The sequence below is a fragment of the Loxodonta africana genome, chromosome 25 (assembly GCF_030014295.1).
Source record: "Loxodonta africana isolate mLoxAfr1 chromosome 25, mLoxAfr1.hap2, whole genome shotgun sequence".
Classification (NCBI taxonomy): Eukaryota; Metazoa; Chordata; class Mammalia; order Proboscidea; family Elephantidae; genus Loxodonta; species Loxodonta africana.
In genome coordinates this window covers 25,853,419-25,997,597 of record NC_087366.1, presented here as the reverse complement: position 1 = coordinate 25,997,597, position 144,179 = coordinate 25,853,419, and the positions used below count along the sequence as shown (strand labels likewise).

The 144,179-nt window shown below is 42.3% G+C and overlaps 1 protein-coding gene across 1 annotated transcript; it reads left to right on the top strand.

Annotated features, from left to right (window-relative positions):
* The first annotated feature begins 56,534 nt into the window (after positions 1–56,534).
* BRINP2 (BMP/retinoic acid inducible neural specific 2) lies at positions 56,535–114,179 on the top strand. Its single transcript, XM_003410878.4, has 7 exons — positions 56,535–56,803; positions 90,296–90,486; positions 91,542–91,750; positions 104,700–104,805; positions 107,617–107,853; positions 110,142–110,364; positions 112,495–114,179. Exons 1-7 carry the CDS (start codon positions 56,535–56,537, stop codon positions 113,609–113,611), a joined length of 2,352 nt encoding a protein of 783 aa, XP_003410926.2. The 3' UTR covers positions 113,612–114,179.
* The last annotated feature ends 30,000 nt before the right edge of the window (positions 114,180–144,179 follow it).

The window sequence follows — 144,179 nt, the reverse complement described above, 5'->3', positions numbered from 1 at the left end:
GCTCAGGGAAGACGTTTTGTTTATTAAATTTAAAAAAAAAAAAATCCCACCACTTATGCTATTCCACCCAATCTTCATTAAAATATAGGTTAGTAGGAAACTAACAAGCATCCTTCCTGTCAATGGAAATTTAGCGTTCAGAATTTCAAATTTACAGAACTGCAGAATTAGGCAAGTGCTTCCTTTACGGCAGTGGTTCTCAAAATTTAATGTGCACCTGGGGAGCTTGTTAAAATGCAGAATCTTCAGTCCCCCTTTCAGAGAGTCTGATTCTGCAGGTCTGATGTGAGACTCAGAAAAATGCATTTTAACAAGAAGATGATAGAAAGACCACACTTCGAGAAGCATCATTATAAAGCAATCCAAATGAAGTGTTAACCAAGCTGGGTGTGGGAGAATATCACTGTCCCTTAAGTGGTTAATGTGTGCCATATGGGAAAAAAAAAAGTTCTGTGCTTAGAAAATTTGGGACATCATGGTACTCTTCCCCCCTCCCACCCTGCTTCTCATACATTCTTGGAGGTTTACCTAGCATGCTAGAAGTTTCTAAAAAATCTTGCAATAAAGAAACATGTTTTAATTTTGCTTAACCAGGTATTTCTAATAGTCTTGACCTTGAAACTAACTTATTTTCCCTCTCCCTCTTTTGTTTTGCCAAATACCAATTAAATTTTGCTGAATTTGATATGGAATGCATTGTCATAATGGAATGGGCAGCCCCTACAGGATAAGGATGACATTGCATCCCAGCTCTATTACTTTGATTAAATTCTCAGATGAGAGAAGGAGCTAAGTGAGTGTGGAGCTGGAGGATCATTAACCATGGGGTATATCTTACAGTCTAGATCACAGGGTTGCCATGAGTCAGAATTGACTCAATGGGAACTGTTTTTTGTTTTTAAAGAAGCATTTATCATAATAGCCATCATCTATTAAGCAGTTAATATTTACCAGACACTATTCTAAGATTTTTATATGTACAAATTCATTTAAATCTTAGAACAACCCTATGAAGCAGGCACTTTTATTTTCTCCATTTCACTGTGGAGGAAGCCAAGATAATGAGAGGTTAATAATTTGTTAAGATCACAGAGTTAAGAAGTGACAGAGTGAAATTTGAACTCAGGCAGCCTGCTTCCAGAGCCTGCCCTGTTAACCACACTATCAGACAGCCTCTCCTCCAGTAGGGGGATTATGGAAATTACTGCCAGGGAGGAATGACAGCTCCCAGCAGACATAACCTGTTTGGGAGCCATGTTACCTCTGTGCTTCAGAGCCCTCCTCTAAACGTAAGGGCCAGTGATCATTGCCCCTTATTCATCAGAGAATTTATTATGATGACTGCCTAGACCTCTGAAAGATTTTGCTGTACTTAAACACAAAATATGCTTAGCAAAACAACCTGACAAGGATGATTCATGGATAGCAATTAAGAGCAGAATCCTGTACCTACCAAATCCTAAATTGGGTTGGAGATCTGGTCATCCTGCTGACACCTTGCTATGGAATGCAGTAGCCTGGCCCTTGTCACTCTACCCCACCCATGACCCCCTCACTGCTCCTGAACAGGAGAGGTGTCTCTGAAGGGGCAGGCTGAGCTGGAGGACACAATTTCAATTCTGGCCTTTGGCAAGTTCCTTCACTACTCTGGCCCTTAGTTTCCTAATTTTAATACAAAAAGAGGGGAGAGGAGAATTATGATACCTATGTTGTTGTTGTGGGAGCCCTGGTAGCACAGTGGTTAAGAGTTCGGCTGCTAACCAAAAGGTCAGCAGTTTGAATCCATCAGCTGCTCCTTGAAAACCCTATGGGGCAATTTTACTCTGTCCTATAGGGTCACTATCAGTCAGAATTGATTCGACGGCAAAAAGTTTGTTTTTTTTGGTATGTTGTTGTAAGGAATAAATCAGTTAATATACATAAAGTGTTTATCCCAGTGCTTGGCACAGGGAAGGTGTTCAGCCTCTTGTACTGTTAAGACTTGGGGATTGGATAGTGGCAGCAGAAGACTGTTCCTTGTCAGTACTTGTAAAAGTGTTAATGTGGAGGTAATGGAAAGTCGAAGTATGGCTCTAGGGAGTGAGAGGGAACTAGAAAGACACATTTTGGCTCCCAGGCCCTGAATCACTTCCAGAATGCATGTGGGATATGAGTTACTGGGACTCACAATCCAACCAGTGTTTCTGGTTACTTTAACTTCCTCTTCCATAAAAACTAGTATTGGTTATAGGCATATCCCACTGGAGGACTCTGCATCTTCATTAGTGAATGCTGGAGAAGTGTCACATGGCATTGGGGGAGAATTTCCCAAACCTGATTTCCAAAGAACTAACATTCTCCAGTCATCACTGTAGATACTCTGTAAGTATAAACTAAATAGTATGCTCTTCTGAGATAAGGATGCTGAGGTTTAAGGAAGTTTGTTATTGGCCTAGGTTATAAAGTGGGAGAGGCAGAGTCTGAACTGAGGTCATAGCTGTCTGACCCAAATCCCTAGTTCTGTCATCTCAACTGCTTAGAAAATTATGGGGAGGAGAGGAAATAGGAGGAACAATTGAAGGCTGGTTCCCCAGTGATGAGAGCTTGGAAAGAGTTGCTTAAAATCACATTGGGAACATTGAGAAATAAACTTTTCCAGACTCCTCTCTGACACTCCAAGTCCTGGGGCTCCCCTAAGTTAATTCTTTCCTGCTTGATAACCTGCGCTCACTTCTTAATGGAAAATGCTTATGATGACTAGAGGCTGGCTGATCTGCCTACCATCAGCCACCAGTCTCAGAATCTCAGATGGAGACTTCTGGTCTTAGTCCTTGGCTACTCCAAAGATTTCCCTTCCTGAACTTGCTCCTCTGAAACCCTTGGCAGTGAGTAGGTGCAGTGGAAGATTCTTTGTTGCTAAACTAAGCACATACGCTTACCAAAATGAGTCCTTCTCAGACCCCATACATCCTGAGCACAGGGTCAGGCACACAATGAGGACAGATTCTAATTTCTGTGGCTTCCCGTGAAGCCTGAATGATCAGCTTGCAAGATGAAGGAAGAAAGGGAGAAAAGAGGAATATTTCCCAACCTCGGCCTCATGAAGATAGATTCTCTGACACTTTTGTGGATGGAATTCTACTCTTTTTCCCTAAAAGCAAACATTTTTTATTCCACTTATTTGATCAAACAGCAAGTGGTTAAGATCATCGCCTCTGGGAACAAGGTTGGCCATGAATTTCTTACTGTTGATTGAAGCTGAGTGATAGGTAAATAGGGTTTCACAATATAGTTCTTTCTCATTTTGTATATGTTTGGGAATGTTCTACAATTAAAAAAAATTTAAAACATCATGGATTCTGGAGTGAAAGAATCTTGAGCTGAAATCTCAGCACAACCACTTTCTTACTGTGCTATCTGGGGCCAACAGTTTAAATTTTCTGATCCTTAGTTTCCTAATCTATAAAATGATTTACTAGGAGATGGTCCAAGATGGCGGCTTAGACACATACACCATGGCATCCCCCTATAGAAAAGAACAGAGAAACCAAGTGAAACAGATACAGATGACAATCTGGGAACCGAGAACAGCAAACAAAAAGATGAAGAATTAAATTGAACACTGAAGGGAAGGAGAAACTGAATGAAAACCGTAAACACGGAGACTTTTAGACTGTAGGTGCTCTGCTAGCCAGTTTGGCACAGTGTGGTCATCTTGAGACAAAGCAAGCAGTGTTCCTGGCTGAGGAGCACAGGAATATAACTTCACAGAGTCCCCAGTAGGAGACAGAGATACTGTGTAGACAAATTCAGAGCAAACAAAGGTGAGCAGAACATGAACTGGATCTAAGGAGGGAAAGTGCAAGATGATGGGTGAATAGGGACAGAACTACTCACCAGCAGCAGTCCCTGATCATTTGGGTGGGTGGCACTGGTGGAGTGGAGGATCCTTGGAGTGGCAGATAGAGATCCTGCAGCCAACTGGACTCAGGAAAGACTCCCTTCACATTTGGTTGGGACTGGGTCCTGATTGCTGGCTGCACTCTACAGGGAGTGCTCCTGCACCCACACCAGTGATTGGGGGAATGCTCTCCTTCCCTCCTCCCCCTGCATCCTCTCAGTGACCAGCAGTATGCTCCCACTCCCCACCCTGTGATCCACAGTGCACACTCCTGTGTCATTGGACCTGTGGCCAGAGGCTGGTGCCTGCTCCACCCACTCCTGTACTCCCTACCCACCTGGTGATTGGCGTTGCGAGTTCCCATGCCACTCACCCGGTGACCAGTGATGTATAAACCCTCACCCCGACCACCTGGCAACTGGTGATGAGCACACACAGCGCCCATCCCAACCACTGGTGAGATGCTCCTTGCAGCCATGCCCTGGTGACTGGCCAGACACATCACCTCATCAGCAACACCAGTCACATCCTGACAGGCACCATCTGCACCTCTGCCAAACGACAATCAGGGGATCCTAGTGCCCTCATCCAACGTCTGCCCAGCTGCACACATCCCACACTCAAATAATGTGTGCACTTGCACTAAAACCCCTTGATACCCCAACACCTACTGAGACACCAATTTGTGCATGCACAGTAGGCCTACCCCATCTATTTGGGTAGCAGTCCATCACAGCAGATATGCAGTCATCCTGCCCTGACCTCCAGAGAGTGCATTAATAGCTAGTGCCAACCCGGAAGGACCTTTGGTCCCACAAGAGCTATGGAAGGACCTTGACCACCCAACACTTGTCACCAAATATCAGGGAAACGACCTGCTCACCCAATTCCACTCAACTGGTAAGGGAAAACATACGAGCCTAATCACAGAGGACTCACAATTGGATTGACCCACCATACCCACTAGTGAGAGTCAATAGAGACCACCAAAGTCACACATAGACCAGACCACAAAACAACAACAATTAAAATAATGCAAAAGAAGAAAGACATTGTAAAGAGAAAGAGAAGAAACAAAGCTCCAGATACATCAAAACGAAACAAAAAAAATCAGCACAAAACATACATACAACCAATAAATTAATTAACACTTTAATGCCTTGAAGACAGTAGAGAATAACAAATCATATGAAGAAACAGGATAAGGCAGCTAAAACAACTGAGCAAAATAAAGAGGAAGAAAACCTTCCTGAGTAAGAAATCATAATAGAACAACCTGATAAGAAATTCAAAAGACATATATAGAGTCCTCAAAGAGATCAAGGAAAACGTAGAAAAAGCCCTAGAAGAATTCAGGAAAACAATACAAGAATGAAATAAAAAAAAATACACAATTAAAAACCACACAAAAACAGCAACTAGAAATACAGAAGATTAACAATGAAATATCAGAAATAGATAACTCAATGAAAGAACACAGAAGTAGAACTGAATCAATGGAAGAATGACTCAGCAAAATAGAGAAAAAAATCCCTTCATACTAATTTATTTGGGGAAAAATCAGAAAACAGAATGAGGAAAAATTAAGAAAACCTAAGTGTTATGTGGGATACTATTAAAAGGAATAATTTATGCTCGAAAGAAATTCCAGAAGAGGAGGAGGAAAAGAAAAAAAAGCACAGACAGAATTTTGGAAGGTATATTTGTGGAAAACTTCCCTAATATCATGAAAGATGAGAAAGTTTCCATCCAAAAAGCTCAAAAAACCCCAAGCGGGATAGACTCCAAAAGAAAGTCACCAAGACATATATCATAGTTAAACTTTCCAAAACCAAAGACAAAGAAAGAATTCTGAGAGCAGCTTGTGAAAATGAAATATCACCTACAAAAGGACACTGATAAGATTAAATGCTTATTTCTCTGCAGAAACCATGCGGGGCAAGAAGGCAATGGTTGACACATATAAAACCTTGACAGAAAAGAATTGCCAACCAAGAACCATATATCCAGTAAAACCAAATATGATAGCAAAACTAGGACTTTGCCAGTAAAACAGAAATTAAGAGAATTTGTAAAAGCCAGACCAATCTTACAAGCAATATTAAAGTGAATCCTTCAGACAGAGAACAAACGACATCAGACAACAAACTGAGATTAAGACACACGACAGCATCACCCAGGTACCAACCCAGATAAGAAATTCTCTAAGTAAAATAAAGCTGTAACACTGAAAGCAGGGAACCAGATATGTCAATCAGTAAATGACAACTTCAAAACAGAAGGGAGGAATAGATAGTGTTGTTATAGAACTTGCATTTGGAGAGAAAGTCAAGATGATATCAAGATATAACAGACTGTTTTAAACTTAGGAAGATAAAGGTAAATTTCAGAGTAACCACAAAGAAAATTAAAAATCTATTCACCAAAATCAAGAAGAAAGTCAAAAAGACTCAGTAAACATAAAATCAACAACAAAGGATACGAAAAGAAAATCAATAAACAAAAAGAACTCAGCACAGAAAATTAAGTGGACAATGAAACTGTTAACATTACAAAAAGCATAATAAAAATGGCAGCAGTAAATTCTACCTTTCAATAATCACGCTGAATGTAAATGGTTTAAATGCACCAGACAAGAGACAGAGAGTGATACAATGGATAAAAACACCTGACCCATCAATATGCTGCCTGTGAGAGACACACCTTAGACACAAAGACATAAATAGGTTAAAAATCAAAGCATGGAAAAAATATATCAAGCAAGCAGTAACCAAAGTATAGCAGGAATGGCAATAATTATCTCTTATAAAATAGACTTTAAGTCAGAATCCATTATAAGAAACAAGGAAGGGCATTATATAGTAATTAAAGGGGCAATCCACCAAGAGGACATAACCATAGTAAATATTTACACGCCCAATAACAGAGTTCCAAAATATGTAAACAAACTCTAACAAAATTGAGAAGAGAAATAAACAATTCTACAATAATAGTAGGAGACTTGAACACACACGTTTGACGGTGGATGGAACAACTAGAAAAAAACACAACAAAGATACAGAAGATCTAAATAACACAGTCAACCAACTCAACTTCAAGGACATATACAGAGCACACCACCCAAAAGCAGCACAGTGTACATTGTTCTCCAGTGCACATGGATCAATCTTCAGAATAGACCATATTTTAGGCTACAAAGCAAGCTTCAATAAACTAAAAAACATCAAAATAACACAAAGCATCTTCTCTAATCATAATGCTATAAAACTAAAAATAATAACAGAAAGAACAAGGAAAAAATTAAATAAGTGGAAGCTGAACAACACCTTACTTAAAAATTATTGGGCAAGATAAGAAATTAAAAATAATATTTAAAAATTCTTAGAAGCAAATGATAATGAAAGCACAACATACCAAAACCTTTGGGACACAGCAAAAGGATTGCTCAGAGGAGAATTTATAGCAATGAATGCACACATCAAATAAGAAGAAAGGGCCAAAATCAAGAGTTTAACCTTACAACTCAAACAAATAGAAAAGGAGCAGGTAAAGAAGTCCACAGTCACCAGGAGAAAGGAAATAATAAAGACCAAAACAGAAATAAACAAAATAGAAAAAAAAAAAAAATCCAGAAGGCTAGAAGTTAATTTTTTGAAAGGATCAATAAAATTCACAAATCAGCGGCCAAACTGACAAAGGATAAAAATGAGAAGATGCAAGTAACCAAAATAAGAAATCAGATGGGTGACATTACAACAGGACCAACTGAGATAAAAAGGGCCATAACAGAATATTATGAACAATTATACTCCAGCAAACTTGAAAACCTAGCAGAAATGGACAATCTTTTAGAAACACATTACCTACCTAAACTAATACAAATAAAGGTAGAAAATTTGAACAGACCCATAAAAAAAGAAGAAATTGAAGATGTCCTTAAAAAAACTCCCAGCAACAACAACAACAAAAGCCCCAGGCCAGATGGCTTCACTGGAGAATTCTACCAAACATTCAGAGAAAAGTTGACACAAATTCTACTCAAACTATTCTAGAACATAGAAATGGAAGGAATTACTCCTTAATTCATTCTATGAAGCCAACATAAGTGTGATATCAAAGCCAGGCAAAGAATTTCAACTGACAAAGAAAAGCCATTTGATAAAATCCAACACGTTTCCTGATAAAAACTCTCAGCAAAATGGAATAGAAGGGAAACTTTTCAATATAATTAAGGGCATATATGCAAAACAAACAGCCAACATTATTCTCAACAGAGAAAAATTGAGAGCATTTCTTGAGAATGGGAATGAGACAAGGATGCTCTTTATCACCACTCTTATTCAATATTGTACTGAAAGTCCTAGCTAGAGGAAGAAAGGCAAGAAAAGGTAAAAAAGGGTATCCAAATTGGAAAGGAAGAAGAGAAACTATCCTTATTCACAGATGACATGATCCTATACGTAGAAAATCCCAGAGACTCCACAAGGAAGTTACTTGAACTAATAGGATTCAGCAAAGAGGCAGGGTATAAGATCAACCCACAAAATCAGTTGGGTTCCTCTACACTAACAAGGAGGACTCTGAAAAGGAAATCAAGAAAACAATACCGTTTACAATAGCCCCCCAAAGGATAAAATACCTAGGAATAAACCTAACCAGGGATATAAAAGACTTATACAAGGAAAACTATAAAACATTACTGCGAGAAACTAAAAGACATCTACATAAATGGAAAAATATTCTGTGCTCATGGATTGGAAGAATTAACATTGTGAAAATGTCAATACTACCAAAAGTGATCTATAGATACAATGCAATCCTGATCCAAATCCCAACAACATTGTTTAATGAAATGGAAAAAGTAATCTCCAATTTCATATAGAAATGAAGCCCCTGGTAGTTAAAGCAATATTGAAGAACAAAGTAAGGGTCCTCACACTTTCCAATCTTAAGACTTACTATACAGCCATGGTAATTAAAACAGCCTGGTACTGGTTCAAGGACAGACACATAGACCAATGAAATAGAATTGCGAACTCAGAAGTAAACTCATCCATCTATGGGCAGCTGATCTGTGACAAAGGATCAAAGTCCATTCAATGGGGAAGAAACAGTCTCTTTAACAAATGGTGTTGGCAAAACTGGATTCATTTTTCCATATGCAGAAAAATGAATCAGGGTTCATACCTTACACCATGCACAAAAACTAACTAAAAATGCATCAAAGACCTAATGTTAAAGCTAAAACTAAAAAGTTCGTGAAAGATAACGTACGGTAAAAACTAGGGGACCTAATTTTCAGTGTAAATAGCCTTTAAAATAAAACTAAAAATGCATAAACAAGAGAAGAAAACCAAAAAAAAGAAACCAAACCCAGTGCCGTCAAGTCGATTCCGACTCCTAGCGACCCTATAGGACAGAGTAGAACTGCCCCCTAGAGTTTCCAAGGAGCGCCAACAAGAGAGGATAATTTGGATAACTGGGACATTGTAAGAATTAAACACTTTTATGCTCATCAAAAGACTGGGTAGGACCAGTGTTCATAGCATCAAAGCAACATTGCCCAAGAGGAGTTGGGAGAATCCCACTTAACATTTGAGAAATTTCGATTAAGTATAATTTTGTTACTCTATCATTTTGAATGGGTGGTGTGGTGGTTAATTTTATGTGTCCACTTGGCTAGACTATGGTGCCCAGTTGTTTGGTCAAACGCTAGCCTACACTGTTATGATGTAGTTACAGGTGATTGAATCAGCTGGCCTCAAGTAAAGCAGATTACCGTCCATAATCCGGGTGGGCCTCATCCAATCAGTGAAGGCCTTAAGAGTAAAAAGAGAGTTTCTGTAGGGTGTGTTCTGTATCCAGACTACACAAGACATTTTACCAGAACTCCTTCACTCTTTACTCTTCTCCTGATTTGGGGACACAAACCTGCTGAGATCTCCAGCCTGTCGCCTGACCTCCAGATTTGGGACTTCCAGCCCCCACAGTCATGTGCGTCAATTCCTTAAAATTAAACTTTCTTTGACCAGACTTAATGGTCTGACTGTGACTAGAAGGACCCTGGAGATCATGGTCCCCAGACCTTCTGTTAGCCCAAGACAGGAACCATTCCAAAGCCAACTCTTCAGACACGGATTGGACTGGACTATAAGACAGAAAATGATACTGGTAAAGAATGAGCTTCTTGGATCAAGTAGACACATGAGACTACATGGGCAGCTCCTGTCTGGAGGGTAGATGAGAGGGCAGAGGGGGCCCGAAGCTGCCTGAATGGATATGGAAGTAGAGAGTGGAGGGAAGTGGTATGCTGTCTCATCAGGGGGAAAGCAATTAGGAGTATATAGCAAAGCATATATGTATTTTTGTATGAGAGACTGACTTGATTAGTAAACTTTCACTTAAAGCACAATAAAAATTAATTAAAAAAAAAAAAAAAAAGATTTTACCAAGAGAGTAAAAAGAGAACCTACAGACTGGGAAAAAACCTTTGGCAACAACTTATCTGATAAGGGTCTATCTACTCTCTAAAATACATAGAAAATTTCAACAACTCAACAACAAAATGACAAACAATCCAATAAAAAAAATGGGCAAAGGATGTGAACAGACACTTCCCGAAAAAGGACATTCAGGTGGCCAACAAATGCATTAAAAGATACTCGAGATCATTAGATCATTAGTTATTAGAGAGAGCCAAATCAAAACTACGGAGATACCATCTCACCCTTACAAAACGACAATGATCAAAAAACAAACAACAACAAATGCTGGTGAGGTCGTGGGGGGATTGGAACTCTTACACATTGCTGACGGGATTGTAAAATGGTACAACCAACATGTAAAACATTATGGCACTTCCTCAAAAAGCTAGAAATAGAAATACTTTATGATGCAACAATTCCACTCCTAGGTATATATCCTAGCGATATAAGAGCAGTGATGTGAATAGGCATATGCACACCTATGTTCATTGCAGCGTTATTCACAATAGCAAAAAAATGGAAACGACCTAACTACCCATCAATGAATGAATGAATGAACAAATTGTGGTATATACATATAATGAAATACTGTGCAACGATAAGGAATAATGAGGATTCTGTGAGACATCTTATAACATGGATGAATCTGGAGGACATTATACTGGGTGAAATAAGTCAATGACAAAAAGACAAATACCATGTGGTTGCACAGTTAGAAAAAGTCGAGGATAGATATACACACAGAAATCAAAATTCTTTGATGGTTACCCGGGATGAGAGGGAGAGGGAGGGGGATCACTTTCTAGGTAGTAGACACTTGTTACTTTTGGTGATGGGAAGGCAATTCTAAATATGAGTGAAATCGGCACAACTTGAAAAGGGTGAATAAAGACACTAAGAAGCACATGAGGAAAAGGGATAATTTTAGAAAAAGCTACAACATATACAATTTTGCAACAATAGTAAAAACAACCGAAAATATGTGTGTGGTTACGTAGGTAGATATGGATGCATATGTGTGTATAGGAAGGCATATGTGCATAAATGCGCGTGCGTGTATAGGTGTATCTGTAAAAAAAACTGTAGGCATATGTATATACATGTTTGGTTGTATTGCATATATAACCACATACTTTACAAACCACATAGGTGGCACAGTTATGGAGGCTTCCTAGGCATACCCAAACAACTTGCAGGATTGGTTTAGTGAGTCAAAAGCTTAGGACCATAGTCTTGGGGGACAACTTAGTCAATTGCATAGCGTAGTTCACAAAGATAATGCTCTACATCCGAGTTTGGTGGGTAGTGTCTGGGTCATTAAAAACTTGCGAGCAACTATCTAAAATGTAACTACTGTTCTCTACTTGTATGGAGCAGAAGAGAATGAAGGAAATCAAAGGCTCAAAGAAGAAACTGGTCTATGTGACTAACAGCCCACAGGAACCACAACCTCTTCTAACCTGAAACCAGAAGGACTAGATGGTGCCCAGCTACCACTACCAACCATGTTGACCAGGGACACAATTGAAGATCTCAGATAGAATGGGAGAAAAATGTAGAACAAAACTCAATTTCCTAAAAAAGGCCAGACCTACTCCATAAAGACTAGAGGAACCCCCAAGACTATCACCCTAAGACACCCTTTGAACCTGGAATTGAAGTTATTTCTTCAGGTCATCTGTTAGCCAAATATTTGGCTTATAAAATAAACAATGTCACCCATGAGTAATGTGTGCCCTTAAACAGTTAACTATATGAGAGCAAATGGTCAATATTTACCCAAAAGCAAAGATGAGAAGGCAAGGATGGGAAGGGAAATTAGAAACAAAATTGAAATAATGAGAATACTGACACATTGTAAAAATGGTAACCAAAGGCACAGACGAATTTGTGCAAAAATAAAACACAATAAAATATTATTTAAAAATAGATTACTATGAAGAATAGGTGAAAGAGTGAAAAAATGAGCTTAGCATAGTAACTGACCCATATAAGTGCTTTACAGTAACAACTGCCATTGTTGTTATTATTTTATCTGTTTTGTTATTATCATTTTGTGAGTTCCTTACAGCAAGTATGGTAACTTATTCAGCTTTGTATTCATTCTTTCTAGTTCAATTTCAAGCTTATATAATACGAATAACAAATACTTATCGAGTGTCTCTGAGGTGCCAGGCACTTTCTAGGAGATGGGGGTATACCAGCAAACAAAGCAGACAAAATAAATAAATAAATAAAATCCCTGCCTTGTGGAGCTTGTATTCTGGTAGGAGGAGATAGACAATAAACAAACATAATTGATAGGTGAGTTGTATTTTTTGTTAGAAGGTAATAAGTGCTATGGAAAATAATATGTGGCACAATGATCAAGGGCTTAACTACTAGCTGAAAAGTTGGTGGCTTGAATGCTTTTTTTTTTTTTTTTTGAATGCACCTAGAGGCACCTCAGAAGACAGGCCTGGTGATCCGCATCGGAAAGGTCACAGCCTTGAAAACTCTATAGAGCAATTCTACTCTGTACCACAAGGGGTCTCCATGAGTCCCAATCAACTTGACAGCAACTACCAACAAACAACAAGGGTTGTTAGTTGTTCTTAGTTGCCGTTGAGTTTGCTTCTACTTATGTCAACCTTATATACAACACAACATTGCCCCGTCCTACATCATCTTCGTGATTGTTGTATATTTGAATCCACTGTTTCAGCTACTAAGGTTAAGGGAGATTAAAGCAATAGACAGAAGGTGCAATATGAAATGTGATGATCAGAGTAGGCCTCATTGAAGAGGTGACACTTGAGCAAAGACTAGGAGGTGAGGGAGCAAGCCACATGGCCATCCAGAGAGTATTCCCATAGTGAGAAATGAATATGTTTTGCCTAATGACCTCCCCATGACACTCTTTGATACCTATTTACCTCTTATATAACCTCTTAACTTCCAAGATGTGTGCTTTTCCCACTGTAGGCTCCTTGAGAACTTAGACCTTGTATTATACTCTGTATTTCTTTTAGTTCCCAGAGCTTCAGCTCAGTATTATGTGTGGGTTAAGAACTCAGTAATTGTTTATAGAAAATAAACCCACACCTCTCTTTCCTGAATTTTTTTTTTCAAGATCAGAAACTGCAGTGTATATGTTTACAATAAAGCTCACTACTTTTACCTGTATCTTTGTAAAACACTCATCTTTTTAAAGGTTTATTAGCTTGATGTTTTCAATGAAACTAACTCAGGACAAAAAAAAAAAAAATTTTTTTTTTTTTTTTTTCAGGACAAAGCACACATTAATTTCCGGGAAATCTATAGCTTTAGAGGATTCTTGAAGAGGTGGAGGCCAGGGTATAAGAGGATGATGGAAAGATATAATCAATGTCTTTAATTCAGCCCTAACTATGACAAAAATTTAAAAGTCATCATGCTAATTAAGAGTTGCAGATATACACTTCTGTGTCCTTAATTGAAAGCAATAGCTCCAGTTAGATTTGATTCCAAAAATCCAAACAAACGACCAAAGACTACTATTAAGGAAGCTGAAAAAAGCAAGTCTTCCAACCAGTTCCGGTTTGAACCCCTGCTGAGAATTTGCATTTCTAACAAATTCCCTGGCCATGCTAATGCTGTTGGTTAGGGACCAGTTGTGACAACCACTAGTAAAGCGGTGGTTCCCAAAATTTATTAGACATAAGGATGAGATTCTGTATAGATTCTGATTCAGTATATTCAGTATATCTGGGGTGGAAACGAAAACCCTGGTGGTGCAGTGGTTGAGCGCTATGGCTGTTAACCAAAAGGTTAGCAGTTCAAATCCACCAGGTGCTCCTTGGAAACCCTATGGGGCAGCTCTACTCTGTCCTATAGGATCACTGCGTGTCAGAATCGACTGGACAGCAATGAGTTTTGGGATGGAAATACAAATTCTCAGCAGAATTCGAACTGGAAAAAAGATAACCTTGGGTTTTCTTATGAGGCAATCAGCAAGCTTTTCTATGAGGAGTCACCTGTCAGCTGAAACCTGTTTGTCAACAAGGCTGATTTGGTAAGCAAAGTGCTTCAATAACCAAACCTCCCAGACTAGGATCCAAGACAGCCCTGTCTCTGAAGGAGACTGTCCACAGTGAACGCTGTGGAGAGCTAGCAGGATGATTCATTTGGTTGCCCCTATTCTCCTCCAGAGAAGAGCCAGGGTCAACAATGGTACGTTACCATCTGAATGGTAAATTACCTTCAGACTTGTTACGATCCAAACAGAGGTACTGCTCTGTGCTCCTTAACACAGATCTGCCCTGCCTAGTGCTGAAGAATCTTTTGATCTTTTACCTCAAGCAACTGTCAATATAAATGCTTCCCAACTTGGGACCGACTCCACATTGATCATTATTTTAGACGAAAGGCTCCACATTGAGATGTTTTGTGCTTACCGAGCATGATGGAGTAACACATTGTGCGGCTGCCACTGTCTAAACAGACTCTCACAAAAGCAGGTTGTCTATCTCCTGTCTCCTAAGGCAACCTCATGAATAAACCATTTTAATGTTAAATCACGTGCATAAATTATTTACTATAGGCTTCTGGGGAAAAAGGAAAGAAGATCGTACCTTCAGAGTCCCTGGGTGGTACGCTCTACTACTAACCAAAATGTTGGCGGTTCAAACCCACCCAGAGACCCCTCAGAAGAAAGGTTTAGTGATCTGCTTCTGAAAGGTCACAACCTTGATAACTTTATGGAGAAGTTCTACTCTGCACATGTGGGGTCGTCATGAGTCCCAATTGACTTGATGGCAACTAACAACAACTAACAAATCACACCATCTGCCAAGGTTTGGGAGGGTCCTCAGAGCTTAAGATTCAACAGAGTAGAAATTCCATGATATCTATTGTCCCCCTTTTTCGAACTCAGTTAACAGTGTATGAGACCTGATAAAATTCTAAGCTTCCTTAGAATGCTCCCGCCTTTTGCTCTTCCACTAAGCTGACTCCAAATTTGAAGACTGGGTCAAGCTTTCTTCAGGAGTGAATATGGATCCTTAACTCACTGTATGGGGGAAGATCCATCTCTTGAATCTTTCACCTAGGAGTCTGCAAAAACTCTATGTGTTAGGGATGCCAACTTTGTGAAGCAGCTCACTCCTCTCATTTCTGATTGTGTCTCTCTCCTTGCTTACTTCTCCTTGCTAGACTAGAGCTATGTGGCATTTTAGAAATGTCCTTTTAAGTTTATTTACCCATCTGTCCCCTAGAGCAGTTGCTATCCCTCAATCTTCTTCTCTTCCACATATATTTCAAGCTTAGCTCTTTCTGCTTTTGTCACACTTCTCTCCAATCTCTTTCCCTTGTTCTTTGTCAGCCAGCAAAAAACTCTCTCTTCTCTCCAAAGCAGCCTACACACCATCTGTCGAGGTTGGCAGGCTCCTGTTCTTGCCTATCCTTTTTCCTCTGGTGGGAGTCAGTCAAGAAAAGCGTGCAGATTCTCCTGTGAAACAGCTATAGCCAAAATGGACCCTCTGATGTTTCCTTCTTCACTAACAGACCATAGACTCACAAGATGGGAAGCAAACTTTGGGGCGCCAGTTTGTCTGCTTGGACTCAAAAAAGGGATACGTAGTGGGGTTTGGTTAAGAGAGTCAGGCTACCTGGTTTTAATTCTGGACTCTGCTAGTTGCACAATCATGGGTGAGTCATGTAATCTGTCTAAGCCTCCTCATACATAAAATGTAGATGATAAATCCTATTGTATGATAGCTCCATTTGTATAAAAAAATAAAAATCAAAGCTATGTGGCTATGTGTGCTGACCATTGTTGTAACTTCCTTTGAATCTATAATTATTTCAAAATAAAAAGCTATTATAAAAAATGTATATGATCATATATCTTCCTTATAATGCTAAGGTAAATATTAAGTGAGATAATTCTGGGCTTAGCACAGTTGTCTGACTTGTTATGATAGCTCTTCTGATTATGTCATACCAAACCAATAGTCTAAAGCCCAATATTTCCCTCACAGCCAAGAGAAGTATCCTAACACTTTCATATTTCAGAGGGTCCTGGCTGTGTCATTAGTTGCCCAGAGACCATCATCCCTCCATGAAAGTACTATGTCTTCACTGGCTCTCAGCCCCAGAGCACTAGTTTACTAATTCAGGACCTCACCATTAAAAATCCCCATCAAAAAGTGTGTCCTAACAGAACAAGTAATAATTTGCACCAAGAGTATTTCTGGGGCTAAATTTCCAAGGGCAGCCAGGGCTTGTGTTGGGAAGGCTTTCTAATGGTAAGCTCTGTTACACAGACTCCTTCTTCTGGGAAATGCATTGCTTAAGACATTTCAAACTAAACTGGATAGAACTTTGGAGAATATGAGGATGAGAAGTAACTGCAGTAGCCCTTGGAGACACAGGACTTAGTGGCCTGGCAGTCTCTTTCCAAATCGGGTTCACTTGATTTGTTTGTCTTTCACCTCTAATGGGTGCAGAAGAAACCCAGCCTGGAACTACCAAAAGTGTGCAGTTCTGCAGCTGCAAGCTTATAAGTAAAAATTTACCAAGTGAAAAATCCTGGCTTTCTTGCAAAGATGAGATTTGTTTTCTATGTTATATAAAATATGTATCTTTTCCTGTATTTTCTTCAGTACATATCTTGCTTTACCCATACCTTTAAGAAAGAATGTTAAAATATCTCAAAAATATTGAAAAATAAAAAATATGTAATGGGAGATCCTATTTATTTCAAATAGGTTTAAAAGTAGCAGTGATCAATTGAAATGATGAAAATAATGGGAAAAAAACTTTAATTCCAGAATCTATGTTCACAGTGGAGCAAATTTTTCCAATAATTGCTCTCGTGTTAGTAGCGATAATAGAGGTCTCATGAAAAAACATCACTTTCTCTCATTACTTCCCATCTTTGATGGAGATTCTTCCCCTACTCCACAAGTTAAGAGTGATCTGATTTGAACCTCCTTTAACGTAGAATCACCACCCATCTGTCAGTTCGTTGTACAGTAATGGCTTGTGTTTTGCTGTGATGCTGGAATATAGTCACCAGTATTTCAAATATCAGTAGGGTTATCCATGGTGGACAGGTTTAGATACAGCTTCCAGACTAAGATAGAATAGGAAGCAAGGCCAAGTGATCTACATCCAAAAATTAGTCAATGGAAACCTTGTGGATCACTATAGAACATTGACTTGCTTGCTTTGAACACATCATCAGGAAGGGTCAATCTCTGGAGGAGGTCATCGTGTTTGTGAAGTATAGTTCCAGCAAGGGCAAGGGAGAACCTTCGTGAGATGGATTGGTACAATAACCATAATGGTGAACTCAAAGATGCCGGTGACCATGAGGATGATGCAGGGCCAGGCAATGTTTCATTCTGTTGTACATAAGGTTGCCATAAGTTAGAGTCGACTCGATGGCAGCTATCTATCTAACATGGAAAGGGTAGACCACTGGCAGGTGAGACCAGAGATCTGGGGTCTTGAGTAAACAGTCTAGTTCATGTCATTACGCCTCTCTGTGTACTGGTATACGCCCACTTCTTCTGTGGATGAATAGGCCTGGTAATTATCAAGGGATTAGTCTGAGAGGGAAATGATTTGCAGAAATACAGGTGAGATTTGAGGGACCCACTGTGAAAGCTATCTGCTCCCAGGCTAAATTTCACTAATTTTTCCCCATTCCTATACTGTCTTAGTCTGTACATATATATTGGTTTATGGAGAGGAAAGGAACCCATTCACCCTCTACTCTTATTAAGAACATCACTCATCTCCCTGGCATGACTGAGTTTCAACTTTTATTACTACCACTGACCAGTGGCCAGATATTATGTTCAATTTTGGGTTATTTATAGAGGTGGCTGAGAATATGAATACATGCAGCTCACAGAACACTTAAAATTTATTTTACCCAAGCCTTCCTACAAATATCTTGTTGGAGCAATGAACAAGGAGAAAATAGATCAAGTTTTACCCTGCTGAGCCAACATGCAGAAATTAATGAGAAACCAAACAGTCAAAAACATAAGGTAGACAAAGACCCGAATAACTAAAAAATGACTAGCTTTAGGAATATCCAAGATTGAATAGCCCAAGAATAACTAAGGTTGGACTGATTGGTGGGAGCCAAGCTGCAAAGGCTGCAGCGGGAGCCCAGTCCAGCACACATAACTACCCAACACAGCAAACCACTGCCGACGAGGTGTCAAGGAGCCTCAGAAGAGAAGACCAGCCTGGGTTGTGAGGCATAAGCTCCTCACAGGAACAGGCTTAAGCCCACAGTGAGGGCTGGGGCCCACTCTATCTGCCTTTTTCCTCCCTGCCTATCATTTTCTTTCTTTTTTTTTTTTTATCATTTTCAGTGATCTCACAACAAATAGTGTGATTCACCCACCTCTGTGGTCAGAAGCCAAGAGCATGTGATGGGCGAAGGGTAGGACTCAAACCTTATAATAATACTGTTGTGTTTCCAAAGCAGTTTTGATCAGCAGTAATAAATACCAAGATTCGAGCAATTACAAGCCATTTCCCAGGCTGTGAGGGGGAGGGATTAGAGAGACAATTAGACAGAATCATCTGAGTTATCTTATTGAAAGCAAATATCTGCCTTATGTTAATGGCATTTATAGGATCCACAGAGGTAATACTAATGGAATTACGGGGGACTTGGCCAGGAATGCCCGACAGGCGCTTGTGGTAATTCAATTAGAACAACCTTCAGGAACCATAAAAAAAATCAGGAACCATATAATTGCATGAAACTCTTAGTTTCCCCCACGTTGGGCAAATTAACAAAATCTTTATTTATCTGTCTCTCTTAGCATAGAGAAGGAAATAAAAGCATGCCCTTTCTTGAACTCAAGCCATGCCACTAAAGCATCCCTCAGGTGGAGTTTAACACAGAGAACCCTACCACGTCCAGTGGGTGCCCTCATCAAAGGCAAGATCCTGTACAATAGGCACTGTTGGGGCATTGACAGAATTGTGTTGGTCTGTGCCTGTCTTTCCCATCACATGGTGAAACTGAGCTTGAGAAGTATTAGCCTGCCAGTGCTGCAGGGAGACCCAGCCACTATCTACTCCAATCGCCCTGATTTGAAGAGGTCACAGAGCTGGTTATTGGCGAAAGCTGCAACTGGGACCCAGGTCCCCTTCCTCCCAGTTGTGTGCACTTTTCACAACCCTGGGCTTTTACACGCAACTATTGCAGTGGAAATGCTGGTGTTTAGGACTAGAAAGAGACTGGCACGTCAACAAGATGTTAGTGATGCCTACAAGATTTTTAGCTGTAAAGTGTTTGTATCATGCAGGAAAGAATAACGGTGACGTTCATTATCTCCCATCATTATTCAATAGAAGAGACTATGGGAGGATCTTTGTTTTCTGTTCTTCCCATTAACATTTTGAAGGTAACTTGTAGGAAAGCAAATTTTCTATTCCTCTCTAGATACCCTAAAATCTGTGATTTCTGTAATATGATCTTAGCTCTGGTTCTTTCCATGAACAAGTTATTTTAATTTGCCATTGTTTTGTCACCCACGATTCAAGGAAGATAGATAATGGTGATCTTTCTTCAATGAAATGTTTCATGTGATTCTGAGAACCAGGTCCAGACTGAGGACACTGTGCTGTGTATCCTGGACTCCACCTCATGAGGACACAGAAGGTTTAATTGGACAGGATCCCAAATAAAGTCTTTTTCCCATAGGCGTGGAAAGAAGGAGATGGGAAATGCTCATATGTCTGATATCAGGGATGGGGATGAGATACCTTCTTAATTTGCAGGCCCAACCTTCGTCTAGCCATTTAGTGTATCAAATCTCCTTCTATCCCCTTTTGGTTTTGATAAGCCTTCGTTCCTTTCCCACTCTCCTGAACTGCTACCCATGACTAAGAAGATTTGACTCCCTTTCCTTGTATATTTGGTATCTCATACATATTTGCATACAGACTATAAAGTGATAAGGCTGTGTGTGTGTGTGTGTGTGTGTGTGTGTGTTTTAAGTCTTACACATCAGGATCTGTGTTACCAAATAAGCATTAGCCCTCAGATAGCCTATAGTTTCCTTGGGAGGCTGGGTGCTTTCTGCAAAGACATTCTACTAGTGAGAACATTTTTAGTTTTCCTTTTTAAAACTTTGCCTTTTGGGTTTCCTAACAAAATAATTTCCACTCATTTGTTCATTTGCTCATTGTTTCATCAAGCACTGATTGGTCACCTGCTACAGGTCAATCAATATGGTAGGGCCTGCAGGTATGAAATAAAAAATGACGCACTCCCCCTTGAGGAGCTTGTGGCCCAGGTTTTCACTAAACAAACAGCGCTCCTCTTCACTAGTCTCTTTCTTATTCATCAGATTTGGTTTTAAATGACTTTTTATCCAGAAAAAAAAAAATTATTCCCTCAAAGGACAAATATTTGCCACTATTAATTATATTCACAAGAATGTGCTGCAGGTTTTGGAGGCACTTCCAAAAATATTTTTGGGTCATTGCCACATCCCTGGAATAGAACAGTGTACCTAAAGGACTTCATCGATGAGCAAAGAACTCTTCTGAATGTTTAATTCTAGCTTATTTAGCAAAACATTGCTATTATATTACAGTCTAATCTTATGCCCACATACTCAGAAGTGGCCCTAGACAGCCTTGTAAAGGGCCAAGCACGTGCCCAGTGCCCTCATTTCCTTGCAGCATGTTTATTCCTCTTCTATGCCCACTTCCTGCCTCAAAGCCCTGAATCCTCTGGTGTTGTTTTTTGCTTCAACTGGGTTTGAATCTCAGTCCTGCCACTCACTGGCTTTGTGGCTCTAGGCGAGTGGTTTAACTCCTCTGAGCTGAAGTTTCCCCAGTCATATTGTTAGCTGCCGGTCTCCAGCTTATGGCAATCTCATTGTGATGGTTAATGTTATGTGTCAACTTGGCTGGGCCATGATTCTCAGTGGTTTGGCAGTTATGTAATGATGTGGTTTGGCAGTTACGTAATGATGTGGTTTGGCAGTTAGGTAAGTATGTATTTTGGCAGTTATGTAATGATGCAGTTTGGCAGTTGTGTAAGGATGTAGTTTGGCAGTTATGTAATGACGTAATTTTGCAGTAACCCTCCATTTTTGTGATACAATGTAATCACCTCCATGATGTGAGCTGATGTGATCAGTCAATCAGTTATAAGGGGAGCTTTCTAGGAGGTGTGGCCTACATCCAATATATATGGACATACTGGCAAAGCTTGCTGGTTTTTGCTCACTATGGATCCCGCATCTGGATAGTCATCATCTGACCTGCTGTATTGCCTGCCAATCTTAGGATTCATCAACCTCCACAGCCTGTGAGCCAGCAGCCTACTGTCTTACCTGCTGATCTTTTGTTCATCAGCCCCTGCAGCTATGTGAGTCAGGAGGAGCCTCCAGCCTGATGCTTGACCCATGGACTTGGGACTTGCCAGCCTCTAAAACTGCATGAGCCATTTCCTTGAGATAAATTTCTCTCTTTCTCTCTATTTATATATACATATATCCACAATGCTGGTTTTGCTTCTCTAGAGAACCCAGCTTAAGACACCCATGCACAACAGAATGAATTGTTGCCCATCCTGTGCCATCCTTGTGATCGGTTGCAGATTGGACTGTTGTTATCTATTGGGTTTTTATTGGCTGTTTTTCAGAAGTAGGTCATCAAGCCTTTCTTCCTAGTCTGTCTTAGTCTGGAAGTGCCACTGAAACCTGTTCAGCATTACAGCAACATGCAAGCCTCCCCTGACGGATAGGTGGTAGGTGTGCATGAGGTACATTGCCTGGGAGTTAAACCCTGGTATCTCATATGGTAGGCAAGAATTCACCACAGAGCCACCATGGCCCCCTGGTTCAACCATAAGATCAAGGAAATTGTGAGATGCTGACTGTGGATAGAATGAAGTCAAACCAAGAGCAAGGCCTACAAAGGTGGTGGGGGGGTGTGGGTGGGTGGTGGTGTTCAGTCCCTGAAAAGCAGCCGGCAAACAGCCAGGCCAATCTAGGGATGACAACAGACAAAACAGACCAGCTATAGAACAAGATAAGCCAAAAGCCAAGTGGAGAAAAATGTTCAGAGATGAAGTCCTGGATGAGAAGCAAAGATGGCCTGTAGGTAGCATTGTAGAAAATGCAAGGGCCAAGAGCAAAAAAAAAAAAAAAAGAAAGAAAGAAAGAAAAAAATCCTGGCAGATGGCATTTTGCTGATTTGTTGCTTTTTTAAAAAAAGGTTTGGTGTGCCCCCTCCCTGGGCTGTTGCCTCAAAGCATTTGTAAAGAATAATGATACCTTCCTCACTGGGTTATTTTAAGATTTTGATGACATACTGAGTACGAAAGCGCTTTGAAAACTGTAAAGTGCTCTACAAATGCTAATTTCTCTATTTACCCCTTTTCAAAACTGCTCAAAGCTGGCAATTTATATCAGGATAAGAGAAACAAATTCATGGTCAGGAGTAAATGATTGATAATGTTGAATGAAGTGCACATTTTAATAGATTGTGTTCCCCTACCTCAGTTGTTTTCAACCCTTGCTATACATTAGAATCAACTGATAAGCTTTAAAAACTTACTGTGTCCAGACCCTCCTCCCAGAGATTCTGCTCTGATTGGTCTGAGGAGGGGCCCAGGCATCTGCATGATTTAAAAAGTGATTCTAATGTGTTGGTGGTTTGAACTCACCCAGAAGTGCCTCAGAAGAAAGGCCTTATGACAGCCTTGCAAACTCTATGGAGCACAGTTTTACTCTGGACACATTGGGTCTCCATGAGTCAGAACTGACCCCATGGCAACTGAACTGGAATGTGTTGTTGAAATTGTGAACTACTGCCTGAAGAGAAAATCTCCTACATTAAACTTTAGGAGAAAAGCTAAATGATAAACAGGCAACTGCCCTTGCTGAGTCCAGCCAGCCCCACATATACACACATGGATGCAGAAGACTCTGCATTAATTTTTTCAATCAACAAATATTCATTGAGCAGCTGCTCTTTATCAGGCATGTAATGGGAAATCAAAGACAAATAATAGAATGCCCATCCTTAGGCCATCCACAGTCCATGGGAGATATAGACATGTGGTTTGGGTTAAGGTTTATGTTACAATTCCCCATGGTAAGTTCTACAGGGGGCTTAAGACTACAAACCCTGCCTGGGAACAGCTGGGAAGCTTTTTAGTAGAAGTTAAGTTTAAGATAAGGGATGACACTAATAGACATATTCACACCCATGTTCATTGCAGCATCATTCACAATAAATAGCAAAAAGATGGAAACAACCTAAGTGCCCATCAGCAGATGAATGGATAAACAAATTAGGGTACATAACACAATGGAATTCTATACAACGATAAAGGACAATGATGAATCCTCAAAACATCTCATAACATGAATCTCGAGGGTGTTATGCTGAGTGAAATACGTCACTCACAAAAGGACAAATATAGTAGGAGACCACTGTTATAAAAACCCAAGAAAAGGTTTAAAAACCAATAAAATCAAACCTGTTGCCATTGAGTCCATTCTGACTCATAGCAACCCTATAGGACAGAATAGAGCTGCCCCCATAGGGTTTAGGTGCAGGAAAAAAAAAAATCTTTGATGATTGCAAGGGAGGGGAGGGGACGGGAAAGAGGGGAAATCGCTAACTAGATAAAAAGACAAGTGTTAACTTTCGTGAAAGGAAAGACAACACACTATTCAGGGGAAGTCAGCACAACTTGACCAAGGCAAACCCTTAGAAGTTTCCTAGACATATCCGAACACCTTGAGGGACTGAGTTACTGGGGCTGAGGGCTGGGGACCATGGTCTTGGGGACATCTAGGTCAACTGGTGTAACATAGTTCATAAGGAAAATGTTCTACATTCTACTTTGGTGAGTACTGTCTGGGATCTTAAAAGCTTGCAAGTGGTCATCTAAAATACATCTACTAGTCCCATCATGTTCAGAGCAAAGGAGAATGAAGAAAACCAAAGACACAAGGTAAATATCAGCCCAAAGTGCTAATGGACCACATGAACTGCAGCCTCCACCAGCCTGAGCCCAGAAGGACTAGATGGTGCCCAGCTACCACCACTGACCACTCTGACAGGAATTACAATAGACGGTTCTGGACAGAGCTGGAGAAAAATGTAGAACAAAATTCAAATCCACAAAAAGACCAGACTTACTGGTCTGACAGAGACTGGTAGAATCCTTGAGACTATGGCCCCTGGAAAAAAAAATATGGCCCCTGGACACCCTGCTAATTCAGAACGGAAGTCACTGCCAAAGTCCATCTTTCAGCCAAAGATTAGACTGGCCTATAAAAAAAAAATAATACACATGAAGAATGTGCTTCTTAGTTCAATGAAGTATATGAGACCAAATGGGCAACACCTGCCCAAAAGCAAAAACAAGAAGGCAGGAAGAGACAGGAAAACTGGACGAATGGACACGATACACCAGGAGTGTAAAGAGAAAGGGGGAGAGTGATGACACATTGCGGGGATTGCAACCAATGTCACTAAATAATTTGTGTATAAATTTTTGAATGAGAAACTAATTTGCATTGTAAACTTTCATTTAAACAAAATAAAATTAAAAAAAAAAAAAAAGATAAGTGATGGCAGGCATGTAGGATTCTGCCAGGCAGAAAATAATACTGATAACCACCATTCATTGAACAATTAACATAACCAGTCACTGCTCTGAACACTTGGCCCTGTAACTCATGTAGTAGTTCCAAGGACAAACTTACAAGGCAGATGCCAATATTAGCCCCATTTTATAATAGGGACATTGTTCTCAAAATGTGCTGCCTCCACTCGCAGCATTACCTGGGAATGTGTTAGAAGCCTAAGTTCTCAGTCTCTATCCCAGACCTGGGGGCCTTGATGGTTCAGTGTTAGAGTCCTTGCCTTCTATGAGGGAGCCCCAGGTTCAAATCTAGGCCAATACAACTCACATGCAGCCACCACCTACTGTCAGTGGAGGCTTGTATGTGGTATGATTCTGAACAGGTTTCAGTGGAGCTTCAGACTAAGATGGATTAGGAAGAAAGGCCTGAAGATTGTCTTCTGAAAATCAGCCAGGGAAAACCATATGGGTCACAACAGTTCAATCCCTAACCGATCATGGGAATGGTGCGAGAGCGGGCAGCATTTTGTTCTGTGCTTGGGGTTGCCATGAGTCAGGAACTGACTCGATGGCAGGGAACAACAGCAACAATCCCAGACCTATTGACTGAGGAACTCTATGGCTGGGGTTCAGCAGTCTATGTTTTAACAAGCCCTTTAATTGATTCTGATGCACACGCATTTGTGAGAACCACTGCAATAGGGAAACTGAAACACAAATTGATTAAGTAATCTACTCAAAGTAACACAGAGACCAAACGACAAAAGAATGATTCAAACTCAGGCAGTCTGGCTCAGAGGATCCACTTTTAGCCTCTGTGCTCAGAAGAAGGGAAAATTGTCCCACCTCTACTCCAGGAAGAGGGAAGAGCATATGTAATGGCACAGAAACAGGAAAGAGAGGGTGATAAGCTAAAGTCAGAGAGAGTGAAGCCAGGTCCTCAAGGCCCTTGTATATAAGGGTAAAGGAGTTTAAACTTTTTTCTATGAGTTATGAAGCGTCACTGGAGGGTTTTAAGCAGATTAGATTTTCAGTTATGAACAATAACTGTTAGGGGAGAGAAGGAAGGATACGAATATGGTGAATTGAGGGATGGATTGATGAGTTAGGAAGCTGTTGGATGAGTCCAATTTCAAAACAAAGGAAACATGAGCTAAGGCCGTAGTAGTTTGGGTATAATATCTAAATATAAGATACATTGTGATTAAGCTGTTTATATAGAAATATCTGCATATAAATAATAACAAAACCCCAGTGCTGTCGAGTCGGTTCCAACTCATAGCGACCCTACAGGACAGAGTAGAACTGCCCCATAGAGTTTCCAAGGAGTGCCTGGTGGATTCAAACTGCCGACCTTTGGTTAGCAGCCGTAGCACTTAACCACTACTCCACCAGGGTTTTTAAATAATACATATAAATAAATACATGCATAGATTTGTATGAGTATGAATGGAGAAAGCTGTGTAAGGATACACACCAAGCTGGTAACATTGCTTACTCAGAGTAGTGTAACTAGAGGGGGAAGAAGAAATAATTAATGTTCTTACACCTCCGTATTGTTTTATATGTTACAATGGGCATGTAGAACCTATTTAATTTTTAACAAATCTAATAAGGCTTGCTTGCATGCATATGCAAATGTACACTCACACCCATAAATAGTTCTGAAGCTCAGGTGTGAGATACTGGCTTGAGATGTAAAACTGGGAGATGTTGCTGTATGAGTAGTAGTGAAAACTATGGGAGTTCAGAAACCTTAAGAAAGAGGAGAAAAGTCCTCCAAGGAAGACACCTCTGTTTAAAGGGTAGACAAAGGAAAGCATATGAGCATGGTAGGACTAGTCTGAGAAGGGACACCAGAAGAAACTCCACGATCCTGAGGTAGCCGATTCCTCATTCCTCTTTGTATTCCATTTCTTCTTGACACACAATGGATGCTCAGTCTTTCGTTCAACAATAACTGTGGAATGAAGGAATGTGTTTCAGGCAGGGCAGTGCCATTGATGTCACATGCTGCTGGAAAACTCAGGTTAGCCTGCAAAAATGCCCTTTAAATTTGGCAATTAGGAGGTTTCTGAGAATTAAAAGAGGGAAAGGTCATTTTGGCTTTTATTTTCCCTCCTTTCAGTCAGACTTATATCTGACATCTTCCTTCCTAATTCTGAAAGGAAATACACACTCATAGATACATAAACACACACACATATACCTTGCTGATGCTTACCCTTCACAGAGATGTTTCATTCTATTTTTATTCTTCAAGTAATGTTTTAGGAAAAGGAGAGAGAAAAAAAAAAAACCACCTCAGAGATTCTTTTACCTATTGCAAGACGGGGAAGAAGGTAGCACAGGTAGGTACCAGTGGTTGAAAAGAACTTCCACCCTTATTATGTCTTACTGCTCCCAAACAGTTGAAGTCATCAACTTTTAAACTTGGCAGCCTGATAATTCTCTTAGAGACAGTGGTTGTAGGCCAAATTTGAGGAAAATCAATGTCCTATTTGCAGCTTTGGGATGGTTTTGATCTCCAACTTTGGCCACACGCACTGGAGCACTTTTTGTTTGACTTTTTAAGGCCAAATCTGCACAGCATGAGACCAGCAGAGAGGGTGATTATTGAATAATCATCCAACCATCAGCTCCTTCTGGGGACCAAGTCACAGAAATGGGAGGACACTGGAGAGGCCACCAACCTTCTCATTAATGCCCCAAGGCACACTGAAATTGAGAGCTTTTTTAGTGATTCATTCTCATATCTAGTGAGGCATTGCATCGGATCTGTATTTCTTCAGTGTTCAAGTGGAACCTGTCATTCTACAGCTGAAACCCTTTCTCTCGTCTTTCTTCAGTGGAGATATAGAAAAGGCAGATACCATTTTCAGAGGAGGAAGCTGCTTCTTAGCATTCAAATTTTATTGAGGTTGAGAAATTTCGGAATCAGGCATGTCTTAAGATTGTTTTGTTGACGTTGTTGTAGGAAAAGAAGGGTGGGAAAGATGTTGAAGAATGTCTGCTTTTTAAAAAGAAAATTGCCTTGAGTTCTAGAGGATGGCCAAACTCCTCTCTTTCCGTTGCTCCCCTCAACCAATCCATTAGTAAATACTGACAACTTGAAATTTAAAATATATACAGAATCTGAATTTTATCAACACTTTCATAGCTACCACCCTCAGTCCAAGCTACCATCATCTTTGACCAGGTCCATTGGTCTGGCCTCTGAACGGGTCACATTTGGCTCCTGAGAACTAACCAGCCAACACAGCAGCCAGGGCAAGTCTTTTAAAACATAATGTCACACTCAGGTTAAAGGCCCAGGTCCCTACAGGGCTTACACAAATTGGTCTCCTGCTGAATATCTGACCTCATCTTCTCCTACTCTCCCACTCCCACTCACTGCTCTCTAGCTCTTCAAGTCTCTTCACCATTCGTCTTGCAAGCAAAGCAAGCTTCTGCTTGCACTTGTTCCTCTCTCAGCCTGCCATGATTTTATCCTCCAGATACCCCACTGGGCTTCTATCTCATTCACTTTAACTCTTGGCTCAAACACCACCTTATTGCTTGAGTAGTCTGTATAAAATAGCACACCCCATCATGGCTCTCTACCCTCTTACCCTGGTTTTTTCTTCTCCAGGGCACTTATTACTACCTGACACATTATATATTTATTTATTTATATTTATACTGTCTCTGCCCTGCCAAAGCAATGTAACCACCATATAATCAAGGAAGTTGATGAGTGATTAACATGTAGCAACTACTCAATATTTTGTGGAAAAAAATATTATTTATAGTTCCTCATAATTTATAAGAGGAATTTAATAGAACTTAGGCATCTAAGAGTTCTAGAAGGCTAAACTTGGGATGGCACATCTACAGCCTTAGTTCATTGTCTTTGAACTTCTCTCTTTTAATTAAGATAGACTTGAAAAGGATTTTTCAGGTAATTTCAACTTCATCACTTGTATCATAAAGGACTATTCCTTTAATAAAAGAGAAGGTGGAAGGTATATTTGGTTTTCCCTTAAGACCCTAAAATGGGTCCTTGCCTGTCATTGGAAGCTGGATATTTTGCATCGTACCTCTTGGAAGCCTGTGTGGTAACTAACATATCACCTTATATACAGTCGATGGCCGTTAAAAATCCTTTGCCTGAAAAGCAAAAATTGATGGATATTTGGCTGATTATAGTTTATGTTCCTCAAAGCCTAGGCCATGTCTGGAGCTCCCATGGTTAGATCTGGACTGAGGATCAGCCTTATCTTATTCTTATAAGCCTTGCTCTAATCTGGATCCAGTGGGATGAGTCAGGCTCCAGTGCTCTAATCTGGATCCACTGTTGTGAAGGGGGGTCCTAAAAACAGCATCCACTTCTCTTTTCATTCATTCAAGGAACAATCTGAGTACCTATTAAGTGTGATGGAGCCCTGGTGGCACAGTGGTTAAGAGCCTGGTTGCTAACCAAAAGGTCTGCAGTTCAAATCCACTTGACATCAATGGGTTATTATGTATTAGTTACTGTGCTAGGCAAAAACAAAAACAAAACAAAACAAAAAACAACCTGTTGTTGTGGAGGCAATTCTGACTCATAGCAACCCTTTATGACAGAGTAGAACTGCTCCATAGGGTTTCCAAGGAGCAGCTAGTAGATTCAAACTGCTGACCTTTTGGTTAGCAGCTGAGCTCTTAACCACTGCACAACCAGGGCTCCACTATGCTAGGCAGTAGGGATAAAATGATCAGCTAAAATGGGTAATGTTCCCGCCTTCATGGAACTTACTAACTAGTGGCAAAGATAAACTTTAATCAAACAGTGGCCCAAACAAATACATAAAATCATAATTGACAAGTGTTGTAAATAAGAGAGACACAATGCTACAGGAGGCTCTAATGGGGACTTTAATCCTGGCAGGGAGACTCAAGGAAGGCTTCCTCAAAGAATTGATGCTGGAACTGAAGAGCTGTGGGTTGAGTAAGACCTAGCTAGTTAAACAGAGCCCTCAAGGGAACATCAGGAACAAATGCTGTGTGGTTGCAGGGCACTGGACTGGTCCCATGCCCTTAAAGATCTGTGCAGCTGGTATTCAGAAAGAGGTGGAATGTATGAAGCTAGAGAGGTGCGTAGAGACATTTATAATTTTCTAGGTCATTTTGATGATTTTTTCTTAATAACTAAAGAGTGAAGGGAAATTTTGAATGATTGATGAATTTGGGGGTTGAGGGTAGGAAGATGTATTAGTTTTCTACAGCTGCATAACAAATTAATACAAATCTAGCCACTTAAACCAACACACATTTGTTATCTCCTGGTTTCCATGAGTCAGGAGTCTGTGCATGGCTTAACTTAATCCTTTGCTCAGGGTCTCACAAGGTTGCAGTCAAGGGGTTGGCTGGACTGCATTCTCATCTGGAGAGTCAACTAGGAAAGAATTCACTTCCAAGTTCATTTGTGTTTTTGGCAGAATTCATTTCCTTGTGCTTGTAGGACTGAGGGCCTTGCTTCTTTCTGGCTGTTGGCTGGAGGTGATCCTAGAAGTCATCTGCAGTTCCCTGTCACATGGCCCTCTCCATAGGCAGTTCACAACATAGTGTTTGCTTCTTCAAGGCCAACAGAAGAATCTCTTTCTATTCTGCTACAATGGTGTCTTATATACTGTAATGTAATCATGAGGGTGATACCTCATCACTTTTGCCATATTCTGTTGGTAAGTAGCAAGTCATATTCTATCGGTTAAAAGCAGATCCTGCCTGCACTAAAAGGGAGAGGATTATACAAGGGTCTGGCTCATTGGGGAGGTCAACTTAGGGTGTGCCCACCATAGGAGGCAAAGAGATTACACATTCAGATTTTATGTATAATTCAGAATACATTGAAAATCCAGGAGAGAGAGAATAATAGTTTAGATTATAGTAGTGGCATGAAGACAAAGACTTAAGGATAATTTTGATCGATATGTTAGAGGTTAAATTGATTAAACTTGGTAATGGTGTGTCAAGGATTGAATTGTGTCCCCCAAATTATGTGTCAACTTGGTTAGGCCATGATTCTGAGTATTGTATAATTGTCTTCCATTTTGTGATTGACGTAATTTTCCTATGTGTTGTAAATCCTAATCTCTGCCTGTGGTTAATGAGGCAAGATTAGATTATGCTAAATAGGATTTGGGTAAGATATAAGACCCTTACTCAGGTAACATCCCTGATCCAATGTAAAGGGAGTTTCCTGGCGTATGGCCTGCACCACGATTTATTTTACAAGAGATAAAGGAAAGGAAAATGAGCAGAGAGTGGGGGACCTCATACCACCAAGAAAGCAGCAAGGGAAGCAAAGCACATCCTTGGGACTTATGGTTCCTGCACAGAGAAGCTTCTAGACCAGAAGGTTGATGACAAGGACTTTCCTCCAGAGCTGGCAGAAACAGAAAGCCTCTTCTTGGAGCTGCCACCCTGAATTCAGATTTCTAGCCTACTAGACTGTGAGAGAATAAACTTCTGTTTGTTAAAGCCATCCACTTGTGGTATTTCTGTTATAGCAGCACTACATAACTTAAGACATGGGGGTTATACTAAATGGGCAAGGAAAAGTGACTCCCAACAATGTCTACACATTAAAACCCACTGGGGGTCTTTTAAAAAATACTGATGCCAAAGCCTGAACCCAGGCTTTTTAAACCAGAATATTTGGAAAAGGGGCATAGGCATTAGTATTTTTTAAAGGCTTCCCAGGTGATTTCTGTATGTACCCAAATTGAGAATCCCTGAACTAGATGGATGACTTTGCTCTTCACTGTGGTAGAAACCACTCAAGATCATGAGGCTGGCTTTGGGTATGTTAAATGTGAAGAGGTTCTGAGACCTCATTTGGTTAGTTATGTAGTGCATAAATCATGGGAGCTCAGGAGGGAGGCCTGGGTCAGAGGTACGAATTTCATAAGATCTGCGAGTAACTGGCTTGTCAAAACATGAGTGTGGGTGAAGTTGCTTAGGAGCAGAGTATACAGTGGGAAGGAAAAAAGGTCTACAGCTCAGCTTTGAGAAATTCCAACATTTAAAGGCTGCATAGAGGAGTATGAGCCTATAAGGAGTGACCAAGAAAAAACAGAAGAACAGAGTGTGGAGTCAAGAAAGCCAAGAGAAGAGAGTGATTCAAGAAGAGGCAGTGATTAGTGGTTTCAAATGAGCTTATGGAAGTGGGAAGTGGGTTGGGGGACACCCAAAGGCCTTAACTCTCTCCCCAATAAAGGATGTTAGAAATCCCTAATTACTTTTAATTGAACTCCCAAACCAGCATCTGCAAAACTCTGTCTCTTTTTTCTCATTACAAAGATAATGAGTGTCAAATATAGGAAATTTAGGAAAAAAAGATTAGCCAAAATGAAGGAAATTTTAATTACCCATAAACCTACCAATCAGTGATAACTACGATTGGCTATTTGGGTGTATATATGTATCCTTGGAGTCCCTTTCAAAGCATATATGCATTATTTTTTAAAGAAGCACTATTTGCATGCTATTTTATAACCTGTGTTCTTCACTTACTATATGCTAAACCATTTTTCATATCATTAAGTCATTTTATATAGCATACTTTTAAATGATTACATTATATTGACTTGTACGAATATGCCATAATTTGCTCAAGCAATCTATTGTTTGACATTTAGGTTGTTTTTTGTTTTCCACTATTATAAAGATGATATTGTAAAATATAATGAACATTTCTGGGGATTCAGGGGGACCAATAAATAACACCCTGAGGCATAAGACACAGGTGGAGATGAAAATATCTGCTTCATTTTTGAAAAGTTGAGTAGGAAATGTAACCTAGATCTGGAACCAAATCACTTAGACAACACATCCTCTCAATCCTTACACCCCCCACCCCAAACTTCTTGGTGTTGTTAACATGAGTTGTTAACTCGTGGTGACCACATGTACAACAGAACAAAACACTGCCCAGTTTCACATACCCTCACAATGGCCAGCATGTTCAAGTTTATCATTGTGGCCACTGAGCTAATCCACTTCACTGAGGATCTCCTTTGCCCTCTTTGGCTCTCTACTTTGCAAGATATGATGCCCTCCTCCAGCAACTGATCCTTCCTGATCATGTGTTCAAAGAAAGCGAGTCATACAATGTTCTCTTCCAAGTTACCACTGTGTAACAGAAGCAGAACCTGTTATGCTAAGATTGAATGACAAAAGAGCGGGAGAAATTACACATCTATTTGCAGGCAGGCACAAAGAGAAAAATTCCAGAACTACCAGGGCTAGATGAACTCTGTTCTTCTCCCAAACTCACAGACAGAGACCAAGGGTATATCTCTTGGCAAAGACTTCTCCATATGTAGTCGCCAGCCTTCAAGATAGGGTTCAATGATCCTTGGCTCTTGGTATTCGTACCCTCATGTAGACTCCTCCCACAGTATAGCAGGGTTGTGCTGTGTGACCAAAAAATACAGCAGAAATGATGGTGTGTGACTTTCAAGTTTAGATCATAAAAGTCATTACAGCTTCTGCCTTCTCTCATTTGGATTATGGCTCTGGGAGAAGACAGCCTCCATGTTATAAGGAAGTTCAAACTGTCTTATGGAGAGGTTCATGTGAGGACAAACTGAAACCTCTTACCAACAGATAGCACTCATCTGCCAGCCTTGAGATTTAGCTACCTTAGAAATGGATCCTCCATCCTTAGTCAAGCCTTCAGATGACTGTAGCCATCTTGACTGCAACCTTATAAGAGGCCCAGAGCTGACCTAACCTAAATTCCTTCCTAACTCCTGACCCACAGAAACTGCATGAGATAGAAAATATTTATGTTGTTTTGAGCTGCTAATTTTTTTTTGAGGTAACTTGCTACACAGTAATGGATAATTAATATGCTATGGAAATAGAATGCCAGATAAATGGAGGTTGCCGACCAACAAACATACTTGTAATAGTAGCTTTTTTTTTTTTTTTTTTGGTGGTAAAAATAAATAACGGAGCCAAACGTTGGTGGTACAAATGGTTAAATGCTTGGCTGCTAACTGAAAGCCTGGCTGTTCAAACCTACCTAGCAGCTCTATGGGATAAAGACTGGGCGATCTGCTTCTGTAAACATTACAACCAAGAAAACCCTATGGGGACATTCTCTTCTGTCACATGGGGTTAAAAGAAAAAAAAAAAAAAGATGGCACCTAAAAACAAACAAAAATATATATAACAAAACATTTGCCAATTCAACAATTTTTATGTGTACAATTTAGTGACATTGATATGTTCATCATGTCATGTAACTGTCACCATTATCTTTTTATAAATTATTTCGTTACCATTGATAGAAACTCCGTGTGACTCCCCCTTTCCTCTTCCCTCTTTTCCCTGGTGTCTTAGTTATCTAGTGCTGCTATAACAGAGATACTACAAGTGGAGGGGTTTAACAAAGAGAAATTTATTTCTTCAGAGTGAAGTAGCCTAGCAATCCAAATTCAGGTGTCACCTGCAGGGAAAGGCTTTTTCTCTTTGTTGGGCCTCTCAACAATCTTCCCCCGGACTAGGAGCTTCTCCGTGGAGGGGCCCTGGGTCCAAAGGACGCACTCTGCTCCCAACTGCTTGCTTCACCTTCCTGTTATCTCTTGTAAGATAAAAGGTGGTGCAGGCCACACCCCAGGGAAACTCCCTTTACATTAGATCAAGGATGTAGCCTTAGTAAGAGTGTTATAATCCCACCCTAATCCTCTTTAACATAAAATTACAACCATAAAATGGAAGACAACCACATAATACTGGGAATCATGGCCCAACCAAATCGATAAATAACATTTTTGGAGGAACATAACTCAATTCATGACACATGGTAGCCACTAATAAACTTCAGTCTTTCTATCTATGCCTATTTCCTATAAGTGGGGTCATAAAATATTTTTCCTTTTTTGACTGACATATTTCACCCAACATAATGTTTTCAAGGTTCATTCATGTTGTCCTTATAACTGTATCTTTGTGTACATCTTCAAAGTAATTGTCCAGATGTAAGCTTGTTGGGGGAAAGAAAATGCAGGATTCCTCTGCTATATTGTGGAATCTTAAGTGTATTATTTTAGACATCACAGTGTTGGCCTTAGAGCATATGGTCATGTCACCGGTAGTCCTGCCACACTCACATACTTGTCGGCAGATCTGTTTCCTTGTTTCCTGAGTGGAGACAGTTGGGCCAGAACAAGGTTAAGGATATACAGTGACAGGAGTCCCAGGATTGGTGGGAAGCATGGCAGGTCCTAGAATATACACTGACATTTGGAGGATCATCTTTGTAAATATGAGAAAGATATGTGTTTATGGATACTCAATATGGCTGTACTGACAAATTAGACTTCATACACTGACAGAAGTATTTGGCATGTCAGATAGAAACACACTGATAGAGGGGAATTCAAAGACTCCTAGAAAGAAGAAAAAGGACAGATGCAGAGATCAAGAAACATACATGTGGAGAGAAGAGAGAAGAAGCAAGAATAAAAGAAACAAAGAGCCCCAAAGCCATAGATAATGCATATGGCAGCAGAGAGTTAAGAGGAAGACATAACAACCACAGAAGAACAGGCGAGGGAGATTTCAGCTAATTACCATCTCATAGCAAGCTGCTCCTGTTTATGGGCAGGAAGCTATAAAGTTCCAAGAGTAGCAGCATCATGCTTTTCAAAGGCTTATTTTTAGACTGCTCCTGATAATGCCCCAGGAGTTCCTAGATCTGAATTAAAAGCCCTAGCCCCTACCCCCTTCTTTTCAAAATAAAGGTTATTGATTTACTAATGGCCTTTGTATCCTACTGAAAACAACCCCTGTAGAAGAAAGATGTTACCTAGAGCCTGAGTGGTTACCAGCTTTGTAACACCAAGATCCCAGGTGGGCAGGCAGGGAGAAGATGGGCTCTGAGAAAGCTCACTGCCCAGGGCAGAAGGAGGGGAAAGCGCAGAGTTGAAAAGAGGCATTGAAGGGGGAAGAGTGAGGCTGCTGGAAATAAACATTGCCCTAAAGTCTAGCTATGTTAGGGTGGGCATGTGGATAACAGAGCAACTTGGGTATTTGTTGGAACCATAGATTTGTCAGAAAAATGGGGTGCAATGCAGTCTCTGGGGCTGGGTAACCAAGACCTGCCTTGATTCTAATCCTGGCTCTGCTACTGACTGGCTGTCCAAACCTAAGCCTGTTACTACACTCTGGACTCTGCTTCTTCCTCCATGAAACAAGGGCCTTTCTCATCTACAAGTATAGAATTTCAGACATCAGCTGCTGATTTGGTAGCCATCTTCCTGAGATTTTTCTCCATCAGTATCATTGCCAGTTTTCCTCTGGTTGCTTTCCTGTCCTCACTCCCCTAAAAAGGCTGGTTCCCAGGGCTGGGAGGATGGACAGAGGATCTGAAGTAAGGGAGAGGATTTTGAGGGGAGGCAGGAAGAGCAAGAGAAGGCTAAAATACAGAAGCAAAGGAAAATCAAGGCAGGAGTGGTTGGCAGTGTGAACTGCTGCTGGGAAGGCAAGGAGATGAGGGAGAAGTGGTCTGAGAAACGGAGCAGTTACAAACTGGGGTTCTGGATCCTGACAACCCATTCTGGACATATGTGTTGGCACCTTGGGAAATTGCTTAATCTCTTTAACCTCTAATTTCCTCATCTACGAGAAGAAAATTGAACACAATGTCATTTATTGTCCTGAAGATCAAATGAGACAGTAATTACTCAGTTACTGTCAGCCACAAGTACTAAAAAAAGTCCACCTGATTTGGAGAGTGAGGAGTGAAAAGCTACTGTGGATTTTGAAGAAGTCATGTTTAGTGACCTTTGTAGAATCCCAGTTGCTAGGGTCGGGGGTGGGGCAGGGGAATGGTCTGTGAGTAGGGGCTGTGAGTAGGTTAAAGAACAGTGTTGAGAGGTGGTATGGGGAGGAATAGTCTAATAAGTGGAAATGGAGAAATAAGTATTTTTAAGAAGTGCACTTGCTCCTGTATGGTGGTATTACGATCACCTACTGCTGAGGTAACTGCCCTTCTGAGATAAATATCTCTGCAAGTACTGAATCCATAAGCAGTGTTCATTACTCTCTGACCCCTCCTTCACCACATTCTCTATTTGTAGCATGGCCTCGAATGTTTTAACCTCGACAAACCACCTCAGGAGGCTCTGCTCTTGGGGTACTTTGTTGGTAACCAGAAATGTCTACACAGTTAGAAAAATCAGTCCTTATTGTTCACATTGTCTTTGGGTCTTTCTTACTCACACCCTTTACCCCTTTACAACTGTGCTGCATCAGCAAGAGAGGGGCTTAATTATCACTTCTGGGGGTTGTTTTAGTCTCCTAGGACTGCCATAACAAAGTACTACAAGGTGAGTGGTTTTAAAGAACAGAAATTTATTTTCTCACAGTTCTGGAGGCTAGAAGTCTGAACTCAGGGCATCATTAGGGCTGTGCTTTCTCTCTCTGCCAGCTCTAGGGGAAGACTTTCCTTGGCCCTTTCAGCTTCTTATAGCCCCAGGTGTTCCTTGTCATTCCTTGGCTGGTAGACATATCTTTTCCTTGTGTGTGTAACTCTGTTTCATGTCTGTTCTCCCCTTTCATGAAACACCACTGAGAAGGGATTAGGAGTAGGACCCACCCTACTCTGGTATGACCTCCTTTAATTTAAGTGATAACAAAAGTAAAACTCTGTTTCCAAACAAGGTCACAGGCACAGGGGCTCCAAAAAACCAAACCTGTTGCTGTTCAGTTGATTCTGACTCATAGTGACCACACAGAACAGAGTAGAACTGTCCCACAGAGTTTCCAAGCAGTGGCTGGTGGATTCGAACTGCTGACCTTTTGGTTAGCGGTCGAACTCTTAACCACGCTTCAATATATCTTTTGGGGGAGGGGCACAATTCAATCTGCACCAAGGGTTAAGTGAGAAGATACGGGAAGAGGCAGGACCTGGTACATGACCATGCTGGTTGTGTTCTGCTCAATTCCACAGGATGCCATTCACTTCTGCTACACTGTGAATGGTGCATCTTGGCATTGTGCAAGGATAACCTGTACTACAGTATGCAGTGACCCCACAGGGGAGGGGACAGTTCTAATTCAGTATGTTACACACACACACACACACACACACACACGCACACAAATACACAATCTGAGAGCAGCTTTAATTGAAACTTCAGGGGACAACAAGCATAGAAAGTGTATGAGTAATTGCTCTTTAGCCCCTCCATGCCAGCTGAAGTGTCAGGAGGCAATTTCACCCTGTGGGCAACTCATTAGGGCAGAGAGTGAGAATGGATGGGGTAAGACAGAAAGCCCCGTCCTGCTGAATCGCCAGTGCTAATTCCGGGATCTGCTGGGGCCATCCCCACAGGCTCCAAGGCCAAGGTCTGACTAAGCACAGGGCTGTAGAGTTGGCAGAACATCAAGGATGGTAAGGCCAGGCCATAGTTGAAGGAGTGACCCTTGTGAATGAGTGTGATGAATTGTTTCTGTTTGTTTAGACTAAACCCCAGCTTTGCCTCACACAAGTGGAACAACCAAGTATGTGGTGCTGAGACAGTCCAAGTAAGAGGATTGTCTGACCAGCTGGTGGCTGATGCTATCTAGTAAGAACAGCTAAGACTCAGGTCTTGCTCAGAGTCTTATAGATGATGAGCAAAATGGAGACAGAGAGTATTCCTACTACCTAATATTAAAAAAATTTTTTTTTTTAATTAGGTAAAAGATTTTTTTTTCAAATTACTAAAATAATGCATTGTTTTGTAGAAAATGCATAAAATCATAACAAAGAAAATAAAAGGTATTTATAATTGCAGCACTTGCCAGTAATTATTCATATAAATTCATTTGCAATACTTTTCTCTCAGGAGAGCACAGCATTTTGCAGATATTTTCTAATTCATTTTGCAGTGCAGGTGTGTGAGGCTTGCTTAGGGAAGGGTAGCGCGTACTTTTATTATCATTATGGAGGAGAGATATCAGAACAGCGAATTTGGTGACTTGCTCAAAGGCAGAGGAATTTGTGAGGGCAATGACCTTAGGTCTTCTGTTGTCTGGCTCTGACCTCTAATAATAACGAAAATAACATGAACAATTAACATTTGCCTAGTGCTTTCAGTCGTAAAGGACTTTTGCTTGAGGTAGCATTCTGATGTATAGTTTCCGTATATATTCACCTAAATTCTATTTCAGAGGCACCCATGATATAAGAGACAGTAACCTAATAGTCAGAGTAGGGTGGCACAAACGGTTAAGCACTCAGCTACTAACCAAAAGGTTGGTGGCTCAAATGGACCCAGAGCCACCTCAGAAGAAAGGCCCAGTGACCTACTTTTGAAAGGTCATAGGCATTGAAAACCCCATACATATTTCTACTCTGAAACACATCAAGTTGGAAGTGACTTGACGGCAACTAGTTCTGGTTAACCTAGTATTTAGGGGAGGAATACCAGGAGCCATGACCTCTGGTCCTTTCACTTGGGTAGAACCGAGCTTTACTTAAAATCTTTCTGGTTAAGGCAACTGGATGGAAAGAGTATACTGCTCCTCGTAAGGTTAGAGTGTGTATCCATGTATGTGGATGGGTGAGCGCTGTACATACACAGGAATGTATAGCAACAAATGTATTCTGAACCTATCCAGCCCTGTGCTGTCCAAAAGCTAAATCTCTCATTTTACTTAATTTTAATTATTTTAAATTTAAAAACACATTCAATTCATTTATTGAAAAAAAAAATTTAAGTATGCTTGGGTTAACTTGGGTCTGTGAATCTGTTTTTCAACTGTAAATTTTATGAAATCTAAATATAGATCAAATATTTCTGATGAAAAATTAGTACTTAAATTGAGATATGCTATAAGTATAAAATACATACCAGGTTTCCAAGACTTAGTCTGAAAAATATTGTAAAATATCTCAGTAATAATTATATATATATTGAAATGACAATATTTTGGATACATGGATGAAATAAAATATATCATTAAAATTAACTTCATTCATTTTTTTATTTTTTTTAATGTGGCTACTAGTAAAGCTAAAATTATATATGTGATTTGCATTATATTTCTATAGGATAACGTTGGACCTAGTCAATACAAGATGGCAAATCTCCATTTATATCTACTAAGTTATAAATGTTGAGGGTCTGTCTGTTTTATAGCAATATCTTAGACAACCCTTCATTGGTTTTAATAGACAAACATATTTTAGAATCATGGATTGATAAATAGCATAGGTGTTGGTGTTAGAACAACTTCGGGTTTCAACATTGGCCCCACCAGATGTGTGTTGTTATTGTTGTGTACCATTGAGTCAATTTCAACTCATAGTGACCCTATATGACAGAGTAGAACTGCCCTATAGAGTTTCCTAGGCTTAAATTTTTATAGATTTTCAGTTAACCTTTCAGTTAGCATCCAAGTGCTTAATCGTTGTGCCACCAGGCCTCCTTATGAGCTTGTACCCGTGTACAAATTTCTCTCTCTCTCTCTTTTTTTCCTTTGTACTTTGTAATAATTTCAATTTCATAGAAAAGTTACAAAAAAGCACAAAGAATGCTCACGTATCCTTGACCCAGAGACCACATTCGAGTTTTGTTACTGTCTGATAATGCCCTTGTTAGGAAAGAATCCAATCCAGGGCTGCACATTGCACATAGTGGTCGTGTCTCTTGTCCTTCTATCTGGAGCAGTTTGTTCCTTGGTCCTTCTTTGACCTTTAGACTTTTGAAGATTATAGACTTGTTATTTTGTAGGACATCCCTCAGTTTAGGTTTGTCTGATGTTTCCTCATGCTGAGATTCAAATTATGCATTTTTATAGAAATATCACAGAGGTGGGTCCTATCAGGTGGCACATGATTTTGATTTGTCTTATTGCTTACCGATGATACTGACTTTGATCACTTGAGTGAGGTGGTGGCTGCCAGGGATGTCCACTGTAAAGTTATTTTTTTCTCTGTATAATTAATACACATTTTGAGGAAGAGAACTTTGAGACTATGAAGTATTCCATCCCCCATCCAAATTTCACTCCATGGTTTAGCATCGATTTATGTTTCTTTTATGAATGAATTATTACTATAATGGTTTCTAAATGATCGTTTTCTAATTCTATAATTTTTTCTATATTTATTAGTTGGTATTCTATTGTGAGAAACAGTTTTCTATTTATTTAATTATGTGTGTGTGTGTGTGTGTGTATCGGTGTGGTCTCATGGATTCCTAACTTATTCAATGGGATATATAATCTATTAGTATCAATGTTTATTTTGGTGCTCTAATTGTCCCAGGATTCACCATAGGGGGCACTCTTTCAAGCTGGTTTGATGTCCTTCTGCTATATAATCATTATTCTTTGCTTTTTTGTTTTGTTTTCATCCACTGGAGTGCAAGGGATGACTTACACTGGCTTTTAAGAACTCATTGTTAAATTTTGCAGGAAATTTGTGAGCCAGTTGAGATCATGTCGGTGGCTTGGAATCAGACATGGTGGGAGTATTTACAACTTGGTAACTGGCAAATGCTACAATCAAGTTTTTTCCCAGAGAGTCAGTTGTTAATCATTTACCAGCACACCAATGTTTCTGTCATAAAAAGATGTCCCAGGCTCATCTTACACTTTCCCAGCTACAATCCTATAATCATCCATTTCTCCAGGGAGCCCTGATTTCCTTTTTTTTTTTTTGGTGGATAGCACTTCTATTCTTTGTGTGTGTGTGCGTGTGTGTATACGTGTGTGTGTGCATACGTATGTGCATGTGTCTAAGTACATACACTTCAATTTTAAATAAACATTTTATTTTGAAATAATTTAAGATTTATAAAAAGTTGCGAAGAGTACATGGTTCCTGGGACACTTCCCCCGGGTTTCCCTAACAATATTTTACTTAACTACCGTATATTTGTCAAAACTAAGAAATTAACATTGGTATAATACTACTAACTAAACTACAAACTTCATTTGAATTTCACCAGTTTTTCCACTAATTCTTCTGCTCCGGAATCCAATCCAGGATATCACATTTTATTTAGCGCACACATGCACATGTGCAGACAAGCACACCCACACACATTTGTATCTATCCGTCCGTCCGTCTGTCGTCAGTCCCTCCATCCACCCATCCATCTCGCTATCATGAAAATCATGAGTTTATAACTCTAATTCCAAGGCCCTACCACAGGGTTTATTCTAGCTTTTATCCTTTCCATAGGTATAACTCATTTCTTCGACTGTGACGAAGTTGGCTCCCATTGTCTTCAACATATTTACTTATTGTCCAAATCCCCCCGTATGTAACCAATATCCAGACTTCACTGGGCTGCTGTCTCACTCAACTGCCTACCTCACAAGATCCCGAACTTTACTAGGTTCCTCTTGGCTCTTGGACTGCCTGTTGGCTTTTGTACTGAATCAGGAAGTAAAGAAGGAAGAAAGGAAGAAAATTGTACAAGTTTCTTAATCTCTCAGAATCTCATTTTCCTTATATTAATTCCTTATAGATTGATAATACCTATTTTGTAAGAAGCAAAGTGCTCAGCACAATGCCCAGTAGAAAATAAGCATTCAATAAATAAGTCTTATTATTACTGTTTTTGTTGTTACTGTTTTTGAGGACCTATTAAGTGTAAAATAAGAGGCCTATTTTTTTTTTTAATAGGAAGAGCTGTGGAAACAAATAACGTTTAGTTTTTGCCACTATGGCATGTGTTGGGAAACCAGATAGCCATAAAAAATGTTGCTAAAAAGTTGGTTTTCCATTGTTCAGAGACACTTTATTAGTTTGAATTCATTAGAATTTGTTGGTGTAAGCAAGTTTTATTAACTTCAGCATTCTTGATGTTTAAAAAAAAGTTTAGGATCAGATAATTCTTTGTTTTGAGTGTTGTATTGCGCATTGTAGAATGTTAAGTGGTATCTCTGGCCTCTATTCAATAAATGCCAGTAGCACCCCACCCCACAGTTGTTACAGCCACAAATGTCTGCAGACATTACCACATGTTCTCTTGGGCCAAAATCACCCCTCTGTTGAGAGCTACTGGCGTAAATGGTTGGCTCTGTTTTAAGTAAATTATTACTCACCATGTTTGAGGAGTAGAATATACTTTTAAAAATTCTTTATGGAGTTATACTATTTTCCCAAAGAATTTGAATGAAAATCACTTATAGAATTCCTAATTATTGGCTGAAAATAACTTAACCTAAATTTTAAGTAACTGATTGGAGCCTCAGTTGTCCCTGAGTTGCGGATGTGTCCTGGTCAGCATAGTCTTGCTAATATGACTTTGGTTAACAGAGCGTGCTGCTAGAGAATTGTAAAAGGATTTGCACACACCTTTCTTTCAAAGAAATCCAAGCATTACTTTCTAGCCTTTTCTCCCGCCTCCCTCTTCATACATTTTACATTCCAGCTAAATGGAATATTCTTCCTCCAATGAACATTAGCTGGAGGAAAGAGTAGATATTTATTAACTTTCCTGTAAGGAAGGAGGTAGGAGAACTATTACCACATTTTAGAAAGGATTTAATTTTTCAAAAATGGTTTAGCAATTCAGTAGCAATCTGAGCCAGAATTAAGCCAGGTTTCTTTAGAATTACACTAGTTCTGCCATTTGGGGCTCTCAAAGAATTTTGCACAAGGACCGCCAGACCGGGTCAGAATTCCTGCAGCCTATCTACGTCTATGGAAACCCTGGTGGAGTAGTGGTTAAGTGCTATGGCTGTTAACCAAAGGGTCGGCAGTTCAAATCCTCCAGAAGCTCCTTGGAAACTCTGTGGGGTAGTTCTACTCTGTCCTATAGGGTCACTATGAGTCAGAATTGACTTGACGCCAATGGGTTTTTTATCTAAGTCTATAGCGTCACTTTTTTGAAAGTGAAGAGGACCACAATGAATAAATACATACATATATATACCTGAATAAATATAATTGGCAATAACGTGGCACCTGCATAAATTTAACATTATCAACACAAGTAAACCTTAACCCGTCAAAACAACAGTGAAGACGCCCTGAATGCAAAGTGCTCTTCACTTTTCACTACCACCTGGAGTGGGGATTCCAGTGATCTGGGCAGAGCAGTGGGGGCTTTGCATCAACACCCAGGATTTTATGGCACCAAGACTTCTCAGTTGAATACTGAATGAGAGTCCTCAGTAAACTCTTCCCAGGGAACGGATTTTAGCATCTGAATACCAACTTCTGGTAACTTGCCATTATTAATTTAATAGCTTGCTAATATATAGGCTCTGGGGTTGTCAGTGGAAATCAGTCTAAGGTGAGTCATTTGGCCCAAGAACTAAAGGCGGACTGGCAGTGATGGATGGGCTTTCTCCCCATTAGAAGGTCTTTGCAAACAACTGGGGGCCCTGGACCATATTTTAGAAATAGTGCCTTGAGGCCACCAATTCCAAAAGTTGATTGTGATTTCTTAGTCTACCTGGTATACCCCCAAGCTGGCTCCTGCCACCACACCACACGTCGTCAACGCAGCAGCCTTACTGACTGCACCCCCTTTGTCTCTTTGTCCCACCCTCCCCCCAGCTGCCCCCAGCACTAGTCAAGAGCCTGTGGAAAAAAGAAAAGTCGCCCTCATCAAGAAAAACACTTAAGGATGGATTTCTTGGACTACACTACAAAAAGGGATAATGATTCTTTCTCAGTGTACTTATTGACATTCATCGAGCAGCATATAGTTTATTTTAGCTTGAGTTTGTGATGTAGCATCTATATTTAATTCCACAAGCTGTCAGGCAACTCATATATTTACAAACACAATCCCGGAAACAATGTGTTTGCTGGTCACAGCTGCATCTGCAAACTCTCAGGAGCTTGGTGCTGTTTGGCACAGCTCAGGGCATTATCATTTTACATTCTGGTCTGTGCCAGGGCCCAAATAGGACAGAGCCTGGGCTAAAAGTTCAGATTCAGTGACAGGCCTGGCAGAAAGCCACCAGCAAGAGTAACAATGAAAGCTGCAGGTCAGAATGAAGAGTCGCTTGTCAGCCCCACCTCAGTTCTGCAGCCTGTACAGTAATAAGTATAATCTATGTGACTTTTTTTTTTTTTTATGTGACTGGCTTAGGTTTATCTGGACTCCTGAAGCCTGAGAAAATGCTTAAGCTACCTTATGTGTATACACAGGTCTGGTGGGACATGAGCTGGGGATTCAGCAATGGAAACCAGGCTGGCAGGAAAGAGGCAGGCACAGAAAAGGGTCTTTCTCTGGGATATAGGACCAAGTGGCAGTAAGGAGGATGGAGAAAATGACTAAGCCAGCTTCAGTAGCTGGACCCAGTGAGAAAGTGTACCCAGGGGCAGAGTCCAGATGGCGTGATGCAGGCAATCTGGCAATTTTGGTAATAGGAGGTCCAAACTGCTAGCCAGAATACATAAAGTGGAACTCTAGGTGGTGTTGCAAGTCAGAGTCAGGCAAAGGGGTAGGCATTTCTTGGAAGTCTATCTCCCTACAACAGGAAGTGGAGGAGCTGAAAGTAGGAGGCCCAGGAACCAGCAAGGATGCAAGCCCTTACACCTTAGATGGGCATGCTGAGGTTAGGTAGAAAGGAAGGGATGGGAAACTAAGCAGAAACGAAGGGGTTGGGGGACTCGGCCACAGGCTCAGTTGGGTTTGGGGAGATGAGCAAAGAGCACTGTGACTCAGGGGCAGGCAGAAAACCAGCAACTGTGGGTTGTCCAAGGCCCGAGTTATAGGGAACCTGTCTTATTTTACTGTTGCAAGACAGCAGAAGTGAAATATAATTACCTTCTCATGAGGCCATGCTGACAACTATGTAAAGAGGAACCACACAACTTCCCAAAGAGCAAGAGACTTAAATGTCCTTATCCAAGCAAGGAAAATGATTTCAGATGATTGCTGCTTCTGAAAGATTTTAGACTTTTCTACAACCCATAGCAATTGTCTTAGTGACAGGGACCTAGAGGAATCCCCTGCCTACAGCTCACTTATCAGAGTCAAGTCTGTGGATCTTAGGTTTATAGGCCATTTATTAAACCGTTCTGCTATGAACAATATTGGCCTCTCTGTCCCTGAGTCTTCTCCTCTGTAAAATGGTTATAAGAACAACACCAACCTTACAGGGTTTTATGAGAATTAAATGAGTTAATGCATGGGGATTGTTTAGATCAGTGTCTGGCACATAGCAACCAATATATAAGCCTCACTAGTTGTGATGATGATGGCAGCACTGGGACTCACGGATCCCAGCTCCTGAAAATTTCAATTTATGATCGACATTGAATATTTCAATTTATGTATGACATTGAAAAAGCCACTGCTCTTCTGTGGCCCTCAGTTTTCTTATCTATTGTGTAATGAGAAAGGGATTAGATCACTGGTTGTCAGCTGGAGAGCTGTATCAAAATCTCTTGGAGGCTTCGAAACTATACCAAAGTATAAAAATATATCCCAACCCAAGCTGTCAGTTATTTCCTCTTTCCCTCCTGCCCTTTCTGCAGCCCTCTCCCACATACACATCCTGAAAGCCACCGGGCCAGGTAATCTTTAGGATGCCCCCCACCCACACATCCCAGTCCCATATCACAATCAGGTGGAAATTAACCAGGGACCAAATGCTGTAAGAATGTAAAAAAAGAAAGAAAGAAAACAGTTGCCACGGAGTCGACTCCAATTCATGGCGACCCTATATGTGTTGGACTAGAACTGTGCTCCATAGAGTTTTCAGTGGCTGACTTTCCAGAAGTAGGTGGCTAGATAGGTGCCAGGTCTTTCTTCTGCTGCACCTCTGGGTAGACTCAAACCATCAACCTTTTCGTTAGCAATTGAGCACTTTAGCCATTTGTGATACCAGAGATGGCAGAGTAACCAAGAAATCAACACAGAGCCTAGTTTTGAAAGGCTTCTCGGAGGACATTAGTCTAAAAGATGCAATGGACAGACGCTGACTGACAGAGAGGAAAGGTGAGGTCAGTACAATGGTGAGTCCCACACCAGACATCAATATCAAGTGCTAGAGGCCACAGGATGAAGGCAAAGGGGCTCTGGACTGGGCCAAACACTGGAGGAGCAGGAGGAGGACAACAGAAGTCACACAGAGTGACCTGTGGGGACTTGCAAAGGTTAACGAGGACACACTTTTTAGCAAGAGACTTTACTTCCTCGTGCTTCAGTTTTCTCATCTGTAATAGATAAATATATAGATTAACAAGTAAAATAAATGCTGGATTAGGTGGTTCCTCTGGACTCTTTTTCTCTTTTTGATTCTAATAACCTATGTTGGAACATTACAAGAAATAATAGAGAACGCATTCATGGTCCAGGCACTTTTTAAGGGCTTTACAAATATTAACTCATTTAATTCCTACAACCCTATAAGGTAGCACTATTATTATTATCCTTTCTTTACAGATGAGAAACTTGAGGACAAAAACAAAAATAAAATTAGGTGCCGGAGTCAACCTGAGAAGCCTATGCTTGTAACCATCCCCTTGGGAGCAGCTGATGGGGATTTTCGGCATCTAGCTAGGGCAGTGAGATTATTCTTAAGGCCACAATGAGCTGTTGGACTTTCTCAAGGTAGGAGTAGGATGGAAAAGGTTTTGAGGAAGGTTAATCTGCATGGAGAACAGGTTTTAAAGGCTCTGAAAAGTGGATGTTTTCATAGACTTTCCTCTATTTGATCGGCAGTGCCTTCTCTGTCTTCTGTAGACCTCGTGACCTCACAGGAGGCTCCAGGGCAGAGGGTGTCACTGGTCTGCTCACTCTGACCCTGCCTTTATCATGTGGGGCCCAGCACAATGCTGTCAGTTAACTTGACTCTCCAAGGAAAGTACCAAGGACACCCGCCAGGCAAATATGAATCCTCAGCAACTGACAGATGAATCAGTCCTTGATAAGTGATGGCTGGTTATCACACAACAGAAACCTATCAATTTGGGGCCCTGAGGAGATACAGCCTGCAAGTCTAACGTCACTAGCTCTGTATATGTGTGCATGTGCGTGTATGTGCGATTCTTTAAACTCATTGCAGTATCCTCAAGGCCTACATTGTGTTCCTGCCTCATGCAGGCAAGGGCTGAGTCTGCCTTCTTCGCCAGATTGACCTCCATCACATAGGATAGTCTTTGCGCACAGAAGTTGTTTCATAATTGACGGACAGAAGTGAGAGAGGATAAGGAGGGCTGAGTTACAGGACTCGGAGTCAGAATATCGGAGTTTTTCTTCTTCAGCTTCCCTATGGGATGTCCTCTAGCAAGTCCCTTCACCTCTCCAACCTTCCTCTCTTAAAGGCTTCAGGTGAATGTAAGGACATTTAGCAAGCAGTCGTCATTATGATCAGGAGTCCCAGGGGTAACCATAAGTCGAAACTGAATAGCAACTAACAACACAGTAACAAAGGGCTTACCTTTACATAAATAATATTGATCACTCATTTTATGCAGTGAGGGTATCCATATGCCTCGACTATTTTAAGTAATTTCCTGCCTATGAGTGAGGAAATGCATAAAATGTAGCTCTCCAGGTTCATGCCAGGCCTAGGAGAGAAGCTGAAGGGTGTACGTATCCCAGAGCCTTGAGGGGACAGTGGCAGTAGAGGGGCCAGAACTTCCTGGGTTCAAATGGGGTAATGATGGGAGCTGCTGAAACTCTATGATGTGCAACCCGGGGAACACTAAAACACTATTGGGGTGAAAATGGTTACTCTCCGTTGAGGCTGGGAGATCATTCCAGCAGAAAGAGAGAGTTAAAGTCATTGATTTCAGCTGATAACACTTCTACATCCACATTTGTCGTTGGGGAGTCTACACCCCAGAATGTCCTATCATTTCTCCTGTCCATCTTCCCTTTCTAGTAAAAGCACGAGAGATTTTCTATCAAGATGTTGTGGATGGCAAGAACAAATAACACTTCTTGCAAATTTTTACCACCAACACCCTCAGATTTATTCAAGAAAACATCCCCTCAGTAGAGTTGGCCAATTAACCACTCAAATGGCTTGAAAATTTATTTAATGTCGCTGCCTAATCACTTTATTAAACGTCACTGCTCCAGCAGGCAAGGATTTCTGCTTCATACTTCGCTTCTCTTATGCTTCACTCCCTTTCTGAAACAGAGCTTCCTTCCAAAGAAGATTAAAATCTTAATGCTTCTCCTCTTATATTTGAGCCCCTGTGTTTGCAAAGAATAATGGACTTTCAGCACTGGGTGGAACTGTGGGGGTCATCTTACATTTTTCATCATTTTGCTAATGACCCAAGTAAGGTTCCCAGAGGCAAATGACTTGCCCAAGGACACCAACTTGTAAGTGGCAAAGCAGACATTTTTTTGGAAGTCATAAGTCACACAAGTGGTTCGTTCAGTGAGGGCTATATAGTATAGAATCTAGAATAGGTAGACCTGGATTTCCCACTGAAATGTGAGTCCTTGTGCGTTCCACTTATCTGGTATTCTCATCTGTACCTGAGCAGTCTCATTTGTTAAAAGGGGAACATGGAATGTGGGAGAGGAAGATTGAGCCTAATTTTATCATCCATACTTCGTAAGCAGTAACGACTATACAAATTATTTTTATTGATGTTTATTAATGATAATTGCTAACATTAAGGATTTTGTTAATAATAGTATCACACCTATGTCCCCTTCTCTCCTGGCTTGTAACCACTGCTGTTGCTGTTACCTGCCATCGACCCATGGTGACCCCATGCACAACAGAACAAAATGCACCTGGTCCTATATCGTCCCCATGATCGCTTGTGGATCAGACCATTATGATACATAGGATTTTCACGGGTTGATTTTCAGAAGCAGATCACTAGGACTTTGCTCCTAGTCCCTCCTAGTCTGGAAGCTCACTTGAAACCTGTTCATCACCATAGCAACGTGTAAGGCTGCACCAACAGACGGATGGTGGCTGCCCAGGAGGTGCATTGACCAGGAATTGAACAAACCCAGGTCTCCCCACATGGAAAAGCAAGAATTCTACTACGGAACCACCACTGCCCCCAGCCTATAACCACGTATTAGCCATATCTTAAGCTCTTCCAATCTATAATCCAACCTCTGCAATAATTTTCACTGAGGAAACCTCTATTTCTGTCTCACTGTGATTTAGACCACAGGAAGCCCATGCCCCAAATCCTAATTCATCCATCCTCTGACACACCAGCATAAATGGAAGTTCAGAACAACAGGAGGACAAAAAAAGTCCTCAGCTGGGTAATAATCTCAGAACGGTGGAAATAGGATTCTAATAAGCCCTCCCACGGTAAAGACGGCAGTGCTCACTTCTCACGTGACTTACTCTGTACCTGATTTTCTCTACTGATAAAACTGTGACCCATTTACTTCGTGGCTAAAGAACAAATGTGAGCTAACATGAAAAGCTCCGACATGTATTACTTGTGCCTTTGTTCCAAACCTAATTTATTATTTTTTTAGGTGTAAAGCTCTATCTTGGAAACCCTGGTGGCACAGTAGTTAAAAGTTATGGCGTGCAACAGCTGCTAACCAAAAGGTCGGTAGTTCAAACCCACCAGGTACTCCTTAAAAGCCCTATGGGGAAGTTCTCTGTCCTTTAGGGTCACTATGAGTCAGAATCGACTTGACAGCGATGAGTTTTTTTTAAAGCTCTATCCTAAGTACACTCCAAATAAGTGAAAATATTGGGATTTCACATGGAAATTTATCCTTTTTTTCCCCCCCATCAAGGAGCTATGTTAGCCATTATTTTAATACACTAACATGTGACATGGAGGTTTACTTACACAGACAGCTTTAGGACAAAAGGGATAAAGGGAAGCATCATGGGAAAAGTGTAGTTTCACCCTGCTGGATATTACTGGAGCTGCCAGAAGTTGTGAGAATTTAGGCAGTTAAAATTTGCCTAAATATCACTAGAAATTTTGTAAACTGCGGTTACAAAATTTCTAGTGATATTATTTGTGGAGCATAAGCAGGAAATGGCCAAAAGCTGTTCCCCTAAAAAAGCCTGATTTTTACACAGCTGTCAATGAAGCAATTATTTTGTCTTTTATTTTAAAGGTGAAGGAAGATGTTCAAGGAAAAAAAATTTTTTTAAAGAAAGTTTCGAAACTTGTTTAAAACTTCTCTTTCTTAAAAAGAGATTTTTTTTTTTTAGTCAAAATGTCTTCAGATACTGAGGAAAACCAATGAAGCGGAAACTATATTATTCCAAGGCCAGGTTTTTTAGAGGAGCAGTCAGCACTGAATTCAGGCATTCTTGCTGTGCTCAGCAGACTTGGCCCGGCAATCAAAACCATTTGATTCTAACGCTGATACGCCTATAACCAGGGAGGTTCCAGAACGTTGTGAGCTCTGAAAAAGCATAATTACAAACAAAGAATGACAAGGAGCACACGTTGACTTAATATAGCACGCTTCTTTCAAAGAGCACCCAGCCTTTTTACGCATGTATGCTCTCACCTGTCCTCACAATGCCCTTGATTGGTGGGTGAGGTGGTTGCCATCACCCTCACACTACAGTATAGGACACTGAGGCACCAAGAGATTAAGGTTAAGAGGGGTTATTTGCACCTTGCTTTGTTTGCTGTCAAGCCTTGGTCTTAAATTAACATTCTGCCTTCTCTTTCATCAATATGGCTTTAAAATAAAGAGTAATATTTTGTCAAAAGTATTAATCACTAATGGTAGAATTTCAAGTGATACAATAAGCATTACCTGCTTTTGCATTGTCATAGCTTGGCAGAGCGTCTGTTATTGCCAACCAAAACTAAACCCGTTGCCATCAAGTTGAGCCCAACTCCTAGCAACGCTATAGGACAGAGTAGACTGCCCCCATAGGGTTCCCAAGTTGTAAATCTTTACGGAAGCAGATTGCCACATCTTTCTCCTGAGGTGCGGCTGGTGGGTTTGAACCAACAACCTTTTGGTTAGCAGCCAAGCACTTAACCACTGTACCACCAGGACTCCTCAACTTGTGCTTAAAAATGAAAAAACAAACCCACTGCCATCAAGTCGATTCCGACTCATAGTGACCCTGTAGGACAGAATAGAACTTCCCCATAGTGGTGGATTTGAACTGCTGACCCTTTGGTTAGCAGCCATAGCACTTAACTGCTACACCACCAGGGTTAGGAGTCCTCAATTTATGTTTCTTAAATAAAAGAGTACATGAATAATTAAATGAGAAATATTTTGGGCATCCTCATCAGGTTACATCTATATTAAAAAATGCCTAACCCCGTATGCAAGGTTGATTCTTCTTTTAATTTAAAATCCCCCCTCCCATTTAAAAGTAATGTGTGCACATTATAAAACACTTGAGAATTCTTCTTTCTATGATTCTATTTTTTATATTTAGTTTTTTAATCCATCTAGAACTAATTTCCCAATATGATATATAAAATATTCCATCCTCTACCCAATTAGTCCTTGATACTTTTTTTTTCCCTATACCAAGTTCTTATGTATAATCAGATCAATTTCCAAGCTATCTCTTCTATTTCATTGATCAGTCTGTCCTTTTTTGTGCCAGTACCACCTATTTTAATTATTAAAATTTTATAATATGTATTAAGATCTGATAGGGTAGGTGCTGCCTCATTTCTTCTTTCAGAGCCTCTTTCAACCAGTTCGTTAAGCAAGAGTGTCTATCTTGCTGCCTGCCCTAGTGCCTTTGGCAACTACAGCATCCTATGGCAAGGTCTGGATGGATGGAGTCAGAGCTAGGTCCGTGTTCTCCCTCTGTCCCTGCTGAGATTAACTCCTCTGTTGTTGTTCTTAGGTGCCGTCAAGTCGGTTCTGACTCATAGTGACCCTATACACAACAGAACAAAACACTGCCCAGGCCTGCTCCATCCTTACAATCGTTGTTGTGCTTGAGCTCATTGTTGCAGCCACTGTGTCAATCCACCTCACAGAGGGTCTTCCTCTTTTCCGCTGACCCTGTACTTTGTCAAGCATGATATCCTTCTCCAAGGACTGATTCCTCCTGACAACATGTCCAAAGTATGTAAGATGCAGTCTCGTCATCCTTGCTTCCAAGGAGCATTCTGGCTGTACTTCTTCCAAGACAGATTTATTTGTTCTTTTGGCAGTCCGTGGTATATTCAATATTCTTTGCCAACACCACAATTCAAAGGCGCAATTCTTCTTCAGTCTTCCTTATTCATTGTCCAGCTTTCTCATGCATATGATGTGATTGAAAATACCATGGCTTGGGTCAGGTGCACCTTAGTCTTCAAGGTGACATCTTTGCTTTCCAACACTTTAAAGAGGTCCTTTGCAGCAGATTTACCCAATGCAATGTGTCATTTGATTTCTTGACTGCTGTTCCATGGCTGTTGATTGTGGATCCAAGTAAAATGAAATCCTTGACAACTTCAATCTTTTCTACGTTTATCATGATGTTGCTCATTGGTCCAGTTGTGAAGATTTTTGTTTTCTTTATGTTGATGTGCAACCCATACTGAAGGCTGTGGTCTCTGATCTTCATTAGTAAGTGCTTCAAATCCTCTTGATTTTCAGCAAGCAAAGTTGTGTCATCTGTGTAACACAGGTTGTTAATGAGTCTTCCTCCAATCCTGATGTCCCGTTCTTCACACAGTCCAGCTTCTCGGATTATATGCTGAGCAAATAATCCGAGAAGCTGGACTATATAACTCCTCTGAGTCCCAGTAAAATGTAAACTTATAATGAGGACCCTGGTGGCACTGTGGGTAAGAGCTTGGTTGCTAACCAAAAGGTCGGCAGTGCGAACCCACCAGCTGCTCCTTGGAAACTCTATGGGGGCAGTTCTACTCTGTCCTATAGGGTTGCTACAAGTTGGAATCCACTCGATGGCAATGGGTCTTATAACGATAATGCCTATATGACAAACTTACTATGAGAATTAACTGAAGACTCACCTAGCACATAGTAGGTAGCCAGTGCTTACTAGCTAGAGCGTAGGAGTGACTCTGGAGGTCTAGGAACTCATGATTTTGTCCCTCCATCCTTAGGACCAGAAACTGCAACTCTTTTTAAATCATCCTGTACAAGTGGTGGAAACCCTGGTGGCGTAGTGGTTGAGAGCTACAGCTGCTAACCAAAAGGGCAGCAGTTTGAATTCACCAGGTGCTCCTTGGAAACCCTATGGGGCAGTTCTACTCTGTCCTATAGGGTCGCTATGAGTCGGAATCAACTCGATGGCAGTGGGTTTGGTTTGGTTTTTTAAGTACAAGTGGTGAGGCACAGCTCTCTCTGACTCAGGTCAGCTTTTAGGCTGGGAGTATCCAGGATAACTGGAGTCCCTGGGTGGTACAAAATATTAACACACTTGGTTGCTAACTGAAAGGTTGGAGGTTCGAGTCTTCCCAAAAGAGCCTTGGAAGAAAGGCTTGGTAACCTACCTCCAAAAAATCAGCCATTGAATATCCAGTGGATCACAGTTCTACTCAGACACACATGGAGTCATTGTGAGTTGGAACTGACTCAAAAGTGACTGGTTATATCCAGGATAACTACTTGCTTACAGACTCTGAACAGGCCCTTCAGGGTTTGTATTGATACAAGGAAAGCCTGGTGGTTTTGTTAAACTGGAGTGGTCCCAGAATGACCTGGAGGACTGAAGGAACCATTTCCTTCTCAAGGACTGAAATTCACTTTGCCTGCCCTTGCAGAAGTCAGGAATCCAGGAAATTAACACCCTTTGCCCCAGCTGCAGCCAGGGAGCATATCTCTAGTCTTTGGCAGCCAGAGAATGTCCTCAAACCACGAATCGCAGGTACCCTGGTGGTGTAGTGGTTAAGTGCTACAGCTGCTAACTAAGAGGTTGGCAGTTTAAATCCTCCAGGCACTCCTTGGAAACTCTATGGTGCAGTTCTACTCTGTCCTATAGGGTCGCTATGAGTCGAAATCAACTCGACAGCAGTGGGTTTGGTTTTTGCTTTGGTTTTGGGGTTAGAAGTCATTCTGGCACACATCAAGGAGATGTGGGTAAGGAAAGATAGGCTGGACTCTGACAACACTTGCTATAAATTAAAGATTGAAGAAGTGAATGTGATTCTAAGAATTCAGTATGGGGGTTGAGGGGGGCTCTTAGGATTACATTCCTTTCATCTGCCCAGAGGTTTATAAAGGTGACTGGTTATCTTTAGGCAAAGGCCTGCAATGAATCACAAGGCATTCAGGGGTTTTGAAGATCAGAATCTTACTTCTTTCCTGGTAACTTCCTTCCAACTCAGTTGGAGGGAAGGCAAGACATGCACTCATTTATTTTTTCTACAAGGGTCTCTGAAGGCCTGCTGTGTACTTTCAGGGACTAAGAAGCTAGGATGCAACATGTAGACCCACCCTGCCCTCAGAAAGCCTTGATACTCTATAATGAGAGAGAGAGCATGGTAGGTATCCTTGTATGCATGGCCTCTGCTCTCTGAGCATAGTCATAAGGCAATTTGACTTTCTGGCCTTCAGTAGAAGAACAGATTGGATGTTCGAAACTAGAATGGATCATACCAGCTGCTGCAGAGTCAGTTCCGTGTGTGTCAGAGTAGAACTGTGCTCCATAGGGTTTTCAATGGCTGCTTTTTTGGAATTAGATCACCAAGCCTTTCTTCTCAGATACTTCTGGGTAGACTCGAACCTTCAACATTTTGGTTTAGCGGTTGAGTGTGTTAACCATTCGCACCACCCAGGGAAGTGCAAGGGGCCTTAAATGTTGTCTAGTCAAGACTCTTCATTTTTTATAATAGGAAACTAAACCCAGAGAAGGGAAGTGGCTTGGCAGGTACACCCAGCTTCATAGCAGAAAAAGGACGTCACTACTTCTCCACTCGGCAATTTTCCATCTGAAAAATGGGGTTGCTACTTGACTTACATCAAGCTTCCAGAGGCACCACACCGTCTGTGAGGGTATTTCTGAAACACTGAACATTTGTGAGAGAGGAAGACAGAAACAGATGGGATTGAGCAACTCAACATAAGAGATATGGAAGCAATATTTAGGTTAGGAGTCAGACCACCGGAGTTCAAATTCTGGCTTCACCACTGACTAGCTGTGTGAACTTAAACAACATTCTTATCGCTCTAAACCTCCGTCTTCTCATCTGTAAAATGATGATGATGATGGTGTTTCCTTGCAGGATTATTTTAAGAATTAAATGAAATGATGTACACGAGGTGCTTAGCTCAGTGCCTAGAACCAGGTGTGTTACTAGGATAAAGGATTTCTAGAAGGGGACCTTGTGGCACAAACGGTTAAGCACAGCACTACTTGCAGAAAAGTCTGCAGTTTGAACCCACCCTGAGGCACCTCGGAAGACAGGCCTGGAGATCTGCTTCCAAAAGGTCACAGCCTTGAAAACCCTAAGAAGCAGTTCTGCTATGCACACATGGGGTTGCCCTGAGTTGGAACTGACTTGAGGACAACTAACATCAAGAGAATGAGTCCTGCCCAAAACTGTTAGATGCTCACAGGCTCATGGGGTGAGACCAGGGTGCTCATGGATATCTCTCTCCCTGTTGTCCTTTTCTAGTTCTGGGAGCCCTGGAGGAGCAACACGGAAGGGGAGAGTGTGGCGAGAGAATGAAGACACCAACCGCGAGGGAGAAGCATGAGGTGGCAGTGTGGCACTCAGTTTAGAGGGTTGCAGCCGGCGACGGCCCCATGGGCAATCCTGCTGGCACTGGGTCTCCCCGGCTGGGTACTGGTTGTCTCGGCCACGGCTGCTGCTGTGGTCCCAGAGCAGCATGCCTCCTCAGCTGGTCAGCCTCCCCTGGACTGGCTGCTCACAGACCGGGGCCCCTTCCACCGCGCTCAGGAGTATACTGACTTCATGGAGCGGTACCGCCAGGGGTTCACCACCAGGTATAGGATTTACAGGTGAGTGGGGACCTCCTTGGCTGAGGCAAGGATTTCCTTCAGAACCCCAGGTGGGCAGGCCCCATCGCTGTACAGGCCCCGGCTGCTAAGCCAGCTGGAATGTCCTCAGGCTAAACTAGAGGAGCAAGCTGGAGGAGCACCAGGCAGGGAAAACCAGCCTACCATGTTGGTTTTTAAAATAAGCAAGAAGAAAATACATACAAGCTGGAAAACCTGCTGATGCCTCCTGGGGAACTTAGCAAAAGGGTTTCTATTAATAGGCTGTGCTGCTTACAATTTTAGGACAAATCAGGCAACATGGAGCCAGCCTGTGGCCCGTGCTGCTGCAGGAGGTCAGAGTCAAATGCTGGGGCTGGGTTTTAACAAATGGGCTAGATATTTTCACGAGTTTTAATTATTTAGCCATGCAAATGAAGGGAGGGCAGCCTCAGCTACTGCCTGAGAGGTCTGGGAAGGGGAGAGGATCCCTGTAAGGTCAGGGATTAACCTACCCTCACTCAGGATAACAACCACACCCTCAGCTTGCCTGTGCATGGAAATAGGCCATCTCTCCCTGTCCCCTTTTGGGTGCCCCAGGAGTATGGGAGCTGAAAGTCAAGCCTGATACCTGCCTGGCCCATCAGAGCTGATAGGCTGGACACATACTCCTTGCCACTGGACCAGTACTTCCAAAGCACAGTGCTTCCCCATGTCCTCACCCATGTGACCCTTTGAGTGAATGATTTCCAACCTCCCCGGCTTGTCATCTCTCCCTTTTCTTCATTTTGCCTGAAGTCTTCAGATAACCCTGGGAACGTTGCTAATTTTGTCTTCTTTTTTAAAAAATAATAAAAAAAAAGACATGTATTTTCTAGTTACAAATTAATGTTTCTAATGCAAAAGAGAGAGGAGGAAAATACAGACAGAAACAAAACGACAAATTTACCTATTATTTTAGCATCTAGGGGTTGTGATCGTGAGCATTTTGACGTAAGTATTTCTAGTCATATGAACATACTGGTATTTTTGGACCTCTTACTTTGTATGCCTTATGTAAATTAACTCATTTATTCCTTCCAGCAACCTTATGTTGAAAGAACAATTATTCCGCCTGTTTTACAGAGAAGGAAATTGAGGCCCAGAGAAGTTAAACAACCTGATGAAGGGCACACAGCTGGGAAATGGCAAAGCCAGAATTAGCTCCCAAGTAGTCAGACTCCAGAGTCTGGATTCTTAAAATATTGTTAAACACAATTTTCATTTTCTAAGTTGTTTTTTTTTTTTTAGCTTATGCAGTAACCATGATACCTGCCTGGTTTAGGTTAGTGCGGGGTCTCAGAGATAAGGTTCAAGAAGTATTCATTCTTAGAAGTTTCCTAAAGGATAAGAGAGTAGCTGTTTATACAGACCATTCACCTTTTTCACAGACCCCTGCTCGGACCCAGCTGAGGGGCCAAGATCAGGTATTTGAGGGGTGGTACCTCATGGATGCAAAGGTATAGAGTAACGGGAATGGTCTGCCCCGCTGTCTTTGCAGGCTACATTTCCTTCCACTGTAATTAGGTCCAGTTTGGTCCTGGAAGTGATTGCAATTCACAGTCCCTGCTTCAGCAGCCCTGGTTCTTGCCATCTTCCATAGACTGCAGCAGAAATCCACACAGTGTCACTAAGGCAGAGAGAGAGCAACTCAGGCTGGGAGTGGCTGAGTTAACACCTGCTCAGGTGAGATTAGATGAGACAGCTGAAGAGGTACAGAGCAGAGTGTCTTTCAATAAATGTGTGGGAATCTAGACATATGCCCCTACAAATTTTTTTATATGGCAAATGCAGAATGATCCTTCTCTTTATCAAAGAATTTCTTCTTCCATTGCTTTAAAAACAAAAATCAGGAAATCCACCCTAGAATGTGGTTAAACCATGAATCCCTCCAGTCTGTTTAAAATGAGATTTCACTTACCTCAGACTTTTCAGTTTATCCCCAAACTATCAGAATCACAGTTATCACCAAGCAAATAATTTTAAAACAGTGTATTGGAACTGAAATGTCAGACTGGGATTCCCAGCATTACTATTCCATTCAAACAGCTGTAGGAACTAGAGGGAATAAGTCATCAATTTCCTCCTCCCCTCAGCAGATTTTTCTTCTCATCAAGCCCCAGCCCCAAATCTGGATAGCCTGGCAGCCACTTACATCTAGGTGGTAGCTCCATGGGGAGTGTCTGTAATCACTTCCACACCATCAACTGTTCTATCAGTTGGTAATGGTTTTCTGATCATTGAATATGACAAGCTCTTACACCGTGCCATTGTGTTTCTCTGGGGTCAGTTATTGCTCATGATCCTCTACTTGGGGAAACAGTAACCAGCCGTTCTGACAGGAATGTAACATCCTGATTTGTGAACCTTTCGTAAGACGAAGAGGGAATGGTCATACACCACTGCTCAGGAGCATTCTGGGAGTTTTGCCCTTAGTTATTAAGCAAAAATGGTGGCTCCCTGGATCCTCATTGGGCTCTACATTATCCCACTGGGAATTCACCCCTATTCTTCCCCATTTTGTCTCTAGTGGCAATTTTCTCTGGCAAATCTAGGACCTTGATTACTCTGACTAAAGCTGGTCACAGAAAACTGGTAAAACTAGCATCATCCCTAAATTTTTCCTCCTTTTATCCAGAAGGGCAGAGGGAGAAAAAGCTTACAGAGAATATCAAAAATGCTTTTTGGGGAGATACTGGGGTCTCAAACAGAATTAGTCTTTCATTTTATTCTTTAAGAAAACTTTTGGTCCATAGAAATCTGATGGTATCCACACGTACCTTCCGTATAAGAAAGGCAGTGGACTGTGTTTGGAGGAGGAATAAGACTTTTCAATAGAGCTGGAAGATTTGATGCAGGCACACATGTGAACAGATCATAAGTGTTCCAGAGCAAGGTTCTAATATTAAACCCCAGATCCCACTTATTCCTCTTTGGACATCAGAGTGTGCTTTCACTTTGCAGAGATACTTGATCATGCTAGAACAACTCCAGGTTCTCTAGCCATGGACCCCCAGAGATTGGTGTTCTCTCAAGCAAAGTCTCAGGAGCTAGCTGACCTGGGTTCTAATCTTGGACCTACAGTTTACTAGCTGCATAATGTTGGGAAAATTACTTAATTTTCTTATCTGTAAAATGGGGATAATAATAGTGTTCACCAAGTGGACTGATGTGCAGATTAAATGAGCTGATTGATGTGAGGCACTTAGAACACTGCCTAATAAACCTTACCTATTATTGCCAAAAGAACAAGCAAATCCGTCCTGGAGGAAGTACAACCAGAATGCTTCTGAAAAGCAATGATGGTGAGACTACATCTGACATACTTTGGACATGTTGTCATGAGGGATCAGTCCCTGGAGAAGGACATCATGCATGGTAAAGTAGAGGGTCAGTGAAGAAGAGGAAGACCCTCAATGAGATGGATTGACACAGTGGTGCAACAATGGGCTTAAGTATTACAATGTTTGTGAGGATGGCACAGGACCAGACAGTGTTTCCTTCTGTTGTACGTACGGTTGCTATGAGTCAGAACTGACTCAATGGCAGCTAACAACAACAATAATTATTATTAGATAGTCCCCAATAAATACTAGCCGATGCAAGAATGGTAATGAGATGAGAGTTATGGGTGCTACCTTTATTTTCATGTCTGCTAAGGGCATTACACAACTTACGTTTGAAGGAAAACATATTTTGCTTTTTTTTTTTTTATCTTTTTAGAGCATATTAATCCTACCCCTTAATCTAGCTGTCTGTTAGGAGGGGCATTTACCTGAAGAATGATGATCCTCTCTGGGGCACACTCTTACTGGCCTTGTGAGCTACTGGAGGGACCAAGATGGTTTCCAGCATAGTATAGAACAGTTACAGGTCAAGCTCTTGCCAAACGAGCAGGCCTTCCTTAAGCAAGTCCTCCAAAGGCTGCACACTGCCAAATCTCCAGTCTTAGGGATAAAATGAAATCTCAGGAAAAGAAGAGAGCCATTAAGAAAAGAGAGACAATATGCAGTTTGGTTGTTGTTAGCTGCCATCTAGTCGGCCCTGTGACTCATGGCAATCCCATGCACAATGGTCTTTGTGTTCCACGGGGTGTTCGTTGGTTGATTTTCAGAAGTAGATGGACAGACCTTTTTTTTCTTAGTCTGTCTTAGTCTGGAAGCTCCACTGAAACCTGTTCAGCATCAGAGCAACATGCAAGTCTCCACTGACAGATAGGTGGTGGCCGTATGTAACGTGCATTGGCCGGGAATCAAACCCCGGTCTCCTGCACAGAAGGCAAGAATTCTACAACCAAACCACCACTGCCTTCATAAACCTTCTTAAATAGCAGGATAGGCATAGACATCTCACCCAATTTTTGGCAAGCCTTCCAATTAAAATAACCAACTTCTTCATATGCCCACTAGCCCTGTCAAAACAACATCTGAGAAATTGGCCCGCTTCTCAGGCACTGTCTCATTGGTGGGCTAGGTGATAAAAGCTAAAAGAGCAGAGAACTTGTCTACAGTTCCATTTGTGATACCCAAACCCCTTCCTCCCTTGCTCCACTCCGTTGCACTACAGTAAATGCTTAAGTGTTCAATTTCTTAAAGAAGTCCTATGAGGCTGTTGGGACTATTAGTGTCCAGGGCAGTGAAATAGACTTGTTCAAGGTCAGAGAGGCAGCCAGTCACAGCCAGAAATAGTACTCCAGGCTCCTGAATTGAAATCTCCTGCTCATTACTTTAGACCATGCCACTTCCCTTTAACTGGTAAGTACATCTTCATCATAACACGCAGCCTAATCAGGCACCTAAATTGTGCTGATGCAAATGTAAATATGGTTTCTCAAAACACTCTAGCGGTAATCTTCCATTCTCTTCTTTCCTACAAATCAAAGTAATGAGCAGTCTGTTTTTTTTTTTTTAATTTCTTTTTGTATTAAGGTTTTAATACAGAGATAATCATGGGATTGGAATAAAGCCAAGCCACTATGATGAAACACTTAAAACTCAAAGAGAATAAATTGAAATTAAGAGGGAAAGTTAGAAATCATACAGAACAATGAGTATAATGTGGTGGTTGGGAGGAAAGCAAGGCTAGGTACAACTCCAAACTACGAAGATGAGTCATTATTATCTCCATGTCTAAACCAAAAGCAAACCAAACCCATTGCCATCAAATCAAGTTCAACTAATAGTGATCCTATAAAACAGAATAGAGCTGCCCTGTAGCGCTTCCAAGGCTGAAATTGTTACGAAAGCAGACTGCCATATCTTTCTCCCACAGAACCACTGGTGGGTTCAAAGCACCAACCTTTCGGTTTAGTAGCCGAGCACTTAGCCACTGCACAACCAGGGCTCCTTTTCTCCATTTCTAGCTACCTCTTTTTTGAAAGGAAGGGCCTGGGGAAACATCAAAAGTCTTTGGGAAAGAAACTTTTTAAAAAGAAAATTAAATAGATATCTTCACTAACAAAAAGGGATATAATATTCTGAATCAATTCTGGGCAAAATTTGCAAGTTTAGAGAGCCAAAGTAAAACAAAGCTAAAAACCAAAAGGGTGAAGCAGTCCTCAAAGGTAGTCAGTGTTGAGGCAAGAGTGTGTTTTGGTCAGGGGCATCTAGAAACATCTAATAGGCAAGCAGGGATAGAACCAGCTTGATGTGGAGAATGTGGGTAGTTAACCAGGAAAAAGAATGTTTCCATGGGGACTAAGGCAATAACCCTAAGAAAACATGTCTGGAATTCATCGGGATGAAAAATAAGATTTCACAATAGCTTAGACGTGAGAAGAGTGAGAAATAGGAGGAGCCAGATATTCGATCCTTACAACTGGAAGTGTAGTCTGTGGGCCAGCAGCATCCAAATCACCGAGAGCTTATTAAAAATGCATGATCTCAGGTCCCACCCCAGACTTACAGTAGAACCAGAATCTGCATCTTAACAAGATCCCCAGATGAGTAGTATGCACAGTAAAGCCTGAGAAGTGCTGTGTCTGATTATACTAAGTGCTTGGAAGATGAAAAAAAGAACAAGAATTCTCCTTCTTTCTCGAGGAGGAGAGAGGGCTTCAGGGTAAGTCTGCATCCCACAATGCATTTGAGGTGGTGAGAGAACCTACAGGAGACGATGCAGATGAAATGAACAGCAGTCACAGGAGGTTACACTTAGGAGTTATTAGTGCCAGGGCACACGAACTCATAAGCATAGATCCTGCAGCTGGGGGGAAGTTTAAAAGCAGAAAAGGTTGGAGGGCCTAGAAGCCGCCTGTGGGTGCCTCCCAGGAGATGGAGAGAGGAGGAAGCAAACAGCAGCTGCGGAAGCAATCACAGGAGGAGGTCCACAGCTGATTTATCGCCTGGACCACGTCTCCCCGGCTAGCAAATACCGATTTGGTTAAACAGCAAACCCTGGCAGAGGCACCATTTCCAATTAAGAGATCACAATCCACATAAATAAACAGCAACCAAAGGCAACGTTCATTGGCCTAGGTAAATCCCAGTGATTTCCTGGGTGTTCATTACAGTTACTGAGGTGGAGAAAGGTTGTATTATCACTTAGCTAGGTGTAAGGCCGTAGGAAGGAAGCTAGAGTTCTCATGTAGATGCGACAAGTCAGGAAGGAGGTTAGCTCTTCTGGGGCAATGACCAGAACTTGAGTAAGCTGGTTGCTGTCTTCTCACTGAGTGAGTATTTTGACAACAAGAAAGTTTATAGAGATGGAAGGTGTGATGAACCAACCAGCATTGTGACTCAAATTGGAGGCGATGTGGCAATAGCGAGCCTGTAGTTATGGTCACAGACCACATGAGTGAGGAGGTAGAAAAGAGATAGAACAAAATTTACGTAACTTGCTTTAATCAAGAGTTCAATGCTGGCCAAATGTACCAAAACACCAAACCCATTATGGTCAAGCCAATCCTGACTCATGGTTTTGTCTTTTTGTGGGCTGCAATCTTTATGGAGGCACATCACCAGGCCTTTCTTCTGTGGTGTCACTGGGTGTGTTTGAACAGCCAGCCTTTAGGTCAGAAGCTGAGCACAAACAATCTATACCACCCAGGCACCTGAAAAAAATGTACAGCACCTCTGACATGTTAATACCTGATCTAGACTGAAGAATCAGCATATTTTAGACTTTCACCCAAGGGATTTCATCCCAGTGGTGTCTGAATGATGAGCCCCCAGCAAGGTCATAGGCAGAGCCTTAAATCAGGCCTCCATTTCTTGTCCTAGTGCAAAATCTCTACCTCCATATCCAACGAGGAAACACCACACCAGTACAACAGACCTATGTTAAACTTCTGTTATATACAAAGAGCTTGATGAGAAAGTGTTCTGCTCTCAGGAACAGGGAGAAACAGCATGTACACAAACAACTAATTCAAAACATGAGGACAGAAGTATTCATTCACTCATTCGATGAATATTTTTGAGTGCCAACACTGTGCTTGTTAGTCTGTTAGATTCTGAAACTAAACCACGAACAAGGTGACACAGTTCTTGATCTGATGGCCCATTCAGTTGAGTACATTTGGAGAAAGTGCTAGATTACTCTGCGCAGAAAGTTCAAGGAATGGTGGAATAAAGAGGTGATGTTTAGACAAAGCCTTGATGGATGAGTAGAAATTCACCAAGTGGAGAGCTTGGGGAATGGTGTTGGAGACACAGAACAGTATGAGTAAGGGCATGGGAGTGCCAGATGTGGTCTGGGGACTAAGCCACCAGACCCCTGTGTCTAAAGCGAATGTTAAGAAGTGCATCCCCTTCCGTGCTCCTCCCTGCAGTGTTTTTTCTGCCATATCCTGTCCCTCCAATACGCCGAAATGTCTCTTAGACACTGATCGTTCTAGGGTGTAATTTCAAAAAATTCTACCATTGAGAGGCATGTCATTTTCCTGCACTAGGGGCGGGTCAAACCTGATGTAAAAGTAATTGCATGTGTGGAGAAGGTAGGACCAAAGGCAATTTCCTTAGTTTCTACCTTGAAAAAATGGAATATAAGGATACTGAGTTTTAAAGGGATTTAAGTCACACAACTGATAAGGAACAGAGCCAGCGCTCAACCCATGATATAGGGGACTTGACCATTGAATGATTATCATCGATCAAATAACTCATCTGAGCCTGGGATCTTGAATGTTCAGAGAGAAATGGTTGTAACTGTACTTAACTCCAGTTATAACTTCCTGGGCTCTTTGCCCCATCCCTACTCTTCCTTTCTCACCTGGTCAGAGAACAGTAAGCAATGCCTGCCATTGGATCTGGTAATGCTACTGGTTCAACTGAAAACTCAGCATCACTTACGGTTAAAAAAAATAGGGTTCAGAAGCAGGAGCAAATTTATCCAATAGGCGAGGTAAGCACGTTACTGACCTTACTTACCAGATCATAGGTAGTGAACAATGTGAAATTGTTCACTACAGATTAGTAAGTGAGCACAAGTAAGCCTGTGCTTACCTTGCTTACTGGGTCATCCTCGCCTTTCAGGGATTGTAAATTTGAAAAGAGGCTTCGATTCTGTAGGAAGGTACTGTGAGGTTGGGAGAGAGATGCCAGCCATACCTAGAAGCAGAATCCCTGATGTGGTGAAAAAATGTGAAGTTGTTCGCTACAGATGATCTAGTAAGCAAGGTAAGTACCATGCTTACCTTGCCTGTTGGATCATCCACCCCTGGCTCAGAGTAAGCTTACTGCATCATGCATTTGCTTACTGGGCCCTCTCATGAGTGTCTGTGGAACATCTTCTTCATGCATGGTATTATTCTGGGAACTATAACCAAAAGCAAAATGAAACAAAAACATACATACAAAACAACCCATTGCTGTTTTGCCGATTCTGACTCATAGTGACCCCAGGTGTTACAGAGTGGAACTGCTCCATAGGTTTTCTGGTCTGTAATCTTTATGGAAACAGGTCATCAGTCCTTTCTTCCATGGTGCTGCTGGGTGGGCTCGAACTGCCAACCTTTTTGTGTGTGTGTGTGTGTTAAGTATATAGTAACAAAACGTTTGTATATATAACAAAACGTTTGCCATTTTAACAGTCTTCACATGTACAGTTCGGTGACATAAATTATCTTCATCATGTTGTTCAACCATCACTCTTAACCTTTCCTGAATTTTCTATCATTTTTAATGGAAGCTCAGTGTCTCCTTAGCATTGTGTCTTCCTTCCCCCTTCCTGCTGAGGGCTTTTGATGTATAAACCAAAAAAAAAAAAAAAAAAACTCCTTGCCATCAAGTCAATTCCAACTCATAGCAACCCTATAGGACAGAGTAGAACTGGCCCATAGGGTTTCCAAGGAATGCCTGGTGGATTCGAACTGCTGACCTTTTGGTTAGCAGCCATAGCTCTTTACCACTACACCACCAGGGTTTCTCTTTGATGTATACAAAAATGAAATAAATTATTTTAAAAATAATCGTTCTTTGATATATAAGAACTATTATTTTTAAAATAATTTATTTCATTTTTGAATTTTTTTAAATAATTTATTTCACTTTTTGTTGAGAATATACACAGCAAAACACACCAATTTAACAGTTTTTACTTGTACAATTCAGTGACATTGATTACATTCTTTGAGTTGTGGAGCCATTTTCCAAGTTGTTCCTCCCTCATTAACATAAACTAACTGCCCCCCTAAGTTTTCCACCTAATTTTTCAAGTTGCTGTTGTCAATCTGATCCCATATAGGCTAGATCTCAAAAGAGTATAATGCTAAAGTTTTCTTTACTAGTTAAGCTAAATTATTGTTTGGCTTTAAGAAGACATCAGGAGATATTTTTGGTTTAAGGTTTAAAACTTATCTCAGGGTAGTAGTTTGGGGAGTTCATCCAGCCTCCATGGCTCCAGAAAGTCTGGAGAATTTGAAGTTCTGTTCTACATTTTCCCCTTTTGATCAGGGTTCTTCTACAGAATCTTTGATCAAAATGTTCAGCAATGGTAACCGGGCACTATACAGTTTTTCTGGTCTCATGTCAAAGGAGGCAGTTGTTCATGGTGGCAATAAGCCACATACCATTTCTTTCTCCTATTTCTGACTTTTCTTCTTCCTCTGTTGTTCCAGTTGAGTAGAGACCAATTTGAACTGCCACCCTTTAGGTTAGTAGTTGAGTGCAAACCGTTTGTGCCACTGTTTGTTAAGGGCACTTTAGTAGAATACAAAAGACAAGGAAGACAGGGTCCTGTGATTTCCAGGAGTTTGCAATCCAGCTTGAGTGACAGCATACACACAGGAAAACACATTGGAGTGTAGCATCTCAAGTGCTGGGGAGAAGAAGGCAGTTAATAAGTTCTCAGAGATTAATGAACAGGTTTGTGTCAGAAAGAATCCCCAGAATTCCAGTCTCAGGTTCCCCCAGGAACACAATGACTCTTGCCCCAATTTTGCCTGTGATATTGGACCTATGCCCACGGTAGCCATTCTGGTTGTGATAAGATTGCAAAGATGGTCTGTAAATTTGACATGTGAAAATGAAAACATACAAGGAATGAAAGGAGGATCCAGCATGGCCGAGGGGAGAAGGCAGGATCAGTTTTGTTTTCTGATGAGATTTAGTGGAGAGATCTTGAGGCAGTCAGGCAGAGGAAAAGAGGATTAATTTTTGCTTCAAGAAATAATTAATTTTATTCATGAATGAATTGCTACTTAGGGACGAATATCTGTGAAAAAAAGTGAGATACGCTTCATCTATACGTTGTCATCCACAGATACAGCAGACAGAGGACACTGGCTGGTCATGTAGTCTTTTTTTTTTTTTTTTTTTCCATTTCTCCTCAAGAGAAGAACTTTTTCTGGGTCAGAGATGCTCTTTTTTTTTTTTTTTTTTTTTTAATTCAGCTTCTACTGCAATTCTTCCACCTCAGAGCTTCCCACATCTCCCACAAGAAAATTATTTTGGTACATAGACCTTAGGACAGTGAGGGGCACGTGGCAGGACATACTTATGGAGCCTCTGTATGTGCTGGCCACCCTACCAGTGCTGGGACACAACCCAGTCCTTGAGGAGCTCTGCCCTCAAGAACAACCCACACAAGAAAGTGATGGGAAGTGGGCTGAGGTCTTTGAAGAAGTGCAAAGTGTTGTGTACAAGGAGTTACCATGCCAATCACCCTTATCCATCCCCAGGGTCAGAAATGGATAAGTCTGCACACAAGGAGCTGAAGGCAAGTGGGGTAGATTTATTACTATGAAACTGGGTTAGAAATAACGGTTTTTGGGCCTGAGTCTGAAAGAAGAATACCAATCCCCACAATCCCACCTCAGATTAAAGACTACTCCATTCTGTTTGCCCATCTGACTGATTTACCCAATCCTAAATGAAGCAACTGGAGATGACATCACTGAGATTGGGGGTGGAGGTTGGGCAGGAGGCCACTACCCAATGGTGCTGTGCCAAGTGAATTAACTGTAAGAAGGAGGAAACAATCAGAGGAGTATGTCCACTTGAAGGCATGTATGTCCAAGAGATGGCAGAAGCCAAGACAATGTCTGAGAAGGCACCATCTTGAAGTACGGACCAAATGGCAGCAAGTTGCCCCAATCTCCCAGATTTTCCTGTGGGAAGAAAGGAGTAAGAGGGGCAAAGAAAATAGATGTTTATGCTATGAAATATTAGTAACTATTTTTTTTTTATAGCTAATATACATTGAGTACTTATCATATGCCCAACATTTGACTAAGTGCTAATAATTAATATGGAACCCCTGGTTACTGCAAACAGTTAAGCATTCAACTACTAGCTGAAAAGTTTGCAGTTTGAAACCAGGCAGAGGCATCTAGAAAGACAGGCCTGGTGATCTGCTTTGCAAAGTTCATAGCCTTGAAAATCCTATGGAGCAGATCTACTCTGCACACATGGGGTCACCATGAGTCAGAACTGACTTGACTGCAACTAACAATAACAAAAGCAAGAATGTCAATTAATACACATGGATTCCAATTATTCTTACAAGAACCTTACAAGGGAGATATTATTTGCATACCATATCAGAGAAGAGAACACTGAGTTTTACAAGGATTTAAGTCATACAACTAGTAAGATGCAGAGCCAGCACTAACTTATAAAATAGGGGACCTGACCACTGAATGATTATTGAGTCAGATGCATGATCTGAGCCTGAAACCTTGAATGCTCCGAGAGAAATGGTGTCTCCAGTTGTAACCGCTTGGGCTCTTTGCCTCTCCCACTCTTCCTTTTAGCATACCAGCAGATCTTTGGAATGTGGAAGATGGGCCTCACGGGGCTGGAGGGTGGCTCATCCCACTCATAGAACCTGCAGCCCTCTGTTTCCACCAGAGTTCTCCATCTGCACATGGGCTCTGGGGAACCCTGAGTGGGAGGAAGCCTTCCAGTGAATTTGAAGATCACAACAATACCTTCCTGAAACAATCCACCCACAGACAACTCTGTACATGCTGGCTTTGCACAACTGGCATGTTTCTACAAGGGTTCAGTATAAATTGAAGTTTTGTAAATCAAATCCTCTGTAAGAGGGACCTTTGATGTCAGTCCAGAGATGCAGCATCTTATTTTGTGCCTGTCAATGACATATAAAATTCAGTGTTAAGTAAATCCCTAGCTTATGACTTTAGGATCAGGTGACTATTGATCTATAAATACACATATTTACTTGGAAGAAAATTTTGATGCTGCAAATCACCTCTGCTTATTGGGCTACTTTGTAAATTGGCTTTTCTTACAGTGAATAGATGGGTATACGTTCTAGGATCCTCCCACTTACCCTTGGGATCCATGGAAAACTACGGAATCAGATGGAGTGAGAAAAAGGCCTAGTGGCTTGCACTTCTAAGTCAGTCTTAGGGTTTGTAGGCATACCTGTGGGCAGATTAGGGTTGTTATACTCAGGCCATGTTTTGGGGAAGATGGAGAAGTCTTTATGATGTCCTCTCTTCTGCACCCATTTAATGCTCCCTGCCAGGCTCTCCCCTGAGCCCAGAAAAGTGCCTCTTTTCCCCTTCCCTTCAAAGAACAAACAAACACTGGAAGACAGAATGAGTCAGTGAGCAGGACGTCTGTCTCCCTGGCCAGCCAGGAGGCCCTGGTGGGAAGAAAATGAGGTAGCCAGAACATTTTCCTTGCGTACAGGTAGAGCCTGTGCCTCACCTGGGGATGAGCTGGTGACGGAGGAGAGACAGGAAGGAAAACTCTTTGGGGAGTGAGTCCTCCTGAATCCACGGAGGCATGTAAACAGCTAATAATCCCTTGACATGGCCTACAGAGTTGGTTTACTAGTAACAGGGGTAAACTTTAGCATGTTGAGTCAGCTTCTTGCTCCGTTGCTTCTGTATTGTGTTCTAAGTTCAAAGTCTAATGAAGGGGCTGCGGAGAGGAAGGGAGGCCATGTAAGTCCTTGCGTGTTGGCCTGGTTCATCTAGGAATTCATGCTAAAGTGAGACCAATAGAAGAATGGGACTGTGGAGGCTGGTAATACAGTCTTTTGCCCTCTGCATGCGCTAAGCAAGCTTGTGTGTATTCTTGTGCCTGCATATCTCAGTCAAGCCAGAGATGAAAACTGGGAACCACAGAACAGGGGGGTTTAATGGTGTGGATAAGAGGCCGAAGCTGAAAGTGTGTGAGTGCAAGGAAACCTGACCACATGGGAGGGGCAGATGGGAACCGAGTGATGCCAGAGTCTGTAAATTAGGAAACAAACTTTAAAATCATTTATTTCTCACCCAATGTAACCACTCTGCAAATCCCCAACAAGTGGTCAGCCAGCCTTGGCTTAAACAATTCCAGCCGTGAGGTGTTCACTGAAGCCAATTTCCATTGAACAGCCCCAAATGTTTGAAAGATCTTTCTGAAATTGCATCATAGTGTTTCTTGCCATAACTTTCACTTACTGGTCCTAGCTCTGCTTTCTCTTATTTCTCTAAATGCTTTTTCTTCACAGCAGATCTCTAGATATGTGAAGACAGATAGTATTTTTCTGATTCGTAAAGTTGTTAGCACTCTATAGCTTCCCTCTAGAGATTCTTCTCTCTCTTTGCCCTTCTCTCACGTCTCACATTTTCTCTCTCCAGGCATATTTGCGCCCCTCCCAACTCTCTCTCTTTCATCTTTCTTCATAAAAAATATATATGAAATTTATTTTGGCATAATGTTTTCTCCCTGAGCCAAATCTGGTTCCTAAGGAGTTTGCTTGCTTGCTCACCTTTCAGAGTATTCAAGGATTTTGTCCCAGATCAGTATCAGTTTGCTTTTCTGGTGTTTTTCAGATCAGTCATTTTCCTTTCCCCAGACTTCTATAACTTCTTACATTCTACATCGTTCTCGAAGATTAGCAATGATGATTCTAGATGACAGGCACACTGGAGGGACAGGAAGGAGAGTGAGTCCTCCTAAATCCACAGAGGCATGTACATGCCTCAACATGGACTGTGTGTAGTTGGTTTACCAGTAACAGAGGTCAGCGTTAGCATGTTGAGTCAGCTTCTTGCTCAGTTGACTCTGTGTTGTGTTCTAAGTGACTGTGCCCAGCAACTGAAGCACCAGTTCCGCAGGAAAAGTTGGAAATGTGTGCCAGACTTGGGTTAAGAGACTACAAGTTTTTAATTTATATTAAATGCAGGAAAAATTCTTGACTTTTTTCTCAGCTTCTCAAAGAGCTGTGTCCACCTCCGTTTTGGTTTGATTTGGTTGACCAAGATTTAGTTTCAGTAGTAAAATACTGCCTAGAACTGAACTGATCATGTTTTCTATTGCAGTTTTTGTATTTTCCATACAACACTGACCACTAGGTTGCTGTAACCCTCTTTTCTCCCCACCCCAATTCCTCCATCTGAATTGTGTGGTTTTCATGTCAGAAGCATCTTTCTAAGACAGCCTCTTCTTTTGTCTCCTGTCATCATTGTTGACCACTTGAATTTTTCTCTCTTCTGTAATCCAACCTCCTAAAAACCTCTTTGGTTCCTCATTGCCTGAAGGATAAAACTCAAACCTATTTTTTCTTCTTTTTAGCATGTAGGTCTTCAAAATCCATCCATTCACCCTTTCAGCAAATATTCAATGAATACTGGCCTTGTGCCAGTGACTGCATCACACCATTTCTTCCTGCTTGTTCTTTATTCCAGTTCCACTGAACATCTCCAGATCTGTCCAGATGCAGAAGACTCCTTTAGATACCATGTGTTTGCATATCCCATTGCCTCTTCCTGCAAAGTTCTTTCCATTTTCTCTACCTGCTGAGCTCCTACTTATCTTTCAAATCCATTCAAACACCACCTCCCTATGAAGTCTTCTTTAACTCCTGTAAGAGACTTAATTATTCCTACCTTCAATTCCCTACCACTCTGTTCATATTTCTGCTATAGAGGTTGTTCTATCTATCTATCTATCTATCTATCTATCTATCTATCTATCTATCTATCTATCTATCTATCTATCTATCTATCTATCTATCTATCTATCTATCTATCTATCTATCTATCTATCATCTAATCTATCTGTCTCTCTCTATCATCTATCATATATCTACCTACCTACCTACCTATCTGTCTCTCTGTCTCTCTGTCTCTCTTTCTCTCTCTCTGTCTCTCTCTCTATCATCTATCTACCATATTTTTATGCAAAGAACACATGCCTTCTACATTTGTTTGCCAACCATGCCCTCCCCCCATGAGGTATTTTCATAAGTGTGCTATGCTATTTTTTTTTTTTACAGCAATAAGTAAAAAAAATTGGCATAGCAGGCTTTAATGAAAATACCTTACGGGAGGAGGGCATGGTTGGCAAACAAATGTAGAAGGAGTGCATTATTTGTGTAAAAATACAGTATATACCTACTATTTATCCTTCTTTGCTCTTTACTTAGCTGTGTACTCCTTCCAGCAAGGAACACACCTTATTTCATCTTTGTATTTTCAGTTCCCAGCATCACGTCTGCACACGTAAGGACATAATAAGAAACAAAACCATTCTGTGAGAGGGAATGGAGCATTCTGGAACTGAGTTATAAGAAGTAGAAAACAGTATTACATAGTGGTTGAGATTCCAGACCCTAGAAACAGAATGCCTGGGTTTAAATTGCAGTTCTGCTGCTTTTTTTAACTGTCCAACTTTTTACAAGTTATTTTACATCTCTGAGCCTCATTTTTCTTATCAGTAAAGTGAGTAGAATAGTATCACCTTTTAATAAGAGTATTGTGGTGATAACTAAAAAACAGATATGGTGTATTTCAGGATAAACACATTTTTAAAAAAATATTTTACTGTGTTTTTGGTAAATGTTTACACGGCAAATTAAGTTCCTATTTAACAATTTCTAAACATATTGTTCAGTAACATTTGTTATGTTTTCCACATTGTGTCAACAGTCTCATTATTTCCATTCTGGCTTTTCTGTTTCCATTAATCTAGCTTCCTTGCCCCCTCCTCCCCAACCTTTTCGTCTTTGTTTTAGGGTAAATGTTTACCATTTGGTCTCATATAAATTACTTTTTTTTTTTTTTTAAGAAGCACAGTACTCAGAAGTGATATTGTTTATTTTGTGAGCCAATCTGTTATTTAGCTGAAAGGTGACCTCGGGGAGTGATTTCAGTTCAAAATTTAAAGGGTATCTCGGGGCAGTAGTCTTGGAAGTTCCTCTAGTCTCTACCAGTCTAAAAAGTCTGGCCTTTTTTTCTCTTTTTTTTAAGAATTTGAGTTTTTTTTCTATAATTTTCTCCCATTCTATGCATATTATTTTTGTGAAGAGTCTCCTAGGGGTAAATAGGGAAAACATTAGAGCAGGAAATCTAGAGAAGTGTAAGGAAGGGACAATGTAAGAGAGATTAATTGAGAATGAGGAAAGAAAGAAGAGACAGTCTTAGTCTATCAAACTCTTTAAGCTGCAGTCTCCACACATTAATCAATATATCAGTTAAAATCTACATATTGCTCTCCTTAACTGTAGCCTGAGTTAATCTACCCATTGATTTTATAGTTACAGGTAGTTCAAAATAAATCCACAACAGTGACAGGTGCTTTCCCTATAGAGCACAACTCATACACCAAGATTCCACAGCATAAAATCAAAGCCCCAAGACCAACGCTATCACCCATCTAGGCCCAGAAAGCAAGAAGAAGGCACATCTCATGCAGGAATGTTATTGAGCTGAAGAGAAATGGGAGCATGGCTGTTTGACCACAGAAATGATAAAAACAGGTAATTGAAAGGGACTTCTAACCAGAGAGCCAATAAAATCAAGAGTCAAGATTATTTTGCCAGGCTGGAATACTGGATTGATACTATCAAGGTAGTATTGGTCAGAGTAGATAAACTGTTGGAATACACAGTCCCAAAATTTCAGTGACTTAACACAAAAAAAAATTTATTTTTTTGTGAAAGTCATGCTTCCATGCAATTTATTGGGAGGATAAAAAAGGAGATTGCTTTATAAAATCATTCAAGATCAAGACTCTTTCTACCTAGTCACTCTGCCATTCTTTTGGGCCTCAGAGTCTTCCATAGAATCCTGGCAGACAGGGAAAGAAAAAGCACATGGAAGATTTCATGGGAGGTCTTGTGAGTGAGGCCTGGGTTCACATGCTATTGTTCAGAATTCAGCTACATGGTTTTAAATGTAGAGGAAGATGAGAAATGTTGTCTATCTGTAAATTCAGGAAGAAATTGAAATAGCTTAGAAAACAACATTCTATTCTCTGCCACCAAGTTAGGATTTAAGAATGGGGTGAAATGCAAAGCCCCAAGTTTAAGTTCAATATCTCAACTTCACAAATGTAGGGCATAGGAGGCCTGGCTTGGCTGAAATCCATATGAAAAAAATACATATGGGGTTGGAAGGGAATGTGGCGTTGGGAGTCCTGGTGGCATGATGTTGAGCACTTGGCTGCTAACTGGAAGGCTCCATGAGAGAAAGACATGGCAATCTTCTCCTGTAAAGATTACAGCCTAGGACAGTTCTACTCTGTCCTGTAGGGTCACTATGAGCTGGAATTGACTCGACAGCACACAACAACAACAATTAACCATAAGAATACTTTAAGCCAAGAATATTTTCATCTGTAAAAGAATGAATGCAATATTTGGTGCATTATTAAAGGAAACATGGTATAGTAGAAAGAACATAGACTGCCTTCATCTTTTACATAGCTATGTGTCCTTGGCTAAAAACATTATATGAGCCTCAGCTAGCTCAACTGTAAAATGGGACTAAAATTGATGGTATTAACAATTATGTTCATAACAAATGGCTTAAAGCAATCATCATTTATCTTCACTTATGCATCCCTGGGTTGGCTGGGTTAGGTGTGCTTCAGGCTGCAGGTCTATAGCGTGGCCGTTAGGTCTTTACTCCAGCTATATATGTTCTGGGCTCAGGCTGAAAGGTCAGCAGCTACAGCTACTGGGGCAAGAAATTCTAATGGCAAGAACACAGATGCAAGAGGGAAAGAGGAAACAGACAATGGTTCTTAAAACCTTGGTCCAGAATTGACCTACTGTGACTTCTGCCAACATTTCATTGTCCAGTGCAAAGTCACCCAGCCAAATCCAATATCAATGAGGGGAGGAGAAAAAGCTCTAGTCGTATAAGTGAGTGATTCTGCAAAGTCACATGTCAAAGGGCATTCTAATACAGGTGAGAGTGATGATTCAGTTTGTCACATTTACATTTGTAAGGTTGTGATGATGGTTAAATGATGGTTAAAATATATATATATATATATATATATATATATATATATATATATATATACAGCACCCAGTTCCATGTCTGGCAACATAGGGGCTCAGTAAGTAGAAACTATGACAGTGGCCATAATGATGATGATAATGATGCATTCAGATCATGTGTCCTAGTGTACTCTGGGCAGCTCAGGATGTATCTTCTGGATTGTGTTCAATTTTGGTTGCCACCTTTAAAAAGAAATGCACTGACGACGTGTGTTATAAACACAGAAGGGCGAGCAGGAGGCCCCAGTAATCTGGAAACTATGTTGAAGGAACTGAAAATATTTATCCCCAAAGAAGGGTAGCCCATATAAAAAGTAAATGCATTCAAATACTGGAGGGCCTATCCCATTGCAAAAGGCATAAACACATAGAATAATGGGAATAACTGCCAGTCTTTGGTAATACTCTTGGAGTCAAGCAGATAATGGGAAGCCCATGCAGGCATTTGAGGGGAGACGCACGACATGCGCTGTGATGTCAGCTTGCTGAGCAAAGGCAAGCACAGCAGGAGGTGAAGAGAGGCGAACAGAGCCATTGCCTCCATAGCTGATCAGCTGAGCTCTGGGAAGCAGATGGTGGGCTCAGGACAGAGCTGGGGTATCTACTTCGGCCTCGCCTTCAGTTTCTTCTTGTCTTGTAGATTTATTGGTCCTTCATTCCAATATGGCTGTTGTATTTCATACTGATTCTGTAACCATATCACTTTCAGTGCCCTCTCTGAGTCCCCGAATCCCACCAGGGCGGGGAGGACTTGCCAACCGTGATCTCACCCTCCTCCTCAAGCTTGAGCCTCCCCTCCCTATTCTCTCAATCAGTCTTAATTAAACTGTTTGAAAGCTACGGCTTGATTTTAATTAGAACAAAAGTGGGAAGATTAGAATGAAATTGGCCAATCATTGTTTATGGACCGTTGTTTGAGAACACAGCAGGCTGCTAAATTACCTCCATGCCAGCCTTCTTGAGTTCTTTCAGACAGTGGGAAGGACTGGGGCATGGCATGAGGACACCAGGGACAGCTGGCCTTATCTCTGCTCTTGTGTCTTCTAGAGTCACAGGGCAGAGATATTATTTAACCAAGTGACTCCTGGATTGAAACCCTCCTGCCTGATGATTCCTCCCAGCCACAGTGGTAAACAAGGTGAAAGAATAACCTGGCAAGTAAGACAGTGGTATACGGTGGTTCCTGAACTTGGGTGTACATCACGGACAGAGGCAGAAAATCATTTGTAACATGGTCTGGGTTCTAGTCAAACTCTGCCACTAATCAACTGAGACTCGGAGCTTGTCACTTCTCTTGGTTTCTCTGTAAACCTGGTAAAGGCTGATAGTTGAGTAACACTTTTTTCTTCCTCTCTCCTAAGGTCCTTGTATGGATAAAATAGTTAAGCATGTTTGAAAATTAAAAAATAAATAAATAAATAAAGGAAAGCACTACACAAATATAAGAGATTATGGTTTTTATTATCATTTCTTTTATAGCTCAGATTAATCATGTCTTATTTATTATAGCAGTAAAGGCTCTAATAGCCAAGTACATTACAGTCCTCTGTTGTTGAGATAGAAATCTCCTGATGATGTGATGCGTCTAGAAATATAGCCTTCTGTGCAGGAGCCAAAGCCTGATATATCCCCCAGGCCCTAAAATGTCCAGCTGGAGAACACGAAATCATCTTAGCTGAGTCATGGAGGTAAATAACTGGCATTCCTCAATGTACATGTTGGCTTTGGCTAGTCTTATTCATGTGAATTTTTCCAGATGAAGAATGCGAACTCTATGAAAAGGAAAAGGTCATAATGTTTTATCTTGGTGGATTGAGGTCTGTGATGGGAGTAGTAGTCCTACATGTGAAGTAGATTGGCTGACGGACGAAGAAAGAGAAGGCTTTTCTGGAACTCTTTAGGAAAAGCAACAGAGCTATACCCAGTGGTACTTACTGGAATTTCTCTGTCAAATTGGCAAGACCCAAGCTAGCTGAGGAAAAGCAACTTTCCAAGAGACAGGTAGGCTCTGAGCACAAAGACACTTGCACACTGGTTGGTATGTGAGAACTTTTCTCATGGGTCTTTGGTTGACAGTTTAGATGGACAAAGTAAAGTCACAGGAAAATGACAAGAAAATTATTCCTGTCCTTGGCTTAATGCCAATCCATCATTTTTTCTCCAAAGTTCTTAAATATTTTATTCAACAGCCTGCCCTGTGTCTTCCTTCATTTTTCAAGGAAAACCAGCCATAGTTTTTCTTACAAACATGGTGCATACCAAAACAACTGCTTGGAGAATCTCTTTCAGCACTGTAGTATCTTTAGCACTTAAGGTGTGTGTGCGTGTGTGTGTGTGTATACACAGTTGCGGGGGCAGGGGGAAGATGTTAGCTGCTGGAAAAAGAAAAAGGAAAGGTTATTGTGTATAAATCAGGAGGGCCAAAGGATAGAGAAGGGCAATATTCCCTGTTGCAACAGCCCACTCTTTCCACCATTGATTGCGAAGCAGTTCTCAGATCTGGGCATCCTGAGCTCCATGGCTGCCTTAAGACTTCTCCCCAACCTCTCAGGGAGTCCCAGATCCTATTCTGAGAAATGCTGCCTGAGTGAGCAGGTGATGATTGGTTGGCTCTTCAGGAAGCAGCATTGGTCGCCTCCCCAGTAACCCAGCCTGGAGTCTAACTCAGGAGAAACAAATGGCTTATAGCTCTCAGGGGCACACCGACACTGGCGTAGGATGATGCCAACCCTGCAGGGTGCCAGGGCAGGGGAGGGGATGCACGCTTCGGATACAGGAAATGTGACTTTCCAAATGACAATCATATCGGTGGTCTTGGAAATAGGCCTGAGCATACTTCTCACACAGAGGTGGAAAGATATAATGTCGATTAGAGATCTGGTAATAGAATAATCAGGCTTGTAGCACAATGTCTCAGCACATCCACCCACATTTTAGACTGCAGCATTCGTTGCCACCAGATTTCATCCTCACGGGGGTGCAGTTTTGTTTCTGTTTTGAAACTATGGATTTTTTTAATACTCTCCCCCTTAAATCTTCATAGGGAGGGAGGCTTCATAGGTAATGACTCTTTATGGGGGCCAGATCAGTGTTCTCAGTTTACAAGCCCGGAAAGTGGTGCTTCAGTGTGCAGCTGCTGAAAATAGCACCTGGGATGGAAGGCCCCAGCTGTGCTCTTTCTGAGTCTTTCATCATCAGGAGCCCTGAGGCTCAGTAGGGGGATGCTTGCTGGCAGATCTCTGGTTGACCTTGTACAAGGCAGAGGAGCACAGTTCTGCAGGGTGACTGGTGACATTAGAATCAGTAGCCATGACTTGGAGGTACCACTTTTTATTTATACCCATCAAATGAGGAGCACCTTGTAGCAATTTAGTATCGCTTTGGAGACCTTTTTTTAAAAAAAAAAAAATCTTTTTTTAAATTGTACTTTAGATGAAGGTTAACAGAGCAAACTAGTTTCTCATTAAACAATTAATACACATATCGTTTTGTGACGTCAGTTGCCAACCCCACAACAGGTTAACACTCTCCCTATCTCTACCTTGGGTTCCCCATTACCAGCTATCCTGTCCCTTCCTGCCTTCTCGTCCTTGCCCCAGGGCTGCTGTGCTCATTTAGTCTCATTTTGTTTTACGGGCCTGTCTAATCTCTGGCTGAAGGGTGAACCTCAGGAGTGACTTTGGTACTAAACTAAAAGTGTGTTCAGGGGCCATACTCTTGGGGTTTCTCCAGTCTCTGTCAGACTGTAAATGTGGTCTTATTTTCATGCGTGTGAGTTAGAATTTTGTTCTACCTTTTTCTCCAGCTCTGTCTAGGACCTCCTATTGTGATCCCCCTCATAACAGTCAGTGGTAGTACTCTGGGCCATTAGTGTTAAGTAGTTTGGGGTAAAGATAATTACAATCACTTCAGGGACTATATATATATGTTTGTATATATAAGCCCACCAACAAAACCTACTGCCATTGACTAAATTTCGGCTCACAGTGACCCTATAGGACAGAGTAGAACTGATCCATAGGGTTTTCAAGGCTGTAAATCTTTAAGAAAGCAGAGTGCCACATCTTTCTCCTGCAGAATGGCTGGTGGGTTCGAACTAGAGACCTTTTGGTTAACAGCTGAATGCTTTAACCATTGTGCCACCAGGACTCTGTATAAATATATATATATTATAACAAATTATGGATAACATTGTGAAGAATGGGAATTCCAGAACACTTAGTTGTGCTCATGAGAAACCTGTGCATAGACCAAGAGGCAGTTGTTCAAATAGAACAAGGGGATACCGTGTGTTTTAAAATCAGGAAAGGAGTGAGTCAGGGTTGTATCCTTTCACCATACCTATTCAATCTGTATGCTGAGCAAATAATCTGAGAAACTGGACTATATGAAGAAGAACACAGCATCAGAATTGGAGGAAGATTAACAACCTGTGATATGCAGAGGACACAACTTTGCTTGCTGAAAGCAAACAGAACTTGAAGCACTTAACTGATGAAGATCAAAGATCACAGCCTTCAGTATGGATTACGCCTCAACATAAAGAAAACAAGAATCTTCACAACTGGACCAATAAGCAACATCATGATAAATGGAGAAAACACTGAAATTGCCAAGGGTTTCCTTTTACTTAGATCCACAATCAACGTCCATGGAAGCAGCAGTCAAGAAATCAGATGATCTATTGTGTTGGGCAAATCCACTGCAAAAGACCTCTTTAAAGTGTTAAAAAGCAAAGATTTCACTTTAAGTACTAAGGTGTACCTGACCCAAGCCGTGGTATTTTCAATAGCCTCATATGCATGGGAAAGCTGGATAATGAATAAGGAAGACCAAAGAAGAATTGATGCCTTTGAATTACGGTGTTGGCGAAGAATATTGAATATACCATGGACTGCCATGGTATATTCAAGTCTGTCTTGGAAGCACAGCCAAAATACTCCTTAGAAGCAAGGATGGTGAGACTTCATCTCACATACTTTGGACATGTTATCAGAAGGGACCAGTCCTTGGAGAAGGACATCATACTTGGTATAGCAGAGGGTCAGCAAAAAAGAGGAAGATTCTCAATGAGATGGATCAACACAGTGGCTACAACAATGGGCTCAAACACAGCAACGATTGTGAAGATGGCGCAGGACCTGGCGATGTTTCGTTTTGTTGTGCATAGGGTCATATATATATATATATCTCCACCTCTGGGTGGTGCAAATTGTTAACGCACTTGACTGCTAACCAAAAGGTTGGATTTATTCTACCCAGAGAAAGACCTGGCAATCTATTTCTGAAAAATCAGCTGCTGAAAACTCTATGGAACAGTTTTAGTCTGACACACATGGGGCTACCATGAGTTAGAGTTGACTCAATGGCAAATGTTATATATACGTATGTACGTATGTATAGATAGATAGATAGATAGAGATACCTCCAATCTGGAATATGCCTTTCCTAGACTTTGTTTTCATTGCTATTAATGATTTTATGGGCACATTGACCCTTTGATGGAAACATGTATATTTCACTCTAGGCTTATCTAAAATTACATGAAGATGAAAACCTGGTCTTATCTCCCATCAATTAAAGCAGTTTAGTGAAGCAACCTTTTGAAGTGCAGTTGGACACCTTTTGCAGGGAAAAGCCCACACCGAGGAGCTCTGTTTACCCTTTGGCTTAACCTGTGAGCTCTTTGTGTAATGGCTTCCACTGTTCTAGAGGTAATTTCCATAGGGGCTACACCACTGTTTGAAATGTTTGCTTTCTCAGACTGTTTACTGTGCTACAAACACAGTGGGAGAAGATTTTAGGAGAAATGACTAAATTGAAATGGAGATTTACTTGATGCCTTAATTGAAACAAAGATGATCGCTTAATTGAAACAGTGTGTGTTAATATAATTGATATATGGAAAACATCCTTTTCCTAGGAAAAAAAGAGCCTTCATTATTGCATTACTGGAAGGAAAAAAAAAAACTACTAAGTGAAAAATCGGAAACGAACATTTATTCTTTGAATAGCTCAGGCTGCCTTCCAGTATTGCCTTCTGAGGTTTTCCGATGCTGGAAGAAGCCAGGTTAATAAGTTCTGTAAGCACATTTTTACCACTTTCTGGCTCACACTCTGTTCACAGATGTTTCCTCCATTATTTTGATAAAAGAGAGGAAGAAACTTAGTGGAGTAGAAGAGAAAACCATTGGGAGCTCTCAGAGACTGGGTCCTGCATCAGAGGCCTAATTCTGAGTTGACACCAACGATGGTTTATGGGGAATCCCTGAGTGGTGCAAACTGCTAAGGCACTCTACTGCTAGCTGAGAGTTTGGAAGTTCAAGTCTACCCAAAGGGACCTCGAAAGAAAGGATCGGTGATCCAAAAAAAGGAGCCATTGAATACCCTATGGAGCACAGCTATTCTGACACACATGGGGTCACCATGAATCATGGTCGACTTAACAGCGACTGGTGTGGTTTATATTGTAGGGCTGTTTTTGCCTTTGTTCAGTTTATTTTTTGTTTTGTTGTTTTGCAAAATGTAGCCCCCATCTTTATGCATCTATTCTTTCTCCAATGACATTTAGCCTCTCTGTCTCTCTCTCTCACACACATATATGCGCGTACACACACACACACACACACTCACGTTATCCTGATTGCTGATTTGAATTTCCCAGGTGGAGGTGGTAAATGGCCTGGATCCAGGAGCCAGACATCCTGTGTTTAAATCCTGGCTCTGCCACCTATTGCCTACTACCTACTGGGCAAATTAACTTATTTGTGCCTCAATTTCCTCATCTATAAAATGAAGGTAATTATATTTTCCCCTTATAGATTTTTTGGGGGTGCATTATGTTACTTAATATTTTTAAAGATGCTTGGAAAGCCCAACACATAATAAAATAATAATAATAAGAGCTCATTAAATGTTAGTCATTATTATTTTTTTATTATTATTTGGTCATAAAAACCTTCCAAGACAATATCATTCATTTTTCTAGGTCATTCTTTATTCCATGTTATGATTTCCTGAGCAGCCATGGGAGCTGAAATCAGGGATTTATATGATTCCTCTCATGAAACCCTGTTTATGGATTTGATTTTCTCTGGGTCTCCATTTCTCCTCCTGCAAATGGATGTATTGAAGCTGCTTCAATTCAGCAAGGTTTTGTTATGGTGTAAATGTTGCACTGTGTTTTAGAAATACAGTAAATTCATATTTTATATAGATAATTAAGGAATGGAATGGTCAGGGTAATGAAACTATTTTTGTTAAAAGATACTAAACATTTAAAATATTAGAATGCAATAAAATATACACCTAACCTGAACTGCACATAGGAAAACAATGTTTTAAAAACAGCATTGTGGTATTGTCCTGGGTTTTAATTTCAACTCTGTTACTTACTGAGGTCCTTGGGTGGTGCAAATGGTTTGCACTCATCGGTAACCTAAAGGTTGGTAGTTCGAACCTGCCCAGCAGCACCGTGGAAGAAAGACCCGGAGATCTGCTTCCATAAAGATTACAGTAAGGAAAATCCCATGGAGCAGTTCTACTCTGTAACACAGGGGGTTGCCATGAGTCGGAATCAGCTTGATGGCAACAAGTTTGATTTTTGGTTTGTCACTTACTAACTGTGTGACTTTATGAAGTTACTTTCTTAACCTGAGTCTCGGCTTCCTTTAAAATGAAGGAAATAATACTACTATCTCAAAGGTTATTCAGATGATAAAAATATATTAATCATGTAAAGTGATAAACAATTCCTGGCACATAGTAAGTGTTTAATCAATGCTAGGCGTTGTTGCGATTGTCACCATCAGCAGAGTTGCTGTTAATAGCACAGGGAGAAAGTCAGGGCACTGACTTGTTCTGGTTCTGCTACTACCTGGTTATATACTGCTTTAGGCAAACCACTTACCCTCTCTGTTTTGTGGTTTTCTCATAACATGAGAGGATTGGAATAGAGCTTCCCAACCAGTGTGTGTGTTGGCCCCTAGGCACACTGCAAATGGATTACAGGTATGTCAACATATTGATCCCCTCAGCCCCTGGGGAACTGCACAAGTCTGGGTAGCAGGACTCTTGTGCTAGTCTCTGGTCTGAGCAGCCTCACTCATTATCCCAATGTGGCAGAGAAATAGAACTTTCAATGCACACAGTAATGCGAAAAAGATTGGCAAGTATTACTCAAATGTTTCTTCCAGTTCTCACAGCCCAGCTTTCCCTCTTGGTAGTTGTGTGACACCAGGCAAATTGCTTAGTTTTCTGAGCTTTGAGTTCCTCATTTAAGTAAGATACACTCAAAAATTTACTGGTTTGAATAAAATATGTGATTTTTCAAGTCCAATGTTGGACATAAGAAAATGAAGAGTTGGTAAAAATGCAAAGCTCCAAGATTGTTGTTTCTTTTGGGGATCTTTAACACTATGAATATGATACATGTGGCAGAAATTTATCAGACCCATTGCAGAGGAATGGCACTGTTGATCATCAACATTTGGTTGTAAAGCACAGCAGAGCTTGAACTGGAGTTCTTTAGTCACTGGGCTTTGAAGTGCAGTTAAAGTACACAGTCATTGGAAGTTGTCCATGTTTACTGAAGACAATGTAAGAGGATGCAGTCTTGGTTTACCAAGGCAAAAGAATATGCCAGCGATATGTTGATTTATATAAACCAACCCCATGCATAAAATGATACCCATAAATTACATTTTTATAAATATAGACAGTAGAAAGGCCAGACTTAATGGTCTGGCCGAGATTGGAGGAACCCTGGAGGGCATGGTCCCTGGACCTTCTGTTAGCCCAAGACTGGAACCATTACCAAATCTAACTCTTCAGACAGGAATTGGACTGGGCTATAGAACAGAAAATGATACTGGTAAGGAGTGAGTTTCTTGGCTCAAGTAGACCCATGAGACTATGTGGGCAGCTCCTGTCTGGAGGCAAGATGAGAAGGCAGAGGAGTACAGAAGCTGGCTGAATGGATGCGGGGAATACAGGGTGGAGAGGAGGAGTGTGCTGTCTCATTAGGGGGAGAGCAACTAGGAGTACACAGCAAGGTGTATATAAGTTTTTTTATGAGTGACTGACTTGATTTGTAAACTTTCACTTAAAGCACAATAAAAAAATGTAAATACAGACAAAATTTTCCATTGATACGGTATACATATTGAGAAATGTTCTACCTTCATATCAGATCAATTGCTAATTGGGTGTCTATGTATTCTCACCCTGTAAGTTTTTATTTTTTTAATCAAGGCGTCATTAGTTTGCAAACAACTAAAGGATTAGGAGAGCTATGGCATAGGATAAGTGACTTGGACGATCACTCACTCAACAAAAATATATTGATCATCTAGTATGTGCCCACATTGTTCTAGTGCTGTAAATATAGAGTTGAACAAGACAGAAAAAAATCCCTGTTACCAGAGTTTACTTTCAAGTGGAAGAAAAAGGTAATAAAAAATTATATTATGTCAGGTAGTGCTAAAAAGAAACACGAGGACAGAACCTGGGGACAAAATGGGCCCTCTAATGGACAGGATGGTCAGAGAAAGCTTCTCTAAGGAGGTTGTTTGAGCAGTCCTGAATGTCTGAGTAAGCCATGTGACTCAATTTTCGCTTATTGTATTTAATTAAAGTGGGACCCACCTTGAGGCTAGTAGTCTTTCCTTGCAGTGAAGGGCTTTGACTATTGTATACAAACAAATAAACAAACAAAACAAACCCATTGATTCTGACTGATAGGGACCCTAAAGGGCAGGATAGAACTGCCCCATCGGGTTTCCAAGGAGCAGCTGATGAATTTGAACTGCTGACCTTGTGGTTATCAGCCGAGCTCTCAGCCGCTACATCCCACCAGTGCTCCAAATAATAAGATAGAAAATCTTTATTAGTTAATGCTGCCTAAGCATGGCCTACCCCAAAAGAGGAATGCTGGGTTTGATGACCCTAAGTTTCTTTTTGTTAATCAGATTTTACAATTCTCATCAACGCAATTATCTATTAGCCAAAATGAGAGTATACAAGTTCTCACTCAGTCAATTGGAAATGAGATCCAGCAACTGTTTTTTATTCTGCAGTGGGATTTGGGATAGAAAACATTTTTGACAAATACCCTGCACTTTAATTAAAGTTTAGCATTTCCTACACAAAGGAAATAACTGATAATGTATTATTATGACCCTGCCTGCTTAAATAAAGCCACACAGTGGGAATCTTTAAAGACTTCATTGGAACCATGAATTATTATTCACTCATTTTCCTTTGTTTCCTTAGTAATGTTTGGCACATGTCCTTCCTCTCCGTTTTAGTTTCTAGAGCTGGATGGAGGGATTCCATATCCTGAAATTGTGCATACATTTTTATCTCTTTTGTTTTTCTGCAGTCCTGTGATTTGCCTTCCCTGGATTTTGGAGGAAGTTAGACCAAGGCTTAGCACTGTCACCATGTGCAGAGTTGGGGTGGGTGAGGGGGTTGTGAAGACTTTGTATGTTGTTCTTTCCTAAGGCAGTGGAGGAGTTCTTGTGGTACAGTGGCTATGAGCTCAGCTGCTGACCAAAAGATCAGCAGTTCAAATCCACAAGTCACTCCCTGGAAACCCTATGGGGCAGCTCTACTCTGTCCTATAGGGTCACTATGAATTGGAATTGACTTGACGGCAATGGATTTAGTTTTAAGGCAGTGGAGCTGGTCCTTAACAGTATAGTTTGAGATACAGTGGAAAACTCCCTCCTTATAATGGATATGATTCTTTAAGTGTCATCTCAGGACAGATATTCCCCCTCAAAATATATGTCCCCTTTAAAATGCAAACATTTCATTTAGAAGTAAAACATGAAGATTAAAATCTTAGGTGGGACTGAAAAGGAAATTTTCCATCTTCTGGAATAGGAGTTCTCAAAATGTGGGTACTTCTAGTCCCTTTCAGGGGTTCCATGTTGTCATTTGCGCTGAAGGTGCAAAAACAATGGTGGGTGAGACTGTTGACATCTTAATTTGAATAAAGGCACTAGTAGTCGTGTATTCATCATGACATACTTGAACTTTAAAAAATGTATATATATGTGTGTATATATATATATACACATACATGATGATGATGATAATGACTAATACTGTTGAGTCAATTCTGATTCATATCGACCCTATAGGACAGATTAGAACTGCCCCATCTGGTTTCCAAGGAACAGCTGGCCAATTCAAACTGCCGACCTTTTTGTTAGCAGCCAAATACTCAACCACTGTGCCACCAGGGCTCCATATATATACATATGCATGTATAATATACAGATATAAACATATACATATATATGTGTGTATGTCTTTACAACAGATTATGTCTGTGTAAGTATTTTTATGCAAATAACGTGCACCTTCTGTTTGTTTGCCAACTTCAATCTACCCTGCAAAGTATTTTTGTGAGCACTGCTATGCCAATTTCTTTTTACATGTTGCTGTTAGATGTTTTTTGCGTGTTTTTGTAACCAAACCCATTGCCACTGAGTCAATTCTGACTTGTGATGACTCCACATGCTAGCTACATTTAAGAATGCCCTTGGAGAAAGACAGCACACAATACAGGGGAGGTCAGCACAATTGGACTAAACCAAAAGCCAAGAAGTTTCCTGAATAAACTGAATGCTTCGAAGGCCAGCATAGCAGGGGCAGGGGTCTTGGGACCATGGTTTCAGGGGACATCTAAGTCAATTGGCATAATAAAATCTATTAAGAAAACATTCTGCATCCCACTTTGAAGAGTGGCTTCTGGGGTCTTAAATGCTAGGAAGCAGCCATCTAAGATGCATCAATTGGTCTCAACCCACCTGGATCAAAGGAGAATGAAGAACACCAAGGACACAAGGCGATTACAAGCCCAAGAGATAGAAAGGGCCACATGAACCAGAGACTACATCACCCTGAGACCAGAAGAACTAGATGGTGCCCGGCTACAACCGATGACTGCCCTGACAGGGAACAAAACAAACAACCCCTGAGGGAGTAGGAGAGCAGTGGGATGCAGACCCCAAATTCTCATAAGACCAGACTTAATGGTCTGACTGAGACTAGAGGGACCCCAGGGGTCATGGCCCCCAGACCTTCTGTTGCCCCAGTACAGGAACCATTCCCGAACCCAACTTTTCAGACATGGATTGGATTGGACAATGGGTTGGAGAGGGATGCTAGTGAGGATTGAGCTTCTTGGATCAGGTGGACACTTGAGACTATGTTCGCGTCTCCTGCCTAGAGGGGAAATGAGAGAGTGGAGGGGGTTAGAAGCTGGCGAAATGGACACAAAAAGAGAGAGTGGAGGGAGAGAGCGGCCTGTATCATTAAGGGGAGAGTAATTGGGAGGGCATAGCAAGGTGTATATGGGTTTTTGTGTGAGAGACTGACTTGATTTGTAAACTTTCATTTAAAGCACAATAAAAGTTATATAAAAAAAAGATGCATATTGGATTCCAGTAAAAATTAATAATTTGTAGACTTTAAAAGATAAAATGTCAATAAATTATATTTATTATTTAAAAAAAAAGAATGCCCTTGGAGCAGTAAAATTTAATTTTATTAAATCTTGATCCTTGTGAATCTGTCTTTTGGTATGCATGCCAAATTGAGAAGTACACAAAAAGCACTTCTACGGCATACCAGAGCATAATGGTTGTCTCAAAGGAAAATACTTGTGTGATTGTTTTGAGTTGTGAGGTGAACTAGCTGCTTATTTCATGGAACCCTATTTTTTCTTGAAAGAACAACCAACAGGCAAACTATGATTATTCAGACTTGAGTGTTTGGCAAACATTTTCTCAAAAAATGAATCAAGTGATCCTTCAGCCAAAGATTAGACAGGTCCATAGAACAAACAGTAATACACATAGTTCAACCATGCATATAAGACTAAATGGGCACAACAACCCAGGGGCAAGGACGAGAAGGCAGGAGGGGACAGAAAAGCTGGATGAATGGAAATGGGGAACCCAAGGTAGAGACGGGAAGAGTGTTGACAAGTCGCGGGGTTGGCAACTAATGTCACAAAACAGTATGTGTATGGTTTAATGGGAAACTAATTTGCTCTGTAAACCTTCAACTAAAGCGCAAAAAAAAAAAAAAAGAATGAAGTGAGCCTGTGTCTTCAAGGAAAAGAAACGAACAATATTTGTTACCAATGATAAAATTTAAGCTTTCAAATAAAAATTTCAAATTTTGACAACCTCATAGTCATCATTGTGAACCTGATGACTTCCCCATATTTAAAGATTTTTCTGATGAGATTAATGGTGGTACTACCAAATGTGATTTTTGATATTATAATGAAAAGTATCAAAATGTGGAAGATCTGTATAACTCATTGATCCTGTATTTTCCAGATGACCAATGTATGATGTTACAAAATCACACAGGGTAAAAAGATCCATTCAAAGTGCAAGACCAACGGGTTTTACTGTATCAGTGCATGAAAAATTCACTGATGGGGTCTCAGATTCCACTATAACTAACCTTTAAGAAACTACCATTTATGGGGTTTAGTGTGGTACCAAAGAAGAATGTCCACAGTTATCTGAAAAGGCCATTAAAATACTCCTTCCTTTTCCAACTAGATTATCTGTGTGAGGCCAGATTTTCTTCATAAACTTTGGCCAAAACAACATATCACAACAGATTGAGTGGAGAAGCAAATACGAGAATGCAGCTGTCTTCTACTAAGCCAGATATTAAAGAGATTCTCAAAAATGCAAAGCAATGCTAAATTTGTTTTGCTTCAGAACATGTAGTTATTTTCATAAAAATATGTTATTTATGTTCATGTAATTGGTTTATTATTATTATCTTTAAATGAAATACTACAAAAATAAATTTTAAAATTCTCAGCTTTAATTTCTCAAGAGCTATGTCCGTATGAACAAACATGGGGGACTCAATCATTTTTAAGAGAGCAAAGGGGTCGTAAGGCCTAAAACTTTGAGAGCTGTTGTTCCAGACCAACCTTCTGGCTTTACAGATGAGTAAACTCAGGTCATGATGGCTGATGTGACTCAGTCACAGGGTGGCAGCTGTGACTAGACCACATCTCTGCAAACCACTGTTCCACTGTTTTTTCTACATTGCTAACCATGACTGGGAGCCCTGGTGGTACAGTGGTTAAGCACCTGGCCGCTAACTGAAAGGAGGTGGTTAGAACCCATTAGCTGCTCCATGAGAGAAAGATGTGGCAGTCTACTTCCATAAAGATTCACAGCCTTGGAAACCCTATGGTCAGTTCTGCTCTGTCCTATAGGGTCACTATTCATCAGAAACCACTCCATGGATGGGCGTCGGTTTTGTTTCTTAACCATGACTACCCACGACTACCTCCTTGTAAATAAGCTAATCAGCTACTTCGCAATGAGAAACCTGGGTGGTAGTAGGCTCTGATGGTGGTCAGCTAACATTGGTCTATCTCACAGCCTGGGAATGAGAGACTAGATGAGAGGCCAAGAACCTCTTTCAGATATTGGGTGCCTCCATCTGGGCTGAGAGGAGAAGAAAAGGTGCAAGCTGAGGAAGATCTGTACTTGATTCAGATTTTATGCCTCTTTTTCTGAAATGGAGGCCTGGTGGTATAATGGTTAAGAACTCAGCTTCTAAGTAAAAGGCCAGCAGTTGGAATCTACCAGGTGCTCCTTGGAAACCCTATGAGGCAGTTCTCCTCTGTCCTGTAGGGTCACTATGAGCCAAAATTGGCTCCACGCAATGGGTTTCATTTTTTTTCTGAAATACACTGAGCTTTTCCGTATTCCTTGGCTTTTCCTCCAGAGAGTTTGCCCGCTGGAAAGTAAACAGCTTGGCTCTGGAAAGGAAGGATTTTTTCAGTTTGCCATTGCCTCTTGCCCCAGAGTTCGTCCGGAACATCCGCCTCCTTGGAAGGAGACCCAACCTACAACAGGTTACTGAAAACCTCATCAAAAAGTACGGCACTCATTTCTTACTTTCTGCCACACTTGGAGGTAAGCAACATTACGACCTCACACTAACTGTGTCCCAGATCATTTAAAATAGCTTGAAGACCCATTAAGTATAGCTCCAACAGTCTTCCTGGGCCTTTTGTTTTTCTCGGTCCATTGTTGCATGAGAAATGTTTTTGAGACCAATTCAGCCTCTTGTCTTCCAAATTCACCCCAGAACATGGCTATTTAATTATAAACATCCCACTGGGGAAAGATGGGGTTTAAGGAGGTTGGGATGAACATGCCAGCAGGGGGCGCTCCCAGTTTTCCTTTGACTGAGCCACTAACCCCGAGCCTAGTATTTGCTGACTACAGTTGTCAGTTGTCAGACCCATAGGCAAAGAAGTAGATGCTGTTGAGTCCTCGATCCCTGCTTCCTCCCTGTAAGGATTGGTAACCAACCAAACCACTTCCAACGTGTTCGTAACGCTGGACTGGGTGCGGGCAGGGGTGGGGGTGGGATGGTACAACAAGTGGCTAGGACCCAGGGCAGAATCAAAAGCTCTGAAGAGGCAGAGGACTCTGCCTCTTCAGAGCAGGATTAACTATAACATTTAGCTCACTGTGTGATGGGCAAAAAGAAGCTCCCCAAGGGTTCAGGCCAGCTGCCGGCATGTGGTAGGTGTTGAGTATTTGATGGGGAAGAGGGCAGTTGAGCTTCAAGGCTTTTGCCCTTTCTGAGGAAGCAGAAATATCCATGGTGACTTCTTATAAACAACTTGAGAGAGAGAATTCTGTCTCCCCCATGGAGGCAGATTGCCTGAGACAGAGATCAATAGATGTTAAATGGATAAGCTGGGTCTGCTGGCTGGGCTTTAGGAGACTTAAAGAACTAAGGAAGAAAAGGAAGGCCTCTCAGGCAGCAAGGCTGTCACCCTGTGACACAGTCTGATGAGATTGTTCTAAAGATGCTAAGAGATGGGGGAAGAGGGTGACAGTAGGAGCAATGGGCTCCCTCTTAGTTCTGGCTATCTTGGACAAGGGTTTTGTGCTCTTTCTGTTAGGGTGCTAGGAAGCATAAGGCCCCACCAATGAACCCCTGTTGTTTGCTATAGGAGAAGAATCTCTGACCATTTTTGTGGACAAGCGGAAGCTGAGTCGAAAGACAGAGACAGGAGGAGGTGCCCCTGTGGCCGTGGGCAGTGGAAACAGCTCTGCTGTGTCCCTGGAGACCCTGCACCAGTTGGCGGCCTCCTACTTCATCGACAGAGAGAGCACACTGCGACGGCTGCACCATATTCAGATAGCTACAGGGGCCATCAAGGTAACGGCCTGAGAGGGGCTGGTGGGGCAGGAGTGGGGAGGGACAGGCAGAGAGAAACCACAGGTGAGGCCAGAGCCTTAACTACCTCCAGGTCAGCCAGGCCTGCCTGATCTAAGAGGGAAGAATGCTTTCTGTTGGAAGGTACAACCGGCCCTTAAACATGGTCTGGATCTTTCATTCCACAGCAAATATACATGTAGCATCTGGATCTATTTATGTAGATGCTACTCTATTTGTGTAGCATCTACCCAGGCTCCAACCGAGGGACTGTAGTGAAAAAGATAGACAAGGTCACTACTCTCACAGAAGTTACACTCTAGAGGGAAATGAAGAGAATAAACAAGTAAAAAAAAAAAAAGCAAAGTAATTTCAAACAATAATATGAAGAAAAGAGAGTCATAAGGTACAGATATCCTGGGGTAAAGGGAAAAAAGCTAATATTAGCTATATTGGTCAGGGGAAAGTATTCTGGGGTTTTGACTTTGAGGCTGAGATTTCAATGATAAGAAGCCAGCTGTGTGTAGATCTGAGAGAAGAGGGTTCAGGCAGAGGGAACAGTAACTGCTAAGGCCCTGAAGTAGGAACCAGCTTGGTATCTTGGTGGAACACAGAGAAGACTGATGTGACACTGGTACAATATGAGGTTGAAAAGGAGTCCAGAGCTAGATTACATGCCTGTGATAGGAAATGCTTGTGTAATTCCAAGTGCAGTGGAAACCATTGGAGAGTTTTAAGCAGGGGGGTGATATGATCTCACGTGTGTTTGAAAAAAGATCAATAGTTATTGTGATTATAATAACTATGACCCCCATCCCATCTTCTCTACTTCCCTGTAACCTGTTGCCCTCAAATAGATTCTGACTCATAGCGACCCTATAGGACAGAGTAGAACTGCCCCATGGAGTTTCCAAGGAGCACCTGTTGGATTCAAATTGTGACCTTTTGGTTAGCAGCTGTAGCTCTTAACCACTATGCCACCAGAGTTTCCCTTCCTTACTTACATGAAGAAAACTTCTAGGAAAGTTCTTATTGTTTTAGGGAAGAGAAGACTAGTGGGCAAAAAAAAAACAAAACCTGGGAATGTCAGTTATAGTTTTACTTTAAGTATTAAGTTGGGGTGGTAAGTAGAGGTGAACCTTATCTGATATCCTGCTTTTATCCCATTTGAAATTCATAAGAAATTTTTTCATTTATTTATTCATTCAATAAATATTTTATTGAGTATTTATTATGTGCCAGACACTATTCTGGGTTTTGGGAATACAAGAGTGAACAAAACAAAGTCTCTGCCCTCATGAAGCTTAAATATTATTGACAGAGACATAATTAGGTAAATACGTAATGTCAAGTGGTGACTAATGGTATGAAAAAATAAAGGCAGGTAAAGGGATAGAAATTGATGGGGACATGGTGCTTTGGAGAAGACCTGTCGGAAGAGATGCCATTTAAGCACAGACTGAACAAAGTGAAGGAGTGAGCACATGGTTATATTGAGTGAGACCATTCTAGGCAGAGGGAACAGCAACTGCAATTGCCCTCAGGTAGGAGTGTGCTTGGTATGTTTCAGGAACTCCAAGGAAGGCAGTGCAGCTGGAGTGGAACAAAAATGGGTGGGGGATCAACTGAGGGATGAGACTGCAGAGGTTGTAGGAGCCAGATCATGGAGGGTCTTACTGGGTAAGGCGGTGGGAGGAAAGGCGGATCCTGTAGACCAAAACAGTGGCAATTTCAGTGGTCAAGATGAGAAAAAATGGTGGCTTGGGCAAAGGCAGTGGTGTAGAGGTAAGGAGAAGTTAGTAGATTCAGAATATATTTTGATGGTAGAGCCTACGGTATTAGCTAATAGGCTGGAAGAAAGAAGTCATGAATGAATGCAAGATTTTTGGCCAGAGCAACCAGATGAACAGTGATTTCATTTGCTGAGAAGGATGACACTGGGAGGAGGTACAGATTTGAAGCAAATAAATCAAGAGTTTGGTTTAGGCATGTTGAATTTGACATTACTATTAAAAGACATCCAAAAAGATATATCTAAGAGGCAGTTGGATATAAACACTGGGATTTCAAGAGAAAAGTCACTACTGGAGACACAAATTTGGCATACAAATATACACATATATAGATGAAATTTGAAACTATGGGAAAAGATAAGATCCCCAAGAAAGTGAATGTAGTTAGAAAAGCAGCTCTAGGGCTGAGTTTGAGGCACCTCAATATTCAGAAATTGAGAAGTGAAGAAAGATCTAATACAGGAGGATGAGACACAACAGAGAGGGATGAAGAAAACCAGACTAAGTGGGGTCACTACAGCCAGTTGAAGAAAGTGTTTCACAAAAGAAAGAGTGAGCAACTGTGTTAAAAGCTACTGAGAAGTCACTAAGATGAAGATTCAGAGTTGACCTTCGATTTGGCAACCAGGAGGCAACTGGCAGCCTGGGTGAGAGCAGTCTCAGTGGCATGGAGGGTATAAAAACCTTAGTGGAGAAGGTTCAGGGGAGAAAGCATAGTGGGTGATCAGTGATAAGAAAAGACCACTATTAAATGGCTTTTATGTTAAGACAAACAGAAAAATGGGTGATAGCTGGAGAGGAATGAAGGGTCGGGGAGGTTGTGTTTTTGTTTGTAAGATAAGAGATATCCTAAGATATTGTAAGTTGACTGAAATGATTCAGTAGGAAGGTAAAAATTGATGGTGAATGGGAGACAGGATAGTTGCAGAGTAGGTGAGAGGGGTTGATATTCTGTGCATGAATGGACGGGCTGGCCATATAGAGGAGCATGAACACTTCATCCTTTATAACAAGATGCAGTCTGGAGTATACAAGGACAAATGCTGGTAGGATGGTAGGTGTGGTGGTGTGAGAGGATGAGGATATTCTCTTCTGAATGAGTCTATTTCTCTTCTGATTGATTCTATTTCCTTGATGAAACAAGAAACAAAGACTTTAAAAGTAAGAAAGAGAAAGTGGTTGCTGAAGAGAGAGAAGAATGTATGAAATGATCTTCTCAGAGAGTAGGAACATCGATTGGCTAGCTAAGCGTAGTGGATTGCTAGGTAGCACTGAGGGCCCACTTGGGACATGTGGTCCTGATTATAATATGAGACTAGTCAGTGTAGTTCCGGGTTTTATCAGGTACATTCAGCAGTTCCTGTACAGACAGCCATGGAATAGATTGGAGAGTTGAGTTTAACCAGGATGTGTGTGTACGTGTGTATGCGTGTGTGCGTGTGTATGTGTGTGTGTGTGCGTGAGTGTGCACACAAGATGAAAGAAAAAAGAGGCAAAGGAATTAAGAGTATATACAGGGGAGTGATTATAGTGATAACCAATGAATCTAAGTCGGGCAAGGAGGGAAAAGAGGCCATTAAGGGCTGGTAGAAAGTGAAAAGTTGATCGGGTCAAAGGTTTAGAAGTCTAAGTAAGTTTGGTGACTTGTTAGAGAAAGTAGGACAGTGTGATACTTAAAATTGAGATTATAGGGGGAGGGAAGTTACCATTAATATTAGGTTCTAGGGCATGGGCATGGGTGACTAAGAAAGGGTTGGAGCACAAGGTGAAGGCGTGAGGTGAGGAGGTCAGGGAACTGAGAGGCCAGGGTATTGAAGGATTATCTGTACAGATGCAAGGTCAACCTGAATGATACAGACCTAGTGTGGTAAGAAAGACAGTAAGCTTAATACTAAAAAATCCTCAATGAATGAGGAGGAATAGCAAGAAAAATAGACTGCAACAAGGAGAGGTATTGGGTGATAGAGTTCTGATGGAATATGCAAGGAGCTAGAGGTGGCTAGGGAGGAACAGTGGTCACAATACCCACAGTGAAGAGCATGGAGGACCCACATCACTTCCACTCCTAAGGAAGGTGAGGTGTGGGAAAGAAGACAGCCACTACCAGAGAAGACTGCGGGGGAAGCGTGTTCTCAGGGTCAGCAAGCTGTGGTTAGGGCACAAAGGTGAAGGGGACTCTTAAGAAGAGATTGCGGTTATAGGAGTTTGTGCTGAGGGTTGCTCCTAAGACCCAGAAGGCACAATGAAAGTCAGTTAAAGAGATGGAGTCAGATTAGGGGATGTGCAGTGTCTGCAATGAGCATCTGAGAGGAGGATGACTAGAGTTAACAGGAATGTGGGGCCCTGTGTGGTGAAAACAATTTACGCCTTCAGCTGCTAACCAAGGTTGGCGGTTTGAGGCCACCCAGAGGTGCCTTGGAAGAAAGGCCTGGTGATCAACTTCTAAAAAATCATTCATTGAAAACCTATGGAGTAAAGTTCTACTCTGACGTACATGAGGCTGCCATGAGTCAGAATCTACTCAACGGTAATTGGTAGGGCACATTTAGGGACTAGAGTATTACCCATAAACCAAACCCATTGCCATAGTTTATTCCGACTCAAAGAAACCCTATAGGACAGAGTAGAAGTGCTCCATCAGGTTTCCAAGGTTGCAATCTTTATGAAAGTAGACAGCTACATCTTTCTTCTGCACGGCACCTGGTGAATTTGAACCGCTGACCTTTTGGTTAGCAGCTGATAGGCAGCTTAAAATGATGAAAGAGGGACTATTGGTACTTGGAGAGGGCTTTATCAAAAGGACAGAACTCTGTGTAATGATCCCCTTCCCCATTCAGTCCAGCAGTGGGCTGTGTCAAAGCTGAAGAAGAGTTGGTCTTATAAGGAAATGAAAGGTATGCTTGAATCAGTACCTCAAAGGTCTCATTAATGCTCCTTCTTATCCTTCGACCTGACCAACTTTTCACTTTCTATCATCCTCTAATGGCCTCATGTCCCTCTTTGCCTGATTTAAATTCCTTGGTCCACCACTGTAAGTACTTCCTTGCATATACCTTCAACTTACCCTTGGCCTCCTTTTTATGTCCATTGCCATCCCCTAATTCAGGACTTTTTCAATTTTTACCTGATTTTCTCACACTATCCTTTTAACCAGCCTTCCTGTCTTCATCCTAAGCTTTTCTCCCTTATTCAATCTCTATGCTGCTACCATGAGTACACATCATGGCATTGTATCATCCCCCTACTTAAAACACTCCAATGGCTCCCAATAGTACATGGGTCAGAGCCCAAGCCGCTGTACCACGGTGGCAGTGTGCCACAATGGAATGAACATAGTCTGAGCTCTACCATTGCTCATGGTGTGGCTTTGACCAAGTTTCCAAATTTCTCTGAACCTCAGTTTGCTTATCTTAAAATTGTTGGACAATTCTACTTTGAAGGATTGTGGTGAGGATTAAAGAAAATATATATATATATATATATTTATATATATATATATAAAGCATCAACCGTAGCACAATTGGAGCTTGGGAAGTAATAATTATTCTTCCTCTAAACATAGCTAAAGACCATTGGAAATGTATCCCTGCTGTCTTCTAGTCTCATCTCTCAGCAGTCCTTTCCCACCCTTTCCCATCTCCATCCTCCACCCTCCATCCGTACCTTATAGCCCAGTCATCCCTAACCACAAATCTTCCCTCTAATATGCCATGCTCTCATATTTCCCTTCCCTGGCACCTGCCGTTTGCTTTTCTTGCAATGCTTGTCTGTTCACCTGAGTGGCTCTTCCTCACCTTTCTTTGATCAGCTCAAAAAGTACCTCTTTTGTGAAGTCTTTCCTAGCTCCCCAGGTAGATATATGCCCCTCTTCGGTGTTTCAAGCATATGCCTCTTTTATGGAAGTTATCATTTTCAACTGTAATTTCCAGCTAACATGATCTCCACATGAGACTGTGTAGTCATGGTGGGAGGGACTGTATCTTATTCATCTTTGATTCTCAGTAGCCAGTACAGAGCTTGTCACAATATGGGTAAGAATTTGTCGAAGGAATGGATAAATAAATAAATCGCTGAACATGGCATTTCCCATATAGGTTAGGCTCTTCTGCTTAGTGTGTGAAAGTATATGTAAATATGTTGAGTTGCAAGAAATAGAAGTCTACTCAAGGTTGCTTGAGTATACAGATGGTTTATTAAGAAGAACTCTGATGAAGAATATCATAGATCTTCAAGGAGAAGGCACTAAACCCCATTCAGACACAGGAGACTTAGAAAAGGAGGTCATGCCCTCAGGTTACTCCCTCTGTTTCTTGTTGGAACCCACATCTCTTCTTTTTCTTCAGCATCTGCTTCATCTTCCTGCTTCTCTTGTCAGAGTTATTTTTTCCCTTTATTCCAGACTTTTCTGTGCCTGAGTTACTTCAGCTTGCATGTAGCTTTGCCTTGCCATGGAGCTGACCTTGGCCCTGACGGGACATTATCTTTCCCCTTCATCTCTCAGCAAGTACCACCAGGGCAAGGCCCACTCCCTTGTTCATTGTATCCTCAGTTTCTGGCACATAAGAGATGCTTGAAAATTATTTATTAACCCAATTTTGTAAGTGTCCATAATCGCCCTGTCATTTCTTTTTTCTCTCGGTATCACAATTATAAATCCCCTTGAGGAACACAAAAACCTGTTTCTGACACCACCTTTAGTTCAGTACAAGGAATGAGGGCTGCAGAGCTTCAACCATGGCTGACTGGACCCACCCTTTCATGAAGTTTATGGGTAATGGCATGAGGAGAGGGCAGGCATCCCAAAACATGTCTAGTATAGTGCCTGTACTTTTCAGAACTACAGCCACTTTCTTCAGAATTCCTCCAGTCATAAACTGAATGTGAAATGACTGCTAGGCTTCCACTGGGCTGATTGTCCTGAGGTTTTCTCTGTCTAGAAGCACAATGGCTTCCCCCTATGTGAAACAATTCAGAGAGCCATGAGAAAACAAGGATCATTTAGTGTTCTCTCCCACTTCCACTCCCCCAGTCCTCTATCTCTATATCATTGAGGTCCAGAGACCGGACAAGACCTGTTCAAGGACACACTGCTAGACTCAAGAGCCAAGGGATATGATTGTATCCCATCTCACAGCTCTGTTCACATGGTGGGACAGACCTGCCAATTTTGTCCTGTCAGTAAAGGTGTTCCACAGGAGACCATCTCTTTGCTCTAAAGCACTTAGCATTTACATATCTGTACAGTGAGGGCCAATAAGCTGGATGCACCCTGCAGCACATTCTTGCTAACTAACACTCTTTTGCTGGTGCTTCAACACCTGTCACCTACTTCTATCTACCGAACATTCCGTAGCAGTAGCTGAGCTGGTTTCTAGCATAGTTGCTGCTCTGGATGGGGTGGGGGTAAGGAGAATGCTACTTACCTGCCTCTGCCTTAGTGAAGAAAAAATGTTTGAGCATTTCTGCTTGTTACTAGTTTCTCTAAGCAAGTGTGCACTTATTTTTTTCCATTCCATAGCAACTTCTTTGCACAAACATGGAGAAAAAGGTGCCCTGTCCTTTCTTGTTTATCCAACACATTCCTTCGAGACCCCACTGTACATCCCCTCCATTGCAACGCTCACCCTGATCAGCACCTATATTACAGGATTTGTCACATTATACTGCAGCTGATTACATGCCTATCTGCCCCCCTCCCCACACAGTGACAGTAGATGCCAGAGCAGTTGGACTCTGCAGCACCCCTGCGGTTCCAGGTCCCTTCACAGTGCCTGACATGTGGAGAGCTGCTCAAGAAAATGCTTGGTGGGTGAAGGCAAGCTGCATCGTTCAGTGGGAAACAAACTTACTCAAGTGAGAAGACTTGGAAATGATTCTCGGCTTTCATGCTTACTAGTTCTATGACAAGGAGCCTTGGTGGCACAGTGGTTAAGCTTAAAGTTCAGTAGTTTGAACCCACCAGGAGCTCTGTGGGAAGAACGACCAGCTCCTGGAAAGATTTCAGCCTAGGAAACCCCGTGGGGCAATTCTGCTGTGTCTTATAGGATTGCTATGATGACTCGATGGCCAAAGCCTTGTTTTTAAGTTTTATGACCTTGAGAAATTATTGAACTCCATTTCTCTCATCCATGAGTTGGAGTTAACAAGTATTTAGGTGATCTTGTACCCAGGCTTGCATTCGACCAAGATGGCTGCTCCAGTTATTAAAATTTTGAAACACTTCCATACCACCTGGCAAATACTTCTACCCTAATCTCCCGAGGGTTACCCTAACCACCTGTACCCCTCCCCTGAGACCCCCAGATTTCTCTTTGATAGTAACCAAAGGTCTATTGCACCTCAGAAGTCTCAGATCTCTGCTTTGGTACCATGGCTGGTACCTTTTCTAATTAGTCAATATGTTCCTGTTTTATTAGTTGTTAAATATTGTGAATACCACACCTGACTCAACCAGAGGTTAGGGGTGAGTCCAGGTGACATCGTTGTTGTTAGCTGCCAAGTTGGTCTCTGTCTCATGGTGACCTCATGCACAAAGGAATTAGACTGTTGTGATCCATAGGGTTTCCATTGGCTGATTTTTGGAAGTAGATAGGCAGCCTTTTCTTTCTAGTCTATCTTAGTCTGGAAGCTCTGCTGAAGCCTTTTTAGCCTCATAGCAATACGGAAGCCCCCACTGACAAATGGGTGCTGGCTGTGTTTGAGACACATTGGCCAGGAATTAAACCCAGGTCTCCTACCTGGAAGGTGAGAATTTTACCACAGAACCACCACTGCCCCTCTCTTCATATGATATTGTCCACATGAAAACACTTTACAAACTTTAAAGGGCTATACAATTTTATGCCATGTCTGTAATTCCCTGGAAGGTATCAGGGCCCAAAAGGTGGCGGGGGTGAGGGGGCGGTGCCGCAGGGCGAGAATGGAGCTGCTGTTTAGGTATAGCTTACTATCTATTTTATCAAAGGCTGAGTAAAGACTAGGTGGTGAGCATTTGAGATGCCTGTGAGCTAACTTAAGAAGGCCTGTACAAAAGCTCCAGTGGGCTTCAGAACAGCAAAATAGAGCATTTCTCACAAAACATCCTTAAAAAAAACAACTTGTCCGAATTCTTCACTACAGCAGCCTGGGACCCAATTTGCAGCTCTTTTAAGCACACTCGCCATCAGCTGTGCTCTCCCTGCACAGCTCTATTGCTTACAAATCGAAGCCCGTTTTCCTGGGCTCTTAGCTTTCCAGGTGTCCCTCCAGGTAGGAAGAGAGTAGTGGGGGGAGTGGACGGTGGGGGAAGGATAGCAGGTTCTTTGGAATGAGGGTTCACAGGCCTTGTATTTATGAAAATTGGACGCGCTAATGAACCTGAGATCCATCAGGGCTTTCTGAAGGCAAGACAGGCACTGTCAACAAACCAATTAGCACACAATTATTTTCCCTTTCTGAGAGCTTATCTGAGGTGCTCTTTGAAAGTATATGTCCCTGAGTGAACTGCACTTTCCGTTACCTCTGTGGGCCCTCTTCATAATATGCTGGAGCTTTCTGCTTCTTCTACAGAGAAAGGTGTGGGGCTCTCTTGACCAACCCTCCAGAGACTCCAGGGCTTTCATCCCTTGGGGGTCTCAGGTCATCCTGCTGACTCAAGTCAGTGCTCGAGCAAAATCTACACAGGGACCCTCTCTAGCACCCTCCCTCCTTCTTACCTCCTTATTTTTAGGGAGGACAGGGATGGTTTCAGAGCAGGATGGCAATGGAAAGAGTTATGGCTTTGGGAAGGACCAAGTGAAACATGAGTGGACTTTTCTCATACGTGGAGATTGGGCTTCAGATGCTCCCCCTAAATGGAAATGAACATGGGATCCCGGCCTTTGTCTCTTCCTCATTCCCATCCTTGTGCCGCAATTTAGCAAGGTGAAGCTACTCACACATTTTCAATGACTTACCAATTGATTATCCTCTATTGGAACTGATCTTTGGAAAAAGCAGAGGAAAGGTTTAAAAAAAAAAAAAGCACACAGCCAGTTCCAAAGTGCTAACCAAGATGGTGGGCAGATGGATTGGTGGTAGGTAATGATGGGTTAGAGATAAAAGAGAAGACAGGAAAGCTCGTATTGTGGCTGTTCTGTGACACCTCCTACTCCTTGGGAGATGTCCTACTTCTGTATAAGGCTTGTTAGCTCCCTCTCAGCCTGGATCTGGTGCTGGTGAGGGACCAACTTAGGTTGGGTAGATAGAAAAGCCATGCAGAGCTCAGCAACAATGGTGGCCAGGTTACATGGAGGCAAAGACAGGCAAATCTCCTAAATACCTGACCCCACTTCTGCCCTCAGCTCCAAGACAGACAGACTTTCCCAGAATAGCAAGACTAGTCCTTACCAGGGATTTTAATAATGTAAAGAAGAGAAGGTTTCACCCTGAAGCAAGGCTGGCTTTGCCTTCCCACGCCAGCCTGACAATGAGCCAATCACCCACTCACTCAATAGAGACATTATTCAGAGCCTATTGTCCACCTATAGGGTCACTATGAGTCGGAATCAACTCGGTGGCAGTGGGTTTGGTTTTTCGGTTTATTGTCCAGCTGTGGAGGGAGGCAGGACTTTGTGTAACAGAATATTCGGATTATATAAATATTTCCACTTATCTATTATAGCTCCTTACTGGGAGGGACTGTGTCTCATTCATCAGTGAGTTCCTGATGATCCTTGAATATTTGTTAAAGGAATAAATGAGTGAATGAATGAAAGACAGAAAAAAATAAAAAGAGAGGACAGGAGGGAGGGAGGGAGGAAGGAAGGAAGGGAGAAAGTGTTGAATGAATCCCAGTCCTGCAAGTAACTAGCTGTATGACCTTGAATAAGTTATTTAAACTATCTGGGCCTTTCTTATCTGTAATATAGGGATAATACTGCTGATTTCAAGCCAATACAATTTCTTTTGCTCCATCTTAGGCTTCTAAGAACAGGTAAGATTACTAAAATATACTGGATGGACTGGTCTAGTTAAAAGCTTGGCTGCTAACCAAAAGGTTGGCCGTTCGAATACACCAGCTGCTCCCTGGAAACCCTACCAGGCAATTCTGCTCTGTACTATAGGGTCACTGTGAATCGGAATCTACTCGATGGCAAAAGGTTTATGGTCTATTTTGAATACTTATTTTTAAGAGTGCTGGAGTCTAAAGGGATTTAAACTCACTTAATTTCTGCAGCCCTTTGGCCTGATGTCTCAGGAGACAGAAGGGGTATTGGACTGAAGTCTTCTAAGAGCTCCCAAGTTAAACTGCTTCTGCGTCTACTACTGAGCAGCTCTGTGGTCTTGGGTACTGTAACTCTCTGAACCTTGGTCTCCTCCTCTGGAGAGTAACTGGAATGAATTTGTCTCAAAGTGTTACTGTGAAGATAAACAGGATGATCTCAGGGGAAGAACTCGTTAAACTAGATAAGTTGTTGCTGCTTTTGTTGTGGTTTTGGTCCCATTCTTCATTCAGGCTGGGTCTATTGCCACCCACTGGCCCTGATCTGGAATGACCTCTCCCTCTGCTTCCACTCCTACTCCTAGGCCAATTTACAACTTATCTCCTCCATGAAGCCTTCTTGGACTACTCTAAGCTATAAGAATCTCTCCTATCTCTCTCGCCAGTAAATCTTTGAATCAGTATCGCACCACCTCTCATGTGATTACTGTGCGCCATGTGTATTTTTTAATGTGGTGGGTATTTTTTAGTATACCAAAATCCCTTTGAGGAAGTCACTTACGCTTCAGTATTCACCATGGAAACCACCAGGCTGCTGGACGTATACTGTATGTACTTTCGAGCCTGCCTGTTATAGTTAATGCTGCTCCTTCTCCTTCTTCGAGTACCTTCCATCCCTTCTCTACCTGTCGTCTTTCTACTTATCCTCAAAGCCCAACTCAGATGGTGCCTTCTCTGCTCCTTCTCCCCTGATTTGTTCTCAGAGCTCATTACAACATATTGCTGCTGCCTCAATTCAGAAGTGTATTAGTTGTGTATGGATCTAACTCTCCCACAGGATGTAACCTCCTGGAGGTGGGAGTACATCATGTGTTCATCTTTGTGTCCCCTAAAACATTCTCTCATTCATTGAGTACCTACCTACATATGCCAGTCACTGTGCTAATTGCTATCAATAACATGGCGAACCAAACAGATATGAGCCTGCCTGCCCCCATAGAGCCAATAGTGTGTGGAGGACCCAGACATTCATCAGATACTCATACAGAAGGACGCAAAGCTGCAACTTGAATGCCCTCTGCAAAGCAGCAGTGCCTGGATTTAGGAGAGGGGGTTGGAGGTGTCACTGCTGACTTCCTTGAAGAACTCAAGAAAGGCGCTCTATGAATGCTTGATGAATTGTATGTAATTGAACAGTGGCTGCTCAATAAATACTCGTTGATTGGTTGATTGATTGTTGGCAAAGTCTTTGGAGATCCTGAGAAGAAAGGGCTTCCAGGCCCATCATTCTTGTTACGTAATTATTTCAGTGCATTTAAAGCTCCCCATTTTTCATCTTATACTTTAAACATCAGAGAAAATGGATGGGCCAACTTTATAATATTTTTAAATGACTTGCTGGTGTTTTGGAATATTACATGGCTATAAGAGTTTATGTATATTTAATATACTTATTAAAATATGCAGTAAGCCTATGCCTGATTTTCTCTAAGGACTTCTCAGTGCCAAGGTGGGACTTTAATGTTTAATACTAATAATAATACTTATAACTCATATTTCTCTAGTGCTTTTTGCCTTCAGGATCCCAAAACCCCGTGAGCACCACATCAAATGGGTGCAGCTGGGCTCACCTAGGAGAGGAGAAGGGGTAACTCCAGCTTAAAGGTCTCACCCCTCCTCCAAATTCCTCTGCCTACATTTATGTAATTTTCTCCTCCCACTCTTAACTTCCCTTTGGCTCCCTCTGAAAGGCAACCACTTGTGGACAATTACTGCCACCAGCTACACACCATAGATACTCCCTGTCTCAGAGCATGAAGAAAAGTGACCTTATGCTCCTGGAGTAGGAAAAGTACATGATCTTTGGTTAATCAAGTACAGGACACAGAGACTAAGACTAGACGACTCAAGCAGGAAAGTCCAAAGGGGAAGTCTCCACTTGTCATCTAAATCCACGCTCTACCACTTCTTTCTCTAGGTCACGGAGACAAGGACTGGTCCTCTGGGCTGCAGCAACTATGACAATCTGGACTCGGTCAGCTCTGTCCTGGTGCAGAGTCCAGAGAACAAAGTACAGTTACTAGGTAAGCAGCAACTTGATGTTTTTCATGCCTTTCATGCTTGGTGAAAACCGGGATCACTAAAGGGCAGGAAAAAGTCCTGCCTACCCCACCTGGCCAAATCCTTCTTAAGAACTACCAAGACTTCTGAGGCCTGTGACAACTTTTCATTATTCTTTTGAGAAAATTTATGACTTAGTTTGACCTATACCTAAGACTCTTGCTTATGTATTTGATGTCCAAATATGACGTTCTATCCCTATTCCTTCCCAAGACCTCTGGCACTATCCTATTAAAAAAAAAAAAAAAAAACACCAAACCCACTGCTGTCGAGTCGATTCAGACTCATAGAGACCCTATAGGACAGAGTAGAACTGCACCACAGAGTTTCCAAGGAGCGCCTGGAGGATTTGAACTGCCGACCTCTTCTTGGTTAGCAGCTGTAGCACTTAACCACTACGCCACCAGGGTTTCCACTATCCTATCAGGAACATCATATTTATCCTTATAAGCCTTAACCTTGATGATTTCCTTTGTTGCTCAAAGAACCCTCTGCTTTACCCTAATGGCACAATGGCACATTGAGGAATAACTTGCCTTTGCAGAGTGGTTATGTGGCTACCACCTGTAGCTCAACTAAGAGTTATGTAGCCTGTGGGAATATTGGCTACTTTAGCCATAGCCTGTTCTCTGTTGTTAGTCTGTGATCTTCTGTGGGCAATCAGGAGAAGAGTTTGCAAGGACTGGGAGCCTTGATTGGAGGCAGAACAAGCAAAATGAGGAATAAAAACAAAAGGGAATTACACTAAATCTGGAGCCTAGGAGGTACTCAGCTCCTGTCCTCTGTTCCCCTCTGGTATCCTGGGGCCAGGGATATGCAAATTGATTCACACAGAGCTCTTTGGCAGTAGGAAAAGTTCATTTTACTTAAGGCCTAACCGAATTGGACTCTGTTTAAGATATTATTGTCCCAGCATTATAAAACCATATCAACAGGATCTAAGATTACCAGTTTTCCAGGCTATCTGAGCCAGATGCAACCCACTGGTGCCTCAGAAATTAAAGTATATGTGATAAAGAGGAGTAAACAGCTCCTATTTTTTTAGAGCTTCCTAATGCAACTAGCATCCTTCTTCTCCTACGTCCCTGGATAGTCTGGGTTTGCATCTGGAAATTAGTGATGAGTAAAGTTCAAAATGTCTGCTGGTTCATTTGGAATAGTTTATGCCATTTAATTTTATAGCCCATCACTCATGCAGACATTGCTCGGAGCACTTATTTTATGGCAGTGGAAAATGTTATGGTAAGGAGGAGGGAAGTAATGGGGGAGGTAAAAGGGAAAGACTCAGAGAGGGGTGAGTGTTGAAAGCAAAGAAGTGAACAGGGTGTGTGGGGAGGCTGCTCAGTCACCACTGTGGGCACAATGTTAAGACAGGGAAATTTGGGAGCAGCTTTGGAACAGGAGGTAGACCTCAAACAAGCACAACGAACACCCACTGCTGCTGGCAATTTTAAGAAATGTTTTGAGGTCTGCCAAAACTGGGATATACGCTTTGGGCTGTCTGATTCCATGCCAAGGACAAGGGCAAGGGGGTGAAAATAAAGAGCTGGCAGACATTTGAGGAAAGGGGAGCATATCATACCCAGAAGTCCTCAAGTCCCTCACTCTTCTGCCACATGGTCTCATAACTGAGAAGGTCTTATTGGAGACTTTCCTGCAAGTCTGACCTTGAACACAGCCCAGGCTGTATCTTTAGTTTACCCCTTGGTAAGCTTCCAACAGCTGCCCTATGTATGGCTTGAAACCAACTAGGAATATGTTTTGCTACTATGTGGCCAGCACAGGGTAAACTGATATACACCACAGATGGGTGGGAAAACGGAAGCTTGGAGCAATTTAGCAGATTATATCCAAGATTACAGGAAGCTAATTGGAAAAGTAGAGCTGAAAGCCATTCATATAAAGACAGGTCTGACTGATCCTGGGGTATCGACCACAATCCTATATCCTAATCTCATTAAGAGTTAAATCATATTGTGATGGGGCAACCAGTCCTAGTTATAAAGTATGACCTAATGGGAAAAGAACAGGGTCTGATACCAAGCAGACTTCACAAGCACTGCGACCTTAGGTAGGTTCCTTATGGTCTTTGGGCTTTGGTTTCTTCATCTTTAAGAGCCTCAGGACGACTATGAGTGGTACTTGCAATCGTATGTGGAAAGTACTTGGCATTGTGCCTGGCCACTGTATGCCCACAATACCTTTCTCTCCTAACTAGCCCAGCCTCCTTGGTCTTTGGGGCCGGGTGGGAAGCCCACAATGATCAGCATCCAGTAACTTCTCAGGATGGCTACTGCTAATCCCAATTAATCAAGACTTGATGGGCCTTTTGCTTTGCCCATCAAGCAAAGCAAAAGGCTATTGGAGGCAAAGCAAAAGGCCCATCAAGTCTTGATTCCTCCCCCATGAGGGCTGTATGATCTGGTTTTATCTGAAACATCTTCCCTTCTCTAGTCTAGAAATGCCGATGTGCAGCCAATAAGCCTATTCTTATGATATGCATGCTCTCAATTTGGCTGATGCGAGGGGTTCGGCTAAGCCTTAGGCTTTGATGTTCTTCACGTGCATTTCCAGATCCTCCCCCATCTGTCGCTGGGGTAGCAGTAAGCCTCTCTCACAACCAGCTCAGCAGGATCAGGCCCTGGGGCGACCGTTCTTGTGTCCAGGATGCACAAGTCAGCAGAATGCCAGCTGCAGCTCCTGCAACCTTGGGTGTGGGAAACTGAGGCCCCACTGGTTCTGCCCAAAGATTCCCTGACACGTCCTTTCCCCAGGCCTGCAGGTGCTGCTGCCCGAGTACCTGCGTGAGCGCTTTGTGGCCGCGGCTCTCAGCTACATCACCTGCAGCTCCGAGGGCGAGCTCATCTGCAAGGAGAATGACTGCTGGTGCAAGTGCGGCCCCACCTTCCCTGAGTGCAACTGCCCTGACGCCGACATCCGGGCCATGGAGGATGGCCTGCTGCAGATCCAGGACTCCTGGGCCACTCACAACCGGCAGTTTGAGGAGTCAGGTGAGCAGCCAGCAGGCTGAGAATCCTTCCCTGTCAATGTGAGGTGGCTGCAGGGTACAGGGCACAACAAGAACATGAGAAACTCGGCTTGATCCTGGCTCTGCCACTTACTGCCTCTGTGACTTCAAGTGGGTTCTATGACCACCACAAGTCTCATTTTCTTTTTTTTTTATTCATATGTAAAAGAACCTACTACCTACTTAAGAGATGTGTTTTAAGGACTTAATAAGCTAAGTAAATATCCTTGGGGCCAAAGGACTTGTCTAACTTGCTGGTCACTGATTCCACAGCGCCTAAGATGGTACCTGGCACCTAGTGTGCACAATAAATATTTGTTGAATTCATGAAGCACACAGAACGGTTCTAAGGGGCAACTGGTATGTGCTAGTTATTGTTTGTTGCTGTTACAATGAATATCAACGCTGCTTTGAGGCCTGGATTCAGAGGGTGTGGATTTGCAGCCTGGCTCTGTTACTGATCAGCTTTCTGACCTTGGATTAGCCATGTCCCTTCTCAATGCCTTCGTTTCCTCATCTGTTAGACAGGGAAAGTGATAACAATAGGTGGATGGAAGGATCCTATGGGATAATGTAGATGAAATGAAAGTATGAAAAAATCTGCATGGTATATTCATAAATTGTAACAGTAAATGAACGATAGTTATGTGGCTAAATCTCAAAAATACAACATTGGATTAGAGCAAGCAAGATGAAAAAGATTATGTTCTGTGTAATATTACTGATATGATGTTAAAAAAAATGCTAACCAATACTCTAGATCTTCTGTGGATAAATATATTTATGTGATAATCATAAATAAAACATCCAGGAGAGTGGTTACCTCTGGGTAGAGAGCCAAGGAACAGTGAGGGCCTTTAAGTATACTTGGTTTGCCTGATTTCTTAAAAATAAAAACAACCTAAAGCCGGCGTGGGAAAATGGCAGAAGCTCGATGGTGGGCACATGGGAGTTCATCCTGTTATTCTCTCTGCTCTTCTGTATGCTTAGGTGTTTCATAAAAACAACTATGCACATGTTAGTTGTTAGTGCCCACCTTCTCCAATCTTCTGAGAGGATGAGGAACCAGGTATTTGAGAAATCAGAATGAGCTGAGGCCCTGAGTGTGTCCATGTCAAGTCCTAGACAAGGCACTTAGTAACTAAAGGGAATATCACATTCCAATTTCCCAAGCCCAGGAGCCTTGAGCAAATGGCAGTGAGGTACGTTTGATAACCCTTAAACCAGTTGCCATAGAGCCAATTCCAACTCATGGTGGCCCATGTGTGCAGAGTACAACTGTGCTCCGTAGGACTTTCAAGACTATGCTGTTTTCAAAACAAATCACCAGGCCTTTCTTCTGAGGTGCCTCTGGGTAGATTCGAACCTCCAACCTTTTAGTTAGAAGTTCAGCCCTTAACCATTTGTGCCACTAAGGGACACCCCATAACCCTTAAACATGTGGGAAATGACTTCAAACTTTCACACTATCAGTTACTGCTAACAAGTAAAGGAGGGTGCCCAGACCTCCACCAGGAGAGATTTGGGAGCTGTGGAACCTAATAAAAGCAGAACAGATAACAGAGACCAGAGCATGAGTTCAGGAGAATGCTGTGTTCAGGAAGCTCTGGGAAGAACTCAGACTTGCAGTTGGAGCCTAGAATTAGGAAATTTGTTCCTGGATTTATTGCAGAAGAGAACAGGTATCTGGACAAATGTTGAAGTTGGAAAGAGAGGAAGGGTATCTTAAAGAGTCAGAGAGAATGACATGGAGGGAGAGGCTGGTCTCAGAGGGCTGGTTGCTGGGAAAGATTTCCGAGCTGGGTGCTGATCTTTCCTCCATGTCCATATTTGCCCAACTGTGTGCACGTCCACCTTTATGACAGTTTCACAGCTTCCCTAATGGGGCTGCGGTGTCATTGAAAAAGGTTGGCCTAAGACTGTGCTGTGTATGACTCATCAGGAGGGGTAAGAGATGTGTCTAAGGTCATAACCAAAAGCAAAATCTCTAGCCCCTCAAATGGTGACAGAAATCTGCTTCTAAAATTCAGAAGCGTATTAAGGGCAGGAAAGATGGGAAAGAATTCCAGAGCCATATGTTATGGCATGTGAATTATATCTCGATAAATCTGTTTAAAAAGAGGGGCAGGCCTGAGAGTGTGGGTGGGAAGCCTCCTTCCTTGGGCAGTGACTCAGTAGGGCCAGCTGGGCATGGGGGAGTACCCGCCACCCGCCCCTCCCAGGGCTCTGCGTAGCTCCCTTTCAGCTCAGCCCCTGTGTTCATGCCCACAGAGGAGTTCCAGACCCTGCTGAAAAGGCTGCCGGAAGACCGGTTCCTGAACTCCACAGCCATCTCCCATTTCTGGGCCATGGACAACAACCTCCAGCACCGCTACCAGCAGCTGGGAGCCAGCTTGAAAGTGCTCTTCAAGAAGACCCATCGGATCGTCCGCCGGCTCTTCAGCCTCTGCAAGCGCTGCCATCGGCAGCCTCGCTTCCGCCTGCCCAAGGAGAGGTGAGCATCCCCAGGTGGCAGAGCCAGGGCCAGCACCTCCCCAGCAGCTGCTCAGCACGGGAGAAGCCTGTGTCCACCTCTCTCCAGCAAGAGACTTGGAGTGACCCACAGATTGCCTTTACGATTCTCCTGCTGTGCTGACCTGCTCCTGTGGGTGTGTCTGAGTTAGAAGACAGAGAGAAAAAAAGAGAGACTCATTTTACTTTTCAATAAATTATAGTAGATCCAAATGTTATTCTAATAATACTCTTAATCTCACTCAGTTCCATTTTATTAAGTTTTTTAGGAATGAGAGGGGTGGAGTTAAAGCGCGCAGGCCAATTGCATATGATGAGAAATAACATTGTATCATTTCAATTTTCAATCAAGTCTTCTGCTCTGAGTCACAAGCACAAAGAAAGCTGAGACCCAGTGCCGTTGAGGACAAAGTGGGCTCTCACTCATTCATCTATTTGTTCAACCAGTTATTATTAAGTCCGTATTGCATACTCTAGTATTAAGCAGGAACAAACAAAAACAAAAAAACCCCGTTGCCTTCAAGTCGATTCCGACTCATAGTGACCCTATACGGCAGAGTAGAAATGCCCATAGCGTTTCCAAGGAGCGGCTGGTGTATTTGAACTGCAGACCTTTTTGGTTAGGAGCCGAGCTCTTGACCACTGCGCCACTGGGGCTCCCTACTATTAAGCTGTATGGGATATTAATAAATTTGGAAGATTTAACAAGCACACTGAAACATCCAACCAAAAAAAATCAAACTCTGTGCCATCGAGTTGATCCCGACTCACAGCGACCCTATAGGACAGAGTAGAACTGCCCCATAGAGTTTCCAAGGAGCACCTGGCGGATTCGGACTGCCGACCCTTTGGTTAGCAGCTGTAGCACTTAACCACTATGCCACCAGGGTTTCCCACAGAAATATAGAAGCTAGAAAATTATAAATACGTGGCAGCCACTTAAAGGGCACGATACCATTTCAACAAACTTCCCACGTAGAGTTCAGGGACATTAATTATATTCATCATGTTGTTCAGTCATCACCCTGATCCAGTCCCAGATTTTTCCGTCACCCTTAATGGAAGTTCAGTATTTTGTTACATATGTATTTACCACTATAAAATAAAATAAATAAACATTGAACTGTTTGGGGGAAAAAAAAGGCACACTGTATCTTGGAACACGACCTGCTAGAGACAAATGCCAGGGAGGAAAGCCTCCTTGGAGAAGAAAGTCATGGCCAGATTGTGAGGGAAGAGATGGAAATGGCCTGGAGCATGATAGGCGGGACAGCCTTTCAGGCAAGGGGAGCTGCCTATACCAGAACCCAGAGATGCGACTCAAACTGAGGCACAGGGTAAGAAGGGAAGGACAGGCCAGCAAAGATTTTGGAGAAAGGTTCACTGATTTTTTTTCAATAAATATTCATGTCGATGAATGATACAATGTCCCTGCTCTCCTGGTGTTTAAAGGGAAGCAGTCTATGAATAAGTCAACAATGATTTTAGCTCTTGATAATTGCTGTGGATTAAATAAAAACAGGGTGATGTGGTAGAAGAGGGGTCAGGTGGCTTTTTTGAAAGGAGGGCCAGGGAGGGCCTCTTTGAAGAGGTTACATTAAGAAATTGATATCTAAATTGAAGAGTGAGTCAGCCATAGAAAATATCTTCTCTTGGTGGAAGAGTGATAGAACCAGAGGAAATAGACAGAAACGGTGAAATGGGGATGGAGTTGGCATGAGTTGGAAAGCTTGGAGAGCCAGGTGTTGGAAGACCTTATTCAGCAGGCTGAAAACCTAGATTTGATTCCATAGATGTTGGAGAGTCTCTGTAGGATTTATAAATAAGGGAGTAAGGCAGTACTGGGGATTGATGAACTTGCCTGCTTCCATACAAGTTTGATGTCAGGTATTTATGGTGCCATCCATCAGACACAAGAGTTCCAGGCTTTACTCAATCAGTCCAAAGTGGAACACTGGGGTTTCCATCATTCAGAGAGGCACTAACATACTTGGGGCTTTTATCCTCTTCATTGCACTCCCTGCCTATTGGTCAGTGTCCTGCTACCCTCAGGGTGGATGGCATTGTACGACTTCCTTTTACTCTTGCTTCGTTTTTATCTCCCCTCCTCAAGGCCCTTGTCCTACTGGTGGAACCGAATCCAGTCCCTCCTCTATTGTGGAGAAAGCACCTTCCCTGGCACCTTCTTGGAACAGAGCCACAGCTGTACCTGCCCGTATGATCAATCTTCCTGCCAGGGCCCCATCCCATGTGCCTTGGGTGAAGGGCCAGCATGTGCCCACTGTGCTCCAGACAACACCACACGCTGTGGGAGCTGCAACCTGGGCTACGTGTTGGCCCAGGGGCTATGCCGGCCAGAGGTGGCTGAGTCCCTGGAGAACTTCCTGGGATTGGAAACAGATCTGCAGGACCTGGAGCTGAAGTACCTGCTGCAGAAGCGGGATAGCCGCATAGAGGTGCACTCCATCTTCATCAGCAATGACATGCGCCTGGGAAGCTGGTTTGACCCTTCCTGGAGGAAGCGCATGTTGCTCACACTGAAGAGCAACAAGTACAAGCCTGGGCTGGTGCACGTGATGCTGGCCTTGTCTCTGCAGATCTGCCTCACCAAGAACAGCACCCTGGAGCCTGTCATGGCCATCTATGTCAACCCCTTTGGGGGCAGCCACTCTGAGAGCTGGTTCATGCCCGTGAATGAGGGCAACTTCCCTGACTGGGAAAGGACTAACGTGGATGCAGCTGCCCAGTGCCAAAACTGGACTATCACCTTGGGGAACAGGTGGAAGACCTTCTTTGAGACAGTCCATGTTTACCTACGGAGCCGCATCAAGTCCCTGGATGATAGCTCCAATGAGACAATCTACTACGAGCCTCTGGAGATGACGGATCCCTCCAAGAACCTGGGCTACATGAAGATCAACACCTTGCAAGTCTTTGGTTACAGCCTTCCCTTTGACCCAGATGCTATCCGGGACTTAATTCTCCAGCTTGACTACCCATATACTCAAGGTTCCCAGGACTCTGCCCTCTTGCAGCTCGTTGAGCTTAGGGACCGGGTGAACCAGCTGTCTCCACCCGGCAAAGTCCGGCTTGATCTTTTTTCCTGCTTGCTCCGGCATCGGCTTAAGCTGGCTAACAATGAGGTGGGCAGGATCCAGTCCTCCCTGAGGGCTTTTAACTCTAAGCTGCCAAACCCCGTGGAGTACGAGACAGGCAAACTCTGTAGCTAATGGGGGGCCCACTCCAGTGTTGGGCAGGGAAGAGGTCTGCAAATCTGGGGTGTAGAGATAATTCAAGCCTTCACCTTAGTGCCAACAGGGTGCCTCCATGAGACTTTCAGCACCCAGCAGATGGGACCTTGAGGCTTGGACTGAAGCAGGCGGGAGAGAAAGAAACAGCCATTACACACACACACACACGCACGCACACTCACCACACGCACATGCACACACTCCCTCTCAACCTCCCACACACACACGCGCTCCCACAGGGAGGCTACAGCTCAGCAGCTTCGAATCTGTAAAGTCGTGGCTTTCTTAAATGAATGCAGTGGAAGGAGAGGAGTCAAGGGAGAGATTAAGAAAAAGAACCAGCCAAACCATGAAACAAACAAACAATTCTTAAAAGTGACACTTGTTATGCAAGAAAGCAAGAAGGGACAAAAACGGGAGGGGTGGAAGCTCCTCCTCACCCTCTGTGGAGTCACTTTTGTATTCTTTTTAACCAGATTTCTTACAATGTCGCTGTTTTGTGATTCCCCACATTGGTTCTTACTTTTTGTATGCTGCCGCCTCTGCGCCTCCTGTTTGTGGACTGCTCCTCAGAGCCTGCTTCCTGAGGAAACGTGAGAAATGAACCCATAGAGGAGTGAGAAGGGCAAGCAGGTGGCCTTGCTGCCCTTCCTTGCCTCTCTCTCTCTCCAGCTCCCTTATTTCCTCAGCCTCCCGGGTTTTAGGGCCCTGGCTTGCTCCACGTTCGTTCTTCTCGTGGTTTGTCCAGCTGCCTCTTCCAGTGGCCCCCAATCTATCTACGAAAGCAGCACTGTCAAGTTAGTGAGCGACAATGTATAAGGAAATGTTCTTTTTAAAAAAACAAAAACAAAAATATTTATTTTGTGATTGTTTTCCTTGTCAATCTGCTCCAGTCACATGAAATCTGAGTAAAAATTTACCTGGTTTAATATATTTTTTAAAAAGGCCTTTTTTTTTTTTTTTCCTTTGAGAGAGAAGACAAAAAGAACATAGATCGCTGAGTTGCCTGGAATTCTTTTTTTTTTCTTTAATTGCTATGTTTGTGAGATGTGAGTGTCCATGGATGGAGGATATTGCTGTGTGGGAGGGTGGTTGATTAGTGTATACACAAATGAATGCATGCCTGTGTTGACTGCGGGGTGTGTGTGTATGTGTACATGAGAGAGAGTGTATTTGAATAAGGAATGAAGCCACACTCCCCCAGAGAGGTATCTGTCTCCTCCCTTCATTTTTTTCCTAAGTATGAGGTCAAGCACAGGTGCTACAACCAGAAGGTCCCTATGAGGAGAGTAGAGTGAAAGTTCTTGCTGACAAGGGGAACTCTAGCCTTTGTGCTGAAACCAAAGGCTGCTACCAGGCCTCCTCTTTGCCTTCCCTGCTGCTGGCACCAGGAGAATTTCCCAATCCTTTGCATCTTATGGGCTGGGATGACCTTTTGGGGAAACTGGGAGAAATACAGATGTGGCATTTGTTTCCTCCACCACTTTCCCCAACCAACAAGCAGGTTTGACAGATGCCACACAGAGCAGTAAATCATTTCCCCTTTAGTGCCCTCCTCCAGGTGCCATAAGAATCACTTCCTAGGATATCTTTTGGAGACCTACTTCTCTATTTTCCACGTTCCAAGGACAATGGATAGGCACGACAACCCCCATTTTATTGAGGTGAAAGTCACCACATAAATACTAAATATTTCATTCCCTACCTGTGGTACATCTCAGCTGGTATAGAATGAACCGGGAGACAAAGAGAGGATAGTCATGCCTCTCTGCCCAAAAGCCTTCTAGGTTTATTGCTGCACAGAGAAGAATTTGGCATTATATTTACTCATTGCACCATCTTTCAACCTAGGAGACTTGGAATCTTTAGTAGATGAACATTTCTTTCTTCACAACTCCCCTAAAAGCATCTAGGGTAGGAATGCAGACGGAGGAGAAGATCTAGAGGTGAACACAGATACTGGCTGCCTATTTCTGGTTCGGTCCTTGCTTTGCTTTGGGAAGTTTGTACCAAGCTCCTCACCTGTGGGAGATGGAATTGGCAGATGTCATCTTCATCAACAGGAGTGTTGAAATGTGCCAGAGGAGGGTGCTTTTAGTAGAAAGGTGGCTGGGAATGGTGGGACGGCTTTGACAGTTCTCAGTGATGGGGTTTGAGAGGTGTTAGGTAGATATTAGAGCCTGGGTTTAGCACTCTGAGTGTGTATATCTACATGTTGCAGGAATGGGTGCGTGGAGTTAAAGGCACACTTTTAGGTAGCAGTCAACTGCCTTGCACTGCAGCATTCAGAGTGGGGAGGAATGCAGTTGAGATTGTATTTTGCACAGTTAAAGTTAGCAGTGTGCAGCCTCAGGAAATGGACGTGATAGCCCCTATGGAAAACGAGTCAGTATGTAAGGGCTCATGACCCCACCTGACCCAGTTCCCAGTTGTGCAGAAGGATGGAGAACTCAGCCATCAGCCTCTGAATCAGAGACCAGATTAGGGGGAAGCACACCTATGGATTCTTTAGGTAGATGCTGCATTTCTTTATCCTGGCTCTCCATCATGGGAGGCCTTTAGGAAGAGGACGGTGTGGTACATTGTGGTTTTAGAAATATACACATCCAGTTACAAGGATTCCCACTTCTTGTCTTCCTGAAGTTTTAAATCACAAAGTTGATTGTGTCACCTCCATCTGAATTGTAGTATTACATGGTTCTTCTGAACCCAGATGCAAGATGTCTTGAGAGAAGGCCTAAAAGGTAGTATTAACTACAGCAGCAACAATGTTTATCTTTGTCCTACTTATCTGTTGTCTCTGATGGATACCTGACTCCTCTGTGTTGGGACACTGATGAGGTGTCTGGTGCTGAAGAGCTTGTATCAAACCAGCAGACCAAGGAATTTGCTTCTAGAAAGCAAGTGGAGGAGGAGAGCGGGGGTAGAGGATTCCTTAAGAGGCTTTTAAAGCATTGAAACCATGAATTCGGCATAGAGTTTCTCAGAAAGCTAGGCTGAGAAATGCCATGCTAAGAAAAGTCTGTCTGCAGTTGAAATTATAGCCTTAAGATCTATAATAATCAGAAAATGTGAACCATGTATTCCCAGACACTGTTGCAAATAAAAATTGTCACCGATTAGTACTGGGTTGTCAATGTTGGTGAACTCATTGTGGAATTATGAACCGAGTCATAATTCCATTCTTAATATACAGTGGATAATAACAATCTTGAATGCAAGTTTTAATTGTAACCCTAAAGAACTAATACATCAAATGCTAATCTCCCCTAATGTTCTAGACTAATACCTCTAATGCTAAATAATGTATTTAATACCTGCTGCTGATAATATAATGCTACGGTACGCAAGCATGCTCACACATCAACAGCCAGAACGTAAATGAAGATCACTTCAAATATTGGGTATTACAAATAATTCAGATCTAGTTCCTGGCTTCCTTTCAAAAAATGAAAACATTGGTCACGATGGGCAAGGCTGCCTTATGAATGGATGGGGTATCTCGCCTACAAGATATGTCCTGCCCCAAAATACACCTCTGAAGCCTATAATTTCATCATGTAAGTCTATTCACTGGCATTTTGGGGAGGTCTTTTTCTGCCATTACATTTTGGATGAAAATTAAAATACCCTTAGGAAGAAATAAGTCTTATAAGTCAGCCCACTGGCAAAATAGAGGATTGGATTTTGGGAGTTCAAAGGTCATTAGAGGTCATCCAGTTTAATCTACTCGTTTCTGGCAAGGGGCAAAAGAGGTTAAACGACTTGTGAGGCTAAATAGCTTGCCCAAGGTTGTGTCTAGTAGCAGAGTTACAAGTAGGAGTCTAATTTGGTTCTTTCTCTACCTCTCCTTGCCTATCAATGACATCTGGGTCCTGGGGGAAGGGGATTCATCTCAGGACTTAGGAATGTAGGAATGGAGAAGAGAGGACAATTTTCCAGGAAGGAGAACAAAGCTGCTAAGAAGTGGAAGTATCTTCACAATTTTCCCTATGGTTGGTTCTAGCAAATATAATCAGTTACTGTAACAGGACTGAAGTTGCTCCTCTGAGGCTGAGGAGCTTTAAGCATAGGGTAGATATTCATCCATCTAGGCTGGAGGTAGGGATGAGCTTCCTGGTTTCCTGATAACCCTATCAACTCACTGTTTTTTAATTGCAACACCCTGCCTTTCAAATTCTTCATATTTTTTATAAACCACCAATTAGAGAGTTATCTTTACAAAACTGATTATTTCTGCAAAACATCTCCCTTGTGAGGGCTGAAGGGGTCTGGGTACCACCAGCACCTAAAGACCCAGGATTGCACACTCACCATAGTAAGTACATAGCTGATATTTAGGATTTAGGGCCGTGGACAAGTAGACAAATGAGGCCAGAAGCTGCTGTACACCAAAACTCCTTCCTCCTTCCAGCAGTGGAACAAAGAGAATGAAGACTGAGGGAATTACCCGAGACACAAACCGGTGGCCTGAGTCTCTTGGCCTGACTTCCTTTACTATTGAAGATGCATTAGGCATGTTCAGGAGGAAGGGTAGGTTGGAAAATTTTGCACTTCAGGTCTGATTGGGACAAGACACACCTTTCTTCCTGCAGACCTGGCTCTCATCCGAGTTCTGTAACCGTGGATAAGTCACTCCACTTGTCAGGGCCTCAATTTACTCCCCTGTGAAAGAGGGAGTTGGATTTCCTATGGAGGCACTGGAGGTCTGTTAGCTCTATTATGCATTAAAAGCTGTGTGGCATAGGAGACAAGACCTGGATTTGCATAGTGGATTGACCAAAAAACCAAAAACCAAATGAAACCAAAACAAACCCATTGCTGTCAATTCCAACTCATGGCAACCCTATAGGACAGGGTAGAACTGCCCTATAGAGTTTCCAGCGAGTGCCTGGTGGATTTGAACTGCCAACCTTTTCGTTAGCAGCTGTACCTCTTAACCACTACGCTACCAGGGTTTCCACTTACTATTTAAGTGACCTTAATTTTTTATTTGTATTCTTACCTGTAACCCAACTGCTTCATTTCACCTCCCTAATATTTTCTTCCTTTACTTTTTCTGAACATTCACCTCTCTGCATTTTTTTGTTCCATACTTCCAACTTCCAAATTACATGTTATTCTTCAGTTCCTTAAAAGTCCGTTTCATTTCCTTCCTTCCTTCCTTCCTTCCTTCCTTCCTTCCTTCCTTCCTTCCTTCCTTCCTTCCTTCCTTCCTTCCTTCCTCCCTCCCTCCCTCCCTCCCTCCCTTCCTCCTTTCCTTCCTTCCTCTCTTCCTCCCCCCTCCTTCCCTCCATATACAAGCACTGACACTAGGCTGGTTTGGTATGTTCAAAACTGTATGGAACATGTTCCCCTACTGTGAAGAATTGCACAATATAATGGATGGGGAGATGGATAAACAAATCAGAGTGGTAAATTCTCTAGTAGAGATGTACAAAGGATTGAAGCACCAAAAGCGAGCAACATACTCCCTGGAAGAGATATTAATAATATTTGTTGTGAACCTTCTAATAGCTGTGGGAACAATGCCCCAGGTCTCCAGATACTGGACTTCTCAGTTAGAGGGAAGCACCTACCATCCAACGTGTGCCTCCTTCCTTTCTCAGAGAGCAGAGTGCCCCATCAACAGCAGCAGAGCCCCACCAAAGGCACACACAGTCTGTCTGGTCAGTGCCCTTGTTTCTGACTCCTGGGAACCATGTCAGCGCCTTGTTATTCAGCGCAAGACACTCAAGGGAGGTCTGTTTGGTAGATGAGATGCCTCCACCCTCGAGGATGCAGTGATTCTAAGACTTTCCTAGACTTCAGTGTGCATATGATATATCTGAAGATTCCAATGCTGTAGTTTTAGGCGGGGATGAAGATTCCACATTTTTAACAAGCCCCCAGGTGATGCTGCTGCTGCTAGTCCAAGGATCACACTTGGAGGACTATGCTCTTAGGAAGTATGTCTATTATCTTCCTGCAGTGCTCAGGACACTAGAACAGGAGCTTCCCAGGGAGCTGGTGCTGTTAGCTGCTGTGGGGTCGCCCCTGACTCATGGCAACCCCATGCACAACTGAAGGAAATGTTGTCTGGTCCCATGCCATCCCCATGATCCGCTGTGGACTGGCCCACTGTGATCCGTAGGGCCTTCACTGGCTGATTTTCAGAAGTAGATCACCAGGCCTTTCTTCGTAGTCCATCTTATTCTGAAAGCTCCACTGAAACCTGGTCAGCATCCTAGCAACACGCAAGCCTCCACTGGCAGATGGGTGGTGGCTGCGCATGAGGCACACTGGCTGGGAATCAAACCTGGGTCTACCACTGAACCACAGATGCCTCTCCCAGGGAGTGCAGAGGCTAGGAAGCCAAAGATGCAATCACATCTCGTTCAGAGGTGAGGAACTCTCTTAGGAAAATCTTGGCGATCTGTTGGCCTTTAATATCTCAACGAATTAGAAGCCAGGTATTTGACCTACATACACCTGTGGGATGAGAAGCAAAAGGAGAGAGAAAAGAAATAAAAAAAAAAAAAAAAAAGGAAACTTAACTAAATCAAAATTCTGAGGGCTTCAAGCTAGTTTGTTGGGTTCAAGCTAGCTTGCTTATGAATGTGTATTTACAGATAAGCAGCCCCAAAGACCAGCTGAATCATGCTGGGTGATCAAAGGTCTTTTCCCCCAAGCCTATTGGAGTAAATCCTTCAGAAGTGGGACAGGGAGTAGCTTTCACTCTACAGAAATACACATACATCAGGCAACACGATTAAATGCAAACCAGCCACGTGCAAGCACCCTGAGGCCCCAGACTTCAGACTGCTAAGGTGTTTGGAGTACCCTATTCACAGGTGAATGCCACGTACTCCCTAGGCACCTCATCTAAGAAATGAAATGATTTATTTTTGTTTTTCAGTTCTGTCCTTCTTTCCTCCAAACTGTGTGGTTACCACCCTTGCATCATTAATAAAAACAACCAGCAGAATTTATGTGGGGTCCTTCTTCCAAGGATCTCAGAACTTGGAAGAATGAATCAATCAAAATTATTTATTGACATTTGCAGCTAGGAGCTGTGGGGAATAAAGCAAGCACGTGTTTAGTATGTACGCTCTCTTAATTCAAAAGGTTGCAGGCGGCTTAGAAAACGTAACTTGGGGGGAAGCTCTACACTAAGTGAAAGCAGAAGCTACACTTTGTATGCTTTCTAGAGTCAAGCTGCCTTGGGGTTCATTCCTAGTTTATATGCTGTGAAAGGTGGGATATGTCATTTCATCTCTTTTAGCCTCAGTTTGCATACCTGTAAAAGAGGGGAAATAACGGTGTCTATTTCATTAACATCTGGTGGTGTAGTGATTAAGTGCTATGGCTGCTAACCAAAAGGTCAGCAGTTCAAATCCACACCAGGCGCTCCTTGGAATCTCTATGGGGCAGTTCTACTCTGTCCTATGGGGTTGCTATGAGTTGGAATCCACCCAACGGCCATGAGTTTGGTTTTTTTTTTGTTTATTTCGTTAGGATGGAGTCCCTGGGTGGTACAAAGTACACAGTTGTTAACTGAAAGGTTGGGAGTTCGAATCCACCCAGAATCAGCTCAGAAGGAAGGCCTAGTGATCTACTTTTGAAAAACCAGTCATTGAAAACCTGATGGAGCATAGTTCTCCTCTGACACACATGGGGTTGCCATGAGTTGGAACCTACTTGATGACAACTGGTGCTGGTGATAGCACAGGACAGGGAGCACTGGTGGTTCAGTGGTAGAATTCCAGCCTTCCATGCTGGATACCTGGGTTCAGTTCTTGGCCAAGCAACCCATGTGTAGCCACCACTCGTCTGTCAGTGCACGCTTGTGTGTTGCTAGGATGCTGAACAGGTTCCAGTGGCGCTTGCAGACTAAGATGGACTAGGAAGAAAGGCCTGGTGATCTACTTCTGAAAATCAGCCGGTGAAAACCCTATAGATCACAACAGTCCATGGGGTTGCCATAAACGGAGGGCTTGACTGACTTGATGGCACTGAACAACAACATCTCATAGGATGTTGTGACGGTAAAATAAGATAAAGCATATAAAGGGAGGAGCCAGGCTCATAACAAGTGCTCAACAAGTGCAGGTGGTCTGTATTGCATTAGGCAGTTCCTTTGTTTTGGGGGAAAAAAAGGAAAGAGAGAAAAAAAAAATGCATGTTACTGCAGAAGCAAACTTCTTCCCAGAAACAGAGAAGGATTTATCATCTGGGCCCTTACAGAAGGGTCATTGGGTAATATAATGGAAAAGGTCTTCAATTACAGTTTTGTGGAAGACATAGATAAGCCATTCAAATGGATATTTCTCACACAGACCCTCCATAAAAGCAGAGAATATAATATTACAACATAACTCATCACTGAAATGCCTCTGGCTGGCTGAGTCATGTGGTCCAGGTACATTGTTTCTGATGATATAACTTATTGCAGTCATAGAGTTTGGAGTATCTAAGAGAATGGCTATTTAACATGCCCATTAGGCTGTCTCTTTCTAATAGCACGTCTTAAGAGCACTTTTAGCAGGCACTGGATTGCAATCATTTCCTGTTTGAATTCTTTGATGGGGAACCAGGGTGTATTGCTGCCATAAAGTTTTTGGACACAGACATGAGGGAGGCTGAGTTTTGATTCTGGTTATGCTAGAGTATAAGACACAGATAGGCAGAAAGCTGGGAAGAATATTCTAAGCAGAGGGAGCAGCACACGTCTAGGCACATATACATAGACACAACGATGAGTCAGTCCAGTGTTGACATTGCACATCCAAGCGTCCTGGGCCAAGGCCTGTCATTCTTTTCTCTTTCTCCTGCTCCCCCCCACCCACACACTCCTCCTTTATCTTTTAAAAATAGCAATTTTACTGAGATACAACTCACATATCATAAATTCACTCTTTTAAAGTATGCAATTGAGTAGTTTTTATTTACAAAGTTGTTCAACCACCACCACTATGTAATTCCAGAATATTTACAGGATCCCAGAAAGAAACCCTGTATTCATTAGCAGGCATCTCCCACATCCCCTACCCTCAGCTCCTGGAAACCACTAATCTGCTTTTTTTCTCTATGGATTTGCCATTTCTGGACATTTCATATAAATGGAATCATACAATATGTAGTCTTTTGTGTCTGGTTTCTTTCACTTAGAATTTCAAGGTTCCTGTATGCTGTTGCATGTATCAGAAATTCCTTTTTAATGGGTGAGTAATATGTCATTGTATGTATATAGCACATTTTGTTTATCCATTCCTCAGCTGATGGATATTCTGGTTGTTTCCACATTTTGGCTATTATGAATAATGCTGCTATGAACATTTGTGTACACATATTTGTGTGGACATATATTTTCAGTTTGTTTGGGTATGTACTTAAAAGTGGAATTGCTGGGTCATATAGTAACTTTATGTTTAACATTTTGAGGAACCACCAGGCTGTCTTCCAAAGTGGCTGCGCCATTTTACATTCCTGACAGCAGGTCTGCACATCTTTGCCAACACTTGTTATTATCTGACTTTTTAATTATAGCCATCCTAGTGAATGTGAAGTGGTATCTCATGGTTTAGGTCTGCATTTCTCTAATGACTAATGATGTTGAGCATGTTTTCATACGCTTATTGGACATTCGTAGATCTTTGGAGACAAGTCTACTGAAATCCTTTGTCCATTTTTAAAGCCGGTTATTTATCTTTTTATTGTTGAGTTATAAGTGTTCTTTACATATTCTTGATAGATGTTCCTTATCTGATAAATAATTTTCAAAAATTTTCTCCCATATGGTGGATTGTCTTTTCATTTTCTTGATAGTGTTCTTTGAAGCACATTTTAAATTTTGATGAAATCCAATTTATCTATTTTTTTCTTCTGTTGCTTATGCTTTGGTGTCATATCTAAGAAAACATCACCTAATCTGAGGTCATGAGGATTTATGCCTGTTTTCATCTAAGAGTTTTATAGTTTTAAACTCTTACATCTAGGCCTCTGATCCATTTGGAGTTAATTTTTATATATGGGCTGATATAGAGGTCCAACTTTATTATTTTTTTTTTTTTATGTAGATATACACTTGTCTCAGCACCACTTGTTGAAAAGACTTTTCCTTCCCCATTGAATAGTCTTGGCACATGTTTCAAAAATCAACTGACCATAAATATATGAGTTTATTTCTGGAGTTTGAGTTATATTTGATTAATCCATTTGTCTGTCATTACTCCAGCATCACACTGTCTTGATTACTATAGCTTTGTTGTTGTTGATAGGTGCTGTCAAGTTGGTTCTGACTCATACTGATCCTATGTACCACAGAATGAAACACTGCCTGGTCCTGTGCCATCCTCACAATCATTATGCTTCAGCCCATTGTTGAAGCCACTGTGTCAATCCATCTCATTAAGCGTCATCCTCTTTTCTGCTGACCCTGTACTTTACCAAACACGATGTCCTTCTCCAGGAACTGATCCCTCCTGACTACATGTCCAAAGTATGTAAGATGCAGTCTCACCATCTTTGCTTCTAAGGAGCATTCTGGTTGTATTTATTCAAAGACAGATTTGTTCGTTCTTTTAGCAGTCCATGGTATATTCAATATTCTTTGCCAACACCACAATTCAAAGGTGTCAGTTTTTCTTCGGCCTTCCTTACTCATCGTCCAGCTTTCACGTGCATATAATGTGGTTGAAAATACCATAGCTTGGTTCAGGTGCACTTTAGTCTTCAAGGTGACATCTTTGTTTTTCAACACTTTAAAGAGGTCCTTTGCACCAGATTTGCCCAATGCAAGATCGCATGATAGAATTTTGCAAGACAAACAACTTCTTTATTGCAAATACTTTTTTTCACCAACATAAGCTGCGACTTTTTTTATATACATAGGGTCACTATGAGTCTGAATCGACTCAACGGCAACGGGTTTGGTTTATATATATATATATATATATATATATATATATATATACATGGACCTCGCCAGATGGAATACACGGAAATCAAATTGACTACATCTGTGGAAAGAGACGATGGAAAAGCTCAATATCATCAGTCAGAACAAGGCCAAGGGCTGACTGTGGAACAGACCATCAACTGCTCATATGCAAGTCCAGACCGAAACTGAAGAAAATCAGAGCAAGTCCATGAGAGCCAAAATATGACCTTGAGTATATCCCACCTGAATCTAGAGACCATCTCAAGAATAGATTTGACACATTGAACACTAGTGACCGAACACCAGACAAGTTGTGGAATAACATCAAGGACATCACCCATGAACAAAGCAAGAGGTCACTGAAAAGACAGGAAAGAAAGAAAAGACCAAGATGGATGTCAGAGGAGACCCTGAAACTTGCTCTTGAACGTCGAGCTGCTAAAGCAAGAGGAAGAATTGATGAAGTAAAAGAACTGAACAGAAGATTTCAAAGGGGCTCTCGAGAAGACAAAATAAAGTATTATAATGACATGTGCAAAGAGCTGGAGATGGAAAACCAAAAGGGAAGAACACACTCAGCATCTCTCAAGCTGAAAGAACTAAAGAAAAAATTCAAGCCTCGAGTTGCAATAGCGAAGGATTCCATGGAGAAAATATTAAATGATGCATGACGCATCAAAAGAAGATGGAAGCAATACACAGAGTTATTATACCAAAAAGAATTAGTCGATAGTCAACCATTTCAAGAGGCAGCATATGATCAGGAACTGATGGTACTAAAGAAGTAGTCTAAGCTGCTCTGAAGGCATTGGCAAAAAAACAAGGCTCCAGGAATTGATGGAATATCAATTGAGATATTTCAACAAACACATGCAGTGCTGGAGGTGCTCACTTGTCTATGCCAAGAAATATGGAAGACAGCTTCCTGGCCAACTGACTGGAAGAGATCCATATTTATGCCTATTCCCAAGAAAGGTGATCCAACCGAATGTGGAAATTATAGAACAATATCATTAATATCACACGCAAGCAAAATTTTGCTGAAGATCATTCAAAAACGGCTGTAGCAGTATATCGACAGGGAACTTCCAGAAATTCAGGCTGGTTTCAGAAGAGGACGTGGAACCAGGGATATCTTTGCTTCATTACAGATGGATCCTGGTGGAAAGCAGAGAATACCAGAAGGATGTTTACCTGTGTTTTATTGACTATGCAAAGGCATTCGACTATGTGGATCATAACAGACTATGGATAACACTGTGAAGAATAGGAACTCCAGAACACTTAATTGTGCTCATAAGGAAACTTTACATAGATCAAGAGGCAGTTGTTCGGACAGAACAAGGGGATACTGATTGGTTTAAAGTCAGGAAAGGTGTGCATCAGGGTTGTATTCTTTCACCATACCTATTCAATCTGTATGCTGAACAAATAATCCAAGAAGCTGGACTATATGAAGAAGAACGGGGCATCAGGATTGGAAGAAGACTTATTAACAACCTGCGTTATGCAGATGACACAACCTTGCTTGCTGAAAGTGAGGGGGACTTGAATCACTTACTACTAATGAAGATCAAAGATCACAGCCTTCAGTATGGATTACACCTCAACATAAAGAAAACAAAAATCCTCACAACTGGACCAATGAGCAACATCATGATAAATGGAGAAAAGACTGAAATTGTCAAGGATTTCATTTTACTTGTTTCCACAATCAACAGCCATGGAAGCAGCAGTCAAGAAATCAAAAGATGCATTGCATTGGGCAAATCTGCTGCAAAGGATCTCTTCAAAGTGTTTAAGAGCAAGGATGTCACCCTGGGGACTAAGGTGCATCTGACCCAAGCCATGGTATTTTCAATCGCATCATATGCATGTGAAAGCTGGACAATGAATAAGGAAGGCCGAAGAAGAGCCGACGCCTTTGAATTGTGGTGTTGGCGAAGAATATTGAATATACCATGGACTGACAAAAGAATGAACAAATCTGTCTTGGACAAAGTGCGGCCAGAATGCTCCTTAGAAGCAAGGATGGCGAGACTGCATCTTACATACTTTGGTCATGTTGTCAGGAGGGATGAGTCCCTGGAGAAGGACATCATGCTTGGCAGAGTATAGGGTCAGCAGAAAAGAGGAAGACCCTCAACGAGGTGGATTGACACAGTGGCTGCAACAATTAGCTCAAGCATAACAACGATTGTGAGGATGGTGCAGGACCGGGCAGTGTTTCATTCTGTTGTGCATAGGGTCGCTATGAGTCAGAACTGACTCGGCGGCACCTAACAACAACAAAAACAATGCAAAGGCATTCGACTGTGTGGATCATAACAAACCATGGGTAACATTGCAAAGAATGGAATTCCAGAACACTTAATTGTGCTCATGAGGAACCTTTACATAGATCAAGAGGTGGTTGTTTGGACAGAACAAGGGGATACTGATTGGTTTAAAGTCAGGAAAGGTGTGTGTCAGGGTTGTATTCTTTCACCATACCTATTTAATCTGTATGCTGAGCAAATAATCCGAGAAGCTGGACTATATGAAGAAGAACGGGGCATCAGGATTGGAGGATGACTCACTAATAACCTGTGTTATGCAGATGACACAACCTTGCTTGCTGAAAGTGAAGAGGACTTGAAGCACTTACTAATGAATATCAAAGACCGCGGCTTTCAGTACGGATTGCACCTCAACATAAAGAAAACAAAAATCCTCACAACTAGACCAATGAGCAACATCATGATAAACGGAGAAGAGATTGAAGCTGTCAAGGATTTCATTTTACTTGGATCCACAATCAACAGCCACGGAAGCAGCAGTCAAGAAATCAAAAGATGCATTACATTGTGTAAATCTTCTGCGAAGACCTCTTTAAAGTGTTGAAGAGCAAAGATGGTCACCTTGAAGACTAAGGTGCGCCTGACCCAAGCCATGGTATTTTCAATCACATCATATGCACGTGAATAAGGAAAAAGGAGAAGAATTGATGCCTTTGAATTGTGGTGATGGTGAAGAATATTGACTATACCGTGGACTACCAGAAGAACGAACAAATCGGTCTTAGAAGAAGTACAACCAGAATGCACCTTAGAAGCTAGGATGGCGAGGCTGTGTATTACATACTTTGGACATGCTGTCAGGAGGGATCAGTCTCTGGAGAAGGACATCATGCCTGGCAAAGTACAGGGTCAGTGGAAAAGAGGAAGACCCTCAACCAGGTGAATTGACACAGTGGGTGTAACAATGGGCTCAAACATAACAATGATTGTAAGGATGGCACAGGACCGGGCAGTGTTTCGTTCTGTTGTGCATGGGGTCACCATGAGTCAGAACTGAGTCGATGGCACCTAACAACAACAACAACTACCAGCTGTGGTCTATAGTGGACAGCATCACTGAACTGATGCCCCTCTCACCCATGCATTGCTTATCGCTTTGACATTTGGAATGTCCTTTAGACCTTACCTTGAAACATAGATGCCTTAGTTATCTAGTGCTGCTATAATAGAAATACCATAAGTGAATGGCTTTAACAAAGAGAAATGCAGTCTCTCACAGTCTAGAAAGGTAGAAATCCGAACTCAGGGTGCGCCAACTCCAGAGGAAGGCTTTCTCTCTCTGCTGGTTCTAGGGAAAGGTCCTTGTCATCAATCTTCCCCAGTCCAGGAGCTTCTCAGTGCAGGGACCCCAGGTCCAAAGGACATGCTATTCTCCTGGCTCTCATTTCTTGGTGGTATGAGGTCCCTATGTCTCTCTGCTTGCTTCTTTCTTTTTTATCTGAAAAGAGATTGATTTAAGACACAACCTAATCTTGTAGATTGACTCTTTCCTCATTAACATAACTACCTCTAATCCTTCCTTATTAACATAGAGGTAGAATTTATAACACAGAGGAAAATCATATCAGATGACAAAATGGTGGACAATCACACAATACTGGGAATCACAGACTAGCCAAGTTGACACACATTTTTTTGGGGGAGGGACACAACTGAATCCATAACATTCTGTCCTTTGGCCCCCCAGTATTCATGTCCTTGCCACATGTGAAACACATTCACCCCCATCATACCATAGCAAAAGTCTTAAATAAACTCCAAGTCCAAAATCCAAAACTTCCTCTTCATCCGTGGAATCTAGAATACGAGTTACCTATTTCCAAAGTACAGTGGTGGAACAGGCATAAGCTAGACATTTCCATTACAAATGGGAGAAATTGGAGGGAAAGAAGGGATAGCAGGCACTAAGCAAGTCAGCAGAACACATTACATTAGCCCTCAGGCTTGAAAGTAATCCTCTGTTCTCTGAGACCATTTAAACAATTGTAGCTCTGTCCTCCAGACCAGGTATTGGCCACATTCTAGGGACTCTGACTGGAGGCCCCTCAGCCCTGGGCTTCAGCTCCATCTTCCAGGCCCAGTGGAACTTCAACTCTGCTCCCTCAAATTTGGGAAACCCCATTCTTCTTGTCCATCTGAGCAGCGACTCCACCCTTTGAGACCCTAGAGGTCATGGCCCTACCCTATGAGACTGAGGTAGCTCTGCTTTCTGTGTTCCTTGTCTCTTCAGCTTCTGATTCCTGGTTCCTTGGTCTCTCAGCCCCTCAGGCCTCATCGCCCACATCTGCCCTGCTGGGGCAGGTGTTCCAAAGCTCTTTAGCTGCACCAATAAGTGCCTGAAGGCACTCCACTCAGCCAGTAAACTTCAGCCAGAAGGCACTCAGCTCTTTGCTCCATGTGTCAGCAAGCCTAGCTCCACGGAGGTACCCTACTCTGCCCGGATCCCTCCTGTGCAAAGGCACTTAGCTCATTTTCTCCTTGGGTCAGCTCCAGTGCTGTGTCATGCTTGTCTCCTGGCTCTGGGGCTGCTGTTTCTCTGCTGCTGCCTTTCTCTGACGCTGCTTTTCAAATTCTACACCATCTCTAGTGTAACATCTCTCCTCATTTCCTTCTGCGTCCTCACCAGAATTGTCTTTGATGTCCATAGTTCTACCAACAGTCTCTTCAAGATAATCTAGGTTACTATTAGGCACTTTAAAACTCTTCCAGCCTCTATCCATTCACAGTTCCAAAATCACTTCTACATTTTAGGTATCTGTTAGAGCAGCACTCCACTCTGGGTGCCAAACACCAGTTATGACCAGATGAGTAGTTGCAGAAATGAAGGCTGTAATGTTATGAGTATTTCTGCCTTGTATGTGCGCATCAAATATTTTTATTTTCTTCACTTATAAAATGTAAGATGTAAAAAGGGCTTTTTCATATTAAGTTTTATGCGTGTTCATTGTATCATGTTAGGTGCAAGTATGACTTTATAATTGTCTTTATTTGGAGATTTACGTATGGTTTAAGGAGATGTGTACATGTGCCAAGTTGACAAGGGGTGGACTGTGATCATTACCGTTATGTGTCAACTTGGCTGGGCCATGATTCTCAGTGGTTTGGCAACTATGATGTAGTTGGGCAGTTGTATGATGCCGTGATCACTTCCATGATGAGATATGATATAATGCGATCACCTCCATGATGGGATCTGCTGTGAAGAGCCAATCAGTTGAAAGGGAATTTCCTTGGGGGTATGCCTGCATCGAATATATAAGTGGACTTTCTATCAAGACTTGTGGGCTTTTGCTTGCTCTGGATCTTGCAGCTGGCTCCTGTTCATCTGACCTCCAGTTCTTGGGACTTGAGCTAGCAGCTTACCTGCGGTTTTGCCTGCCGATCTTGGGATTCTTTGGTCCTTGCAGCCTGTGAGCAAGTGCCCTGCTTTCTGACATGCTGACCTTGGGTTCACCAGCCCCTGTGGCTACATGAATCAGGAGAAGCCTCCAGCCTGACCTATGGACTTGGGACGTTCCAGCCTCTACAACCGCGTGTACCATTTCCTTGATATCAATCTCTCTCTATGTATATTTACACACTTTACTGCTTTTGCTTCTCTAGAGAACCCAGCCTAAGACAATAGTAAACTGATAAATTTTCAGCTTATGTAGTATATATACTCTTGTATGCCTACTTCTTCGAACCTTTTCTTCCTTCCTTTACCATCTCCCATGGCAGCTCTGGCATTTCTATTTCACATTGCGCAGGCCTTTGCTTTTTCCAGCTTCCAAAAGCCATTCTAGCAACATGTCGGCATCATCTCCTTGGGAGTCAAGTCATGCAAAAAGGAGACTGCCCCCATATTAATAAACTCCTGGTTGTTTAATCTTGTATTCTACCCCTCTTGATTCAGTCCCTTAGACTCCGTCCCATGCATGTATTACTAACTCCTACAAGTCCATGTTAGTCATATCCTGCAGTTCTTGGGAGTATACTCCCTCTCTTTCCACAGAAGGTTTAGCACAACCCTAGAATGGTTGTACTTAGATTTGACCCTCCTTATTGGATGGGTTGACAGAAGGAGAGGTGGGGGTAGATCCTGAAGTGGGTAAGCATTGTCTTGTAAAGCACATGCCTCATTTGAAGTCCCTACATAATCTTCAAGCAAGGGGAGAGCTACTATATTCTAATAAGGGGAGAGGGACATTTCTGAAGGCCCACAAAGTCAAGTTTCTTAACTGCGTCTACCCAAATGGTCCCATCTCAAATCTCAGGGCCCCATTTCTTCACTGTTAAGGTCCTGACCTTGACATAGGAGACCAGCTGAGGCTAACAATGCAATCTCATCTGAAGCTCTACTGCTTTAATGATTAGGTTCTGAAACTGATCCTCTGCTCTGTTGGCACTCTGGCTGCAGGAGATTAAGGTTTCCTTAAATGTTGCTAAAGAAGCCCTCTGCCTTTCGTATTTTGCCTTGAAATGGTTATTAATCATCTGAGTCTGTCATTATTTATCTTTCAGAAATCAACGGTGCTCAGCAACAGCCACCTATTCTATCATCCTTATAATTACCACTTCTATTAGCCCTTTCAAGCACTGGAGAAACTAAACCAGCCCATGGATCTTCTTTCATGTATATCCCATATCAGTTTACCACTGGTGAGAAGTAACAATTTTCTGGCTTTTAACAATTGCACTGCTACAATGTCCCAGGGGCTAGCTCCACTCCATTTATTAGCAGTGATACGGTTTGCATTGCCAAAGAGCCAATGATAAACCCACTTCCAAAATTCCATTTTGAAGTCTACTTCCCAAGATCATGTCTTATATCAACTAATTCTTAGATGGTTTACTGGGGAGAGTTCTCGGAGATACATCTGTAAGCGAGGAAGTCATGACTAGACAGGGAGAAGCTGCCTTGCAATGAAGTTGTAACTGATGCCTAAACTGATTCTACAAGGAGCTCTGGAGTCTGAATGGGACTTCAGAGTTGTCTTAAATTTATGCAAGAGGGCCAAACTTCTATATACCTGTAAAAATGGCTTGTGGGTGGTATCTGTCCTCCTCCAAACCCACAAGGAGGAAGAAGAATCAAGATGAACAGCTTGAGGCTGACTCCCATGAGGTGGAAGCCAGACAAACCTCCTCTGTCTGCCATCTTTACTAATTCTGACACCAACCATCCCTCACACAGCACTCTCTACTTCTCAGCTGGGTTCAGTAATTCATTGAAATGGGCACACAGAACTCAAAGATCATACTCATAATTGTGGGGTTTATTATAAGGGAAATAACAGTTACAATTCAGGCTCAGGAACACTCAGGATATAGTTCTTTCATCAGGACAGGCTTTTCCCAACTGTGCTTGCAGGCAAGCCTCTCCCTGGTCCTAGGCCTCTCCCCAAAGGCACTCAGCTTTCTCTCTCTGTGGGCCAGGAAGTTCACTGCACCATCTCCTGCTGCCGGATCTCTGCTGCTGGGTCTCTCCTGCCACTGCTTCTCACCATCTTGAGGGTTACAGCTTGCTCTTTCTCTGTCTCTCTCTCTCTCTGTCTCCTGCTTCTAGCAGCTTCTCAGCACAGGAATCCTGGGTCCAAAGGACATGCTCTCTGCTCTGGCTGTTCTTCCTTGGTGGTAGTAGGATCCTCCTCTCTGCTCTAGAATTGGCTCTCTTTTAAGGCAAAACTGCCCAATCCCCTTGGTGGGCCACAATTACCCTATCGCACAGTCCCTACCACTCAATCACCTGGGTGGGAGTTACAAGGCCATGGCTAGAAAGGCCACACTCAGAAGTAATTCTTCTACCACAATACCTAAATTAGGTAGTCATTGCCATGGATCACCTCCCTGGGAGGAGGCATAACTTTAGGCAAGGCAGTTCCTTGTGACTGAAGGCAATTCTTAATGATAGGCCTAACTGTGAACAGTCAGCAATTGATATTCCAAGAAGCTAGTGGATGTATGTGTCACCCTGAAGAAGGAACCTGTGTGGTTCCTTCACAACATCTGTTACAATGACCATCTCTGTTATCACCCCACCTGGACTGTCTGTCACAATGTCTCCCAGTCTGAAATCCCCACACCTTGGCAGATAATGTTTGTTTCTTCTGGACCTTCAGAGTTGCTTTTTAAAGCAAAAAGTAATCCAGTAAGCTTGTCTGGTGGGGTGGGGATGAGGGGCAAGTGTGAAAATCTGGTCTCAATTAGTGATGGGAAGACTAGCCTGGTCTTTTGCTCTGTTGATGCTGTGGTTGCAGGACCTTTCATTGACTCAAGACAAATAGGTTTGGAATATAAGAGAGAAAAAAAAACTTATCTTGGCATTATAACTTTGTGGCCATGACATTATCCTGATTAATAATCACCTTGCAACTTCAGAGCATCACCCTCTAATTACTATTGCCCCTCTCCTGCAGTCTCCTCGCTCTCAAACCTCCAGGGTCAATCAGATCAAGAACAGCATATCTTAGTCTCATCAGAGACAAACGAGGAATGACTAACTGTGGCAAAGACTGACTAGTGTTTAACAAACTTTGCCCTATTTCTCCTTGGCACATAGTCTATATTTGCCAGCCTCTCTTGAAGGTAGGTATAGCCATGTGTCTGAGCTCTGGACACAGAAACTGGTTAAAAGTGATGTACCTCCTCCCAGGACTGACCCATGGATGCTCTGACATGCAATCCGCTTCTTTCTTCTGCCTCCTACTAGCAGAAGGGGAAGGGCTCTGAGGATATGGAGAAAGAGCCATGAGATGGAAGGCACCAGGACCCTTGGATCACTGCTGAGGAGAGAGATGTCCAGGAGAGCTGCCCCTACACAGCAGACAGTTATACAAGCAATCATTTGTTGTGTCATCCAAGTGGAATGTTGGGGCTGTTTGTCACAACAGTTGAGCTTCCCTTTTACTAATACAGAGATAGCAAATTCATGTGAGTCAGATGGAATCCCAGGGAACTTGAGCTGTGCTTTTCACAAGCTCTAGGCATTAATTACTTGGTAACTTTTTTAGATTCTCAGCACCTACCCAGTGGCTTCAGTTGTTTAGAATAACCATTTTGAAAATAAACAAATATTCATTTGAAAGTCACCTTGGTGAGACTAGGAGAACTTGCCTGTGATCAGAAGGACCTAACAATACAACAAAGAGTTTTAGCTTCTATGTTATTCTTTGGATATCCTGCACGGGCTTATTATGGGGTCAAAAATGACATATCTTCCTCCTCCCCACCCTCTCTCCTCAATCACAAAGCAATGCTGTTTGCAAGATTGTATCCTGCACCTAAACAAAATGCATTTTTTTCCTGTTCTCCCAAGGCACATAGAAGCTGTTCATCTGTGAACGGGGGTCTGGCTGGGGACATTCCCTGAGAGAGCCTGGGCACACCAGCCTAAGGCAGGGAACGTGTGCTCTAGGGAAACATTCTTGCACTTAACCATGCCAGCCTGGCACTCCATGATGTTCGTGCTCCTCCAATTATGCTGTTTGGTTCTCAATCATCTGAAGCTGCTGCCAACTGCTGGCTGCTGATAGAGTGGTTGCTACCCAGAATGTCAGCAATTCTGCTTCCCTGCTTCTCTGGATTGCCTTCTCTGTATGCTCCCACCTTCCCAGAGCAGGCAGGTACTCACTCCCTTCACTTGGGTGATGTGTAGACAGACCCCTGGGCAGGGCAATGGAGCTACCATGCAGTGACTCCCCTCATGCGCACAGTCCACGCCTGGTACTATGGCCATGCAATATTTTAGACACCACTCACTCAAGTGGGATGCTAATTCTTATGCCTGGTGAAGGCAAACAGCCTGGGTGGTAGAAACAATGCTGGCTGAGCACACATACTCTGCCAGCTTGGACTGGCTGCTTTATATACACAGTCTAGAAGAATCTTTATGTAAGGCAGGGAAGATGAATAGTGTTACCATATTTTTACGCAGATAACACGCACCTTCTATGTTTATTTGCCAACTGCTCCCTCCACCCATGAGGTATTTTCACAAGCGCCATGCCCATTTTTTTTTAACATGTTGCTGTTAAAAAAAAAAAGTTAGCAGAGCACACTTATAAAAATACTTCACAGGGGGAGGGCATGGCTGGCAAACACGTAGAAGGAGTGCATTATTTGCGTAAAAATATAGTATCTCAATTTCACAAAGAAAGATTAGGAAAAGCTGTCATTTGACCATCTGTCACCTTCTCTCCATTCGCATTACCAAAACTCTAGATTAGAACTTTATCATCTCTACCCCAAATGCTTGCAAAAGCCTGCCTCTGTTTTTCAGCCTTTAGAGCCCATCCTATAAACCAGCTGCTGTTAAGTCAGTTCTGACTCACGGTGACCCCATGTGTATCAGAGTAGAATTGTGTGCCACAGGGTTTTCAGCAACTGATTTACCAGAAGTAGAACGCCAGGCCTTTTTTCTGAGACACCTCTGGCTGGACTTGAACCTCCAAACTTTTGGTTGTTAACCATTTGCCCTACTCATGGACTCCTAAGACATGTGGTTATTGGGCACTTGATATATGGCTAGACCAAATTGAGATGTGCTGTAAGTATAAATTACACACTGGATTTGGAAGACTTAGTACAAAAATAAAAAATATCTCTAACATTGATTACATGTTGAAATGATTATAATGAGTATATTTTGGATTTTAGATATATTAGGTTAAATGAAAATATACTATTAAAATTAAATTTTCTTTTTACTTTTAGTTCTTTAATGTGGCTTCTAGAAAATTTAAATTTATATATGTGATCTCATATGTTGTTCAGATTGTCTATGAACTGGCCAGTACAGTGTCTAGAAACTGACCAGAGTATTCTCTACGAAGCCCAAAATGACCATGTCACCTCCCTGCTTCCCGTAGCCAATAGGACAAGTTCCAAGGCCCTTAACAGGGCTGACAAGACCCTCCATGTTCTGTTCCTCGTCTTGCTCATCTTTCCCCATTCTCCATTTTTAATTTTATGCTCCTGCAACCTCCAAAGGAGCCGTGGTGGCTAACTGGTTAAGAGCTTGGCTGTTTGAATCCATGGCTCCTTAGAAACCCTGTGGGGCAGATCTACCCTGTCTTACAGGGCAGTGATGAGCTGGAATCGACTCGATAGCAATAGATTTTTTGTTTTTTTTTGCCACCTCCAAATATGGGCAGACATTTCTACCTACGTGATATTTCCAACGCCTTTGTGTTGCTTTGCTTTGTATATGCTTTTCCCTCTGCCTGCAATGCCTTTCTCCTTAAGAGTGAGTTGGCAAACTGTTCTTCTTTCAGACTTGATGACCTCCTTCCAGGAATCTTCCCTAATCCTTCCCCTTACCTCAGGGCCAGGATTAGGTGAAGCAAGCAAAGCACCTAGGGTGAAAATTTAAGGAAGCAATCACACAAATCTGAGAGTAAGCAGTGCCTCCTTAAATTTTGTGGCCTAGGTCCCTCACTTGCCTCACTCTGGTCCCAGCCCTGCCCTATCTCATTGGATATTTCTCTCTTTGCATAATGCCTCATGTATAGGTCTATAGCTGTTCTGTCACTAGGTCTTAGAGTCCTGTCTGTATGTGATTTTGTTGAGGGCAGGGACTACGCTTATTCATCATTGAATCTCCAGCAGCCTGCTTGTTTACCGAAAAGTTGATTGTGACACTCTAGAAATACAACTTAGTACTAATCCATTCATCCACCAAACTTTTACTGAGTGCCTGTTCTGTTTATCAGGCACTGTGCTATGTGCCAGGGTTTCAGTGATGAGTAAGACAGTTCCTACCCTTGAAACACATCATAAATCCTTGTTATATGCCCTTGGCTTTCCTACTTAGAACAGAAATTTTCTAATTATTTGCAACGTTGACTACCTGAGCAGCTAACTGGAAGTACGGGTTCCCAGATTCTACCCAGAGTTTCTGATTCTGGAGGTCTGGAATGGGGCCCAGATGTTCCATGACCAAACACAGAGAAATATTCCTCCAATACATTTATTCATCCATGTATTTATTTTGCTTATTTGACTATTAGTGAGTGCCTACTCTGTGCAAGTCTTTGTGCTAGGGTCTGTCAAGGAAACAAAGATAAATTAGGGAAGAATCATGTCTTAAAGGGCCCTATAATGTATGAAAATGTCTCATATATGCAATTTTGTTTGATCTATGGGTTAGGGATTATTATCTCCCTTTTAGAGGTAAGAAAACTGATTTGCCCATGATCACACATGAGTAAGTACTATGACAAGAGACAAGGTCACACATGAGTAAGTAATAGGGACTGGAACCAAGACCAGCTCTGTCTTCCCACTTGACACAAGAATTTGCCCCCAAAAAGATTATCTTGGGATTGAAAGGAATTTCATACATAAGAGTTTAAGACCAGCGAAAGGAAAGGAGAAGAAGAGAAAGGAAGGGAATCGTGGAAGCAGGGTGAGTAGATGAGAGGAGGCAAGGGCCTGCTCATCCTTGGAATTACCGCTAGCTAGCCTGAAGGTCATCACTCAACCCCAAGATGACAGGAGTGGAATATAGGATTCTGTTGCACCCATGTAGCTGTAGGGATCTGAGCTTTAGAAATCTCTTTTTCCTCCTCTTCCTCTTCTTCCTCCCCTACTTCACCCCCTTAGTCCTAAGAACCCTTTCCTTTGTTGGATGTCCTGAGATTGCCTGACCTCTCCACAACACAGCATCCTTTGTACCCTGTGGCCCTTGCTCCCAGGATGACCAGGGGAACAGAGAGCATACCCCACCACACTGTGCCTCTCCCTTGGCTTGGTGATGATTAGCCCAGGGCCCTGCCTCTGACAGGCCCAGTCCAGGCTCAGTGGGTGGCAGGGGAGCTCACCCTGCAGTGTGGCATCCGTGCCCCCTCCCCCTCCCCCGGTCAGCCCTACCTCTTGCTGGGCTCCTCAGCTCTGGAGACCAAGTTGTCAGTTGAGAAGACCTGACAGCTGACAGCTTTCTGAAACAGCCAGAACACGTTAGCTCCCCTTCTCTTTTTTCCCCCTCTTCCTTTCCCCTGTTGTTGTTGCAAGACTGTAAGCCTGACTGGAATTTAAAGCAAAGCTTTGGGATAAAAATATATGCTAGCACCAAGCCCTGCTCTCTCAGCTGCCTTCTCAGATTGGCAGCTGTCCACTTTCTGGGGCTGAGAATAGAACACCTGCACATTGTTAGAGGCGGGGCCTAGAGAAGGAAGGTGGGGAGCAGCCACTCAGAGGCCTGATTTACCTTCTCTGTCTGAGTGCTGGTCTCGTTTTCATTTGGGGCACAGAGGGGCCAGTTAATCCCCCAGGGAAGTGACTGCAATCTGTCCTCCGGATCCTGAGGCCACCCCTACTCTTTGGAAGCCAGGCGATGCCACGGGGCTCCTCTACCTGCCACTAATCCATCCTGCTCATGTTATCTGTCTGTTCCCCTAGCAGTCCATGTTTAAGGCAGGTGAATAAATAGGTGGATAGATAAGAAGGAGAGACCCTAAACAGGTTAGATAAACTATCCTATTTACATCTCCTGGTCCAATCTATCATTCCATTGGTCTGTCTAGTGTGTTTGTGCTCACTCTCAATCTGCCACTTCAGCCTCCATTAACCATTCGTCCATCTTCTTTTTGCCCTAGACTTTTCTGTTCCACTCCCCACTTCCCAGAATCATAATGAATCCCAAGCTGAGACACAATGAAGCATGTCCTTCCACTCCAGTTATCCCTGAAGGGTGGCTATGCGGCTGACACTGGTGGCTTTCTATGACTCCCCTCCTCAGGAAATATGCAAATGTCCTTGTGAACACTCAGAGGACAAGCACCAAGTGTCAGACTGCTGGGCTGATCCTGTGTTCACAGTTTTGCAAATAGAGCAAATACTTCCATAATTTTGACTCTCTCGGGGGTAAGGGAGGCAGTGAGGAGTGGCAGCAGCTGCAGATAAAAAGGCAGGCAAGAAATCTCAATAAGAAGATCTAAGCTATCATTATATGTACAGAAAATACTGTTTGTTGTCACTTTTTAAGTGATTTGAACCAGCTGATGTAGTGAGGGAGTGGGAGAAGGGAGAGGAAAAGGTGGACGTTTTATCAATTTCATAATTACTAGCATCTCTTGATTTTCAGGGAAACCCTGGTGGCATAGTGGTTAAGAGCTAAGGCTGCTAAACAAAAGGTCAGCAGTTCGAATGCACCAGACACTCCTTGGAAACTGTATGGGGCAGTTCTACTCTGTCCTACAGGGTCACTATGAGTTGGAATTGACCTGACAGCAATGGGTTTGGTTTATTTTTTTTCTTATTGGTGTTTGAAGTCCCTGAGTGGCGCAGTTCGCGCTCAGCGATTGTCTTAGTCATCCAGTGCTGCCATAACACAAATACCACAAGTGGATGGCTTTAACAAAGAGAAATTTATTTTCTCACAGTCTAGTAGGTTACAAGTCCAAATTCAGGGCGGCGGCTCCAGGGGAAGGCTTTCTCTCTCTGTGGGCTCTAAAGGTAGGTCCTTGTCCTCAATCTTTCACTAGTTGAGCAGTTTCTCAGGCGCAGGGACCCTGTGTCCAAAGGATGTGCTTTGCTCCTGATGCTGCTTTCTTGCTGGTATGAGGTCCCCAACTCTCTGCTTGCTTCCCTTTCCTTTTATCTCTTGAGAGATTAAAAAGTGGTGCAGGTCACACCCCAGGGAAACTCCCTTTACCTTGGATCAGGGAGGTGACCTGAGTAAGGGTGGTGTTACAATCCCACCCTAATTTTCTCAACATAAAATTATATTCACAAAATGGAGTACAACCACCCAATACTGGGAATCATGGTCTAACCAAGTTGACATATATTTTTTGGGCGACACAATTCAATCCATGACAGTGACTAACCAAAAGCTGGTGTTTCGATTCCACCCAGCAGCGCTTGGGAAGTAAAACCAAAAACCAAACCCAGTGCTGTCAAGTCGATTCCAACTCATAGCGACCCTATAGGACAGGGTAGAACTGCCCCGTAGAGTTTCCAAGGAGCGCCTGGCGGATTTGAACTGCCAACCTTTTGGTTAGCAGCTGTAGCACTTAACCACTACGCCACCAGGGTTTCTAATGGAGAAGAAAGGCCTGGTGATTACACATGGGGTCACCATGAGTGCAACTGACTTGTTGGCAACTTGTTTTATTGATATTCAAACAGTTCACTTCTTTAGAGTTCCTAAATTTCAGAAGATGCACTGCTAACAAAGCAAGGGAGTATTTTAAATTATCAAACTACCAATAAATGGTGAAAATTCATATTTATTATACATAAAAATATCAATAATATTTTTATCAACAAAGAAAGAAGAGAACAAAGACCACCAGCCTCACCAAATTAAGAATCTTTTCTACATGCTAGGCGAAAAAAAAAAAAAAAAAATTAAAAAGGTAGGGCACTTTGCCCTTTCCTTGGGGCCACAAGGCATCTAATTTTGCTTGGTCAGAAAATATAGGAAATCTCAGGCTTGCCATTGCCCTTGTGAAGGCCACCACAGTCCTATTCCGTAATCTCTCCCAGGATATGTGTCTCTCCACGTTGGTCCTGAGGCCTTCTCTGGTGCTCATACCACCTCTTCTGCTGACTTATGAGTAAATATGAGCAAAGGAAGGCACTTACTTTATCTAGAGACCCTTCAACAGAAAAAAAAATAACGCACTAAAATATAGCCAAACTTCATTTAAAATGAAAAATGCAGTCTGTGATTAGCCTGATCCTCTGACAGAGGTCAGGGATATGGATCTACCCAGCCATAGAAGGTGACTTGCCACAGAAGGGTAGCACCAGCTTTGGGCCCTGTGAAAGTCTGAGCCAGAGGCCCAGAGGAAAAGGAGTACCTGGGTGGAGCAAACAGTTAACATGCTTGGCTGAGACGGGAAAGTTTGGAGCATCTTGGAAGAAAGGCCTAATGATCCACTTCTGAAAAACCAGACATTGAAAACCCTGTGGGCCACAGGTCTACTCTGATACACAGGGGTCACCAGGAGTCAGAATTGACTTGACAGCAATGGTTTTGGGTTCCCCGCCCGCGCCCCCCTAAATGGGCACCCAGCTGATGCGCCCCTACTGCAGTAGTTCCCATGACAGCTTTTGGACTGCCTGGGACCATGCCTCCCTACCAACTGCTGGTGATATGAACTGAGCATCACTGGACCACAGATGCAGTAAAGACAGGGGAAGCAGGGCTCAGGGGGCAGCCTTCTACTCTCCAGGGCTGGAGAGACACTGGGAACAACTTGAGGCTCACTCCAGCCTAGAAGAATATAGTTCACAACGTTTTACTCATCCACCCTTTAAGAGATATTGGCTGGCTCTGTTTGGGGGGCATGTAATATTTATTCATAGCCTACGCTGGTAAATATAAGGTGTTAATAAGTAATTATGAGCCCTGCAGAAGAAAAGGCCCATTCCTCAAGCCAGCCAGATGAATATTGGAGAGGTGGTATTTTGAAATTAAAGGATATTGCTCTCCACATATTATAATAGAATCAAAAACTCAGAGTAAACATTATTTTAAGAAATAAAAGGGTTTGCATTAGAAGATAGGTAACCTAGACTCCACTTTGGCATTTCCGGATTCTGACCTCTGGAAATCACTTAATGTCCTGTCTTTTATTTATTTGCTTCCAAGTGGAGAAATGCAGGTGATGCCACCTGACACTGTTAAAGGCCCAGGATGGTCTCTCAAGGCCCCCTGCCCCTGTATGACTCATGATTCTGAGAAATTCAGCCATTCATCATTTAAGGGAAGAAAAGTTTCTCCTTATTTTAGAGATAATTCCCCCAAAGAGAAAAGCAAACAGTAAAGCATAAAGGAGAATGTTCTTATATCTCTACTTACTCAAAGCCAAAAAGGAGGAAGCAGAGGTTTAAAATCATGTTCTTTGTGATGGCAAGGGATCTTCTGAGCAGGAATGTCATAGAATAAATTAGCACAGTGTCTGGTGCACGGAGTAGCATAATACCCGTTTGTAGGAATGGATGGGTATATGAATGAAGGAACTAAGATGCCATGAGTCACAGCTGTCTCACATGACCACTTGATATTTAGAACATCTCTGGTGAAGGAGGTTGAAAAACATCCATGGATGTCTTTAAGAAGAAATGGGTTATTTTGTGTAATGCATTAGCCATGGTTCTGCATGAAGAGAGGGGGAAAGGCTGGATCGGTGTACAGACCTGCTGCATCCCATCACCTGGAGAATCTGTTAAAAATGCAGATTCCCAGGTTCCACCTCAGATCCACTCGATCAGAATTCCCAGGATAAAGCTTGACATCTTTATTTTAATGAGCTCTCAGAGGATTCTCATGTAGGCCCATCTTCATTAGTCCCAGATCAGCACTTAGGAACTACTGTTCTAGATGAAAGGAGCCCTGGTGGTACAGTGGTGAAAGCGCTTGGCTGCTAACTGAAAGATCAGTGGTTCAAACCCACCAGCTTTTCCACAGAAGAAAGATGTGGCAGTCTGCTTCCGTAAAGATTTACAGCCTTGGAAACTCTATGGGGCAGTTCTACTCTGTCCTACGGAGTCTTGATGAGTTGGAATTGATGGCAGTGCGTTTGGCTTGATTTCTTTGGTTCTAGGTGATATCTCAAGGGCCCTTTCAGCCCAAGGATTCTATGAACCTGTGCAACTGATATTGGGGAGAAGAGAGGTTAGGCAAGGAGTGCTTTTTCATTCCATAGATATTTATCAAGCATCCACTGGATCCCAAATATTAGAAATACAACAGTGATTAAGAAAGTACTGTCATGCAGCATTATAGCCACAAGTGTTCATCAACAGTGAATAAAAACAGTGAATAGGTAAGCAAAATGTAGTATACACATGCAATGAATGGAATATTAGTCAGCCATAAAAAGAAATGAAATCTTGGCGGGGCCAAGATGGCGGACTAGGCAGACGCTACCTCGGATCCCTCTTGCAACAAAGACATGGAAAAACAAGTGAATCGATCACATACATAACAATCTATGAACCCTGAACAACAAACACAGATTTAGAGATGGAGAACGAACTAATACGGGGAAGCAGCGATTGTTTTCAGAGCCTGGAGCCAGCGTACCAGTCAGGTATGTCACAAGCACAGAGAGCTGCTCCACCCCCCTGAACTAACACCGGGAGGGGGCCCAGCAGGTTCGCGCCAGCGGCGTAGCGACGCAGCCGGTGGGAGAAGTCCCCGGGAGGCAGTGACTGGTCTTGGAGTGGGGAGAGCAGCATCCCAGCCAGGGAACCGTCCCGCCGGGACTTGGACTGGACACAGGTATGGCATAAACACGGAGAGCTACTCCACCCCCCTGAACTAACCCTGGGAGGGGGCCCAGCCGGTTCCCCCGGGTGGCGTGGGACGCAGCCGGTAGGAGAAGTCCCCGGGAGGCAGCGACTGGTATTGGAGCAGGGAGAGCAGCGTCCCAGCCGGGACACTTGGTCACGGCACAAGCACGGGGAGCTGCTCCACTCACCTGAACTAACCCCGGGAGGGGGCCCATCCAGTTCTCGGGGGCGGCACGGCCACGCGGCTGGCAGACGAGAAGTACCCGGGAGGCAGCGACTGATTTTGGAGTCAAGAGTGCACCGTCCCAGCAGGGGAGCCTTGACCCTGGGCATGGGGCTGGAAGCAGAGGATCTGACCGTGACTCCAGCGGCCCAGACCCCCCGGGGGCAATCTCCACACAGCCAGCATACATAGGAGACGCGCCCCACGGGAATCTCAGATATAATAGTCATTCCAAGCAAGACAAGCAACTCTGGCTATATTCCGAGGTGCTACTCTCCTATCTCTCTGTTTCCTCCCCCACCCTCCCCAGGCGGCTTCATTAACACCTGAATAGCCTAAGCCAGAGGGAGAACTCTGATAGGGATCTGACTGCATTTTTTTTTTAGCGGATTTTCTGGAAAAACTAGTTTCCCAGTGATGGCTCAGAGACAGCAGTCCATATCAAACCACTTAAAGAAGCAGACCATGACAGCTTCTCCAACCCCCCAAACAAAAGAATCAAAATCTTTCCCAAATGAAGATACAATCCTGGAATTATCAGATACAGAACATAAAAAACTAATTTATAGAATGCTTCAAGACATCACAAATGAAATAAGGCAAACTGCAGAAAAAGCCAAGGAACACACTGATAAAACTGTTGAAGAACTCAAAAAGATTATTCAAGAACATAGTGGAAAAATTAATAAGTTGCAAGAATCCATAGAGAGACAGCATGTAGAAATCCAAAAGATTAACAATAAAATTACAGAATTAGACAATGGAATAGGAAGTCAGAGGAGCAGACTTGAGCAATTAGAATGCAGACTGGGACATCTGGAGGACCAGGGAATCAAC

Bases quoted from the DNA above. Each gene is read 5' to 3' on its own strand.
- BRINP2 (XM_003410878.4), top strand. From the start codon at position 56,535: ATGAGGTGGCAGTGTGGCACTCAGTTTAGAGGGTTGCAGCCGGCGACG. The intron at 90,487-91,541 runs GTAAGCAACATT...TGTTTGCTATAG, and splicing joins ACTTTCTGCCACACTTGGAG to GAGAAGAATCTCTGACCATT. The intron at 110,365-112,494 runs GTGAGCATCCCC...CCCCTCCTCAAG, and splicing joins TTCCGCCTGCCCAAGGAGAG to GCCCTTGTCCTACTGGTGGA.